The following is a 144,179-nucleotide window of genomic DNA, read 5'->3' as shown; positions in this document are numbered from 1 at the left end:
CCTGCTACCAGCTGCCCCTCCTGCTCAACAAATTGAGATTTAGTTTTGATTGCATCTGCAGCAAAACCAGGCAGCATGAAAAATGAGCCTAGGAAAGAACGACCTTGCTTCCCGTTGGCTGTAACTCCTGGGAGCCATGGAGAAGTCATCCATATCCAGCCAGATGTTGAGCTACAGAAGGGACTGGAACAGCTTGATGGGGTCACCTACCGGTCAGGCCCCACAAGCTGTTTTCCCCCAGGGAGAGGAGGGGCTAATAGTTCCTTTGGTCAAAATGTCAAGCTGAAATTAATCTATATAAATGTCAAGCGGGCTCTGGGAGCAAAAATGAGGAGGTTCATCATTGCCAAAAGCCTGTCTGTATGATAAGGAATAGACATTTTATCTATGAAGCTCTGATTTCTATTTTTCTACCCAGAGACCAGCTGGATCCCCTGCCTCTAGTGATGTAGTTAATCGTGGTCCTAGCTTGTCAATTCTGCACTTTCTGAAGCCTTCCATTATCTACAAGGGTCTGGGGGCTGTGGGCTTCCCAGGTGGCGCTAATGATGAAGAACCTGCCTGCCAATGCAGGAGATATAAGAGGCACTGGTTGGATCCTGGGTTGGGAAGATCCCCCTGAAGGAGAGCATGGCAGCCCACTCCAGTATTCTTGCCTGGAGAATCCCTTGGACAAAGAAGCCTGGAGGGCTTATACTCCATGGGGTCACAAAGTTGGACACAACTGAAGCAACTTAGCAAGCACACACGCTGGGAGCTATATCTCAAGACCTCTCCTCTGCTTCCCCTTTGTCTTTTGTCAAACAAGCCAAGAAACTTGACCCATTCTCTAGTTCTAAAAACAGCACCAGAAAAACAATCCTAGAAGGATCCAGAAACAAGAATAATTTGAGGACATTTCCACCATGCCAACACAGCAGTCAATCTTGTTTTGCAGAAAATAGATTTTGGAGTCCAGCTTCTCGGATAGGAACACCAACTGCCTAACTAATGGGGTGACCTCGGGAAGTCACTTCGTTATTGGCTTCAGTATTTTCATCTGTAAAATGGGGCTGCCAGTCTCTACATTAAAGAGTTGCTGTGAGGACTAAATTAGATTAGTTCATGTAAATAGTAGGCACCTATTATGTAGTCACTTCTCTTAGAACTCTTTTCTCTACAGATTGGTTTAAACAGAAGGAATGGATAGGCTGGCAATTGGTCAGGCTTCAGGCATAGTTTGATCAGGGTCCTGGCTCTGGCTCTTTACATTCGCTGGGCTCTGCTCTCCTCTTTGTAACTGTTTCCTTCTCTGTCCAGCATCCTTCAAGATTACAAAATGACTCCCATTGTATTGGGTCTCACATCTACCCTCTGAAACATCCAGAAGAAAGCTCCTCTTACTTTGACCACTGAACAAAAGTCCTGTTCACCTTGATTATAATACTTAAGGTCAAGTACTCTCTTCTGAACCAATCACTGTGGCTGGGGCTATGCTCTGCCCTGATTGGCTTAGGTGGTGAGGGATTGGATTATACGCAGTACCCTTAGGTCCCTGAGGTCTAGGGATCACCCACATGGGATCCTGCTTGTGTCTCCAAAGCCTGGCACAAGGCACAATCTTTGACATGTGAGGAGATGCTCAGTAAGGGGTTGTTGAATGAGGATTATAAAATCTGAGGAGAGAGGAAGTGTGTGGTTAGAACATCTAATCATTCTTTGAATCAGTTGCCCAGTTCATGGTAATTTCCCAGGTACTCTCCTCAATGAAATCCCAAATTACAAATGTTGACCTTCACTGTTTCCCAAAGAACATCCTGCTTAATTCAGTAACACCAGTGAAAGCCCAAATAACCCCCCTTGTCTGGGCCTCCTGAGCTGTCTTTACATAGCTCACTCCAGCAGGGAGCATTAGAAATAAAAAATCCAATCCCATTTTTAATGACTGGATCCAATAAAGAATATTAAATTTATCTTTAAATAGCTTTTTAAAATTTTGTTTAATGGAAATGAGGAGGAAATTGAGGTTTGAAAGGGCAAGACTTAAAAAAAAATTTTTTTTTTAATCAGAATGTGTGGGGGCCAAACTTTAGGCAGCCATCCTAGGGGACATTCTCTGCTTCCAGCACAGAAGTCCTGGTGGGGAGAGGATACAGCATCCCAGGGGAGCAGAGCCACAGTGCCCAGACCTTGGGATGGGGCAGAAGGGATGAAATCGCAGAGCCCACCTTTCAGAGATCCTGTGTCCTGGGTCTAGCTGAGCACCCGGCATGGGAAGAGAGGGGACGGAATTGAGTCAGGTCACACAGCATTTGGCCTAGGCTGCCCCTGTACCTCCGCTGCCAAGATCAAGGAGTGGGATGCCCGTTTATTGGTGTCCTAAACTTGGTAGGTGGCGTGAGTGGTAAAGAACCCGCTTGCCAATGCAGGAGACGTGAGAGATGTGGGATTGCACATCGAGCCAATGCAGGGTTTGACCCCTGGGTTGGGAAGATGCCCCAGAGAAGGGCATGGCAACCCACTCCAGTATTCTTGTCTGGAGAGTCCCATGGACAGAGGAGTCTAGTGGCCTACAGTCCATAGTCAGACACGACTGCAGTGACTTAGCATGCACAAACTTGGTGGTGGTGGAGATTTCTAAAGAGTAGCTGCAATACATCCCTGGGGTTCAGACCCACACATCCTGCTGGTTAATTGTCTGGATGGCCCGCTTCCTCCTCAAACTCACCTTGTTCTAATATAGACTCATCACCTTGCTCCTGCCTGCTCCCTGACTCCTGTATCCAATCCATATCACCCCTCCAGCCCCCGTAAACTTCCTGGCCAGCTGCTTGGGTATCCTCCTAGACCACCGCCACTCCACTCTCACCTGCCAGGGTCACTGGTTAACAAGACCTAATAATTCTATCATCACATCTTTTGATTCCTCCCTCCTATGCTTCCCCATCCCCTCCCCCAGAACTTTTCTGGCTCCAGGCTCACCTCCTCCAGTCTTCTCTCCATGGGATCACTGGATCTGGGCTTCTAGCACACAGATCACTGCCTGCTCTTCATCTCCTTGAAAATCTTTCATAGCTCCGCCATCACCTACTGACTTGTCATTTCATCCTCTTGCACAAAGCCCAAGGAGTCTTATCCCCTGAACCAGTTTCCTGCCTTTGCCTGGCTGCTCTGCACGCTGGGCTTGCCATCTCCCATCTCATCACCCTCAAGTCCTACTGTTTTCCAGGCTCAACGCTGCCTCCTTCAGACACCTCCCTGGAAGGTGAGTGGGTCATTGTTTCCTCCTTTTGCTGATGCCTTTTGCTGTTGTCTCTATTTCAAAATGCTTTTCATTTTGCCCAGGGCAGTGAGGAGGAAAGTGGCCGGCCAACATGTATTCAGCTTTTACATCTGCACCAGGCACTAGTCAGGCAAATTTACATGCTGGGTTGCATTTAATCTGAACAGCTGGGAAAGGTGGTTTCATCCCCATTTCACAATCGGCAACCTGTGGTTCAGAAAGGAGAAATGACCTGCCCAGGCATGTGAGAGCAGGTTCCATTCTGTATCTTCTAACTCCGTGTCCAATGCTGATCCTCCCCCAACTCCCTGTGAAAGGCAGCCCCGGGCTGGGAGAAACTCTAGAAACACATCTGTCATCTGTTTTATTTAAAGGGCCCTTGAGTCCAGAGCCGGCTGGCAGGATACACGGCTGCTATCACTAATCCAAATTTCGCCCCCCTTCCCAGTCCCTGCCCTCCCGATGCCCTTCGTGAATCAGGGCCCCAGGCCCAGGAGTGAGCAGGTCTGCATAATTTCCTGAATGTCACCAAAAAGATCTATCACTCTCAGAGTTTTCCAAATGCCTTGCCGGGTGCACCCAGGGAGGCTCTGAGCCATATGGCCAAGGAGCCCTGCTGTGAAGTCCCATTACCTCTCTCCACTAATTGGCTTCAAAGCATGAATGGAAAGTACGCCATCCTGATGCGCCCTGGGAGCTTCCTCGTCGCTCCCTCCCTACCAGGAATCTGGCCCTTTCTAAGTATCTTCTTTCCCTCCTGTGGCCTAGGCTGCCTCGGTGCTGCAGGAGGATGGCCCAGTGAGACATTTATATTCAGACACACGGATACTTGTGACAGGAGTGATTTGAAAATACTAACCTCTGGTTTTCTCTCCTTCTTGTCCTTCACCCTCATCCTAGTGGGGAGTGCGCTCTGGACCCCACTGCCAGCAAGGAAGATTACGGTACAGTGGAGGAAGGGGAGGGCAGGGGGAGGACCCTGGCCCTCTCCCACAGCACTTACTGCACCCCCATCAGCAGAGGGAGCAGCTCCCTAGGGGGTCTAGGACCACCCTGGGCCACAGAACAGAAAGGATGAACATCTCAGCAGTAGTCTGGGTGGAAGGATGACCACAGACAAGGTGTCTCCCTGCACCCCAACCCCCGCTGACTTTGTATAAGACCACAGAACAGAGTCAGACATCCTGGAGTATGAAGTCAAGTGGGCCTTAGGAAGCATCATTATGAACCAAGCTAGTGGAGATGGTGGAATGCCAGCTGAGCTATTTCAAATCCTAAAAGATGATGCTGTTAAAGTGCTGCACTCAATATGCCAGTAAATTTGGAAAACCCAGCAGTGGCCACAGGACAGGAAAAAGTCACTTTTCATTCCAATCCCAAAGAAAGACAATGCTAAACAATGTTCAGACTACCAGACAGTTGCACTCATTTCCCATGCTAGGAAGGTTATAATCAAAATCCTTCAAGCTAGGCTTCAACAGCATGTGAACCGAGAACTTTCAGATGTACAAGCTGGGTTTAGAAAAGGCAGAGGAACCAGAGACCAAATTGCCAACATCCACTGGATCATAGAAAAAGCAAGAGAATTCCAGAAAAACATCTACTCCAGCTTCATTGACTTCCTTAACTAAAGCCTTTGACTGTGTGAAGTGAAGTGAAGTCACTCAGTCATGTCTGACTCTTTGCCACCTCATGGACTATAGAGTCCATGGAATTCTCCAGGCCAAAATACTGGAGTGGGTAGCCTATCCCTTCTCCAGCAGATCTTCCCAACCCAGGAATTGAACTGGGGTCTCCTGTATTGCAGGCAGATTCTTTACCAACTGAGCTATGTGTTACCAGTATGGATCACAACAAACTGTGGAAAATTCTTCAAGAGATGGGAATACCAGACCACCTTACCTATCTCCTGAGAAACCTGTATGGAGGTCAAGAAGCAACAGAACTGGATATGGAATACTGGACTGATTCAAAATTGAGAAAGGAGTACATCAAGGCTATATATTGTAACCTTGCTTATTTAACTTATATGCAGAGTATATCATGCTAAACGCTGTGCTGGATGAATTACAAGCTGGAATCAAGATTGCCGGGAGAAATATCAACAACCTTAGATATGCAGATGATGCCACTTCCATGGCAGAAAGTGGAGAGGAACTAAAGAGCCTCTTGATGAAGGTGAAAGAGGAGAGTGAAAAAGCTGGATTAAAACTCAAAAAATTAAGATCATGGCATCCAGTCCCATCACTGCATGGCAAATAGAAGGGGAAAAAAAATGGAAGTAGTGACAGCTTTTCTTTTCTTGGGCTCCAAAATCACTGTGGATGGTGACTGCAGGCATGAAACTAAACGACGTTTGCTCCTTGGAAGAAAAGGTTTGCCTCTGACAAAACTAGACAGCATATTAAAAAACAGAGACATTACTTTACTGACAAAGGTCTGTATCATCAAAGTTATGGTTTTTCCAGTAGTCATGTACAGTTGTGAGAGTTGGACCATAAAGAAGGCTGAGCCTGAAGAACTGATGCTTTCTAATTATAGTGCTGGAGATGACTCTTGAGAGACCCGTGAACTACAAGGAGATCAAACCAGTCAATCCTAAAGGAAATCAACCTTGACTGTTCATCGGAAGGACTGATGTTGAAGCTGAAGCTCCAATACTTTGGCCTCCTGATGTAAAGTGCCTACTCATTGGAAAAGACCCTGATGCTGGGAAAGATTGAGGGCAAGAGGAGAAGGGGGCTACATAGGATGAGATGGCTGGATGGCAGCACTCACTCAATGGACATGAGTTTGAGCAAACTCAGGGAGACAGTAAAGGACAAGGAAACCTGGTGTGGTACAGTCCATAGGATCACAGTCGGACACGACTCAGCAACAGGACAGAGGCACAGCTGACTGTCCAGGAAAGGGGATGCTGAGCTTTGGAAATTCAAATGTTACGTTTAAGAAGATGAAGGCTGGACTTCCATGGTGGCTGAGAATCCACGTGCCAGTGCAGGGGACATGGGTTGCATCCCTAGTCTGGGAAGATTCTATATGTCGGGGGGCAATTAAGCCTGTACATCCAAACTACTGAGCCTACACACTCCAGAGCCGGTGCTCCACAACAAGAGAAGCCACCGCAATGAGAAGCCTGCACAGCAACTAGAAAGTAGCCCCGTTCTCCATAACTAGAGAAAGCCTGTACACAAGAACAGAGACCCAGCACAGCCAAAAATAAAGTAAACAGATAAAAGACAATAAAGGTCAGTGATACTTCCTATGCCTCCGACCTCTAGATTGGGATCCTGCTCCACGAAGGGAGTGCCGACTAGGGTTGGGGTCTTGTGTGTGTGGAGTCTTGCACTTTGCATCCATTCTGTCTGGCCTCCCCAGCACCCACCATGTGATAGGTGGGTCAGAGGCCACAGGGGAGGAAGGAGATAAAGGTACCTAGAGTCTGAGGCTGGGCTGGGAACCAGGCGAAGAGTCCTCCTCTCCCTCCGTCCTAGGGCTGGGCTCTCCAAGAGGCTGCCACAGGACGAGGGCCAGAGCTAAAGGAATGGACAAGGAATCATAGACCCTCCGTGGGTCGCTGTATTATTTCCAGAGCCTTCCCTATGGAGGGACTTTTTGTACCAAGTGTTTCTAGCTCACTGGGCCTGGTAGCACTTTCTGTGGCTAGAATCGTGTGACTGTCACAGGGGGCTAGGACGGTGATGCCCCCTTTCTACAGAGTTCGAGGGAGGCTGGAAGAAGAGGCAGGAGCCCAGCCAGTGGGCATCCCAGGGGAGAATGAGGGCTGGGAGGGGTGAGAGAAGAGCCTCTGTTGGTGACTGGGTCAGGGCCCAATTTCAAATATAGCCCTCTGAGTAAGGCCGCCCATCCAGGAGATCCCGGGGCTGGGGGACAGAGCTGCAGTCTGATAGGTGGTTTCTGCAGCACTCCCTGCGCCCAAGAGCTTAGGATGAAGGCGGCCCGCGAAGCAGGGAACCCTACATTTAGCTAATGGAACACTGACAAGACCTGCTAAACATGGCTGGCTCTGAGTAATTCAAAGACAGCTAGGCCAATGCATTATTTAAAAAGAAAAAGACAAGACGTGAATCTCACTGCCAAAGCACTGAAGTGTGACATCCAGCATCAGTGGTGGTTTCATGGGGACACGGAGGAGGTGTTTATGCAACATATCACATGACAAAACATCCCCTAAATCCCTTCTAAGCACTTCTCACCGTGAGCCCAGTACTTCTAGTCACTGCCCAAGCTTCTCTTCCTCTGTTCCCCTGCTCCCCCCAAACCAAAGCTATACCCTTTCTTCCTTTACCCTTCCCTCCCCTTCCTGGAGGGCCGCCCTGCCTCCACTCCAGGGGCTTCCTCATCTTTCTTCAAAGAGTCAGTCTGGCCTCTCTTAGCTTGTCCTACTCTGTATCTCAGACTTTCTCCCTTCATGACACAAGAGACACAATTACATCCAGGAGGCTGAAAGCCCACAGACAAGGAGTCCTTCCTTTAGAGAAGGGTGGGAGAGGGGGCTACAGGTCCTTGGTTATAGTCTCCTCCCCTGACACACCGGTTTACACGGATGGCACCAAGCCCTGGTCCTGGAAAGACCCCGGGACCAGCTCCCATGAGCACTGGTGCAAGCAGGGCCCAGGGAGCCTTTGATGAGGCCCCCGCATCCTGCTCCACAGCCACTTCCCACCCTGACCTCAGGCCCTCCCCATCCTCCTGGGGCCTCCCCTGCCACCCTGCTCCATCCTGCCTCAGCCTGCCCCAGGAGGCTCTTGCTTGAGGCCCTCAGGAGGCTCACCCCTTCTGATGGGGCCTGATGAGTCCAACCTGCAGTGTGTGGCTGGGATTTTTGGACCAGCCAGGAAGCTGACTTGGACTGGGCTGGCTTGGGATCGAATGGTGGGCCAGGTGGGCCTGGTCTGGAGCCCTCAGAAATGCCTCCTCTCCTTTCTTGGCTTCCTCCTAGCACCCAACGCCTGGATTCCCTTCTCATACAGCCCGAGTAGCAGATTTCCACCACTGCATTGGAAGAACAGAGCTACAGAGGGCCCGGGAAAACATTAGCTGAGTCCAAACCTGCTGACTCAAGTTGGGGGATGCTGAGGCCCCAAGAGAGTCAGGGACCCTCTCAAGGTCACAAAGCTTTGACAGGAGCTACAACCAAGGTCTTCTGCTTCCAGGTCAGTGTTTTCCGCACAACACAATTCATAAACTATGGAGGAGGGTGGAGGGCGACTGTTGGTTGAAGTGAATGAAATTAAAAATGCAGACTGTGGTCCTCTGGTGGTGATTTGCATTTTAAGTGGAATGCAAAGATCAAAACAATCTTCTTGACTCAAAGCAAATCTATGGAGATGGAAGGCAGACAATGGTAGCCAGTGTCTGGAGGTGGGGGAGAAAGGGGAAGGGGCTGTTTTGAGACTGTGTGGTTTCCAGAAGTCCTAGAACCAGGTGATGGTGATGGCTGTACATTACTGTGAATGTACTTAATGCCACTGAATTGCACACTTTTAAATGGCTAAAAGTGTCATTTGCTTTGCCAACAAAGATCCATAGAGTCAAAGCTATGGTTTTTCCAGTAGTCATGTATGGATGTGAGACTTTGACCATTAAGAAAGCTGAGCGCCAAGGAACTGATTCTTTTTAACTGTGGTGTTGGAGAAGACTCTTGAGAGTCCCTTGGACTGCAAGGAGCTCAAACCAGTCAATCCTAAAGGAGATCAACCCTGAATATTCATTGGGAGGACTGATGCTGAAGCTCCAATAATTTGGCCTCCTGAAGCAAAGAGCCAACTCATTGGAAAAGACCCTGATGCTGGGAAAGATGGAGGGCAGGAGGAGAAGGGGATGACAGAGGATGAGATGGTTGGGTGGCATCAGTGACTCAATGGACATGAGTTTGAGCAAGCTCTGGGAGATGGTAAAGGACAGGGAAGCCTGGCATGCTGCAGTCCATGGGGTCACAAAGAGCTGGACACAACTTAGCAAATGAATAATAGCAACAAACGGCTGAAATGGTCAGTTTTATGTTACGTGGATTTCACTACATTAGCCCTCCCTGTGCATGGGTTCTGAGTTCACAGATTCGACTTGCCACAGATGAAAAATATTTGAAAAAAATTTTTTCAGAAAGTTCCCAAAAGCAAACCTTGAATTAGTACACACCAACTATTTACATACCATTCACACTGTATTGACAGCTATTACATGGCATTTATACTGTATCAGGTATTTTAAGCAATCTAGAGATGACTTCCAAGTACATGGGAGGATGTACATAGGTTATGAGCAAATACAATACTGTTTTATATAAGGGACTTGAGCATCTGAGGAGTTTGATATCTGCAGTGGGGCCTGGAACCAATCCCCCATGAATACTGAGGGATGACGGTACAATTTCTAAAACTCTTCTTGAAATTTATTTTGCTTGTCTCATGTCTCCTCCTTTCCTCCCTCACCAGCCGAGTGCTGGGAACCTTCCCACGGTCCTCCACATCACGGATCGAACAACCAAGAATCTACTCAAGAATAATGGTAAGAAACAGAACAGAACAAAACGATAGAAGGAGCTGCTTCTGACCAAACATCTGGAAGTTGGGCACTGGTGGTTCAGTGGTAGAATTCTCGCCTGCCAAAACAGCCAGGAAGAGGATACAGCATGATATCAAGCCGGGGGAGGAGCCTGGGAGCCCCTGACAGCCCGACACTCACCTGAGCACCCCCAGCCCTGGGCAGAGACGACGAAGCGTTCTCCCAGGTCTGAGGGCAGTGGCAGACGTGCAGCATGCTGGGGGCGCCAGCCTGCCATCCCTCCACTCTACGCTCACCGCCGTACTCCCCAGCCACATCCTTTCCTCACTACCAGCCCAGGCCCTGCCCTCCATGAGGCTTGGGTCCACTTCACTCCAGAGGCTGCTATCGGCCTTGTGAAGGTCTAGATTCAGAGGTATTGACTAACTGAGTAAGGTGTGAGATGGGTCTTTCTCCCTGAGACTCAGAGATACAAAGAACAAACAGGGAGGTGGGTGGAGTAGGGGTCTGAGGCCTAAAGAGAGCAAGAAATATGCCCAGTCCTTCACGGTAAAGAGGGCACCTCACCTCCTCTGGTGCGCAGGCCCAAAAGCCCTCAGGGCAGTACTGAGCCTCTGCCCCTCCACTTCCCTAAAGTGTCACTAGCAGGTCAACTGACATGTTCAAGGGACTCTGTAGCCAGCAACCCTTAGCTCGGGAGAGGCTGTAGTAGTTTCCTGTGGCTGCTGTAACAAATGGCCACCAACTGAGTGGCTCAAAGCAACAGAAATACACTCACAGTTCTGGAAGCCAGAAGTCTGGAACCAAGATGTCAGCAGAGTCATGTTCCCTCCTGAGATAATAGGAAAAAAAAATTATATATATATATATAAGTCTCTGTTTCCAGCTCCTGACACTCTTGTAGTTTCCTAAGTGATAACAGCACTAGAAACATCTTTCGTTCCAATATTTAGTCTCTTCCCCTGGTTCCTGACACAGAGATCCTGAAACCTTTGTAATTTCCTGGGTAATAGGAGCTTCTTTTGTTCCAGTGGGCTCCTGGATGGCTCCCTGATGAGGGGTGGTCGCCAGAAAGAACATGCCTTAATTAGAAGCTTGGAATTTTCAGTCCTGCCCCCTCCTCAGGAGAAGACACACGCGATGGATGTTGAACTCCATCTCGCCTACATGATGAAGCCTCCATACCAAATCCCCAAAGGGTGAGGTCTGGAGAGCTTCTGGGTTGGTGATTACACAGAGGTGCTGGGAGAGTGGTGCCCAGCGAGAGCATAGATGCTCTGTGCCCCTTCTCACATACCCTGCCTTGTGTATCCATCTACCTGGGGGTGATGGCCCCAATTCCATGTGCTCAGTACCCAGGTGTCAAGCTATGAATCTCCTCACCTGGCTATTCATCTGTATTCTTTAATATATCCTTTGGTAAACTGGTAAAATACTTCAGGGGCTTCCCTGGTGGCTCAGCAGTAAAGAATCTGCCTGCAGTGAAGGAGATGCAGGAGGTGCTGGTTCGATCCCTAAGTCAGGAAGATTCCCCTGGAGGACGCATGGCACCCCACTCCAGTACTCTTGCCTGCAGAATCCCATGGACAGAGGAACCTGGTGGGCTGCAGTCCGTGGGGTTGCAAAGAGTCAGACAAGACAAGTGACTGAGCACACACACAAAGGTACTCAAGCGTCTCCCAGAGCTCTGTGAGCTGCTCTAGCATATCATCAGATCCAACAGGGAGGAGGTCCCAAGGCCCCCCGATTTGTAGCCATGTTGGACAGAAGTTGCAGGTAACTCATCACTGGCATCTGAAGTGAGGTGAAGACCAAGATCTTAACCTGTGGGAACTGAGTTAAACTGTAGGACACCCAGCTGGTGTTCCAAAGATTTGCTTGGTGTGGGAAAAACACTAACCCTAATCCTAACAGATAACATTCACTGAAGGCTTGGTAAGTATTGGGCACCATGATAAGCCCTAAACATGTGTTAACTCATTTCATTGTCACCCCAGTGCTTTGAAGTGTGTCCTCTGATCTCCAGGTTACAGGTGAGAAGCCTGAGGGTCACAAAGGAGCATGTTGTTGGTAACAGGTTGATACACAGCTCAACTCCCAAACTCCCTGAGGCAACAGCAGACCCCAAAACAGAGACAGAGAGGTTACCCCCAGGGCTGGAAATTGTGAGGACCCCAGGGAGGTGATGGAGGGGTTCTGGCGGGCACAGCTCTGCCCTTCTGGCTGTGTTACTCCAGGCAGGGCCCTGGCGTCTCTGAGCCTCTGTTGAGTGAGTTGTGGAGTGGACTCTTCCTGGCTCAGCCAGCCATGCCTCAAGGATACTGATCTTAACCCTGGATGTACAAGAAGGTGCCTTGGGAGTTTTTAATAGTCCAGGCCACACCCCAGCCAACTAAAGCAGCATCTCTGGGGATGGGATCCAGGCCCAACTGACTTTTAAAGCTCTCCGGGTGGTTTCACTGTACCGTCCAGGCTGAGAATGGCCATGCCAGGCTGTCCCTTCTCTCCCTGGTTCATCGTGTCCAGCAGGGAAGCAGAGGCTACCTGCCCCCCAGCTCACTCACCTGATTGCTGCAGGTGAGGGAAGCCTGGGGGCAGCAGTGTGTGCGGTGCTGGGAGAATGGGAAATGGGTCCCTGAGGGTGGGGATGGCACAGCCAGACCACTGATGTGGGCTCAGCCTCTGCAGGCCTTCTGGGCCTCATGCCAGGAGGGGGCAGCCTGAAGGCTCATGCCCAGCAAGTCTGAGGGCAGGATCCAGGGGCACCACTGTGCGACCTCTGGGACAAAGGGCCAGCAGCAAACAGGTGGAGGCTTAATGCCAAACAGGTGCAGCTCTAGGGCAAGCTGTCAGGGCCACGGCGATGCCGGCGGGGGCATCGTCCTGCGGGGCCTGTGTACCGTAGCTCTGGCAGCTGGGTGGTGGACCCACACCCAGGAAGGGCTGCTGAGGGGAGAGAGGGTCAGGCCAGCAGAGGTGGCTGATGAGCCAGTCAAAGCCTGGAATTCTGCGCCTGGTGATGGAGAAAGCAACTGAGAAGTAGCAAGGACAAAAACCCACGTTCCCTCTTTCCTAAAAATGAGGAGACGTGGGCATTCTCTGATCATTTGGGAACTGGGTTTTGAGCCCAGGCTAAGAATTCTACTGGACTAAAAATACAAAGCAAAACAAAACTCTAAGGTTGCTTGTCACTAACAGGTAATAAAATTCCAACGTTAAAAAAAAGGTACTTCTTGTCTTCCTACCTTAGGGTCTTTCCTCCATTTGTCCCCTGGAGAACGTACTAGATCTTTCCATTTCCCATCCTTCTGAACCAAAATGTCACCCCCTCTCCCTCTGCGTCCGTCCTCCCCTAATCTCTCTGACTGGCCTCCAGCTTTCTGTGGCTCTGTCTGTCTGCCTGCCTGCCTGCTTCTGTCTGTGCGTCTAACTTGCATGGGCCCTCTCTGACTTCCGGGTGTTTGTGTCTGTCTCAAGTTTCCCCTCTCCCCTCAGGATGCTCATCTGGGGTAGACACCACTTTGTAGCTAAATTTTGACTTCAGTGATTTCCCTCTCTCAATCTCTCTTCCTGTCTCTTTCGGTTTTCTTCTCTCACTGTCTTGCTCTGTTTAAATGTCTTTGTCTTTTCTTTCTCTGCTTTTTTTTTTTTCCATTTGTTTTCTTTTTCTAAACTAATTTTCACTGGAGTATCGTTGCTTTACAATGTCGTGTTAGTTTCTACTATACAACCACGTGAATCAGCTATCTGCATACATATATCCCCTCTTTTTCTCTGGTCTTTTTCTCCTTCCCTGTTTCCCAGCATTTTTTTTTAAACGTCTTATTGTGTTTCTCTGTTTCAGTCCCTCTCTCATTCTGAGTTTTCTGACTCTTTCTGTTCTTCCTAATCTGTAATGACAGCCATAGAATCAAGAATGGTAGTGCTGGAGACACACACACACACACACAGACACACACACACATAGACACACAGACACACATACAGACACACACATAGACACACAGACACACACACACACTCAGACACACACACAGACACACACACACACAGAGACACACACACACACACACTCAGGTCCACTCCTAGAGTAGCTGATACATATGTGGAGATCAGAGGTCTGGACCTCTGGATGTCCCCTAACACTAAACCACCACCCATCACACTGCCTGGACCGGTGGTGCCCAGTTGCTGGCAGAGGCCAGGTGCCAGACACAGAGCCCACCCCACACTGGGCCCTGCCCTTCCACCCAGAGACAGAGCTCTCTAGGCCCACAACTCAGGCCTTGTAAGTCTTGTTTCTGGGAAGCCAGATTGAATTAGCTGTGGGCCCATCTGGCCAGTCCTTACCCTAATACCGTCTGGCAGCTCATGCCTCAATGCCAACCTCAGCCCTGTGGCCTCACGGCCAGAAATCCAATTTGCCACAGCTTAATTGAGCCCTGGACTCCCAGGGGCATTGGCCCTCAGGCCCTCCTGCCCAGCCAGCAGCAGATTTCCCGGTGATTAGGACAAGGAGGAAAAAACAGCAGGAGCCAAGTTAATTTCAATTACCCTCATTTTCTCCCTAGAGCAGCTCAACACTGCTCGCTAAGCGCGGCTTTGTGTCAACTGCGGTGGGTGCTGATAAGTATGAAGTATTTGGAGCACTGGGGGTACCCCAGACACCTTGCATTTATCTGCAAGACCCTGTATTTATCTGTGGGCCCTCAGCATTTAGTCCTATAGCCATGTTGCCATAGACGGAATCAAAGATGGGCTCCAACAAGGTTTTATGATAAGAGTCACCCCTCTGTTCCCCACTGCCCACTCCCACCCTCCTGGAAGCTCAGCCGGAACAGCCAGTTCTATCGAGATGCTGGCCTGATAACTGTGCCTCCTGCAAAGGGCTAGCTTAGTAGGAGGCAGTCACCTTTCTTACACCTGGAGATGCTAGGTCCAGACTGTGTTTAGAGCCTCACCCAGTCCAGACTCAAGATACCAGCATCAGTCCTTAGGGATGATCAAGTCCAACAGTAAGGCCAGAGACAGGAAGACACTTGTTCAAGGTCACACAGCCCATCAGTGCTGAGGCTGGAGCAGGTCTGCAGTCATATAAGCCTCAGTCTGGGGGCCTTTGCCATCTGACTGAGTGGGTCTCCCCCCACCCCCTGACTGAGCACTCCCACTCACCAGTCTCTGGGAGGTAGGGTCTGAGCAGGGGCAGCTCTGGGTCAGGCAAGCCGACACATTCAGGCACTTGGCTGGATTGACGAACTCACGAGCTAAAAGGACCCCCACATATGGTTGTAGAGCCACACACAGGTGCTTGCTGTCTGCCAGGACCACCCTCCTGGCTCTTGACACAATGGCAAACACCAGAAGCCTGCAGCAGGCCTTGGAGACAGAGTTCCCCAAGTGCTGCTTGTGTGACAGGGAGACTCCCTCAGGGCTTCAGCACAAGGGTCCAAGTCCCAGGGTCATCGGGGGTCCCCTCTGGGGGTCCTCCAAGCTCCCCTTGCCTCCTTCCAGCCCCCAGAACTGCCTTGCTGGGAGGTGGGGGGGGGCAGATGACTGTCCTGGGTGCTGTCTCCTGGGGGTGGAGAGGTGGCAGGGACTCACGGAAGGAGCCTGAGGGAAGAGGGGCTCTGCTGAGAGCGGGCCCAAAGCTGGGAAAAGGTGGTCAGACCTGGCAACAACTTCAGGGCAGGAGAAGGAGATGACCAGCCCTTTTACCACAGGCATCTGCGGATTTCTCCCCACTGTGAGCACTGGTGAGAGGCTGATGGGTTGGCATGAAATCTGTCCCATGTTTGAACCTTCCAGAACAGGATCAGGCTGCTCCCTGGTCTAGACAATAGGCCAGGGAGTCTCAAAGCACCAGGATCAGGTGGGCCTGGCGGGAGCCTCCTCCCCGCAGCCGGTGTCCTGACAGCCTCCGCTGAGAGGCTATCTGTCACTCCCACAGGAAGGAGGCCCCGGCCCTGTCATGCCGTCCTGGTGGACCCTGGCACAACAGACCCAAAGCCAAGCCTCCTGTCTGTGGCACCTTGGTGGCGGAAGTGCCATTTGCATCCACCCAACCCCACTGTCTCTATCCTCTACTGGACTTACGTAGGTTGGGAGGTTCACCCTGGGCCTCGGGACTCTAAAGGTTCCCCTAGATCAGCCCTTCACAAACTCTGATCTTCGGGCCCCTTTGCACTTTTAAAAATTATCAAGGATCCCATGGATTCCTGGAGAAGGAAATGGCAACCCACTCCAGTATTCTTGCCTGGAAAATCCCATGGACAGAGGAGCCTGGTGGGCTACAGTCCATGGTGTTGCAAAGAGTCAGATGCAACTGAGCGCACGCACACAGCACAAGAATTCCAAGGGTCTTAGTTATATCTAATTGCTATTTAGCACTTTAGAACTTAAAACTGAGAAATGTTTTAAAATATTTTGTTTGAAATGACAATAAGCCATGACATATTAACCGAAAATATATTTTTAGGTAAAATAGATGTATTTTTTCAAAATAAAGTTCAATGAGAAGGGTGGCATTGTTTCCACTTTGCAAGTCTCTTTAATGTCTGGCTCTAATAGAAGACATCTGGGTTCACATAGCTGCTCCTGGTATTGCAATGTGTTCTTTTGGCTGAAGCGTATGAAGAAAAGATGACTTCACAGAGATGTGCAGTAGGAAAGGGGGGGAGGGTCTTGAAATTCTTTTCAGATGATTGTGGATATTCTTCTTAAGCAAAGCGTTAAGAATCAACAAGTGGTAGCTTTCTAAAACTTAGTTTCAACATGGAATCAGAAGCCCTATCACTGAAAATTTGGCACTCTGTTACATTAAAATCCACTAGTCTGTCTTGACTTTCAATGAATCTTTTACCTAGGCCTGATTTGTGTCTGACTCTTTGCAACCCCAGTGGACTGTAGCCTCTCAGGTTCCTCTCTTTAAGGGATTCTCCAGACAAGAATACTGGAGTGGGTAGACATTCCCTTCTCCAGGTGATCTTCCTGACCCAGGGATCAAACTCATGTCTCCTGCATTGGCAGGTGGATTCTTTACCATCTGAGCCACCAGGGAAGCCCTACATTAAAATCCATTAGTCTGTTTTGACTTTGAACGAATCTTTTACCCACGCATGATTTTGTAACTTGCAAAACTGGTTGTGCAAACATTGGTTCCCTGCCACTGTCTTGATGTGCTGTAAGGCACAGCAGTTTTACCCCTGGAAGGAAAAACTCTCCATTTTCCTTCTCCCCACTTACTTCTGGCTACCGAAATATATGGGGAGTTTTCTCATACCAGGCAGTTCCCAGACACCACCTGGGGGTCCTACAATTCAACTTGCTTCTGACACTTTCTGCCTGGGGGTAGCGTCAGATCCCACAGGGCTCATTCCCACAGGATTGTCCCTACTGCAGACGCCCATCACAAGTTCAGATTGTCGCCTGTGCGTCTGTTGACCCTCCCCCTGTGTGTGTATATGCTCAGGTGCTCAGTCATGTCTGACTCTTTGCAACCCCATGGAGTATAGCACACCAGCCTCCTCTGTTCATGGAATTTTCCATGTAAGAATATTGGGGTGGGTTGCCGTTTCCTACTGCAGGACATCTTCCTGATCCAGGGATCGAAACTTCCTCTCTTGCATCTCCTGAACTGGCAGGGACAGCACCACCTGGAAAACTGGACGCTCTCCCTAGGTTTGATAATTTGCTACCACAGATGGAAGAGATTCATATGGGGAAAGGATGTGGAGCCTCACACCCTCCCAGGTGTGTCCCAGCACCTCCGCATGTTCACCAACCCAAAGCTCTTTGAACCTCACACTTCAGGGATTTTTATGGAGGCTTCATTATATAGGCATAATTGATAAATCATTGACCATTGATAATTAAGTTAATCCCACGCTCCTCTTTCCTCCCAGGAAGTTAGAAGTCAGGGATGAAAGTGCCAACCCTTTAATCACATGATTGATTCTCCTGGCAGCCAGCCCACCATCCTTAAGAGCTTTGAAAATGCCACTGCATTAATATAAACTCAGGTGTGGTTGAAAGGGTCTTGTTATGAATAACAAAGGTGCTCCTTTAGCCTCTGTCTTATCACTTAGGAAATGATAAGGGTTTAGAAGCTGTGTGTCAGGAACTATGAATGAAGAACAATACATCTGTTTCTTATATCACAGTATCCCAACCCCCATTGCTTTTTTATCAGTGCATAAGGCAAACATTCTGTATGTTATGAAAATGATTTGGACCTTGTAGGTCTCCTAAGAAGATTGAGGAGACTGGAGTTTCATGGACCCCACTTTGAAAATCTGCCCTCAAGTGCTGCTGATCAAACTTCAACATGCATAAGAGTCACTTGGAGAGCTTATAAATACTCAGATTCCTAGGCCTTCTCTCTCAAATTCCGAATCTAGGATGGGGCCTATGCTTCTGTATTCATTCATTCATTCATTCATTTGACTGCATCGGGTCTTCACTGTAGCACACGGACTCAGTAGTCCTGGTGCGCGGGCTTAGTAGCTCCACAGCATGTGGGTTCTTGGGGCCCCACCCAGGGATTGAACTCACATCCCCTGCACTGCAAAGTGGATTCTTAACTACTGGACCTCCAGGGAAGTCCCACACCTGTATTTCTAATGAGCTCCCAAGTGATGCTGATGCTGCAGGACTGCAAAGCAAGCTTGGAGGAAAAAAACCCAAGAAGACGACAGAAAATATATTCCGAGGATCTTAGCAAGTGTTCCCCCTGAAAGCGTTCTGTGGCCAAAGACATCTGGGAAATGCCAAGTTATTCAAAATAAACAAGTTTCTTTGCTATACGATGCATTAGATCAGTCATTAAGCCAATGTATGTTAAAAATGTCCATGAGAAGTATGGTGTGCAGAGTTCCAAACTGTTTTTTCAGTGGTGGTGGCGGGGGGTGGGGGGGTCTTACTCACTCTGATCCTCTAAGCATGCCCTCCGGAGCGCTTCTGCAGTGGTTGGTTTGTGCATCACTTCCGGGGGTGTGGGTGGAGACAGCCCCAAGCCTCTCTTCCTCCTCTCTCCCTCCCGGGCCAGCTCTGAGCAGACCTCATGCCTTATCCATTTCCTGGGAGAGGGTCATCCACTAGAGCTGAGGGGGCTTCCTCCTCAGCAGCACTTGGCACGTGGTTTCATTTGTTTTTAATCTCTCACTCTGTGGCAGACCTATTTCAGACTCAGATCACCACAATATAGGCAGATCTGTTCCCTATGAACCTGGTGTGTGTTTTTTCAGGGTGTTTTGTTTTTATGTTTCCACACAAATGAGTGCTCTACATCTCTTTACAAGGCATGTGTGTGGTTGCAGAAATCACAAAGACCTTTCTCTGAAGAAGATATGGGCTTGAAGGAGGATCAAACAGAAGCTCAGGGCTCACGCGGAACAATTCAGATGGCTTCTGGGACACGGGAGATTGGGGAGCCCCTTCCTCCGGTGATGTGACTCCAGGCATCTGGAGCCTTGGGGACAAAGTCCCATCTGAGAGAGGAAGCTGCTAAGAGGGAGTCCTGCTGACCAGCCTTCCTTGGCCCTGCGTGGGTGAGGCAGGAAGGGAGAGTGCCAAGAGGATTTAGGACTTGCCAGCCACCTGGGAACAGACACTGGTGCCTCTGAACCGAATGGCAAGGGATGAGCTGTTTAGCTGGGAGGGAGCTCAATGTACAGGACATTGTAGATGAAAGGGAGAAACCAAACCCAGCCTGGCAGTCACCAAGGCTTTCTGGACGAGGTGACTCTGGAGCACCCAAGGGGCTGTGGGTAGTGAGACGATAGGAGTCCAGGACTATTACAGTAATGTATGTCCTTCCATATGGAAGGAAGCACCAAGATGGGGCATAAAGGTCCCTCCCCCAACAGATGGATTTGAACCATCTAAGAACAGAAAGGGTGAAAGGGTGTTCCCAGAAGAGGGACCACATGGACCAAGTCTGGGATGCATCCAGGGAAGTGTGACTCACTGGGAAACTATAGATATATGTGATTGGAGAAACAGTCCAGCTCAAAAAGAAGACTAGAATGTCATGCTAAGGATTCCAGTTTTGATCCTGCTGGCTCTAGAGGTCAAGCAGGGAAGTACCATGCTCAGATCTCGGAATTTGGAAGGTGGCTCTGGCTATGGCCGTATGTGCTGGGGAGGGGAGGCTGGAGGCAGCAGTTCCATGATGAGCTGTCAAGACAGTGAGGCTGAGTTAGGGCGGCCGATGTGGGAGTGGAAGGGAGAGAGGCAAGGAGCTCCACAGGTGGAGTCCCAGGTGAGGAGCAGAACAGGGAGGCCGAGACCTCACCCAGGTATAAAGAACCCCGGAGAAGCTGACACCAGACAGCTGGGTGTCTGTGTGTGTGTGGGCGCCCGCACATGGTGCCAGGGTGTGCAGAGTGTCACAGAGTAGCCTGGAGATCGGGTATTCAAGGGCTCAAACCCAAGGCTGGCATTGATTCCATCCCTGTGATGATTATGCAAGTGGTTGGGCCTCAGGATGAGCAGAGTCCAATTCAAGACAGGGACTAAGAAGGCACTTTCATATCCTCTGCTTCATTCAAGTGATGGATCAGTGAGCAAAAGGTCTAGAGTAGCACAGCAAAGACGACGGGAGAAGGTTCTGGAAGACGGAAAGAAGAGACCTTTGGAAGAGGGAGCAAAAGCCCAGAAAATATGCGAAGGGGCTGGAGCCAGGGGGTTCACCCTTTTGCCAGTGAAATCTCAGGGCACCTGCGGACATGAGGGCAGGTATCACAGAAGGCAGAGTGAGAAGTGGGGCTGGAACAGGCAGAGCCAGTGAAGCTCCATGTGTGAGTACTCCAGGCTCTTTCTGCCAAGTCCTGAAAGCAGGCAGGCACCTACCCAACTGAGGAAAATCAGTTTCTCCTCTAAAGACAATTGTACGAGCAGCCTGGTGAGAGTGCGTGCTACCAGCGTGGTCCTCAGTACTCCTGAGCGAGTCCCCTCATTCCAGCGTTTAGTGGCTCCCCATCTGTTCACTCAGCTCTGCCCATGTGCACATCAGCCTATTTAATATTAAAAGATGCCAGGGAGCCCCACACATTTTGACAAGAGCTACCAACATGAAGAGCAAAGGAGATCCTCAGAGAAAATTCAGAGAATAAAAGACAACTTTAAAAAGAAAGAGGGTAGAGAAAAGGGAACCGTCATACACTGTTGATAGGAATGTAAACTGTTGCGGCACTATGGAGAATAGTATGGCGGTTCCTTAAAATACTAAAAATAGAGTTATCATATGATCCGGTAATCCCACTCCTGGGCATATTATCTGGAAAAGATGAAAACTAACTCAGAAAGATACATGAACCCAATGTTCATAGCAGTGGTATTTACAATAGCCAAGACATGGAGCCAACCTAAATCTCATCAACAGATGAACGGATAAAGAAGATGTGAGATATATATAGATATATATATGATATTCAGTTCAGTTCAGTCGCTCAGTCATGTCCGACTCTTTGTGACCCCATCAATCGCAGCACGCCAGGCCTCCATGTCCATAACCTACTCCCGGAGTTCACTCAGACTCATGTCCATCACGTCAGTGATGCCATCCAGCCATCTCATCCTTGGTCATCCCCTTCTCCTCCTGCCCCCAATCCCTCCCAGCATCAGAGTCTTTTCCAATGAGTCAACTCTTCGCATGAGGTGGCCAAAGTACTGGAGTTTCAGCTTTAGCATCATTCCCTCCAAAGAAATCCCAGGGCTGATCTCCTTCAGAATGGACTGGTTGGATCTCCTTGCAGTCCAAGGTACTCTCAAGAGTCTTCTCCAACACCACAGTTCAAAAGCATCAATTCTTTAGTGCTCAGCCTTCTTCACAGTCCAACTCTCACATCCATACATGACCACTGGAAAAACCATAGCCTTGACTAGACAGACCTTTGTTGGCAAAGTAATGTCTCTGCTTTTCAATATGCTATACTCAGCCATAAAAAAATAAAAATAATGCCATTTGCAGCAACATGGATGGACCTAGAGATTATCATACTCGTTGAAGTAAATAAGATAAAGACAAATATCATAAGATAGTACTTGAATGCGGAATCTAAAAAATGATATAGGGACTTTCCTAGTGATCCAGTGGTGAAGAATCCACCTGCCGATGGACACAGGATCGATCCCTGGTCTGGGAAGATTTCACATGCTGGCCACAGGACAACTAAACCCGTACACCACATCTACTGAGCCCGCGCTCTAGAGACCATGAGTCACATCTACTGAGCTCGTGTGTTGTAGGGCCTGGGGTCCTCAGCAAGAGAAGCCGCCACAGTGAGAAGCCCACGCACCACAGTTGGAGGGTAGCCCCTGCTCTCTGCTACCAGAGGAAGCCCTCGCTCAGGAAGGAAGACTCAGCGCAGCTGAAAACAAATAAGTAAATAATGATACAAATGAAAGTGAAAAAAAAAAAGTGAAGTCGCTCAGTCATGTCCAACTCTTTGTGACCCCATGGACACCAGGCTCCTCCATCCATGGGATTTTCTAGGCAAGAGTACTGGAGTGGGTTGCCATCATATTCTTCATGATACAAATGAACTTATTTACAAATCAGAAACAGACTCACAGACTCAGAAAACAAATTTACCAAAGGGGAAAGGTGGGGAAGGGAAAAATTGAGTTTGAGCATAACAGATACACACTACTGTATAAGAAATAGATACACAACAAGGATTAACAGATACATACTGCTGCTGCCAACACATACATTTCTCTGCTGCTGCTAAGTCGCTTCAGTTGTGTCCGACTCTGTGCGACCCTATAGACGGAAGCCCATCAGGCTCCCCCGTCCCTGGGATTCTCCAGGCAAGAACACTGGAGTGGGTTGCCATTTCCTTCTCCAATGCATGAAAGTGAAAAGTGAAATTGAAGTCACTCAGTCGTGTCCGACTCTCAGCGACCCCGTGGACTGCAGCCTACCAGGCTCCTCCATCCATGGGATTTTCCAGGCAAGAGTACTGGAGTGGGGTGCCATTGCCTTCTCCAGGTACACACTACTGTATATGAAATAGATAAACAACAAGGACCTACTACTGTATAGCATAGGCAACTATTGATATATTCAATATATTTTAATAACCTATAACAGAAAAGAATCTGGAATGCAGGTCTGTATGCATATATACAACCCAATCACTGTATATCTGAAACTAACATGACCCTGTAGTCTGGTGTACTTCAATAAAAAAGAAATAAAGGAAGGAAATTAGTACCCTAAGGAATGTTCAAGGATATACTGTATCTTAAATAAAAAGACAAGATGTTAAGAAAAAAAGAACAACTAGAGAAAAAGAAATAATTTAAAAAACTATGGTGACATATACACAATATACAATTTATTGTTTTACCCATTTCTAAGTGCACAGTTCAGTGGCATTAAGTATTTTCACATTGTTACACAACCGTAGCCATTATCCATCCCCAGAAGTTTTCTTGTCTTATAAAATAGAACTCTTCGCCCATCAAACACTAAATACCTACTCCTCCCTGCCCCCAGTGCCTGGGACCTCCCATTCTACTTTCTGAGTCTATGAATTTGACTAGGTACCTCATATAAGTGAAATCATACAGTATTAAACCATTTTGTGAATGGCTTATTTCACTTAGCATAATGTCCTTAGGCTTTATCCATGACTGTCCAAATTTCCTACCTTTCTAAGGCTGAAAATTATTCCATTGGATGCACACACATTAATGGACGTTTGGGTAGTTTCTACATTATGGCCGGGTTTCCCTGGTGGCTCAGATGGTAAAACGTCTGCCTGCAATGCAGGAGACCCAGGTTTGATCCCTGGGTCAGGAAGATCTCATGGAGAAGGAAATGGCAACCCACTGCAGTACTCTTGCCTGGATAATTTCATGGACTGAGGAGCCTGGTAGGCTACAGTCCCTGGGGTCGCAAAGAGTTGGACACGACTGAGCAACTTCACTGCATTATGGCTATTGTGAACAATGCTGTTATGAACACAGGCATCAGTTCAGTTCAGTTCAGTTCAGTTGCTCAGTCCTGTCTGACTCTTTGCGACCCCATGAATTGCAGCATGCCAGGCCTCCCTGTCCATCACCAACTCATGGAGTTCACTCAGACTCACGTCCATCAAGTCGGTGATGCCATCCAGCCATCTCATCCTTGGTCATCCCCTTCTCCTCCTGCCTCCAATCCCTCCCAGCATTAGACTCTTTTCCAATGAGTCAACTCTTCGCTTGAGGTGGCCAGAGTATTGGAGTTTCAGCTTTAGTATCATTCCTTCCAAAGAAATCCCAGGGCTGATCTCCTTCAGAATGGACTGGTTGGATCTCCTTGCAGTCCGAGGGACTCTCAAGAGTCTTCTCCAACACCACAGTTCAAAAGCATCAATTCTTTGGCGCTCAGCCTTCTTCACAGTCCAACTCTCACATCCATACATGACCACTGGAAAAACCATAACTTTGACTAAACGGACCTTTGTTGGCAAAGTAATGTCTCTGCTTTTGAATATGCTATCTAGGTTGGTCATAACTTTCCTTCCAAGGAGTAAGCGCCTTTTAATTTCATGGCTGCAATCACTATCTGCAGTGATTTTGGAGCCCCCCAAAAATAAAGTCTGACACTGTTTCCCCATCTATTTCCCATGAAGTGATGGGACCAGATGCCATGATCTTCGTTTTCTGAGTGTTGAGCTTTAAGCCAACTTTGCACTCTCCTCTTTCACGTTCATCAAGAGGGTTTTTAGTTCCTCTTCACTTTCTGCCATAAGGGTGGTGTCATCTGAATATCTGAGGTTATTGATATTTCTCCTGGCAATCTGGATTCCAGCTTGTGCTTCTTCCAGACCAGCGTTTCTCATGATGTACTCTGCATAGAAGTTAAATAAGCAGGGTGACAATATACAGCCTTGACGTACTGCTTTTCCTATTTGGAACCAGTCTGTTGTTCCATGTCCAGCTCTAACTGTTGCTTCCTGACCTGTATACAGGTTTCTCAAGAGGCAGGTCAGGTGGTCTGGTATTCCCATCTCTTTCAGAATTTTCCACAGTTTATTGTGATCCACACAGTCAAAGGCTTTGGCATAGTCAATAAAGCAGAAATAGATGTTTTTCTGGAACTCTCTTGCTTTTTCCATGATCCAGTGGATGTTGGCAATTTGATCTCTGGTTCCTCTGCCTTTTCTAAAACCAGCTTGAACATCAGGAAGTTCACGGTTAACGTATTGCTGAAGTCTGGCTTGGAGAATTTTGAGCATTAATTTACTAGCATGTGAGATGAGTGCAATTGTGTGGTAGTTTGAGCATTCTTTGGCATTGCCTTTCTTTGGGATTAGAATGAAAACAGACCTTTTCCAGTCCTGTGGCCACTGCTGAGTTTTCCAAATTTGCTGGCATATTGAGTGCAGCACTTTCACAGCATCATCTTTCAGGATTTGAAACAGCTCAACTGGAATTCCGTCACCTCCACTAGCTTTGTTCGTAGTGATGCTTTCTAAGGCCCACTTGACTTCACATTCCAGGATGTCTGGCTCTAGGTGAGTGATCACACCATCCTGATTATCTGGGTTGTGAAGATCTTTTTTGTACACTTCTTCTGTGTACACTTCTTCTTAATATCTTCTACTTCTGTTAGGTCCATACCATTTCTCTCCTTTATCGAGCCCATCTTTGCATGAAATGTTCCCTTGGTATCTCTAATTTTCTTGAAGAGATCTCTAGTCTTTCCCATTCTGTTGTTTTCCTCTATTTCTTTGCATTGATCACTGAGGAAGGCTTTCTTATCTCTCCTTGCTATTCTTTGGAACTCTGCATTCAGATGCTTATATCTTTCCTTTTCTCCTTTGTTTTTCGCTTCTCTTCTTTTCACAGCTATTTGTAAGGCCTCCCCAAACAGCCATTTTGCTTTATTGCATTTCTTTTCCATGGGGATGGTCTTGATCCCCGTCTCCTGTACAATGTCATGAACCTCCGTCCATAGTTCATCAGGCACTCTATCTATCAGACCTAGCCCCTTAAATCTATTTCTCACTTCCACTGTATAATCATAAGGGATTTGATTTAGGTCAGACCTGAATGATCTAGTGGTTTTCCCTACTTTCTTCAATTTAAGTCTAAATTTGGCAATAAGGAGTTCATGATCTGAGCCACAGTCAGCTCCTGGTCTTGTTTTTGCTGACTGTATAAAGCTTCTCCATCGTTGGCTGCAAAGAATATAATACAAATATTTAAAAAATTTGAGAGTGAAAAGCAAGTTAAGTATAAAAAGGCTTTTAAGAAGTGTTCTGGAAAACAAAGTTAGTGAAATCTCCAGAATGCAGAACAAAATGTCAGAAAGAAAAATATACAAGAGAAAATACTTAGAGAAATAGTTCAAGAAGTCCAACATCCAACTGGTTGGCATTCTGATAAGAAGACAGAAAAAACAAAGGGGTAGGGTTTATCAGAGAAATAATAAAAGATAATTTCCCAGAGCCCTGGTTGGCCATGTTGAAGCCATGTTAAGTACTGTGTGAATCCTGGGGTTACAACTGCCATAATCCTGCTATACATCACTGAAAGTCTTGGTGGGGAGGCACAGTTACATAAATCAATATAAAAATGCAACTATAATACACAAATACACATCATAGAAAAAGTGAAAGTGTTAGTTGCTCAGTTGTGTCTGACTCCTTGCTACCCCATGGAGTGCATAGTCCACCAGGCTCCTCCGTCCGTGGAATTCTCCAAGCAAGAATACTGGAGTGGGTTGCCATTCCCTTCTTCAGGGAATCTTCCCGACCCAGGGATTGAACCCATGTCTCCTGCATTGCAGGCAGGTTCTTTACTGCCTGAGCCGCCAGGGAAGCCCCATATCATAGAGGAACTATGGAAACAGGAAGGGGCTTCTGAAGCGGGACCTTGCAGCCAGGCAGGAGAGGAAGGGAGGAGTGTGTGCAGCAAAGGGAGCAGCATCTGCAGACGGCATGATGAGTTTGGAACTGAAAGTGGACAGTGTGGCTGGAGCTGCCAGGAGGCTTCCTGGGCGATGTGGGGCCTGAGGCGTGGAGCAGACCGCATGGGGCTTCGAGGGCCTAAGAGTAGTAAGCAGCCAAAAGCAGGTCTTAGAAACAAAAGCAGGTCCCTAGGGAGACAAAATGCTTTCTATTCCTTCTGGACACCAGAACTAAGAGTCAAAGCCCTAGTTAAATCCTCAGCAGCTGCCTGGTCCCCTTGCATGTCCAGCTCTGCCTGGATGCGTGCGTGCTCAATCGTGTCTGACTCTTCACAAGCCTTTGGACCATAGCCCGCCAGGCTCCTCTGTCCATGGGATTTTTCCAGGCAAGAATACTGGATCGGGTTGCCATTTCTTCCTCCGGGGGATCTTCCTGACCCAAGGGTCAAACCAATGGCTCTTGCGTCTCCTCGATTGGTAGGTGGATTCTTTACCACTAAGCCACCTGGGAAGCCCCACCACCTGGTTCAGCTCAGTTCAGTCGCTCAGTCGTGTCCAACTCTTTGCGGCCCTCTGAATGGCAGCACACCAGGCCTCCCTGTCCATCACCGACTGCCGGAGTCTACCCAAACCCATGTCCATTGAGTCGGTGATACCATCCTACCGCCCTCATCCTCTGCCGTCCCCTTCTCCTCCTGCCCTCAACCTTTCCCAGCATGGAGCTAAATCCAGTCCTGCCTTGTAAGCCACGAGGGGGCGTTGTGAGGCTCAACCCAGAGAAAGGGTGGGAAATGCTTGCTCTTCAGGGGAGATTTAGACCGTTGGGTCAGAGGCCTTGGGTGACTGTTGGAGTGAGCTGGAGGAGGAGAGTTCGGACTTGTGGACGCGGATTTAAGCAGTTTCTGTTTTCCATGAGTGAGTGCCACTGTGATGCATGCACATTACTGCATTCATTTCGTGCACATGATTATTTCTTTAGGATCAATTTCTAGAAATGGAATTTCTGGTGCAAACAGATAGAAAGCTTTAAGGGCTTTCGCCCTGTGGAGCAGTTGTACCAATATACAGTCCCAGCAGCGGTAAGTTAGAGTCTGTTTGTCCAAACTCTCCCCTGTCTGTCATTTAAAAAATATCTCCCGATCTATGCCCATTCAGCTGGCAGAAAGAGGTACCTCAGGGTTTTAGTAGCATTTATTACTGTTATCATTGCAAGTGGTTTCGCATGGTTACTGGTCATTTGCAGTTGGTCTTTTTGGCTGTGCCACATGGCCTGCGGGATCCCCGTTCCTGGACGGACCTGTGCCCCCTGCGGTGGAAGCACAGAGTCTTAACCACTAGACCACCAGGGAAGTCCCCATTCGTGCTTACTTCTAAATCACATGTCTGTTAGGCTTGGTGCCCATTTCTGTTGGGCTGATGTCTTTTCCCTATTAATTTGTAATAATATTAACCCTTCATCAGGTATATACTGAATTCCCCCAATTTATTACTTGCTTATTAATTTTGTTTATGAGATTTTTAACATGTAAGAACTTTTGCCGTCACATTTTCCCATCTTTCCTTTAGGGTTTCTGCTTTCAGTGTCAAACTCAGAGGGGTCTCCTCTGCATTGACCTTATATAAATATTTTCCTCTATTCCGTTATCTTTTTGGTATCACTGTTACATTTTACTCTTTATCCCATTTGAAATTTATGTGACTATGTGGTTCAAGGAAAAATCAAATCCTTACTTTTCTCAGCCATATTTATCCATTGCCAACCCATTTTGAAATGCCATGTTTGTCATATTCTAAATATTTCAAGCATGTGTGGGACTTCTGGGCTTTCTATTATATTACATTGGTATATCTTTTCTAAGTATCATAGCCCCACACAATGGTCTTTTATTTTTTTCCGTATTTATTTGACCATCTCCTCCCATTTACCAGTGATATTCAGAATGGATTTATCAAGTTCGCTACCACTCTGCTCCCCACAAATTCCTTTAGGATCTTGCTTGGAACTTATAAATTAACCTGAAGGTAACTTCCCATTCGAAGATATTCTCTCTCTGACTCGGATGCCCTGCATTAGAGCATGTTGACAATGAATAGGGTCAAAGGTGGTACAGCCAGTGGACTCTTGGTCTTGCTGGGAAGTCCAGCTTCTCCCTCCCTGCTGCCCGCAGAGCTTGAGAGGTCCATTTGGAGGAGGCCATCCTCTGTCTTCATTAACTCCTGTGCCCTGCGGGCTGCCCACAAGTGCTAGGAAATAGGAAGGGCCTCTCCTCAGCTCTCCCCACATCCACCCATCCCTCTAAGTGATGGGCTTGCTGGGGAGCAGCGGCAGACTCACTGCACTCTGGTCCCCACCTTGTGCAGGCTCCTGGAGTTAGGGCCACAGGGCTGAAGGAAGAGGGAGGAAGCTTGGCTGCCAGCTCCCTGGGGTCCTGACTGGGGGAGGCGCTGGCCTCCCCTGGGCAGGACAAGAATGCAGATGTCCTGATGCTCAGCTCTCTCTCTTTATACTATTGATGGGCGAAGGGGGAGAGAGATGAAGAGAGGCTTCTAACGACAATTTTCAAGTGAAGAGAAAGAGAGGAGTGAAGATGAGCCACTTTCCCTGCAAAGACGCCATCCCGCAGCTCCCCAGACCTCAGCACCTCCATTTTGCTCCTCTCTGCCCACCCCACCCCACTCCCGCCTCCACTGCCCTCTACACAGTGCAGCAGATGGCCAACAGCACCCACATCACCTGGGAGCCTGTTAGAAATCAGAAACCTGGCCCCACAAGGGTCCTGTGGAGCCGGAATCTTCAGTTTAGCAGAACCCCAGGTGATTCACAGGCATGTTACAGTCTGAGAGCCACTCTGAAGAACCAAAGGAGGCGCGTTGCCGGGAGACTGAGACTCCCCTGAGCCAGACAGCGCTCTCAGTGACCGCTGAGATGAGGATCCGCCCCAGCACCCTCTCTCCTGAGCCATGTCCAACTTCAGGGTTAGTGCCTGGGCCTGCGTCCCAGCTGACAGACAAAGCTTCTCTCAGATACCAGTTAAATCAGGAGCCAGCCCATTTCTGCACTGACAGCTGTGTAGAGTGAGGGACAGGCTTCAGTGCCACACACACTGGGGTTCTGGGTGCAGGGCCTCCCCTTACAGGGGCCAGAAACAAGTCTCACCCTCTCTGAGTCTCAGGAACTCATCTGCAAAAAATGGTAACAACTATGCCCACCTTGCACACTCAATGGGCAGAGAGAATGTTCATCAAATGCCCAATAGAATGCTATTTGCCCACTATGTGTTTATCGGAAGAAATATTCTGAGTTTCTACAAATACTGCCAACAAGTGTTTTTCCAAGCCAGGAGGATATTGTGTTCACTTCAGTCTAGGATGTGGAGTAAGTCACTAATTAATTCATTCAACAAATATTTATTCTCTATCTGTACTGTACAGTGTATTAAAAAGCAGAGATATCACTTTGCTGACAAAAGTCCATATAGTCAAAGCTGTGGTTTTTCCAGTAGTCATAAACAGATGTGAGAGTTGGACCATAAAGAAGGCTGAGCACCAAAGAGCTGATACTTTCAAACCATGGGGCTGGAGAAGACTCTTGAGAGTCTCTCGGACAGCAAGGAGATCAAACCAGACAATCCTATAGGAAATCAACCCTGAATATTCATTGGAAGGACTGATGCTGAGAGCTTCAATACTTTGGCCACCTGATGCGAAGAACTGACTCATCAGAAAAGACCCTGATGCTGAGAAAGATTGAGGGCAGGAGGAGAAGGGGGTGACATAGGATGAGGTGGTTGGATGGCATCACTGAACTCAAGGGGTATGAGTCTGAGCAAACTCTGGGAGATGGTGAAGGACAGGGAACCCTAGTGTGTTGCAGTCCATGTGGTCACAAAGAGTCAGACAGGACTTAGTAACTGAACAACAGCAACTGTCTAGCACTGTGCTGGGTGCTGTGAATATACAGTGTGCTAGCAAAACCTGTTTCTGCCAGTGTTCGTTTCCTAGTGCTGTTATATGGAGAGGGCAATGGCACCCCACTCCAGTACTCTTGCGTGGAAAATCCCATGGATGGAGGAGCCTGGTGGGCTGCAGTCCGTGGGGTTGCTAAGAGTCAGACACGACTGAGTGACTTCACTTTCGCTTTTCACTTTCATGCATTGGAGAAGGAAATGGCAACCCACTCCAGTGTTCTTGACTGGAGAATCCCAGGGACGGGGGAGCCTGGTGGGCTGCCGTCTATGGGGTTGCACAGAGTCGGACACAACTGAAGCAACTTAGCAGCTTAGCAGCAGCAGTGCTATTATAACAAAATACCAGAAGCTGGTTGGCTTTGCAACAAACCAGGAACCTCTAGGGCCTTCCTGGCACACACTCTTCCCCATATCCTCTGCTTTAGCTCCTCTCTGAAGTACCCAGATGAGAGCTGATGCACACTCCTGAGTTGTTTCACAGAAGTTAAAGCCATCATCAGATGGAAGGCATTCACTATGTGATGATCATGAGCATGTGGCCCCCAGACCTGCTGGGGCATAAGGACTGGTACTGTAACCCTTGTGACACAGTCCCATACTTCACCACCAACCAGTCATACACCCTGCGACTCCCCTCTCTCACCTGGCCTTTAAAAATACTTTCCTGAAGCCCATCTGATGTTTTGAGCATTAGCCGTGTGGACTCCTTGCTTGGAATCCTGCAGTTAACGCTGCTCTTTCCTTCACCACAACTTGGTAGACTGGCTTTACTGTGCCTGGTAAGTAGATCCGAGTTTGGTTTGGCAACAGCTTAAAGCAACAGAAATGTATTCTCTTGAGAGAGGTAACTTAGGCAGGTTGATAAGGAATCCAAGGCTAAGGCCCCTTTAAGGAGGAAGTAAGCATTTTTTCTTTTTCACATTCTTTTGGCTTAAACACTGTAGGCCTCATAGGCAGCAGTATCTCTTGTTCAAGGACATGTCTTTTTTTGAGCTCAGAATGTATGTTATGGGCGAAGATCTGGGGTAAAACTTCCACAGCCTTGAGCTCTGGGTTAACCCATTTCTTCTGGCTAATCTTGTGCTGATGTCATTCCAAGATATATGTTACGAGAAAGGGTCTGGACAAAATTTTCACAGCCTTAAGGTTTTGTTTTGTATTTTCTATTCTCAGCAGCTAGCAAAAAGGTATATAATGCCCTGTTTAAACTAGCAAGATGGGTAATCTTTCTACCCTTCTGATGTCTATGTCAGACGCTCTTACTGTTACTATCACTTTAATAAAATTTCTGCTACACAAAGCTCTGAGTGACTGAGACTGTTTTTGGTCCAGAAGTTAAATCTTCTCTTTGGAGACCACAAATCTGGTGGAACACTGTAAGCCTTCTTCTATCATCTTGAGGGCTTGTCTGGGATCCCAAAACAAGGTGTAGCCATCACTATCATCCTGAGGGTTTGCCTGGGACCCCAAGAGAAAGTGTAAGCTATCATCTTGGGGGTTAAGCTAAAGCTTTCACTCCCTCAGCTCTGGAGGCTAGAAGTTCAGAGTCAAGCTTTCATGAGGAACAGGTTCCTTCTTGAGGTTCAGAAGGAGAACCAGGTCCACGTCTCTCGGCCAGCTTCTGTGATGGCTCCACTCCCTGCCTCTGTCGTCACATGGCATTTTCCTTGTGCCTGTCTCTGCATCTCTAGCTCCTCTTCTTAGCAGGACAGCCGTCATTGGATTAGGGTCCACTCTAATTCAGCATGACCTCATCTTAACATGGTGACACCTACAAAGTCTCCCTTTCCCCGACAGGTCACATTCACGGGTTCTGGGTGTTGTCAGACATAAAACCAGACACAGGTTAGAGTGGGAAGTGTAGACCTTGTTCAGTGCTAACCGCTGCAATGGGGAAAATCGCCCACGAACTCAACTTTGATTCGTGATGAGGTAAGTAGTCTTGTTGACTGATACTTCTCTGAAGGAGAAGCAAACCTCTCTCTCTCTTTTTAATGCATATTTTTCTTTAGATTTTTTTTCACGTGGACCATTTTTCAAGTCTTTATTGAATTTTTTACAGTACTGTTTCTGTTTTATCTTTTTTTTTGGCAGCAGAGAAGCAGGTGGGATCTGAGCTCCCCAACCAGGGATCAAACCCATACTTGCTGCATCAGCCCCTGGATCACCAGGGAAGCCCCCAAACCTCTTTATCTTTATGACAGGCAGTAGCAGTACAAGTTAGAATAAGGTGTGCACTGGGCTGGGAGGGAGTTATTTTTCTGAATGTTTGCATTTTAAAGAGACAGCTCTTAGGTCCTTGAGAAGTCAGATTTGGGTGATTGAAGAGCTGTGTTCAGAGAAAAAAGATGTATGACTTCAAACTTTCTAAAGTAGCTGCTTTGGGAAGGGGCTGTTTAGGGACTCTATCTTGGTTTGTTTTTCTTTTCTGTCTTTTGGCCAAGGCATGTGGGATCTTAGTCCTTGAGCAGGAAGAAAACCTTGCCCCCTGCAGCAGAAGTGTGTAGCCTTAATCACTGCCCGCCTCCAGGGAAGTCCCTAGAGGGGCCTATCTCTTACCAGGTCTTGACTAGGAAGCGAGATTCTCCTGGCAACATTGTACTAGCTCAGGCAGATACTTTATAGGGGGCACTAGGGTCATCCTAGGGATGTGGCCTTGAGCTGGTAGAACCTTTGTTAGTGTTGGTGCAGGGCTGGGGGAGTAGACAAACCATTTGTCTGAGTCTGCCACTTTTTACAGATCAGAGTTGAGTCCTCATTGCAGAGGGCTCAGAGAAACCCATCTAAAACTCAACAAGAAGAAAGCCTTTGTCAGTTAACAGGAATTTGGGGGAGACATTTTTCAACCTAGCACACTCTCTCAGCCTTCCCATTTCAGTAAGTGGTTCATCATTTACCCAGTTACTCAAGTCCAGGAGCCTTCCTTGACCCTTCCTGCCCTCATCACCCTCCCCATGCACCCAATATTCAGCCCCGCCAGCAAAGCCTCCTAGCTGTGTTTCTAGTGTGTCCATCTCTCTCCATCTGCATGTTCCTACCCAGGCCTGAGCTGCCACCATCTCTAGCCTGAATTCCCATCAGTCCCTACTTGGTCCCCTGCTATAACTCTGGACCCCTAGACTCTTGCCTTTATCCAGCAGCCAGAGCGAATCAATTAAATCAGTCCCATCAGGTCACTCCCTCTCAAAACCCTTTGGAAGAAAATCTAGATCTTCTGCTTAAATGATACATGTCCATCATGCTCTCACTGTCTAACCACATTTTCAGCTCTTCTCCCGTTGCTTCCACCCTGCCAGCCACACATGCCAAACCTGCCCCTCTCTTAAAGACTTTGCCATGTCCAGTTCCCTCTGCCTGGGTTCTGGAGCTCCGTACAGTTGGCTTCTTTTGTCACTAAGGTATCAGCGAAAATGTCACCTTCTCAGGGAGCTGGAACACTCCATCTCAGTCCTGCGCATCCCACTCCTCTGTTCTGCTTTCTCCAAGGCGCTCAGCACCACAACCAGAGGGTACACTGTCCACTCATTTCCTTGCTTGCTCATCATCTCCCACTTAGTCTTTCCCCCTTCCTCACAAAACGGATGAGAACAGAACTTTGTTTCATTCATTATTGCTGTTCAGTCACTAAGTCGTGTCTCACTCCTTGTGACCCCATGAACTGCAGCAGGCCAGGCTTCTTTGTTCATCACGGTCTCCCAGAGTTTGCGCAAACTCATGTCCATCGAGTTCAGTGATGCCATCCAACCATCTCATCCTCTGTCACCCCTTCTCCTCCTGCCCTTAATCTTTCTCAGCATCAGGATCTTTTCTTTTTTAAAAAACAAATTTATTTATTGATCTTTTAATTGAAGGATAATTGCTTTACAGAATTTTGTTGTTTTCCGTCAAAGTCTTTTCTAATGAGTCAGTTCTTTGCATTAGGTGGCCAAAGTATTGGAGCTTCAGCATCAGTACTTCCAATGACTATTCAAGGTTGATTTCCTTTGGGATTGAGTGGTTTAATCTCCTTGCTGTCCAAGGGACTCTCAAGAGTCTTCTCCAGCACCACAGTTCAAAAACATCAATTCGATGCTCAGCCTTCTTTGTGGTCCAACTCTCACATTTATATGTGACTACTGAAAAAACCATAGCCTAGACTATGTGGACCTTTGTCAGCAGAGTGTTGTCTCTGCTTTTGAATATGCTGTCTAGGTTTGTCATAGCTTTTCTTCCAAGGAGCAAGCATCTTTTAATTTCATGGCTGCACTCACCATCCACAGTGATTTTGGAGCCCAAGAAAATAAAATCTGTTACTGTTTCCACTTTTTTCCTAGCTATTTTTGGTTCATTACTATATCCCTAAGACTTAGAATTGTGGCTGAGACATAGCAAATGCTCAGTAAATGTTTGCAAACAAAACAATGAAGACAGACTTACTGTCTGGCTTCATGAGGCTTCTGTCTGAAACCTTCCTGTTGGACCATTCCCAAGACTGGCTATACAACACATCAGGCCAAAGCAGTGGTTAAAATATTGATTCCCAGGCATCACTTGCTGATGAATGAATTAGAATTTCCAAGGGAAGGCCCCAGAAATCTTTATTTGGAGATCAATGCTTTAGTTGATCAAGGATTGATTCAAGGCAGGGTCCTAGAAAAAAGGCTTTGTGTGTGTTTATGTGTCAAAATCTTGTGGCTAACCGTATGATCTCTCAAGAGAACTTTAATAGCTTCATCCAATCTTGATTCATCCGGTATCAATGCCTGGCATGCAGGAAGCACTTAAGAACTATTCAGCTCAGTTCAGTCACTCAGTCGTGTCCGACTCTTTGCGACCCCATGAATCACAGCATGCCAGGCCTCCCTGTCCATCACCAACTCCTGCAGTTTACTCAGACTCACGTCCATCGAGTCAGTGATGTCATCCAGCCATCTCATCCTCTGTCATCCCCTTCTCCTGCCCCCAATCCCTCCCAGCATCACAGTCTTTTCCAATGAGTCATGTCTTCGCATGAGGTGGCCAAAGTACTGGAGTTTCAGCTTTAGCATCATTCCTTCCAAAGAAATCCCAGGGCTGATCTCCTTCAGAATGGACTGGTTGGATCTCCTTGCAGTCCAAGGGACTCTCAAGAGTCTTCTCCAACACCACAGTTCAAAAGCATCAATTCTTCGGCGCTCAGCCTCCTTCACAGTCCAACTCTCACATCCATACATGACCACTGGAAAAACCATAGCCTTGACTAGACAGACCTTTGCTGGCAAAGTAATGTCTCTGCTTTTGAGTATACTATCTAGGTTGGTCATAACTTTCCTTCCAAGGAGTAAGCGTCTTTTAATTTCATGACTGCAATCACTATCTGCAGTGATTTTGGAGCCCCCCAAAAATAAAGTCTGACACTGTTTCCACTGTTTCCCCATCTATTTCCCATGAAGTGATGGGACCAGATGCCATGATCTTCGCTTTCTGAGTGTTGAGCTTTAAGCCAACTTTTTTTCTCTCCTCTTTCACTTTCATCAAGAGGCTTTTTAGTTCCTCTTCACTTTCTGCCATAAGGGTGGTGTCATCTGAATATCTGAGGTTATTGATATTTCTCCTGGCAATCTGGATTCCAGCTTGTGCTTCTTCCAGACCAGCGTTTCTCATGATGTACTCTGCATAGAAGTTAAATAAGCAGGGTGACAATATACAGCCTTGACGTACTGCTTTTCCTATTTGGAACCAGTCTGTTGTTCCATGTCCAGCTCTAACTGTTGCTTCCTGACCTGTATACAGGTTTCTCAAGAGGCAGGTCAGGTGGTCTGGTATTCCCATCTCTTTCAGAATTTTCCACAGTTTATTGTGATCCACATAGTCAAAGGCTTTGGTATAGTCAATAAAGCAGAAATAGATGTTTTTCTGGAACTCTCTTGCTTTTTCCATGATCCAGTGGATGTTGGCAATTTGATCTCTGGTTCCTCTGCCTTTTCTAAAACCAGCTTGAACATCAGGAAGTTCACGGTTAACATATTGCTAAAGTCTGGCTTGGAGAATTTTGAGCATTACTTTAGTAGCGTGTGAGATGAGTGCAATTGTGCAGTAGTTTGAGCATTCTTTGGCATTGCCTTTCTTTGGGATTGGAATGAAAAGTGACTTTTCCAGTCCTGTGGCCACTGCTGAGTTTTCCAAATTTGCTGGCATATTGAGTGCAGCACTTTCACAGCATCATCTTTCAGGATTTGAAATAGCTCCACTGGAATTCCATCACTTCCACTAGCTTTGTTTGTAGTGATGCTTTCTAAGGCCCACTTGACTTCACATTCCAGGATGTCTGGCTCTAGGTGAGTGATCACACCATCGTGATTATCTGGGTCATGAAGATCTTTTTTGTACAGTTCTGTGTATTCTTGCCACCTCTTCTTAATATCTTCTACTTCTGTTAGGTCCATACCATTTCTGTCCTTTATTGAGCCCATGTTTGCATGAAATGTTCCCTTGGTATCTCTAATTTTCTTGAAGAGATCTCTAGTCTTTCCCATTCTGTTGTTCAGTTGGAAGGAAAATGAAATGAAACCGGCACTTGGTTGTCACAACTGTCCTGATGCAGTGGAAAGATCACTGCTCTGGGAACCAGGGTGACAGGGATTGCACCCCAATCTGTCTGCTTCCTAGCTGGGCAGCCTCTGAGATTCAATTTTCTCACCTATACAAAGAGAAACAGTACTTACACCATGGAGCTGTTTCATCCACTCATTTATTCATTCCTTCAAAGCATTAAGTATCTTCTGCATTTCAGGATTGAGCCAAGGCACAGGTGATATAGAAATGAATGAGATGCAGTCATTGCAATGAAAAATAATTTTTCTGTTCCCAGGACTAAAAATTCCAGAAAAACATCTACTTCTGCTTCAGTGACTACACTAAAGCCTTTGACTGTATGGATCACAACAAACTGGAAAATTCTTCAAAAGATGGGAATACCAGACCACCTTAACTGCCTCCTGAGAAACCTGTATCAGGTCAAGAATCTACAGTTAGAACAAGATATGTAACAACGGACTGGTACCAAATTAGGAAATGAGTCCTTCAAGGATGTGTATTGTCACCTTGCTTATTTAATTTCTATGCAGAGTAAATCATGCAAAATGCCAGACAAGATAAAGCACAAGCTGGAATCAAGATGGCAGGGAGAAATATCAACAACATCAGATATGCAGATAATACCACCCTAATGGCAGAAAGTAAAGAGGAACTAAAGAGCCTCTTGATGAAAGTGAAAAAGGAGTGTGAAAAAACTGGATTAAAACTCAACATTCAAAAAACTGAGACCATGGTATCTAGTCCCATCACTTCATGGCAAATGGATCAGGGTGGGGGAATGGAAACAGTGGCAGATTTAATTTTCTTGGGCTTCAAAATCACTGCAGATGGTGACTACAGCCATGAAATTAAAAGACGCTTGCTCTTTGAAAGAAAAGCTATGACAAACCTAGACAGCGTATTTAAAAGCAGAGATATCACTTCACGAACAAAGGTCCACATAATCAAATCTATGGTTTTTCCAGTAGTCATGTATGGATGTGAGAATTGGACCGTAAAGAAGGCTGAGCACCAAAGAATTGATGCTTTTGAACTATGGGGCCGGAGAAAACTCTTGAGAGTCCCTTGGACAGCAAGGAGATCAAATCAGTCAATCTTGAAGGAAATCAACCTGGATTATTCATTGGAAGGACTGATGCTGAAGGTCCAATACTTTGGCCACCTGATGCAAAGAGCTAACGCATTGGAAAGACCCAGATGCTGGGAAAGATTGAAGGTAGGAGGAGAAGGGGGTGACAGAGGATGAGATAGTTAGATGGCGTCACTGACTCAATGGACATGACTTTGAGCAAACTCTGGGAGACACTGAAGGACAAGGAAGGCTGGCGTGCTGTAGTCCATAGGGTACCAAAGAGTTGGACACAACTTTGCAACTAAACGACAAAGGACAAGAAATGTCCTACCCTCATCCTGCTTGTAGCTATGGTCTTAGTGAGGCCCAGAGTAACACAGGAAGAAGAACCAACTCTGGCATGCAGAGTCTTTTTGTTTAAATCTGGAGATTTCCAGCATTATGAGAATATGCATGGGACTTTCCAAACCAGCTCAAAGGTGGCAACTTTCCTCAAAAATTATTTAGGATAAGATGACTTTCTGTACTGCAAATCTTCATCCACTTATCCACATAACAAGTATTTATTGGGTATTTACTTACTGCTATTCCTATTGGGTATGTGCAACTAGTGGGGACTGCAATTTGAAACAAAAGAAATACTGAATAAGAAACTGGTTTGAGGAAAGATTGTGAATTCAGTTATAGAGATGCTGAGTTTAACAGTCCTGTGAGTGGTACATGCCTGGAGCTTAGAGGAGATGTCTGGTTTACTGTGTGTAGAAGACCTTGGAAGCATGGACGTGGGCGGCACTAGGACAGAGTGTAGAACAGGAAGAGGGCTGAGGACCTCCCATCTCTTCCCACTGCAGGACCTCCCCAACTCTCATCGCCATAACAACTCACACTCCATAATAAAAAATCAGAGGCAAAATCAAGGGGAACAGGAGGAGGAGGCTTTTTATGCATTTATTTGAAGCTCCATCAGTCATTCTGCTCTTCTTCTTTCAGACTTTTGACATCTTATCTACAGCACTTGACAGTGAGCACTGCAAGAATGCCCCCTATATCCGGGTTTTCCAACACTTCTGTTAGGAAAGGAAGAATACACCATGAAAGTTCTTAACAGCGAGCAATTTGAAAGCAAAATTTTAAAAATCCCATTTAGATTAGCATCAACATTTATCAAATACTTAGGAATAAATTTATAAAACCTCAACACTGAAAATGATGAGACATTGATGAGAGTAAATATCAAATACACAGAGAAATATGCCAGTTTTTGCATTGAGAGATATGAAATGCCTAATATAGCTTCCCTCTACCTAATATAAATTCAATGAAATTCCAATCAAAATTCTATGAAATTCCAATCAAAATTCCAGTAGTCACCTTTTTTTAGATTTGAAAAATCTGATTTTAAAATGTATTTGGACATTCCTAGGACCTAGGGGCTTCCCTGGGCTTCTGCGGTGGCTCAGATGGTCAAGAATGTGCCTGCAATGCAGGAGACCCAGGTTCAATCTCTAGGTCAGGAAGATCCCCTGGAGAAATGAATGGCTACCCACTCCAGTATTCTTACCTGGAGAATTCCATGAACAGAGGAGTCTGGAGGGCTACAGTCCATGGGTCAAAGAGTCAGACACAACTGAGCAAGTTTCACTTTCACTTTCCAGGACAAGTAAAGCAACTTTTAAAAAGAAGAACAAAATTAAAGAACTTACCCTACCTGAGTTCAAGGCTTCCTTAAAACTACAGTAATCAAGACCATTTGGTACTGGTAAAAAGATAGACATATAGATCAATGGAATAGAATAGAACCCAGAAACAGACCCACATGTATATGGTCAACTGTTTTTTTGACCAAAATACTACGGAATTCAGTGGAAGAAGGAAAGCTTTTTTTTTCAACAATTGTGCTAAAATTACTGGCTATCCAGTGGTGGGGGCTGGGAGGGGCGGGGGGATGAACAATAATGCTATATACCACATTTTACTCAAAATAGAATCAGAGACCAAAATCTAAAATGTAAAAATAGAAATTTCTTGAAAAAAAAAAAAAAAAGAGGAGAATATCTTTGTAACTGTGGGATAGGCAAAGATTTCTTGGATAGAATACAAAAAGCATTTTCTTTGATTAAAATAAAAAATATATATTAGACTTCATCAAAATAAAAAACTGTTGCTCTAAGAAAATAAAAAGGCAAGCCATATTCTGAGAAAAAATATTCATAACATACATAAGACAAGACTTAAATTCATAATGTATAAAGAACTCTTACAATTCAATAAGACATGCAGCTCAGTATGAAAATGGGCCAAGGATCTGAACAGACATTTCACAGGAGAAGGTATACAGATGTCAAATAAGCACATTTTTAAAAAGCTCAACATCATTAGTCATCAGGAAAATGCAAATTATGACACAATGAGACATTGCCATGCATCCAGTGTTATGGGTTCAGCTTTAAAAAGTTGACTATACCACGTGTTGGCGAGATGTGGAGCAACTGAAACTCTCAAACACTATTGGTGGGAATGGAAAAGTGTACAATCACTTTAGAAAACGACCTGATGGACATTTAAAATGAAACCGACACCTACCACATGACCCATCCATTCCATTCACAGATATTTACCCAGGAGAAGAAAAAATAACTTTCCACACAGATACTTGTTTAAGGACGTTCACAGTTTTATGTGCAATAGTAAAAGAATAAAAACAATTCAAATTTTCATCAACAAGTAAATGGCTGGACTGTGGCACAGCCATACAATGGAATAAAGGCAATAAAAGGAAACAAATTGCTGGACACACTTGACAAAACGGAAGAACCTCAGAATCACTAGAGGCAAACGCATAATGGGCAAATTCTCTGCCCATCCTCCCCAAAGCGCGCAGACTGTGTAATTCCATTTACATAAGATTCGAAAAAGTACAGACTAATCTATGGGACAGAAAGCAGATCAGTGTTTGCCTGGGGAAGGAGTGGAGGGAGTGATGGATTCCAAAGGGGCACAGGAAACTTTGGGGAGTTTTGCAAATATCTGCCCTCTTACGTTTCATGAGTACATATATAAATATCAAAACTGACCAAATTGCACATGTGAAATATTTGGAAGTTGCTGTACTTCAGTGGTTGTCGTGTAATTGTTAAGTCATGTCCAACTCTTGGCCATTCCATGGACTGTAGCCTGAAGCTCCTCTGCCCATGGGATTTCCCAGGCAAGAATACTGGGGTGGGTTGCCATTTCCTTCTCCAGGGGATCATCACAACCCAGGGATTGTCTCCTGCATTGGCAGGCAGGTTCTTTACCACTGAGCCACCAGGGAAGTCCCACTGTACTTCAATCAAATCTCCATAAATTTGGAATTTTTTAAAAACATGTGAAACTAATCTATATCATTAAAAGCCAAAACAGTGGCTTCTTTTAGGGAGGGTAGTGATACGAGGGATCTTTGGCGGGGCACAGGGTGTCTTTGAGGACCTGGCAATACACTGTGTCTCGCATCTCTCCCAGTGCCACAGCTTGCCAGGGCTCCATCGTTGGGCTGCATGCTTTACCCACATTATTTCATTTAATCATCAGGACAGCCTTATAGCAGAGGAAAAGGAGAAACTAACTTTTTAAAAAAGGTCATGTAGGTCCCCAGTGGCAGAGCAGGATGGGAACCCTGTGTATCAACCTCACAGCCCTAACTACCAGCCTAGGCTGGAAGTAGGATGGAGAAAACTCACTCTAACCTGCTTCGTAATGGAGGAGGATTCTTTGAGGCCAGCAAGGTGTTAGGCTGGCAGCAAGCACACAAGCAGGGAGACAGTGGCAGCCCAGATGGTGAGCCCTCAGAAATGCCGGGTGTGGGGCCAGCCGGAGGGGAGGGGACCAGCTGTTCCTCATCTCCATCCCCTCAGGTCGGGTGTCTGCACTTGCTAGGTTTTGGCTCTGAGTCAGCCTGGCCCTTGTCTCTGAACCCAGCTGCGGAGCCATCAACGCTGCTGCCTGCCGCGGGCTGCCTGCCGTGGGCCCCAGGTGCCGATTAGCACCGTGGAGAGTGGAGCTTGCCTGCCGGAGAGAAGGAGCAGGTGGAGCACGAATGGGTGTGGGAGGGGCGAGAGCAGTAGGGTCAGGGAGCAAGGAATCCAAGGAGGCTGAACATGGATGGAAATCACAGCCCCACTTTCTGCCCCAGCCGTGAGCAAGTGAAGGGCCTGTAGGCCCTGGTGCCTATAGTCCAGGGTTCAAATACCAACTCCACCAACTGACTTTCTCTTCATTCCTAAAATGAGGCAGTAAATTCTTGTGATGACAAAATGAGAGAGTTAATCAGGAAGTATCTAGCACCTTCTAGAGGCCTGGAATACTGTGGCTTCCTCCCACTTGTCCTCAGAAATGAGGACCAAAGACCCCACCCTGTCCCTGGAGTCCTTTCAGAGTAGTAAGAAGCAGACCTTTTTAACAAACAATTCTATGAGGCTGAATGAAGCAGGTCTCACTGGAGCTGCCAAGGGGGTGTAGGGAAGGCTTCTTGGAGGAGGAGGAGGAGGAAGAGGGAGCATCCTGGTAGAGTGCTTACCACTTCAAGAAGGAACTGCCCAACAAGAAGGAACTGTCAGGGTTCAATCAGGGAAGAAGCAGAACCACCATGAGCAAGAGCTGAGGGATTTATTACAGGAATTAGCCCCTGCTTGATGGTGGGAGGAGCTGGGGTAGCAGAGGTGCTGGAGGTTCAGAGAAGGGGTCACCATTTGTTCAATCTGAGATGCCTTGTCTGGCCACTTATGTGGAACTGCCAAGGAGATGCTCCTGTAGAAGATACTGGGCAACTGTGCCAACCTGGAGTTCCCACATCTGTGGGTCTGCAGCTCAGCGTTGAGTGGTGGGCTGGGGCCACTATTGGCCAGCACCAGGAAGAAGGGCAGGGATGCAGGGCAGACAGCTGGACCCCCCAGGCATCGCTGCATCTCTCACTGCGTACAACCACAGCAGCCTTTAGACAGTAACAGCTGCCTCTTCACTTCTGTTTCCAAATCTCATAAAGGTTCTTTCGGCTGACTCAACCCAAAACCAAAAATGGAATGGGAATTCTGGAGAATATTTGTTGTTGTTTTAGTTGCTAAGTCGTGCATGGCTCTTTGTGACCCCATGGACTGTAAGCCACCAGGCTCCTCTGTCATGGGATTTTTCAAGCAAGAATACTGGGGTGGGTTGCCGTTTCCTTCTCCAGGGGATCTTCCCAACCCAGGGATTGAACCCACATCTCCTGCATTGGCAGGCGGGTTCTCTACCACTGAGCCACCAGGAAAGCCTTCTGGAAAATACAGTTCCAACTTAACCAAGTTAACACAGTTTAAACCACCAGGAATGATGAGTGGGGAACAAAGACAAGGAACAGCATCCAGGCAGAGGGGAATCACACTTGTAAAGGTTCAGATGTATAAACACTCCAAACTCTTCCCACCTTAGTTTCATCCACATCCATATACATTCCCTGTTGTTCTCTCCTGGAGAATTCAGTAGTTTTCCTCATCATACTTCGTCAATCTTTTCTTTATGAGTTTAATGTGTGTTTCTTCTACTAGAGGCTCTTCCCTGGTGACTCAGATGGTAAAGAATCTGCCTGCAATGCAGGAGAACTGGGCTCAATCTCTGGGTCAGGAAGATCCCCTGGAGAAGGGAATGGCTACCCACTCCAGTATTCTCGCCTGGAGAATTCCATGGACAGACGAACCTGGCAGGCTACAGTCCATGGGGTTGCAAAGAGTCAGACACGACTGAGTGACTAACACTTTCACTTCACTTTCTTCTACCAGAGTGTTAATTCCATGAGGGCAGAGACTTTGCTTAGCTATCAATTCATTTCTAAGAACAGATCCTGGTACAAAGCAGATGCTTAGGGCATAGTCTGTTACTATACCCTAATATCCATTTTCTTCTACTTCTACCATGGTAGAATCCCTAATTATCTGCTGGATTATCACCACTCAGAATAAAGACTACATTTCCCAAGCTTCTTTGGAGCTAAGTGTGACAAAGATCTGCTGAATGGGATTATAAACAGAAATGTTAAGAGGCAGTTTTCCAAGAAGTTTCCTTAAAAGACAGCTGGTCTATGCTCTTAGCTTTTTCTTTTTGATTTCTTACTCCTCTGGCTACCTGGAGTACACATGTGATGCCTGGAGCTTTAGCAGCCATCTTGAAACATACAGATCAAGAAATATTGCCTTAGGACCATAGAGCAGAAAGCTAGAAGGACCATGTGACCCAGGAAGTTTGGGAAATAAAGCGACCGTATTAGTCCTATATTGCCAACCTCCAGGTTTCTACGTGTGAGAGAAGTAGATATTTATCTTATTTATACCGTTATGAACAAAGCTGGAGGCATAACCCTCCCAGACTTCAGACAATACTACAAAGCTACAGTAATCAAAGCAGCAACGTATTGGCACAAAAACAGACATATGGATCAATGGAACAGAACAGAGAATCCAAAAATAAACCCACATGCCTATGGACAATTAATCTTCAACAAAGGAGGCAATAGTATGCAAGGGGAAAAAGACAGTCTCTTTAGCAAGTGATGTTGGAAAAGCTGAACAGCCACAATCAATGAAGTTAGAATAGTCCCTCACACCATGTACAAAATAAAATGGCTTAAAGACTTAAACACAAGACACCATAAAACACCTAGAAGAAAACATAGCCAAAACATTCTCTGACATGAATCAAAATAATGTTTTCTTAGTTCAATCTCCTAAGGCAATAGAAATAAAAGCAAAAATAAACAAATGGGATTTAATTGAACTCATAAGTTTTCGTCCAGCAAAAAAAACCATAAACAAAATAAAAATACAACCAACAGATTGGTAGGAAACATTGGGTTGGCCAAAAGGTTCATTTGTTTTTTTTTGTGAACCTTTTGGTCAACTCAATATTTGCAAACAATGCAATTGACAAGGGCTTAATTTCCAACATACACAAACAGCTCATATAACTCAATAACAAAAAGGGAACAATCCAATCCAAAGATGGGCGGAAGAACTAAACAGATATTTCTTCAAAGAAGACATATAGATGGCAAATAGGCATATGAAAAGATGCTCAACATCTTTAATTATTAGATAAAAGCAAATAAAAACTATAAGAACTATCACCTCACACTGGTCAGAATGGCCATAATAAAAAAATCTACAAATAATAAATGCTGAAGAGGGTTTAGTAAAAAGGGGACCCTCCTACACTGTTGGTATTGGTAGAAATGTAAATTGGTGCAGACACTATGGAGAACAGTATAGAGGTTCCTTCAAAACCTAAAATTAGAGTTACTATATGACCCTGCAATCCCTTGGCATATACCCAGAGAAAATTCTAATTTGTTTTGGCAGGTGGTTTCTTTACCACTAGTGCCACCTGGGAAGCCCCACCACTACCCCTCAAGCCAATTTGGGTTTCCCGAGAAGTGGAGTCTGAGACAAGGATTTGGGTGCAAGGATTTTCTTTAGTGAGCAGTCACAGGAAGAATAAGTAAGACAGTGGGGAAGCAAGGTATAAGGGAAGAAAGTCAATGGAGGTGCACTAATGGACAAGCTGGAAGGACGTTTGAGTTCAGTCTCACTGGGCACTTTAGAGTTATTCCAACCTGCAGGCAAAGAAATTGGATTATTTATAGGCTAACTCTCATTCCTCACTGACTATTTTAAAAATGTATCCAGGATTTGTTTTGATTATGTATAGTAAGACATACAGACATGGAAATGACTGTCATAAAGGAAGAAGTTTTCAACATCATACCCACAGATCCCTAGACACAGGAGGCATGACAGGCCATGCAGAACCACCCTGCAAAGTCCCAAGATCAGTCAGAAGGCAGAGGGAGTGAGGGGAAACGGCACGAGCAGGAAAAGCAAGGCAAGGTACGTAGGCTTAGGGTTGGCTAGTTTGAATAATTTCAGTGGCCTCTGGGGCATATCAACTATCTGCAGTTGTCAAATACTTGGCCCTAGGATGATTAAGCCAGATGGATAGTGGACTGGAGTATAAGAGCCTGGTAAGGAGTTAGTTCAGGACTATGGGCTTTAGATAGTTGGTATGCATGTGAAAGTTGCACTGGCAGGTAAGTTCTTTATTATTTCTAGAACTTGACTAAGCCCTGGAAGGGGGAGTCTCTACAGGATCAGCAAAGCCATAGATGTCAAATAAAAAGGTATGATTAGTACATTAATGCTGCTAACTTCCTGGCATGTGTGGGGTCTGTGATGCTGAAGGGTAGAGGCAGGACACCAGTGGTGTTCGCTATGTTATTCTTGGTCCCTTGATTTCTACTTGGATCTTACAATGCACCCAGTAAGTTCCATGAAAAATTCTATTGGGATTTGTGTGAGAATCACATCAAATTTATAGTTTAATTTAGTAATAAGTAATATAATATACCAGGTTCCTCTGTCCATGAGGTCCTCCTGTTCATAAATATTAGTGGTTCCATTTTATAATTTGAGTCCTTACATTCATAAACATGTTCTATATTTCCATTTAGTCAGTTCTTCAAGTCCTGGAGTAATTTTTACAATATAATATTCTATATGAAAGTTCTTGTGTATCTTTTGCTTGATGCCTTTTCAGATTTTTGTTGCTGTTGTAAATAGAATCTCTTTTTCTATACATGTTATAATTTGGTACATAAATGCTAATAATTTTTAAAAAGTTGATCTTGAATTTAGTAACCTTACTCTCTTACTAGTTTTAATGATTTCTCTGTATGTTCTGTTGGATTTTCTGCACAATCACATTGTCTGCACATACAGGTAGTATTCTTTTCTGATTCTTAAATGCTATTTATTTCTTCCTTTTATAGGTTGAATCATATAAGTTGCTGCTGTTGGGCAGCCTGTGACCTAAAAAAAATGGCAATTTCACATAATTTAAGCTACCACAAGAAGGTGTAGGACCTCCAATATAGTGCTGAATAGAAACTATGATAGAAGACATCCTTGTGTAAGTCTTGACTTTGATGGAAATTGCTTTTAAAGTTTTACCATTAAGTCTGATCAGTGCTACATGTTTATTAGGTTAAGGAAGCTAGTTTGCTAATAGTTTGCATTGCATGAGTAATCTGTTCGGGTAGTTTATTATATTAGTGAGTTATCTAATGTTGACTCACTCGGGTTCTTAGAATAAACCCTACTTTGCCATGACGCAATATTTTTGTGTGTGTACACTGCTGTTTTCAACTTGGTATTATTTTATTTAGAATTTTTGAATCTACATTCATGAAAACTAATAGGAGCTAACATTTATTAGGTGCTTTTTATGTTCCAGGCACCATTAAGGCATTTTACATGAATTATTTCATTTCATCCTAGAAGGCCTATTGTTTTGAAGGTTATTTCCTTCTCTGAAATATGAGAGAACTGAGGCACAGAGAAGTTAAGTCACTTCCACAAGTTCACAGAGAATATTAGTAGTGACACCAGAATATAAATCCAGACTGCTTGGCTCCAGAGGCCACGCACTAACCACTAACCCATGCCGTCTCCCTGTGAAAAATACCCATAAGTCACATTGGCCTATAATTCTCACAATTATGCTATCCTCAACAAATAAGTTGGATAGCTTTTCTTCTTTTTCTTTTCTTCCTAAAAATTATTTGTCATATGTCTATAAAAATTTATTTTATCTGGAGTCAATTCACCAATATATTTTATTGACTTAGCCTTTGATTGCTTAAGTTTTCAAATCTCAGTTTGTAAGCTCACTTAGCTTTTTTTTTTAATCTCGAATTTAGAGAAAAGTTCCAAGTATCATACAATGAACTTTTTCCCCTTGCATCATTTTGATTACATTTACAACATAAGCGTCTGACACTTTTATGTGCATTATTTACAAAGATATCTTTGTAGATATAGCCAACATATAGTCATCAATATCAAGAAATTAACATTGATATAGCATTATTATCTCATCCCGAGACCCCATTCATATTTTGCCAGTTGTTCCCATAAAGTCTTATATAGCAAAAGGATCCATTTCGGAATCACATGTTGCATTTAGCTGTGATGTCACTTGAGTCTCCTTCTATCTGAAACAGTTTCTTAATCTCTCCTTGACTTTCATAACCTTGATACTTCTAATGATTACAGACCAGTTATTTTATAGAATATCCCTTAATCTGGGTTTGTCTGATGCATCCTCATAACTAGATTCAAGTCATATATCTTTGGCAGGAATATCAAAGAAGCAATCCTGTGTATTGGAACCTATCAGGTAATGTACAATTTTTATTTGCTCCATCATTCATGATGTTAATTTTGATCACTTGGTTGAGGTACTATATTGGTTTCCTAAATCTGGTCCCATCACTTCATGGGAAATAGATGGGAAAACAGTGGAAACAGTGTCAGACTTTATTTTGGGGGGCTCCAAAATCACTGCAGATGGTGACTGCAGCCATGAAATTAAAAGACACTTACTCCTTGGAAGGAAAGTTATGACCAACCTAGATGGCATATTCAAAAGCAGAGACATTACTTTGCCAACAAAGGTCCATCTAGTCAAGGCTACGGTTTTTCCAGTAGTCATGTACAGATGTGAGAGTTGGACTGTGAAGAGAGCTGAGCACTGAAGAATTGATGCTTTTGAACTGAGGTGTTGGAGAAGACTCTCGAGGGTCCCTTGTACTGCAAGGAGATCCAACCAGTCCATCCTAAAGGAGATCAGTCCTGGGTATTCTTTGGAAGGAATGATGCTGAAGCTGAAACTCCAATACTTTGGCCACCTCATGCGAAGAGTTGACTCATTGGAAAAGAGTCTGATGCTGGGAGGGATTGGGGGCAGGAGAAGGGGACAACAGAGGATGAGATGGCTGGATGGCATCACCGACTTGATGGACGTGAGTTTAAGTGAACTCCGGGAGTTGGTGATGGACAGGGAGGCCTGGCGTGCTGCGATTCAGGGGGTCGCAAAGAGTCGGACACAACTGAGGGACTGAACTGAACTGAACTGAAAGTTACTGTAACAAATTACCACAAATGTAGTGGCTTGAAACAACATAATTTTTTTTTAATCTTACAGGTCTGAAGATCAGAAGTCCAATATCAGTCTTATGGGGCTAATATCAAGGTACTGGCAGAACTAATTCCTTGTGGTGTTTCCAAAGGAGAATCTGTGCCTTGCCTCTTCCAGTTCTAGAGGCAGCCTTGGCATTTGTTAGCTCATATCTACATCACTCCAATCTCTGCTTCCATTTTCACATACATTCTCTTATTCCCTGCTTCCCCTTATAAGGACCTCTGTGACTACATCAGTCCCACTAGGAGAATCTCCCCATCCCAAGACCTTTAATTTAATAACACAAGCCAAGTTTCTTCCACCATATAAAGTCATATCCACAGGTTCCAAAATAGGGATGTGGACATCTTTGGGGGTCATTATTCAATCTACCACAGGTGGTATCTGCAAAATTTCTCCTCTGTCAACTCTTTTACCCCCTTATAATTAATAAAAGTTTTGTGGGGAGGTATTTGAAACTATGTTAAGTTCCTCATTTATCATCAAACTTTCATCATTTATTTACTACAATATAGTCTTAAATTTTCTCATTTTACTCAATGAATATTCATCATTATCATTATTTATTTTAACGCTAAAATGTCTCAGATCTGGTCAATGGAACCCTTTCTGCATCATTCTCTGAGCACTTCACTTATGTTCCAGCACTTAGGCTAGTTTGAATGAATAATGTATCCTCTCCCTCTCTCTCTCCCTTCCCACCCTCCCACCATTGCTCACCTAACTTAAGGTTTTGCAGATACCTCCAAGTCCCATGGCATTTTCAAGCTCCTATGCTATGGTGTATGAGAGGTAATACACATACTATGAGCTAAGGCCTCAGACAACAGATCAGCAGCAGTATCCCTCTCCAGCATCTTTCAGGGATTGGGATACAAGCAAGCCCCTAGCTTCCAGCCAAGAGTCTTTTAGTCCCCTTCTATCCCTAAGCACCTGCCACTGCCTTTGACTTCCAGAGCCCAGTCGGCTCCCAATTTCAGCCCCCTCATTACTTTCCCCCCCGAAGTTGGTTCATAAAGATCTTATTTTCAGCCTGGTTATGTCTTTTTGTTTGCTTTATACATTGATTTGGCCAAAAAGTTTGTTCAGCTCTTCCCATAACATCTTACAGAAAAACCCAAACTTTTTGGCCAACCCAATATTTCATCTATTTATTGCTACAGTTTGGAGAAGAGAATGCACTCAATCCTACATTCTCCAAGCCATCTTAAAAGGAAAGGCAGCTCCATTACAACAGTGTTCTTTTAAAAAGAATAGATGCCAACATGTCAAATTATAGCAAAAAAGACACTGGGGAAATCCATATGATAGCAAGCCTGAGAGTCCTGGAGAGAAAGTGGCAAAGTTACTATCTTTAGGTGACCACTCCCCCAGACCCTGCCCTGTCCCTCCAGTTGCTAGCTCTGCCTGGTGGGGCTCAGGGAGGGGAGGAGGTGGAAAGCTGCAGGAGTACTCCAAAGGCCCTGTAGGATCCTGGATTGAGGCGCCACTTCTGGCCAGGTCCAAAAGTAAGGCTGCCCTGGTGTTGATGCTTGTCCTGTAAGGTCCCCCAACTCTCAAAGGAATGATACTGATTCCAACTCTTAGCGAGGATCACTTGGCTGGAGGAGGGGGTGCTTGCTCCCTTGAAGCACCAGAGCTGTCTGCGGTCAGCACAGGTTGTAAGGCTCAAGTGAGAGGACACAGTCAGTCCACTGGCCCCATCCTGTCCTTTCCCCACTCAGTCTATTAGTATGTAAGGGGACCCTGAACCATTTAACCCTCCCCAAATCCACACACTTGCCCTAGGCATCCTTTCCCCAATGTCTGCAGATAGCTGTGCCCCACACCACCAGGCTTATTCCCCACTTCTTGCAGCGCTCCTTGCTTTCAGCAGATCCCGTGGGCACAGACTGGAGATCTTTTTCTGTAAGACCTCCTGAGTCCTGACAGGGCAAATCCTAGAGTACTGCCGGCTAGAGTACAAGCACTTTTCGGAAAGGTAAGAGAGCAAGAGCCAGGGTCCGCCTCAGTCTCCCCAGTTGCACAAAGGGTGCAGGCGCTGTTCTGCCAGCCTCCCTTTAGGGAAAGTGGGAGGCCTGAGTAGGTCTGGAAGTACCAAGGTCAGCCCGGGGGGGGCAGGGGGGGGGGGGTGACGACCCTAGGCGGTTGGCTCAGAAGAGCCACTGGCGCCCCATTGGTGCTGGCCCCGCCCATTCCCCAGTGGGCGTAGCTCACAGCTGCTGCCCCCAGCGGGGTTCAGCTGGGCTCTCCGCGGGGTCCTAGTGCCCTCCGCACTGCCACTTCATACCTCCGAGGCCGTGGGCACCCGCTCTCACTAGCCTGCTCGAGGCTGCCGGTGCCCGGGCGGTCTGACCGCTGAGCTCGCTTCGGCTACCTCTCCAACCCCTTCCCGTCATGAGAAGCGCTCTCCCTCTGTTCCTTTTCTCCCTGGTTGCCCTTTGCGGGCGAGGTGAGTTCTTTCTGGGGAAGGAGGGAGGGGCGTCTGAGTCTGGCAGAGCCGGGCTGAACTGGCTATAGGTGGGAGCGAAGGGGGGGTGCTTAGCACCCGGGGGAGTGGCGCGAGATTGTCCTCGACGAGTGGGGGCGTGGGCGGGGCTAAGCCCACTCTCCAGCAGCAGGGGAGGGGCAGGATGAATGGGTTTGCGAGGTTTGGGGTGGGGACCGCGTGTCCTCTGCGTGGCCGCCAGGGCCACCCTCCGAATCGACCGCCTTTGGGCTGGCTAGCGGGGCTGAGCGGACGGGAAGGTGCGCTCAATCGCAGCGCTGTTGTAGAGACAGCGAAATTTAGCTTGGGGGTGGGGAGGTGGAGGTGGGATTCAACTTGCCAGTCCAGGTGTGTTTGGGGGGGATCTCCTAGGAAACACACTTCGTTGGCACCTCTGCCTCTGGTCACCCACCCCCTAGGAGTTGGCCGTCAGGACAGCCAGCTTGGCTGAGCGCAGGGCTGGTGAAGTGGGGTCTGCCACTCAGGAACCTGCAGACTCTACCTCGAAGGGAAACTCAGTTAGCCGTTCCCAAGCAGAGTCAGGTATGGTGAGGATTGCCTGCTCTGGGCCTCAGTCTCCCCATCTGTATTCCAAGGACTCTCAGTTCCTACCCTCCAGCCCAAGCTTGTCCTTCGGCTCTAGTCAGCCCAGAGGACCAGGGCTGTATCTTTCTTGGACAGAGACATACCAGGGGGTGTTGGAAGAGGATGGGGGGACATGCAAGTGTCCTTTTGGGAAGTGGAGCTCTCCCCAGAGATGCTGTCTGCACTCCATGTGTGTGTCCTGGCTCTGTCGCCACTTGCTCACTGACCCTCTCTGGGCCTCCGTTTCCCTGTCTGTTCTATGGGTATGATATGCCCGGACTCGTGCCTCAGTTGCAGTGTTTCTCAAATATGGTCCTAGGGCCACCTGCATCAGAAACACCCAGTACACATCCCTGGGCCCCATCCTAGGCTCACAGGGTCAGAATTTCTGGAAGTGGAGCCCAGGAATCTGCATTTATACAAACAACCTGGTGATTCTTACACATGATTGGAGAAGCTACTGGTAATATATCATGAGCTCTTTGTAAAAGCTAAAACCCTCAACTTTGGGGGGGAAAACATCCATAGCTTCCTTTTAATAAATGCAAATCTCTTGTTCCCTTCCTCTGTTAAGGACAAACATCCTCAACTGAAAATCATTCTGCCTTTCAGATGCCCACTTGCCAAGATTCCATAAAAGTGACCCTTCACTTTCTGTGGTTTGTGAAAAGAAGAAAGTGTTAGCGACCCATGGACTGTAGACTGCTAGGATCCTCTGTCCATGCATGGGGTTCTCCAGGCAAGAATACTGGAGTGGGTAGCCATCCCCTTCTCCAGGGGATCTTCCTCACCCAGGGACGGAACCTGGGTCTCCTGCACTGCAGGCAGATTCTTTACCATCTGACCGTCTGAACCACCAGGGAAGCCCCAATAGCTGTGGGGCTCGTATTACAAACCAGTAGCTATTGCCTTTCCGTTTTTCCAATACAGCTTTTATGATAAGCTCTGCTTTTTCAAACTGTACACACACTCACCCAGTTTAGAATGCCAGCCATGGCTTCCTCGCAGACTGTCTCTCCTCTCAGACTGTTAATGCCTGCAGAGAAGGCCTAGCAAGACAAGGCCCTGGACAGAGGCAGGTCGGGCCCACTCCTTCTCAGAATCACTGGGTCATGACTGACCCCTAGTGGTGGCCTCTTTGTGTATCTCTACCAGCCCCAGGGCTCCAAGGTGACCCCCGACTGTGTCTGTGAAGCTTTCACCTCTTCTGGGCCACCCCTGTCATCTGGGAGTGAGAGGCCTGTTCCTTGTCTTTTAAACCTGGAAGGACTCACAGGCATAAAGCAGCAGATTGAAAAGCCTAAACATGTATTATGTGAACCCCTCCCACCTTCGCTGGCCCCACCCCACCCTGCACCGTGCAAGCATACAAGTACAAATGCAGGCACAGGCGTGAGTACACACTTGGCTCTGGACCCCTCCATGGCCTCTGCAGGGACAGGCTCCTTAAGGGTGTGATAGAGGACCCAGGGGGTGGGGATTGGGGTGGGAGGGGGGCTCTCCCCTAAAGAGCTTCCTAGACTTGGCTCTGCCTCTGATTTGCTGGGGCTCCTTGAGTAAGTTCCTCCCCCTCTTTGGTCTCAGTTTCCCCAGATAAGAAATAGAGAGTGGGATAAGTGGTCTAAAGTTTTTGGAACTGCTTTCTCTGGAGCCCACAGCTGGTCCTCAAAATGGGAAGGGGTCCCTGGGGGCCAAATGAATGCCTGAGAGTCAGGACAGCCCCAAAGGTTAGCAACCTGAACCTCCCAGGGGGCTCAGAGCTGGAACATGGGCTCCCACAGCCTGCAGAGCAGCCCTGGCCTCTTAGATACCCAGGTAAACCAGCCTCCTGGGGCTGCAGAGACGTGGAATCCAGCCCTTCAGGGTTGGGGGCCAGGAACTACAGATTCTGACGTGAGCTGTCCCCGACATGCCAGATGGACTTGGGCAAGTCATACCCTGCTGAAATGGTGTGTCAACTCGGGGGGCTACAGACTGGCTTCCAGCAGCTGGCCTCTGGGAGGGGGTCCAGGGTATGGGAGGCAGAGCTCAGAATGTAGGCCAGGCATCCACAGGACCCTCTGGGCAGCCTGGGGCAGTTTGGGGGAGGGATAGTGGGCAGCAGGTGCGCTGGGAGCATCTTTCACAGGCACTGAATATTGCATCTGCTCTAGATAGGCAACGAGTTGGAAAGTGCGTGGAGCAGGCAGGGTGGTAGCTGCCCTCTGTGGCCTTGCATCCAGCCCAGCTCCTACCCAGGAGTCCACCTCAGACTTGCTCTGTCGGGCAGTTCACACTGGGGGTCCTCTGGCCACATCCAGAGATGTAATCCCAGTGCGGGGCCTGCTGAGCTAGCAGACCCACCCCCACCTCCCCAGCCTTCCTTATTCCCTCATCCTTTCCCCCTCTTTCTTGCTGCCCCACTGTTTCCTCTGTACACCCTCATCTCTTCCCTTATCCCTGGATCTCCTGCTCAGGTGTCCTTGACCTTCCTTGGAGGCTCCTTCTTTCCAAGGCCCTTCCCCCACCTACCCTTAACTGAAGTCACCAGAGTGAACATGACGGAGTTCCTGAACCTCACCTTCACTCCCAGACGTGTGAGAGAGACGGGACAAAGGCCCAGATGCCACGTGGCAAGAGATCTGGGGTGTGAGAAAGGGCAGCTGTGGGGCTGTGAGCGCTCAGTGGGGCTCACGACCAGGTCAGACTCCTTGCAGGAGGCTGCCTTTGCTGGGTCTCAAATATGGTTCTGAGCCCAGAACCCTCCTTTAAGCTCCAGACCAGGAGCCAACTGCCAGTTGGACCCCTTCATTTGGTGTCTCAAAGGCACTTTGCTTTCTGTAGGGCAGAGTCTGAGCCTAGGAAACTTGCCCCCTGGCCCAGGCCTTTTCTGTTTTAATGAAAGCATCACCATCTCCCCAGCTCTGAACACAAATTCACATTTGAGTAATGTCTCTCCTCCACTACACGGGAGGCTCTCTGAGGGCAGGAACCATTTCTGGGTCTTTGCTGGCTGTTATACCCAGCACATAACGCAGTGCCTGGCATAAGAAAGACACTCAGATATTTGACGGCTGGTGGCTATTCTGGCAGAAGAGTGCACTGGAAGACTTAGAAGTGAGACAGTGAAGGTCACATGGGGAAAGGAAAACAGTATATATGGCTGAAATATAGAGCACCCAGGCATAGAGGTGGAGAGGCAAGAAAAGATCAGGTTGAGGAAGTAATGCTGGTGCCAGGAGCAAAGGGCTCTGGATGCCAAGCTGAACCATGGAGATGTGAACTCTGCCTGCAGCTCTGAGAGGTTATGGGCAGGGATGGGTTCTGATCCAGTAGCTGTAGGAAGACCACTCTGGCACTCATGGGACATGGCAGCAGGGGCAGAGTTAGGGTGGGAAGACCAGCAAAGAGGTCTCCCTGGAAGAGCCCAGGGGCAGGGTGGTGAGCCAGGATCAGGGCTGGAGGGATGGAGAGAGGAGGACGGACTGAGTGACTTGGAAAGTAGAGGAGACAGAACTGGGTGGCCACTTGGATGAACCAAGAGAGGGGTCAGAAATAGATGTCCCGGTGCCATTCACTGTCAGAGGGGGACAGAAAGAAGATGTAGGGCAAGAGGGGAGAGAGCTGAGCTCTGTCTCGGACAGATATAATTGGAAGACCCCAAGGAGAGGCAGGCCTGCCAGCATCTTAGCTGCTCCGACCGGCCCTGAGGGCACCTGTGTTCCCTAGCCTTTGCAGCTTCCCCTTTCCTTGCCATCAGTTGGGTGCGGATCCTGCAGATCTGACTGTGTGCTTTCCCAGGGGACTGTCGTGTGGCCAATGCAGAAGAGAAGCTCATGGACGACCTTCTGAACAAAACCCGCTACAACAACTTGATCCGCCCTGCCACCAGCTCCTCCCAGCTCATCTCCATCATGCTGCATCTCTCCCTGGCCCAGCTCATCAGCGTGGTAGGTACCGGGGACAGATGTGCCCCAAGGTTATTCATCTGATCTTTTTCCATATGTGAAAATTAAGGAATTTGCCTAAACTTTGAGAGCCCTGACTCGGCCTCTAAGTTATTATTTTTCTTTCCCAAACTGCTGTCTGTGTCTTTGCGCTTGCTCTTTTCTTTGCTGGAGAGGTCTTGCCCACATTGTGCACTCTTGTTCCACACTTTGGAGCCACCTGTACATCCATGACCCCAGTACCAATTACAATGCTTTGGCTTCAAGCATAGCTGGATGATCAACAAAGCATCCGACTATGAGTGGCTAAAACAATAAGGACATCTGTTATATCACATAACAGGAGAGCAGGCCAGTTGCTTCAGTGTTGGTTAATGCAGTAATTCAGTGATGTCAGGATTCTAGGTTGTTGGCAGTGATGTCAGGACTTTGTCATTCTCTTGTTTCCTGCCCCCCCAACACCCATCATGGTCATGATATGGCGGCCATGGTTCCAAACATAAAATCTTCACGACAGTGTCTGTGGCAGGAAATGGCAAGTCTTTTTTTGGATACCTTTTTGAGTATGAGGAAGACTTTCCCAGAGACCTCCCCACCTCTGGGCATCCCAGTGGCCAGGGCTACAGCTCATGCCTAAGCTTTCGCTGATTGTTGGCTGGAGGAATGGCATTACCATGGTTAGCTAAGATTTAAATAACATGTGGTGAGACTTGCCTGGTGGTCCAGTGGCTAAGACTCCATGCTCCCAGTGCAGGGGGCCTGAGTTCCATCCCAGGTCAGAGAACTAGATCCTGCATGCTGCAACTAAAGATCTCGCATGTTGCAATGAAGACTTACAACTGAGACCTGGCACGGCTAAATATATAAATAAAGGGCGTGGCTAGGAGGCTGGAGAAGGGCCCATGAAGTTCATGAGTATGCAATATCTAACAAAGTCATAGTTTTATTAACAAAGACGTTGTAAGGGTGGAATGACCACTGAGTAGGTGGCCAACAGACTGGCCACAGACAGATGGGCCTCCAACTGGCCATAAACATCTCCTTCTACCCTATCATCTCCCCGGTCTGTGGAACAGATGACCTCACATATCCCCTACCTATTCAGGGGGAAATAGGAATCAGGGTACAGAAACTGATGGCTACAGAGACCCAGGTGTAGGGACAGGGCCAGAGTCAGCTGCTGCCTTGGTCTAGCCAACTGGGTGAGGGTCTGGATAAATGAAGGTAGTCACTGTGGGTATGGAAATGAAGAATGGATTATAGAGTCCACAAGTAGGGTGGTCATGTGTAGATGTGGGACCTGGGTAGGGGTGCTGAGGAAGGCTGAGGTCCAAGGAGCTCCCTCTCTCCCCTCTGCTGTCTCTGACTTGGGGGTGCCTGAGAAAACCGTGGCTCATTGTTAATGTTCCCTGTGGCCCTTTCCACATCCCCACGCACAGGTTTGGAACCCTGCCTCTGAAAGCGGCTCTGAGAGGAGCACTCACATGGGGAGTGTGTGGGGTACTGTGTCCAGGCAAGGGGAAGGAGCCAGCCAAGATGGCTGAACCTCCTCTGGTCCAGCGACAGCCTTCTTATCCCCAGCCTCTCTCCCTAGCCCAGTCGGCCCCCACAAAGCCAGCCCCTCCAACGTATAGACCTGCGAAGGCTTTGGCCAAATTACTGGCTGGCTTCCTCCCCTGGGAGGAAGCACAGCTCCAGAATGGGGGAGGGGTGAAAAGCCTGTGCTCTCTGCCCCTCTTCTCTCCGCAGGCCAACTGGAAGGAATAAGCGCTTCCGGCCAGGCCGCTCCCAGGCTGGTGTCTGAGTGTTATTGTCCAGCCAAGGGCTTTTTGCTTAATGGGGTGAGCCCAGCTGCTGCCCTAGTGAGGAAGGACAGGCAGGCAGCTCTCGCCACCCTTCCAGGGTCAGGCTGCCCCTCCCAGATCTGCTCTGTGGGGTAACAGAAGTTACCAGAAAGAGGAGGGCACACAGCCTCCAGCCCCCACACCTGTGAGCTGTCATAATCCTGAAAGCTGTGTATGGAACAGATGTGAGGTTTGGGGGCTTACTTTCCCTACTCTATTTCAGGGTTTGGTTTTCCCAGAAGGGAGGATTAGGGCATAACCAGTTTAAAGATGCAAGTTCCTAGGGCGCAAACAGGGAGTTTGTGCCATGCGAAGGCCAGCAGGCCTTCAGAGATTGCACTCTGGGAATGCTGGGGCTGTCTTTGGGAAGGCAGTTGCTGGGGAAGCAGAGAGGACTGAGACAAGGGACTAAAGAACAAGAGGCCTTTCTGAGTGACAGCATTGTTCTATACCTTGAAAGGAGATGGGCTACCTGGATAATGCATTGTTAAAACTGATCAAACTGTACTTCTTAAGATCTATGCCTTTCACAGTATGTAAATTGTACCTCCACTTAAAAAAAATTTTTTTAAGGCAGATGAAGGTTTTTAGCTTCCATTAATGGCAGAGTTGCTTGTTGCAGATTAACTTTCTCACAAGAATATTTAGGAAAGCCAGACAAAAATGCCTCTCTTCCCGACAGTTAGTTTGAAGGTCTTGGAGAACTTCTAGGTCTAGGATTTGAGGGACCAGGACCCAGGAGGTGGCCCTGACAGTTTCTGGTGCTTTCCCCCTCATTTGATGATTGGTAAACATTGGGCCAAGGGGCTAGGGAGCTGAATCCAAAGTGGTGGCTAAGAGGTTGGGAAGCCTAGCTGAATCATTGCCACTCTTGCAGGGCTGAGATGACACAAATTGGAACTGGAGCCCCACCAGGGAGATGGGGCCTTGGTGAAAACATTGAAAAGACCATCCCTAAGAATCAAAATGAGTCAAGAACAGACCAGCCCTCACAAAAATTAAAACATGCTTCGAGCCAGCTCAGTCACAGATGATGAAAATGATTTGCCCTTCCTCTGACTGCCTGCCATAAAGCCAAAGTTGGTCCTCCCTGGAGGCAGATAGAGTCAGATGAAAACCTACCAAGAAAGCAATAAGACAAGATGAAAAAAGAAAAGAAAAAAGATAAAAGAAGGGAAATACACCCAGATGATTCAGATATTGAAGTCATCAGACATAGACTTTAAAATAACTTGCATTATGATGATAAAATTTATGTTATATGTATTTTATCACTACTAAAAATAAACAAAATAAATTTTCTTAAAAAGAAAATACCATGCATTAATATGTGTAAGAAACTTAAAGTGATAGAGAATTTAAAGTGTATTGGATGGGTTTAACAGCAGATTGGTCATAGCAGAAGAGAAAATAAACAGCAAGAAAGAGCAATCGAAAATATCTAGACAAATGATAGGAAAAAGGAAGGAAACCATGGAAATGAAGATAATATGGTATGTGATAAAAACGTCAGGTCTGACATGTGCGTCTAGGGTTCCTGAAAGAGTGCATATAAAAATAAGACAGAAGCAATATTTGAAGTGATTCTGACTGAGAATTTTCCAAAACTGACTAAAGATATTAAGATACAGGTGCAAGAGGCTCTATGAACCCTATGTGGGATAAACACAAAGAAAATCTTACCGAGGTACATCATAGACAAACTCCAGACCACCAAAGATGAAGAAAATCTTAAAAGCAGTCAGGAAGAAACAAGTCAGAAGAAACAATAAAACTAAAACAGCTGCAATGGAAGCCAAAAAATTAAATGACATTTTTTAATGCTGTAAGAAAACCCTGCAAACCTAGATGTATGCAACCAGGAAAAAAAATAATTAAAAATGAAGGTTAAATAAAGACGTTTTCAGACAAAAAGAGAGAGAGAATTTAATAAAAGAAGACCCAATACTAAAGGATGTTCTTTAACCATAAGGAAAAATGATCCCAGATGGAAGTACAGAAATGTAGGAAAGAATGAAGCATAACAGAAAGGGTAAGTATATGGGTGAATTTGAACTGATATTGACAGTATAAAACAAAAAATATATCATGCAAGGTTTTTATTTTATGTAGAATTAAATACATAACAATAGCCCCAAAGTAAGGAGGGTGTAGATGAAATGTTCTGAAGTTCTTGCCTTGTTCTAGAAGTGATAAAGGTACTAATTTATATTAGGTGCTAAAAGGTTAAGTATATGCATCTTGCAGTCTCCAGAGTAACTACTAAAAGAAGAGTCACATTAATAAGGGGAGAAATGGATAATAAAATAGTTAATCCAAAATAAGGCAAGAAAAGAGAGAAAGGGAATAAACAGAAAACAGGTAGATGGTAGGTTTAACCCCAAATATATCAGTAACTACACTAAATGTAAATGGCCTAAATACTCTAATTAAAACAAGACATTTGGGGGGAAAAAGACAATTGACATGCATCTTCTCTCTCCTCTTTCCATCTACCCTTCAAGAGCCTAGAATGTGGGTATAATGGCTGCAGCTGCAGTAGTCATTGTGGACCATGCAGATGAGGACCACATTCTAGGTGTGGTAGAGAAGACATCTGGAATGTCCCTATTGACTTTGCAGAGCATAACTGCCATATTACCTTGGAGATACTTCAGGTTTGGTTTCAGACCACCGCAATATAGTGAATATTAAGTCACATGATTTTTTTGGTTTCCCAGTACATATAAAAGGTATGTTTACACTATGCTGTATTAAGTGTGCAAAAGCATTATGTCTAAAATGCAATGTACATAATTTTAAAGTGCTTTATTGCTAAAAAAAAAAAAAGCTAACCATCATCTGAGTTGTAATTTTTTTGTAGTAGTAACATCAAAGATCACAGATCACCAGAACAAATATAATAATGAAAAAGTTTTAAATGTTGCAAAAATTACCAAAATGTGACATAGACACACAAAGTGAGCAACTGCTGTTGGAAAAACTGTCACTAAGATGCTCCACACAGAGTTGCCACAAACCTTGAATTCAGAAAAGATGCAGTGTCTATGAAGCAAGAGATGATAGTGGCAGAGGAGATGGGCGGAAGAAGGCAAATCTGAAACTTGTGTAGGGTCCCCAACCCCCCAGGCTGGCACTGTGGCCTGTTAGGAACTGGGGTGCACAGCAAGTGAATGGTGAGTGAGCGATCGAAGCTTCATCAGTATTCACTGCTGTTCCCTAGCACTCCCATGACCACCTGAGCCATGCCTCAGGTCAGATCAGCAGGAGCATTAGATTCTCATAGGAGCACAAATCCTAACCCTAAAGGCAAGGTGGAATATCCTGAGATTGCCACAAAATAGAAATAAAGGGCATGATAAATGTAATGCCCTTGAATCATCCTAAACCATCCCCACCCCCCACCTCAGTCCATGGAAAAATTGTCTTCCACAAAACTAGTCCCTGGTGCCAAAATGGTTGGCACTGACCTACAGGACTTACTGATGGATCAGAGAGCCAGCAATCAGGGACACCTGCCAGGATTACTGGCTTGTGGAATTGTATGACTGGGGTGCCATTCACTGAGATGGCAATGCCAGTGGAAGGCCAGGTCTGGGTGAAGATAAGGAGCTCTGTCTCAGGCACGCTGGTTATGAAATACCTCTGAGCCTTTTGCAGATGTTAGGTCAGTGGTTGGTCACATGGCCCCGAAGCTCACAGCCTTTTGCTTGATAAAGTGGGATCTGTTTACCTCCTACTTGGTGAACTGATAGCTGCATTTCCCTCCCCAGAATGAGCGAGAACAGATCATGACCACCAACATCTGGCTGAAACAGGTAAGTGCCCTGCAGGGTACTCCCCCAGCCGGAGGAGACGTTTTCTCCAGGGCTGCCCCTTGGCAGCAAGGGACCTACAAGTGACGGGGCCTTGCCTGTCTGCTCAGGAATGGACAGACTACCGCCTGGCCTGGAACAGCTCCCGCTATGAGGGTGTGAACATCCTGAGGATCCCTGCAAATCGTGTCTGGCTGCCTGACATCGTGCTTTACAACAAGTAAGTGAAAGGGTTGGCCACGGTGGTGAGGGCCAAGCCTGGGGGTCCTCCAGTCCTGGGCTTCACCCAGACCTCCCGGCTGTCACGCATCAAGAGGAATTAGAGAGGTACAGAGGCAGCACCCTCAGTTACAGAGAGGAATCAGAGACCAAGAGATGGGAAGGATCTTAGGACTCAGGCACTGCTGGCACCAGGGCCAGCCTTCTGACCCCAAGTCCAGGGCTCTTTCTGTCCTCCATACCGTCTTTTTGACTGTCAGTTGCTTTGACTGTGTAGCACTGACTTGATATGCATACATATTTCAGGTAGGTTGAGGGGGCTAACAGACTTCCCAGGTCGTAGTTGTACCAGCAAAAGTATGAAATGATCATGAGTAGGTGGTGTAAAAACAGAAAGACCAGACTTCAAATCTTAGAGGTAACTGCTTACTAGTTTTCTGACCTTGAAGGCAGCTGACTTCTCTGAACCTTGGTTTTCCCATCTGTAAAATGGGGACAATAATATTAATAATACCTACTTCGTTGGACCGTTATGAGGCTTAAATGAGCTCATCTACATAAAGCCTTTAGGCTGCTTCATGGCAGAGTCTCTCTCTGCTGTGCAGTTGCCAATTAAAGCAGGCCTTTCCACTGAGAGCATGGGGGGTTGGAAGAGTGACTAGTGAGAAATGATCCCACAGGGCCCTTTGGCCAGTTCTAAGAACAGCCAGACGCCATCTATGGGCTTCATGATGTTCTCCTCCACGCCTTGCCTCTGCCCCCAGCGCCGACGGGACCTACGAGGTGTCTCTCTATACCAACGTGGTGGTCCGCTCTAATGGCAGCGTCCTGTGGCTGCCCCCTGCCATCTGCAAGAGCGCCTGCAAGATCGAGGTGAAGCACTTCCCCTTTGACCAGCAGAACTGCTCCCTCAAGTTCCGCTCCTGGACGTACGACCACACGGAGATTGACATGGTCCTCAAGATGCCCTCGGCCAGCATGGATGACTTCACCCCCAGTGGCGAATGGGACATAGTCGCCCTCCCTGGTCGAAGGACAGTGAACCCGCAGGACCCCAGTTATGTGGACGTGACTTACGACTTCATCATCAAGCGCAAGCCGCTCTTCTACACCATCAACCTCATCATCCCCTGCGTGCTCATCACCTCCCTGGCCATCCTTGTCTTCTACCTGCCGTCCGACTGTGGCGAGAAGATGACGCTGTGCATCTCCGTGCTGCTGGCACTCACCGTCTTCCTGCTGCTCATCTCCAAGATTGTGCCGCCCACCTCCCTCAACATACCGCTCATTGGCAAGTACCTCATGTTCACCATGGTGCTGGTCACCTTCTCCATCGTCACCAGCGTCTGCGTGCTCAACGTGCACCACCGCTCACCGAGCACGCACACCATGGCACCCTGGGTCAAGCGCTGTTTCCTACATAAGCTCCCCACCTTCCTCTTCATGAAGCGCCCCAACAGCAGCCCCTCTAGGGTCCCCCAGTCCAGCCAGGCTCGCCTGACCAAGTCTGAGGCCACCACCACCACCACCTTGGCCATGGGCCCCACCAGCTCGTCCAACCTCTATGGGAACTCCATGTACTTTGTGAACCCTGGCTTGGCAGCTCCCAAGTCTCCAGCGGCCTCAGACTCAGCGGGTGTCCCCAGAGATCTCCGGCTGAGGTCTTCTGGAAGGTTCAGGCAGGATGTGCAGGAGGCTTTAGAGGGCGTCAGCTTCATTGCCCAGCACATGAAGAGTGACGATCTGGACCAGAGTGTAAGTTGCTAGCCCAGCCCCCAACACCCACTCAGTGGAAGAGGTTTGGACTCTACTGTTTCCCATTTCCTGAAGTTGCTTCAGGAGACAAAGGCTGTCAGATTCTTTGCTTGAATAAGAAATCCAAGAGTAAAATGAGTTTTAGTTCAGTTTTGTGCATCCAGGGAGAGGAAGGAAGTACCAATGATCCTTTTTAGTCTGTTTTGGGTTCCCCCAAAGCAGAGCTCGGTATAAGGACCTAGGCAGAGGTAGATTTTTTTTCTGAAAAGTGATCCCATGAAGCACATTAAGGAAGTGGAGAAAGTGAGACGGGGAAAGGAGGAGAGCCAGTGTGGGTATCAGTGAGCAGGATACTGCTGTGGGCTCTGGGGCATCAGAGACCCCCTGCAGAAGCGTGGGAGCATGCCTCAGAATCAGCCCCTGGGAGGGAAAAGGGCATTTGCCCATCTCTCCCATCCCCCACTGCTCGAGTAGCCCTGGGGCATTAACTCCCCTGCACTTCCTGGTGACGCCAGCTGGCTGTGGAGCAAGCAGCTTTGGTGCGGGAGGAAGCCCAGGGGCAGAGCAGAGAGAAGCAGGCAGGAAGTGGGAGGCTGACCATGGGCTGGAAAATGATTTTGCAGCCTTTAGGGACACAGGTGGGCCAGGGCACCCAGGATCTCCGCTCCCATGCTTGTCAGGCTTGCGAAGAAGCCACGCAAACATTTCTAGCTTTTAGGAGGGTAGAACTATCCATTCAAATATTATTGCTATGGTGACTACAATTACAGATTTCCGAAAAAGAGGTTAAGCTTACTTTCACAGGGCAGAGCAATGAGTTCTAGAGCTCAGGCATCTCAATCGATTCCACTGAACAAGTAATGCTTCAGAGGACAATTTCATGACAGCTAAACACAGAACGTAATGGTAAGTTAGCAATTTTCCAAACCCGGCAGGAGAACAAGTTTCAGAGTCTTGTGAATGTTCGCATCTTAACACCTTATCGGATAAGATTCTTTGAACAGATTTTTTTTATGAGACAACATGCAGCTTCCCCGGGGAGAAAGAGGGCATCTCCACGTTCTTACCTTCCTGCAATTCCTTTTCACCGGCCTTATTCTCAAGGGATGGTTCCGGGATTCCATTAGTTAGTGCCGAGAGAAAAGAACAGGGTGGAAAAGCTCCAAAATTACTGTGAAAAAGCTTTGCTAACAAGCAGAATATAGGACACAAGCTCTTCTCCACCCTTGTCCTGGGAGTGTGATCCTTGGACCAGCCGCACCAGCCTGGCCTGGGAGTTGGTTAGAGAGCCTGCATCTCAACTGCCTGCCCCATCTTCCCACCGCCATCCCAGACCTGGTGGCTCAGCAGCTGCATTTTCACTGGATCCCCAGGAGATGCCTAGGCTCAGTCCAGTTTGAGAATCACACAGCTCTATAGAATGATCAGATTTCACTTTCTAAAAAGTAGATTGAATTACGCTTGCTTTGGTTAAGAACCATTCAGTAGCTCAGCATCACCTAATTCATTGACTCCCAAATGTTCATATGCAGCCTGGGGCCCTGCTGGCTAATTAGGAACCACTTGGGCAACTTTTCAAAATATAGCTTTTGGGGCCACCTGTTCTGACTGAGCCAGGACCACTGTGGGAGGCAGTCCAAGGGCCACATTTTTAACCAGATCCCTGCCAGTTCCTGTGCAGACACAGGGTGAGAAGCTAGTCTCCTGCAACCCTGGCTGAGCCGGGCCCCCACCCTGAGCTCTCTCTTCTAAAGGTCTCACCACCCTCTAGCCTTTCCTCTAGACCTCCTCCTGTTTCTAACTCAATTAATTAAAAGCATCTTGTGGGAAGGAGTCAGGCATGACCCACAGTTACCATAACATAATGGCCTGTGTCCGTGGAGCTCCAACCACACATCAGGCGCTTTGCCAGGACCTCACAGACGTTACCGCTAACTCTCCCAGGAACCTGTGATGTGGCATTTACTTCGACTCCCATTTTACAATAGAGAAACTAGGTCCAGAAAGGCTCACTGACTTGCCCAAGGTCACACAGCTAGCACGGAGCAGAGCCTAGCTCCACACTCAGATTTTTCTGATGTTGTTAACATTTCTTGCCCTTCCCAGTGCCTTGCCCTGAACTGACACATGGTGGCCTTATTTGTTGATCGACTTTCTCGTGCCTAGCTGGAGAAAAGAGGCTTTCTTCCCTTCCAGAGCGTGCTTGCTTGCCCCTAAGCCAGCCTGGGCTGCTTCTCATCTTCAGCACTTTCACCCTCCCTGGTGATTAACGGGTCTCTATAAATAGTGCAGAAATATAAAAGGGGGAGAGGCACGCACACACACACACAGTCGTTGGCAGTTAGGGCTGTCAAAAAGAAACCCAGGAGCCCCATGTGAAGAGTGTGAGGTTTCTGCTGCGGTTGTGTTTGGCTGGGGGTGTGGGACTGGTTGACCAGCGGTTGTCCTGGAGGGTAGATGCCCACCGCTGACCAGGGCTCTGACAAATTGGGTCACTGACACCAGCCTGCCCATTGCTGCCCCAATTTCCAGCTCCAGAGCCTCTGCTGAATTTTGCTGATCCAGCCACTCTCCACCAGAGCAAGTTTGCATTCAGAAGGATCCAGACAGGCTGGGCTGGGGGAGGTGGGGGAGGAAGACCAGGAGGCTGGGTCTCTCTGGGGGCATCTCCCCCAGGCCAGGGAGGCAGGCACATCTGCAGTGGCACCTCAGGAGGCCAGCCAAGTTCCTGCCAATCCTTTATCCCACAGCTGAGTCTGAGAAGAACCACACCGAGCGTTGTGGTGGGGGCGGGGAGCCGGGGGAAGGGCAGGAGGGTGGAGGAGAGAAACCCAGATGATGTAGAAGAGTGGGTCTTGATTAGAGAACTAGCAGACAATCTGCTGTTAACGGAATTGAGCAAATTAAACAGGACTGCCAGCTGTCCTGCAGGCCCCACTGTCCAGCCCCCACTCAGCTCGGTGTACCCCAAGTCTTCCTTTGGGTGAAGCCAGCTCAGACAAGGGGCTTGGGGTGGAAAAGAGAGCAGGCACCTTGTGATCCTCAGGTCCTGCCCCGCTTATGTGTAATCTTTTGGTTTTGAATCGCATATGTAGCATCAATAACCCCTTCCTCCTAACCTTCGTGTCCAGCGCAGCTCCCAGTGGCTCCATGATGCCGTGGAGGAGGGGTGGATTGAGATAGGGGTGTGTAGGGGTGGACTGAGGACCCGAGAGGCACACAGGTTCCCAGTTGAAAGACCAGCCTCAGACTCAGAACTTGCCCTCCAAGTACTAAGTGGCCTGCAGGGTCCCTGGCCAGAGAGTGGGGCCCCGACTCAGGGGGAAGAGGGAGAACAGGACCCCCCTCCCTCGGCCCCTGTAACCGGCCCCTCTGTCTGCCCACAGGTCATCGAGGACTGGAAGTACGTGGCCATGGTGGTGGACCGGCTGTTCCTGTGGGTGTTCGTGGTTGTGTGTGTGCTCGGCACTGTGGGGCTCTTCCTACCTCCCCTTTTCCAGACTCACACGCCTTCTGAAGGACCCTAGGCTGCCCCGTGTGTCTGAGGCCCCCAGGATGTGGGGTGAGATGCTGTGAGTGGCCAGGTGGACAGTGTGCCACTTCCTTCTGGGTCACGGCAGATGAGGCCCTAAAGAAATGAGTCTGTCAGCCACCAGCTCCATCCAACAGTCAGCCATGGAGGGAGGCAGGAGAGGGGGCACGACAAGGATGAGGGGCCTGGACTGTCCTCTCTGAAGGCCTTGGTAGAACCCCAGGAAACCCCCAGCAGGAGGGTCTTTGGACACCTTAATTCTGGCCTATCTTCCTTCCCCAGCAGACAATGCAGATAAAGATGAGCATAACATTGTCATCCAAGATGCCGCCAGGCATCTTACCTGCATCCCGGCCTGCCTCTCACTCCATCTCTCTCCACTCCACCTGTCCACGGGGTTCACTGGCCTTCTCTTAGTCCCTCACGTGCCTCAGTATCTTCCCAGCTTAGCGCCCCTGCCTTTGCTGTACATCCGACCAATATCTGCTTCTCTGGATGCCTCGAAAGCTCTCCAAACGGCTGCATCATTCAGGACTCTGCTCCACCCCATCACTTGTCCAAGGTCACCTCCCCCAGAGGCCTCCCTCAGCCCTTCATTCCAAAGCATTCTCCCCCACAGCTGTGTTACCCCACCACCTTCCTCCAGTGCCCCTCGGCACCCAAGGCTCTCATTAGAGCATTTATCATCCACCTCTCACCCACTAGAGTGTGAACTCCGTGAAAGCGGGGACCTAGACCTTTGTGTTCACTGCGATATCCCCACAGGACAGAGCTCAGCACACAGTAGGGGCTCAATAAATGTTTGTTGAATGAATACATGGCTCCTATTCCTCCTTCCGGCATCCTCCTCTGAGCTTTTCCGTGGTTCCCCACCTGAAAGGAATGGCAGTCTCCTCCACGCTCCCCAGCCCTGGTCACGTTCTGTTTTTCATCCTGCTTGGGTCAAGTGTGTCTCCTTCACTGATGCTCTGATTGGCTTCCCCCACATATTATGTTTTGCACAGTGCCTGGCATGTAGTAAGCACTCGAAATACTTGTGGAATGGAGGAGGAGCTTTTTTAAAAAATCTATTTAAAAAGTTATACAATAAAACTGACTTTTATGCACTATTCTGTTAATTTTACACATGTATAGATTCACGTCTGGTGGTTCAGATGGTAAAGAATCCACCTGCAATGCAGGAGACCAGGGTTCAATCCCTGAGTCGGAAAGATCCCCTTGAGAAGGAAATGACTACCCACCCCAGTATTCTTGCCTGGAGAATTCCATGGACAGAGGAGCCTGGCGAGCTACAGTCCACGGGGTCACAAAGGATCAGACCCGACTGAGCGACTAGTGCACACATGTGCACGGTGAGTCACTTCAGTCGTGGATTCAGGAATCGGACCTGCATTTCCTGCGGCTCCTGCATGGCAGGCAGGTGGCTCTTTACCACTGAGCTTCGGGGGAAGCCCAACACACACACAGATTTATGTAATCAGGATATGGGAGACACTCATCACCCAAAACAGTTCCCACCTGCTACTCCTTATGCTCATGTGTCCCCATTTCTAACCCCCAGCAACCACTGAGCTTTTCTCCAGTACAGTTTAGTCTCTTCAAGAATCTCTTCGTCTGGAGAGTGACTTCTTTCATTCAGCATAATGCCTTTGAGATTCATCTAAGTTGGTGAGGGTACCAATAATTTGTTCTTTTGCATCCATCATATGTATGTTGAAGCACATTTTAGGTTGTTATCAGTTTGGGGCAACTATCAATAGCGTTACTAATCCCATGGACGGAGGAGCCTGGTGGGCTGCAGTCCATGGGGTCGCCGAGAGTTGGACACGACTCAGTGACTTCACTTTCACTTTTCACTTTCATGCATTGGAGAAGGAAATGGCAACCCACTCCAGTGTTCTTGCCTGGAGAATCCCAAGGACGGCAGAGCTTGGTGGGCTGCCGTCTATGGGGTCACACAGAGTCGGACACGACTGAAGCGACTTAGCAGCAGCAGCAAACATTTACTTATAGGATTTTGTGTGATCAAAAGTTTTCATTTCTCTAGATAAATATTCAGGAATGTGATTTGTGGGTTACATGGGGTTGTTGTTGTTCAGTCACTAAGTTGTGTCCGACTCTTTGCAACCTCAAGGACTGTAGCACATCAGGCTCCTCTGTCCTCCACTATCTCCCAGAGTTTGGGCAAATTCATGTCCTTTGAGTCGGTGATGCTGTCTAACCATTTCATCCTCTGCCACCCTCTTCTCCTTCTGCCTTCAATCTTTCCCAGCAACAGGGTCTGTTCCCATGAGTCAGCTCTTTGAATTAGGTGGCCAGAATATTGGAGCTTCAGTTCAGCATCAGTCCTTCCAATGACTACTCATTGGAAGGGCTGATTTCCTTTAGGATTGAGTGGTTTGATCTCCTTGCAGTCCAAGAGACTCTCAAGAGTCTTCTCTAGCACCAGAGTTTGAAAGCATTAGTTCTTCAGTGCTCAGCCTTCTTTATAGTTCAACTTTCACATATGGGGAGAGTATGTTTAACTTTAACTTTGCCAATGGCTAGCGATGTTTGACATCTTTTCATGAGTTTTTTGCCTTTTTGGGTCAAGTGTCTGTTTAACTCTTTTGCTCATTTTAACACTGCATTTTAGTTTTCTTACTGCTGAGATCTTACAACTATTTAGGTATAATTTATGTATTGGATATTCCTGGTGGCTCAGACAGTGAAGAATCTGCCTGCAGTGCAGGTGATCTGGGTTCAATCCCTGGGTCGGGAAGATCACAAGGAGGAGGAAATGGCAACCCACTCTAGTATTCTTGCCTGGAGAATCCCATGGACAGAAGAGCCTAGCGAGCTACAGTCTACGGGGTCGCTAAGAGTCGGAGACGACCGAGTGACTAACACTTTCACTTTATACTTTATGTATCACAAAATCCACCCATTTTAAGTGCACAATTCAATGAGTTTAATAAGTTTATCATTATAACTCAGTTTTAGAACATTGGCATCAGTCTAATAAGATCCCTCATACCCATCCATTCCTGCTTTTGAGGTTTTTTTTTAAATAAGGAAGATTATCTTTTTTTTTTTTTTTCTAAGTATTTATTGGGCTGCATCAAGTCTTATTTGCAACACACGGGATCTTTCACTGCAGCGCACACACTCTGATTGTGGTGCCCAGCTTAGTTGCTCCCTGATGTGGGATCTTAGTTCCCTGACCAGAGACTGAACGGCGTCCCCTGCATTGCGAGGTGGCTTTTTAACCACTGGGCCACCAGAGAAGTCCCTACTTTTGAGTTTTGAGGCTATTTTAGATGTTCTGGATACAAGTCCTTTGTTGGATATGTGATTGGCAATATAAAGGGCTTCTTGCCAGGACAAGGAGAATGCTCTAAATGGGGGCCTGACAGTAAGTCCCAATTCTTACAAACATTTTCGTCTTGTAAAATGTTTGTCTTGTAAAATGTTAGTCTTGTGAAATGTTTCCTTTGGTTCGGTTTTAATGTGGGTAGGTGGACCATTGTGGAAATAATAAAGGTGACTCACCTGTCCTGTGCTAAAGGGACTGCTAGCAAGCCTGCAGCTACCCCACCGCACTCCCAGTGGGTAGACAGCCCAAGGGACCCCAGGGCAGTCTCGATCACACAACCGTCCTGGAGCACTCAGGGGTGCAGATGGGCCGGTGGGCAGTGTGGATTTAGGAGGGTTCCCGAGCAGGAAGGCACACTGCTCTCTATGCTGGCTCCATCTCCACGCCTCATTTTTGTTATTTCTTTCTCTTGTTTTACTTTTTCATCACGGGACATTGTAAACATTTTTATTCAATAGTAGAATAGCATAACAAACCCCCAGCTCAGGGCCAATACTGTTTCAACGGACTCACACCCTCTCCCTCGTGGTAAACTATAAGGATTCTTAAAAAACACAATTAACCATTATCACTTCTAAAATATTGAACAATTACTTAATAGTGTCAAAATTCAAAATTCTGAGCCCTCGTCTTGAAGGTATGTTAGAGTCTTCCAGGCAGACAGATGATTGTCCGTTTAGCCCGGTAGTCCCCAGCCCCGGGGATGGGGGAAACCCACACTCACCCAGGAAGCCCGGGGACAGAGATGCGGTCCCTATTCTTCCCCGTGGTCGGTCAAGACCTGCTCCGATTGGCCCGGCGCGGAGCCGTCTGTCCGTGGGCGGCACCGACCACAGAGCGAGGGGAGAGAGCGCTCAGCACAGCGCACTGGCGCCCGCGGGTCCTCCTTCCAGGAGCGAGCGCACCTTTCTCGGGTTAGAGGCTCCGGAACCGCGCGGGGGCGGGCGGGGCCGCGCCGAGCCTGTGGGTGGGGCAGCCGGGGCTCAGCGCGCCGGGCCCGGGTCCGACGCCGAGCCGGGCGGCTGCGCTGCGCACCTGGCCGCGCGAGTCTGTCTTCGCCACCGCCCCGCCGGCTCCGGATTCTTCGGCTCCGCTCCGCCCAGCCCGCCCCCCGCCCCGTCCGCGCGGAGCCTCCGGCCCGTGGCCAGACCCGCTATGGGCGCCCACCCGCGCGGTGTTCGCCCCGCGAAGCTCTCGCCGCTCCCGGCTGCGCCGCTGCTGCTTCTGCTTCTGCTGCCAGGTACGGGCGCGGGGCAACGGAGACCCGGAGGACCGAGCCGGGACCCAGGGTCCGTAGGGGTTGCGGCCCCAAGCACAGCGCGGAGAGGCAGGGACAAGGGCCTCGTGGCCGGGGCCCCGCACCCTGCGTGGTCTGGCTCCGACCCGGCGGCGAGGTGGGTGGGTGCGTGCGTGCGTGTTTCCCCTTCGAATCCCCCATTCTTGAGAGTCTTCCGGGCGCTGGCCCAAGGCGCGGGGAGGCCCGCACCGGGGGCCTGCCCTCCCCAGCCCGGGGCTACAGATTCGAGTCCCAGCCCTGCCTGTCGTCCTGCTTGGCGCACTGGCGCGCCCAGGCCGCGGGTTCCACTGTCCGCATGCCGTCCACCTCCTCCTTTTACGAATAGATGGGGAAGCTGAGGGCTAAAGGCTTGACCGAGGCCACCTGGGGCAGAGGGGAGTCGTTTGGGGCGCCAGCCTCTCCTCTTTGTCCTCGCCTCTCAGGCGCTGCTGGCGCCTCCCCGCCTTCCGCCCGGTCTCTTAGAGGAGCCTGTTAGGGAAAAGCCGGCCCAGACCCGACGACGCCAGAAAACTTTTTGAGTGTCCTGCGAGGGGTGGTAGATACGAGGGGGCGAGGGGTTTGGCAGGGCTGACTGCGGTCCCTGCGGCTGGGCTGGACGTCGGTCGGGAGACCGCGTTGTGAGCATGCACTCAGAACGCTGATCCTGCCTTCCGGGGCTGAAGCCCCCACTACACAGAGCGCCGGCCGCTCCACATGGAGCTCCTGACTGTGGCCCCGTCTTTATCTGCGGGGCGGACTGGGGAGGGCAGTCAAAATCCTTGGAGAAGTTGAATTGAACTTCAACAAGGATTCCCCTCATCCCCTCCCCAGATTTCTCCCAGATCTGTAAGTGAGAAGCAAAAGACAGCTGACTCAGAATGCCTGGGGTGTGGCCTATAAACAAAGGAGACCCTCAGGGGTTTCAGAGAGGGAAGGGTCTTTGATCAAGATGTGAAGACATCGTTAACAGGGACTGTGGGTCACACTCTGAGATCATGGGAGCCATGTAGGCACCCGGCTTCTAAGAGGTTTGGTGGCCAAACCCCTGCAAGGTCCTGGGTGGGAAGAAGGAGAGTCCCAGTCCTGGGCTGCAGTCTCCCTCTGACCCTGGGGTGCCCCTGCCTTGGGAGTGGACTGGTCATCTCTCCGTTGTGGCTGTGTCCTGGCAGACTGCACTTGTATCACCCCTGCCCTGTAGTAACAAAGATAGTCATGATGGTTCTTGAGCTCTCACCACATGCCAGCATGGACAGGTTAAGCCACTTGCCTAAGTTCACACCACTGCCAGGCAGTCTGTCAGGATTTGCACCAGATCTATCCAAATTCAGAGCCTGTGCTTGTAACCACTGTGCTTCTCATTGAATGTGTGTGATCTGATGGAATCCCTTCTGTCTTGGGCCTCAGTTTTCTAGTCTGTAAACTTGAAGGCTCAGGACTAGTCTGAAAGTCTGGAGTTCCAGAGAATACCCCCAGCAGGTGGAGGGGAGGCTGTGGGTATGTGATGTTCCTGGGGAGGGGGAAAGTGATGACGACCCCAGGGTCTGACAGGGCTACTTCCCTCAGTGGCCAGCACCTCCGACGCCGAGCATCGCCTGTTTGAGCGACTGTTTGAAGATTACAACGAGATCATCCGGCCAGTGGCCAATGTGTCTGATCCGGTCATCATCCAGTTTGAGGTGTCCATGTCTCAGCTGGTGAAGGTGGTAGGTGTCAGAGCCACAAGCCGTGGCCGTGGGGGATGGAGCTTCTGGAAGAGCCTTTCCCAGAACCAGCCTTATTTTTGTAATTCACCATCTACTTTAATCTCTCTTTCTAGGATGAAGTAAACCAGATCATGGAGACTAACCTGTGGCTCAAGCAAGTAAGTGACCAGACCCTGAGCACTGCTGCCCCCTGGTGGTGACTATTTTATTTGCTATCCCTGAACGAGAACAAAGGGCTTAGATGTGGGCCTAGATTGGGGTCCACTGACTAGCTGGTCTGTCTCTTCTGGGGCTTGGGGTCACATGTAGGGCCCTACACCCTCCTGGAAGGACTGCAGGGTCCAGCCCCTCAAGTCACAGACAATAGACTGAAGCCTGGAAAGAGAGAGAGACCCTGCCCCGCCCCACATGCTCACACAAAATGGCACAGACCCAGGCCTGGAGCCCTGACCTCTGACTCTAGGGTGCTGCCTGAGACACCTCTTTCCCTTCCTCTTGCTAAAAACTCATGCTTAAGTCAGAATCATATACCATTGTAGTTGGGAGGGTGGGAGCTGGGGTTCTGGATTTTCTTGTTCAGATTGAGACCAAAGAAATCAGCTCCCACATGTCCTCCCCAGGGAGCTCTGTGCAGATGTGGACAGATAACTCACTGACCTAAGGCTAACTGGCCACTCAGCTCAGCATCCTTCCTTCCCAGGAAGCTGGGCACGGTGCCCACGGAGCGCTCTGTGGCACAGATGCCCCTTGACCACAGCCTAAGGTCCTTTCTCTCCTTAGGCGCTCAGGACTCAGCTCTCCCAGCCTCTGCACCCAGATACTTCTTGGGTCCTGGTGGGATTATGGTTCCCTCCCCAGAACCCTTCAGAGGCCAACGCTGCTCAACTTGGAGATAGAAAGGGGGTTTTATGTGACATTAGCACTCTGTTATTAGGGCTTCCTGGCATATCTGAGCCATTTCAGGAATGTGAACAGCAGGCGCATAAGGCAGGGACCTGGACCTAGCCCTGGAAGTGACTGGAGAAAGCCCTAATGGTCCTAATTGATTGTTGGGGGCTGGGCTTGCCCCAAGCATGGAGGCCGCGGCTCCTGGCAGCCAGCACCAGCTGAGTGCTATCCCCGTGACTAGCACCCACAGGAGGAACTGGGCCAGTGTGGTCTTCATCACGGACATGGCTCTGTGACGTGTGGCAGAGGTGGGAGGTCACCAAGATGGGTGGTGTCAAGAGAAGTAAAACCACGCTGGTCCTTCTCCGCCTCCTCCCCCAGATCTGGAACGACTACAAGCTGAAGTGGAACCCGTCCGACTATGATGGGGCTGAGTTCATGCGCGTCCCTGCGCAGAAGATCTGGAAGCCAGACATTGTACTGTACAACAAGTAAGGTGCCAGGTGGCCCCCACCCTCCCGGGGCTGTCAGCCTGGACCTGGGTCCTTGGCTTTCTGTGCTTTACAGCCTAGGTGTCCTGAGACCTTTGCCAAGAGGGCTTCGTTCATCTGATTCAGTCCACAGGTGTTTATTGAGCATCTACTATATGCCAGGTGTTACGTGGTGCCTGAGAGCCCTCTTCCCTTTCCTCATGCTAAAAACTCATCTTTAAGTCAGAATCATATGCCGTTGTTGTTGAGATAAGGTGGCACAAAACATTAATAACCACCACTCCCCTTGCCTCTAGGAGTTTGCCAGACATCAGGGAAGCCAGACATGAGTTACGATATCAAAACATACAATGAGAGAGAGGAAGGGCAAAGGAGGAAATACATGGGAGTGGGCGTCGGTCACCAAGGCAGGAGCTTTACCTTCCTGAAAGGCAGGTCCCATCAGGCCCTGTGGTTAGGCCACAGGAAAGCTTCATTCTCCTACTCACCTAACAGATGCTCCCCTCCCAGCCTGATGCTGTACCTACGCCTTTGCCCACCAGCAGCAGGAAGCCCTGCTTCCTTCTCACTTTCAAAGGTTCTTTTCCTGCTGGTCTGAACCTGTGCATCCTGGCACCTCCAAAACCAGCCTCTCTACATGCAAACCTGACACTTGACGCATTTAACCTCCGTTGTTGCTGCTGCTAAGTCGCTTCAGTCGTGTCCGACTCTGTACGACCCCATAGACGGCAGCCCACCAGGCTCTGCCATCCCTGGGATTCTCCAGGCAAGAACACCGAAGTGGGTTGCCATTTCCTTCTCCAGTGCGTGAAAGTGAAGTCTCTCAATCGTGTCCAACTCTTAGCAACCCCATGGACCGCAGCCTACCAGACTCCTCCATCCATGGGATTTTCCAGGCAAGAGGACTGGAGTGGGGTGCCATTGCCTTCTCCGTTAACCTCTGTTAGACACACATAATTTTAATGGATATTTTACAGTATGTACTAGTTTATTCTCTGGGTATTGCAAAACTTCATGTTTGCACCTGTGCTTGATCTCTGGAGTTATAGTGTCTTGAAAAAAAAACAATGAACATTTTTCAGCAAAACACTTGATATAAAATTAGTCGAATCTGATTTTAAAGTGTTCTGTGTTTAGGTTTGTCTGGCATATTAGTGGAAATTAATATGTTTTACTATTTTGGGACTAGAGGAGCTGCATCCCACTTTCTAGTCATGGGCTAAAAGAACTAAAAGGAGTCCTTTACCCATTCCGCAGATGGTCCATGTTTTATGTATTGCTTTCCCAAGAAAAGACAGCATTCATGTTTCTTTCATGCAACTTGTAAATTGGCCCTTAAAGAACTGTGACAGGGGATAAATTAACTGGTTTGCAGGATGTGAGCCATCCTACAAATCTCCTGGCCCAGAGGCTGTTAGGGAGCTGGACAGGGTGGTGAGAATTTTTCCTGAGATAGGATTAAAGTGGGCACAGCTTTTAATCTTATGATTTGAAAGTCATAGCTGTTTTCTTGCTGGCAATCTTGGGTGAACAGCTGGGGTGCTTTAGGGATGTATGCTTTGAACAATAATGATAGATATAGTGAAATGTTTCAAGTCCGATGTGGAGAGAAGCAAATGTCAAAAGGAATTTCCTTGGAATCTGAAGCTGAAAATAACATTTAGAGAAAATCATCCAGCTCCTTTCTCCTAACTAAAACTTCAGTTTCTGTAAACCTCAGGTGAAAGTTTCATCTCAACACACTAGAAACACCTTTTATCTTCTTAGGCCAGTTTCTCCTATGGTTTTTTGTTTTCTGAAGTTCATTCTCTAGTAGAATCCTCAAAGTGTTCATGGACACAATATACCCTAAGTTCTCACACGTTCATAACTCACAGTACCCTTTTTAGGTAATACTTTTGTCATTTTGCTGATATAAAATCCTTGGTTCACATTTTCCTTCCATGAAAATCTTAAAAATGCTGACTCGTGTTCTAGTATGAAGTATTGCTGTCAAAAACTATTGCCAATCGAATTTTCTTTTTCTTGTATAATCTGGTGACTCTGGGGAGAGAAAAGGGACTCTATTAATAAGTATGCCTGGACAACAGAAATAAACCAGGGCTGTTCTTTTTCTTGGGTAACCCAAAGATATTTTTCATTTATCTTTAAAATCTAGTTGTTTTACTCTGTATCATATACATAATAAGACTTCTTTTATTCCAGTAAATTTTTTGTGAATTAGAGTTTTTAAGATTTGTTCTGTTCTATTGCTTTCTATTGCTGTTCTATCTCTCCAGGAACTCCTTTTTCACATAAATTACAACTTCTTTACCTATATTCTCTGTTATTTTCTCTCAAATTCATTTTGTCTCTTTTTGATTTACGTTTTTTCTCCTTTCTTTTTTTATTTCAATCACTATACTTTCCATGGTGTCTGCTTGTTGTTATGTTTTAATCTTTATTTCTAAAATGATTTAAAAAATTTTTTTTTCCTGTTCTTTCCTACGTTTTGTCAGTTCTTTATTGAACTCCTGTCACTTAGCCAAATTCTTAACTTTTCTGTCTCTAATTTATGCTGCTCTTTCAAAGTCTCTAAAGGTTGCTCTTTTAGGTTTATTTACAATGTCAGATTATCAGTTTCATCTGTTCTGTGGCTATATTTTTCTGTTGCTTGCATGTTATTCAATTACTTTTCATATTTTTCTTACAGTATGTTAATATGGGGTCCAATCTATCCTCCTTTGTTGTTTTTGTTTCAGCCTTTGTGGGTAAGAGCGCAGCTCTGTGTCGCCCGCTTGGGAGTCCCCTCTGTGTAGTCCCCTCTGTGTAGCTCTGTGTAGGGACTTCCCTGGTGGTCCAGTGGCTAAGACTCTGCATTCTCAATGCAGGGGGCCTGAGTTCAATCCCTGGTCAGGGAACTAGATCCCACATGCCACAATCATGAGTTCACATGCTGCAACTAAAGATCCTGTGTGCCACAGCTAAGACCTGGTGCAGCCAAATAAGTTAATAATTAAATAAATATTTTTTAAAAAAATGACTCTCTTAAAAATGCCCCATGTAGCCACCTCCACAGCCTAAGAGCTGCCACTTCTAGATGGCTGCTGCTTTCGCTTCTGAACCATCTTCTCACCCCCAGTTTCCTGCCCTCTTCAATCTGAATCCTACCCGATGAAGCTTTTTTTCTGGGTGGGTCTCTGTCCTTCTGCAAGGCAGTTGGGGTGGGGCATGTTTTTCTGAGATCAAAAGGCCGTACTGGTCCGGACTCCTCTGCAGACCTCCATGGGCCCATCATTTTGTCTTCTCCCACAAACTGGAACCGGTGGCACCCTGCCTGACCCACTGTTCCCCTTGCTAAGGCTGCAGTACAGAGCGGGGTGCTCTCCTTTTTAATGAGACGAGCTAGCATTGATTAAAATGCATTTATTTATTCTTGGCTGCACTGTGTCTTCATTGCTGTGCCCAGGCTTCCTCTAGTTGCAGCGAGTGGCAGCCACTCTCCAGTGGCAGGACACAGGCTTCTCGGTGTAGGGCTTCTTTTGTTGCGGGGCACAGGCTGTGGGGTGCTTGGGCTTTGGTAGTTGAGGGTCGTGGGCTCAGTAGCTGCGGTGCACAGGCCCAGTTGCCACCACCGCCGTGCAGAATCCTCCTGGGCCAGGGATCGAACCTGTGCCCCCTGCACTGGCAGAAAGACTCCCAGTCACTGGATCGCTGGGAAAGTCTGGATCCCCTCTTCTGAGGACCAGATACTTCTTGGTGATTTCTGTCTGGGGCCCTCAGGACAGGAGAACTCCACTTCCCTTGGCCACCTCCACAGCAGCTGACCCTACCTGCAGCCCATGCAGGTCCCGTTGGTGGCGGTGTTTGACCCCACACTCTCACATCTGAGCTTCATAGGGTTCCATGTAACCTAGTTCTGTTGATGATGTGGGCAGTGTGATGAGTCAGGTGTTCAAGGCTCTGCCACAAACTCTCTGTGGGACCCTGAGCAAGCAGTCCTGCTCTCTGACCTTCAGTTTCCTCTTCAGTGAAATGAGGGACTTAGACTGGAGCAGGGATCATCAAGATTTTCTCTGAAAGACCAGGTAGTATTTTAGGCTTTGGAGGCCTTACAGCCTCTGTCACAGCGATACAGCCCTGTCCTTGTCACTTAATATTTGCAGACAATAGACCACAAATGGGTATGGGTGTGTGCACCAATAAAAATTTATTTACAGAAATAGGGGTGAAGCCAGTGGGCCATAGCTTGCCAACTCCTGGGCTCTGAAGGTCCATTGTGTTGATCCAGGATGCCTAAAGGAAAGTTGTTCCGGAGGCTTCTGCCTTCCCAGGGTCCTCTCAGCCCTCCATGGAGTGTAGGCCAGCTTCCCAGAGCTCCTCCCTGCCCCACGTGGTCAAGTCCACTTGGGATTGCGTGGGTCCCTACCCCCCCACTTCTCATACCCCTCCTCCTTTCTTCCTGGGGTCAGGAATCATCTTCTTCTGGGGAATCGAGGGCCCAGTATGATAAAGTGGGGCTGAGAACATATAAACGCAGGGCACCTTTGGGACAGTCCAGCTGGAGTAAAGGGGTTAATGGATTTGACATCAAGTTCCACATGTAATGACTGTCCTGCTCAACAGAACATGTGAGGGTGGGAGGGCCAGAGACCAGCAAGGAGACAGGCCCCAGACACCTCCCTCTGTCTTCACACAATGATATCCAGTAACAACCAGACAGGATATCTCTAAATGTTTAGGTTTTTGGGCAAATTGGTATGGTAGTTGTTGCCTTAGGACATGTATGCCTTCAAATGCAGAACCCTAAGGAACCAGTCAAAGGCTGGCTGACCCAGGAAAACATCAAGAGCCTTCACTGGGCAAAGCCACTGTTTTGAGGACTGGCTGGCTTCACTTTCAGATGTGAGACTGGATAGGGTATTGAGTTGGTCGACAGAAAATCTTCCATTGCACAAGCCAGCTGATAAATGCCAGCAAGCCAACTCTAAGAATAATATCTATCTCTGCCTAGAAAGAAGTCAGGGTGGATGTAGCTAAGGGAGAAGGAGCGTGGGGAGAACATGGGGAAGGATAGGGACACAGAAGGCAAAGGAACCTGCCGTGCTGGGTTTAAAAGACAAGGAATCAGAAAATGTGATTATTCTTTCTAGAACAGTGCAGGGAAGAATGGGGGAGTGTGGTGAACCGGAGAACCAGAATCCAGAGTCAGAGCCTGGTAATAGACCCATCTAACAGGGCTCAGTTTAATGGGACTGGGCTCCCACGGTGGTCTCCACAGCCCTTGGAGGTCCAGGGTGTGGCTCAACATGGATGGGTATACACATATTGGGCACCCAGTTGAGGACAGAAGGAGGCGGCATTGCAAGGACCAAACTATAGGGACCTGAACACCTGCCTCCAAACAACCAGGTTCATTAATTTCTTTTATATTTTTAATTAAAGGAGAAAACTCCCTGGCACTTGGGAATAGCTTCCCCAGTGGCTCAGAGGTTAAAGCGTCCGCCTGCAATGCGGGAGACCTGGGTTTGATCTGTGGGTTAGGAAGATTCCCTGAAGAAGGAAATGGCAACCCACTCCAGTATTCCTGCCTGGAGAATCCCATGGACGGAGGAGCCTGGTGGACTATAGTCCATGGGGTCGCAAAGAGTCAGACACGACTGAGCGACTTCACTTCGTTGCAGTAAATATCAGGGCTTCCCAGGTGGCTCAGTGGGTAAAGAATCCACCTGTGATGCACGGGATGTGGGTTGGATCCCTGGGTTGGGAAGATCTCCTAGAGGAGGGAATGGCCACCCACTCCAGTATTCTTGCCTGGAGAATTCCATGGACAGAAGAGCCTGGCGGGCTACAGTGCATAGGGTGGCAGAGTGGAACACAACTGAAGCGACTGAGCATGCACGCGCAGTAAGTTTCAAGTAGGGAGTCGTATGGTGTGGAATGAACCAGTGACATGGCCTGGGTCCGGGAGCATGACGATGAGTGTGTCAGACTGTCTGTAGGTGGGGGGTCCTGGGCGGCCTCAGTATCTCCATTGGTAAATGGAATGGTGACCTGGGAGACTTTTTATAGCACTTTGAACACTTATATTCTGCAGTTTTACAAGTCGCCACTTGCTGTTTACCAGCTGGCAGTGTGAGAGGCTGGACTAGATGACGTGTGTGCCACACGCCTCCTGTTTGTTTTCGCAGTGCTGTTGGAGATTTCCAAGTGGACGACAAAACCAAAGCTTTACTCAAGTACACAGGGGAAGTGACCTGGATCCCCCCAGCCATCTTTAAGAGCTCGTGCAAAATTGACGTGACCTACTTCCCGTTTGATTACCAGAACTGCACCATGAAGTTCGGTTCCTGGTCCTACGACAAGGCAAAAATCGACCTGGTCCTGATCGGCTCCTCCATGAACCTCAAGGACTACTGGGAGAGTGGCGAGTGGGCCATCATCAAAGCCCCTGGTTACAAGCACGACATCAAGTACAACTGCTGCGAGGAGATCTACCAGGACATCACCTACTCGCTCTACATCCGGCGCCTGCCGCTGTTCTACACCATCAACCTCATCATCCCCTGCCTGCTCATCTCCTTCCTGACTGTGCTCGTCTTCTACCTGCCGTCTGACTGCGGTGAGAAGGTGACCCTCTGCATCTCAGTGCTCCTCTCCTTGACTGTGTTTCTCCTGGTGATCACTGAGACCATCCCGTCCACCTCGCTGGTGATTCCCCTGATCGGCGAGTACCTGCTCTTCACCATGATCTTTGTAACCTTGTCCATCGTCATCACCGTCTTCGTGCTCAACGTGCACTACAGGACCCCGACCACCCACACGATGCCCACATGGGTGAAGACCATATTCTTGAACTTGCTTCCCAGGGTCATGTTCATGACCAGGCCAGCAAGCAACGAGGGTAACCCTCAGAGGCCAAGACCCTTCTATAACGCTGAGCTCTCAAACCTGAATTGCTTCAGCCGCATAGAGTCCAAGGGCTGCAAGGAAGGCTACCCCTGCCAGGACGGGCTGTGCGGCTACTGCCACCATCGCAGGGCAAAAATCTCCAATTTCAGTGCCAACCTCACGAGAAGCTCCAGTTCTGAATCTGTTGATGCCATGCTGTCCCTCTCTGCTCTGTCACCGGAAATCAAAGAAGCTATCCAAAGTGTCAAGTATATTGCTGAAAATATGAAAGCACAAAATGAAGCCAAAGAGGTAAGGCTGAGTCTGTTATTACTAATGCAGACATTTAGTAGTGAATTAGTTGCTCATTCAACATTTATTGGTTCTTTGTGGACAAGGCTTAGGGTGGGGTTAAGGAATTAGACTGGCATCAGTGAGCTGTTTTCAGACCTGCTCTTCCATGTACCAGTTACATATCCTTGGATATGTTGCTTCACCTGTGTGAGCCTGTCTTGTCTTCTGTAAAATGGGGTGATAAAGGTGCCTTGCATTTAGCTCATGGGCTGCCAGCCTTTTAGGCCCTAGGAACTCCTAATGCCAAGAGAGAATGGATTAGGAGGTAGGCTGGAAGAGGGAGTGAGACCAGATGATCTCCAATTAGTATTGATTAGCTGAGCTGACATTTTAAACTTTACTGATTGTGTCCCCCCATCCGCCATAAGTATAATTTACATAAGGTACACATGTCTTAAGTGTGCATATAGTTCAGTGAATTATTATATGTATACTCATGGAACCATGATCTAGATAAAGACATAGAACATTTCCAGTGCCCCAGAAAGCTCCCTCGTGCCCCTCCCAGTCAGTACCCCACTCCCTCCCTCCTTAGTAACCACTGATCCTGGCCTCTTTTACATAAATTTTACGTATTCTTTAAAAAGTTTTTAAACTTATTTGGGTGCACTAGCTCTTAGTTGTGGCATGCAGGATCTGGTTCCCTGAGCAAGGACTGAACCCGGGCCCCCTGCACTGGGGATGTGGAGTCTTAGTCAGTGGACTACCAGGGAGGTCCCTGATTTTACCTGTTCTTGAACTTCATATGAGTGGCATTGCATAACCTCTTTCATATTTGACTTCTTTCTTTCAACAAAATGTACAAACCATCTGAGGTTTGTCCTTTGGGTTTGTTAACTGCTGTGTAATATTCTGCAAGAAGACAACACCGCCTTCTGTTTATTCATTCCATCTACAATTGTTGGATGTTTGGTTGTTTCCAGGTTGGGGCTATTGTGAATAAGGCAGCTCTAAATGTTCTTATACGTATCTTTGGGTGAATACATACATTCGTTTCTCCTGGATACACACCTAAGGATGGAACTGCTGGATCACTGCAGAGATGTATTTTCCACTTCAGTGGATACTGTCGGGTTTCCAAAATGTTTAAGCCGATTGACACACCCGCTGGCAATGTTTGAGAGTCCCCAGCTGCCGCCTATCCTCGCCAGTGGGGTGAACTGGCATCACTTGATGTTTTAATTAGCATGTCCTGGTTGAATAATGAATAGGTCTCCTTTTCATATGCTTATTGGCCATTTGGATATCTTCTTTTGTGAAATATCTATTCACACTCTTGCCCATGGTTTTTTCATTGGGTGGACTTCTATTTTCTCCAAAAATCTTATTTTAGAACTAGTGATAGGTATTAATGATGGGGAAGTTTTACACTCACGGGTTTGGCTGCTCCCACTCTGTTTACCCCCAAGGTTATTATGCTCTGCCTTAAGTTGCTTATTAGAAGAGAGCTAATTACTAGATAATTTCATCTCCTGATGCCCTGGAGGTAATTAATGTTGGTAGGGAATGTCTAGAGCCTCTTTTTCAGCTGTGAATGGCATATTAATGGGAGTGGATGAGACGGGAGGGAGACAGAGACAGCAGCCCTATCTCCTCACCCCACCCATCCGAGCAACTCTGTGCCCATCTTGTAACTGTTACAATGCACAGCCTCCCGATGATGTCAGAAATTTAGCCAAAAGGTCAGGCCGGCCTTCAGATTCTGCTGAAGCAATTGTTGGACATTGAGTACATGATTAGTGAAAATCGTTGGTCTAACACTAATCACTTTTGCAGATACTCTCTAACATTTATCTACTTTTAAAATCATCACATCTTTTGAATGATAGTTGGGCGGACCTCTATTTCCTCCAAAAATGTTATGTTAGAAATAGTGATAGGTATTAATGATGGGGAAGCTTTACACTTATGTGTCTGGCTGCTCCCAACTAGAGGCACATGGTTCGTCTCAAGAGGCAGCCACTGCTCACCTCTGGTCATCTGGCGATATGGTCCCATTGTTTTTCCAGAGAATGCAGAAATCTGGACCCCAGGGCAGTGGACTGCTACCTGTTTGTGAGCAGGTGTTAGAATAAAGATGCCTACTCAGTGCTCTGGGGAGTTGGGCTGTCCGAAAGAGTCCTTTTTCTGTCTTACTGTGACTGACACGGTGCTGTGTACATAGTTTCCCAGAGATGTTTTAGTTTCCTAATTCCCTGGCTCCAACTTGGCTGGTTTTAACTGTCCTGAGCTCCTAGGAATTCAGACCAAACAGGCCCAGTTCTCCCAGAGCCATCTCGTGAGGGTGCTGGGAGCCCGTGAATGACTGTCCCTGGACACACCAGGTCCCAAAGGGACAGGAGTGTCACCGTGTCCCCTGCCTTGGCCCTTCTCGAGCTGTGTTGGTGACCCTTACTTGCTCACACCTGTGAGGAGTTTAACACTCTAAATTCAGAGTTAAGGTAGGATTGGGTTACAAATTAGAAAACTAGTTAGGGAGCTTGTGGTCTCACGTTAATACTTCCGTTTGACGGTTTTGACAGCTGACCCTTCAAGACTGGTTCCACTGCATGAGTTGCTCTTGAGGTCTTGGAGGTGTGCACAGATCAGAGCCAAGATCTTCTGAGCTAATAAGCCTGAGACAACTTGTTTGGTTGAGATATAGATACAGAGATATATCTATAGATGTATGTATATGCTATTTCATTCATTCCAACCAGAGTCTGACTTTTGATCAATGGTTTATTTATATGTATTGTAATTAGTTTTCTGAGGGTTAAATTTCGGCCATCTTATTTCATGTTTCCCATCTACTTTTTTTTTTTTACCTCAGTTCTTGTTGTGCTTTAGAAACGTTAAATTTCTTGTGCTGATTGAAAGCCATGTGCTCTCTTTTTATTCTTCTGTTACCTTGTCCCCCAAGATCTCCTCATCCCTTTCACTCCGCTGTGGTGGTTTCATCTTTGATGTGGGGAGTGAGGAGGGAAGTCTCAGGCCCCGCCAGTCAGTGGGCACCTTCTCTGCTCTCTTCCCGGCTCCACTTTGCTCACAGGCGGCCCCACCTGCCTCTCTGGGCCAGGAGTAGCAGGCTGGAAGGAGGCACAGGGTTGGGGGAGAGGAGCACAATCAGTCCCTCCCCAGTTCGTCCTTCTAACAAGACCCTCCTCCTCCAACCCCACGCTCATGCCCACACTCACCAAGCCACACCTGTCCGCGTTTCTGACCATCTTTACTGCAGTCTCCTTTCTGGGACATCTGCGGGGTTGGGCTGAGGGATGACACCAGGCGCTTGGGCCAGTTTACCATTCTGCCTAACACTCATCTACCTGTCCGTGCATCATTAGTGCCAGGGTTTCCAGAGAATAGCCAGTATCATTGTGCCGAAATACCCAGAGCTAGACACACAGTTAATTTTCACCCAGATCTCTTTGCAGCACTATTTGTATTATGTGTAAGACCCGAGTTCACTCTTTCTTCACCAGGCTAAACCATGTGAAATGCTGTCAGAGGGAGATTTATAATGCATCATTTTAAAAATCAGCATTAATATCAATGGGTATTATTCATTAAGGACCCTGTGCCAGGCACATATTTCATTTAATCTTCATAACAATTCTCTGAAGTAGGTACTATTCTTATCCCTGATTTACCAATGAGGAAACTGAGGCTAAGTGAGGTCACATATTTGAACCAGATTCTCACACCTAGAAAGGAGCAGAGCTGGGAATTGTAACAAGTCTTGCTTTTTCCACCCCACTGCTTCCTAGAGCCTTAGGAGGTTTAGCCAGTAGTGGGGTTAGTAGAAATTACAGGGTCTATTTTATAATTGAAGCTTTTGCAAACCAGTCTTAGGGATTTGAATAAAGTACCTTGTGGCAAATAGGGCATTATAGTTCTAATCCATTGACTTCTCAGTGTCATTGAGAGGACACATTGACTCAAGTTCATCATGATGAAATAAAATCTTGGTCTACCAGCCCCATCTCAGTCCACTTAATTAAATTACTAAATCACATGCTGCCTCTTTATTATGTGATTATTTCTTAAAAAATCAGTTGATTCATGGGTTCTCTTTTTCTCAATTCAATTATGGTTTCCTTCCTTTCTGAGTTGTCTGGGAGTGTAATTAATGTGCAATTCTCCTCCCTATTTCAAGCCAAAATTGAAGCTCTATTATATACAATTCGACTTGCTCTTTCTTCCATCTTTTACTTTATTGTCAGCAATTGTTTCTGACTTTGAACCCATCCTATAACTATACAGAATTCCATGATACTTTGGCCTTATAATTGAAGATGATAATTGGCTAGTTGGAGACAGGGGGGCTGTGTGAGAGAGAGTGATGAGGGGCTTGCCCTGGTGTGCTTGTCTATCTAAAACTGGATAAGAGCTAGTACTTTGAAATAATGGTAAATGATGTTGGATTGCATTAGCTATTCTAACAAGGGCCCAGAATCCTCCCCCAGAAGTATAAGTCAAGTAACTGGTTTAACTAACTTTATAAATTAGAATTCAATGGGGGGGTGGTGGGGGAAATGGGTTATGTATATATTAAGAAATTTCTTATTTATGGGAGTTCCCTGGTGGTCCAGTGGTTAAGGCTTTGCCTTCCAAGGCAGGGGGTGCAGGTTCGATCTCTGGTCAGGGACCTAAGACCCCACATGCCTCCCGGCCACAAAACCAAAACATAAAACGGAAGCAATATTGTAACAAATGCAATAAAAACTTTAAAAATGGTTCCCATCAAAAAAATCTTAAAAAGAAAGAAATTTCTGATTTTAAAGCATTTAATATGACACTTTATTCCTGTTTCTCTAGTGCATAGAGAGGGTAGATTTCCTCAGACTACATTCATTAATTAGGAAAAAAAAGCTTTCTTGCATGTTGGCAGCAGAATGGTTTCTTCTCCTCCTGAAACCCATTTATTAAATATTTGGTATTGAAAATACGTTCAGTTTGCCTTTTCCTTCCTGCTTTATTTTTTCTTCTCGTGATTTTTGTTTTTGTCTTTCAGATTCAAGATGATTGGAAGTATGTTGCCATGGTGATTGATCGTATTTTTCTGTGGGTTTTCATCCTGGTGTGCATTTTAGGGACGGCAGGATTGTTTCTACAACCCTTGATGACCAGGGACGATGCGTAAGAACTAAACTATGTGTTATTTATGAGGTTATTCATGGGCGTTGAGGGAGAGGGGGCTTGCTTTTTATTTTTTGCTGTGGTAAAGTACACTTAGCATAAAATTTATCATCTAAACCATGTTTAAGTACACAGTTCAGTGGTAAATATATTCACATTGTTATGTAACCACCACCACCATCCCACCCAACTCTAGACCATTTAAACAATCACTCCCCATTCTCCCCTCTCCCCAGCAACCACCATAATACTTTGTCTTTATGATTTTGACTAAGCTAAGTACTTCATGGAAGTGCAATCATACAGTACTTGTCTTTTTTGTGACTGGCCTGTTTCATGTTGCAGAATGTCCCTAAAGGTTCATCCATGGTGTAGCATATTGCAGAATTCCCCTACTTTTTAAGGCTAAATAATACTCAGTTGCAAGTATACACATTTCACTTGTCCATGTATCTGTTGATGGACACTTGGGTTGCTCCCAGATTTTACCTGTTGTGGATAATGCTGCTACGAATATGGGTGTACAAATCTCTCTTCTGTACCTTGCTTTCAGTTCTTTTAGGGATAAACCGAGAAGTGGAATTGTTTGATCATGTGTTAATTCTATTTTTAATGTTTTGAGGAACTGCCATTGTTTTCCACCAGGGCTATGCCATTTTACATTCCCATCAGCAACGCACGAGTTTCTCCACGTCCTCATCGTACTTATCGTTTTTTTTTTTGACAATAGCAAACCTACAGGTTGTGAAGCGGTATCCCATTGGGGTTTTGATTTGCATTTCTCTAATTGTTAGTAATTTTGAGAATTCTTCATGTGTTTAGTGGCCATTCTTGTCTTCTTTGGAGGAATGTCTCTTCAAGATCTTTGCCCATTTTTGAATTGGGTTGTTTTTTAAGTTTTAGGAGTTCTCTTTATATTCTGGATATTAATCCTTTATCAGATATATGATTTGCAGATATTTTCTCCCATTCTGTGGGTTGTCTTCATTACTGTTGATAGTATCTTCTGATGCACAAATTTTTAAAATTTTCAAGAAGTCGTTTGTCTGCTTTTTCATTTATTACCTGTGCTTTTTTTGTAATATCCAAGAAACTACTGCCAAATCTAATGTCATAAAGCATTTGTCCTGTTTTCTTCTGAGTGTAAATTCTTTTTTTTTTTTTTTTGAAATTTGATTCTTTATTAGAACTCTTCAGATTCATATTTGCAAACCTTTAACAGGGAGTGGCGGGGACCAGGGAAACCAAAAATCAAAAATGCACACCATTCTTTTCTCAGCTTCTGCAGCAGAACAGGACTTAGGAGAACAGGGTTCCAGGAGGGGCTTTCACCTGGACCTTGCCTGGCTCTCTTGCTTCTGAGCACAGAACACCTTCAGAAACTGGTATCTGGATCCTGCGTAACTTTGAGGAAGCTCTGGGTTCCGGCTTCCCGGGCTGTGCCGGGGAACCGCTGGGTCCCAGTCTTCTGGACTTTCATGGGCGACAACTGGGTCGCCGCCTGCTGGATTGCACTGGGGGATCGCTGGGTCTTACATATAAGCTTTTTCTTACTAGAGGTTCCTATCATCACACTACTGGCTTTGCTTTTGGCATTTCAAAGCTTACTTTTTATCCAGTTGTCTTGACTTTTGTTAAAAAAAAAAAAATTCACGCAAGAAAAATGTCAAGAGTATTATAGGTAAATGAACATTTAACCAGCCTTTGGATTAGGTAAAAAAATGTCAAAATATAATTCTTCTACAGTGATAAGTAGCATGCTGTGCTATGGACCATGTAAAAATGGACTAAATACAGAAACTGTAGGTTTTTTTTAGTGGTGGAGACATAGCTGGATGAGAAGGAAAAAACAACCTTGCTGTTCAGAAATGGGAAGAATTGTTTGGTTCAGTATCACAACAGATTTCCCAATGGTTTTCTTATTTAGCTCATGATCGCCTTGAAGTTTATATCATTTCAGCAAGACCTCACTACTATCATTTCTTACCATGCACTTCTTTTTTTTTTTTTATCTTTTACTGTTTTTCGAGAGTCCTAGGACCATGCCCCCATTTTGGATGGCCTTATTTATCTTGCATAATTCTAAATGATTAAGAGAGATTATATCCAACCATTCCATGCTAAAGGAGATCAGTCCTGGGTGTTCACTGGAAGGGCTGATGCTGAGGCTGAAACTCCAATACTTTGGCTACCTCATGCGAAGAGTCTCGACTCATTGGAAAAGACCCTGATGCTGGGAGGGATTGGGGGCAGGAGGAGAAGGGGACGACAGAGGGTGAGATGGCTGGATGGCATCACCGACTTGATGCATATGAGTTTGGGTGAACTCCGGGAGTTGGTGATGGACAGGGAGGCCTGGCGTGCGGCGATTCATGGGGTCGCAAAGAATCGGACACAATTGAGCTACTGAACTGAACTGAAGAGAGCTTATGCTTAGCCACACATTCATTGTTAATGAGTCTCCAAATGGTAACATTTGGGGCCAGATTAATTCTGTGTTGAGGAGCAGATCTATCCTGTACACTGTAGGATCTTTACCAGCACCCTGGCCCCTACCCACTAGATGCCAATAACATAACCCCATCCCTTGCCAGGTACAATGACCGAAAATGTCTCCAAGGATTTTTAAGTGTCCCCTCGAAGCAAAACTGCCCCTGGTTGAGAACCACTGCTTTAGATAAATTATTAAAGCGAGCGTATCCCATACCCTACTTCTGAATCTGAGTACTGGCAAAAGATGATGATTTACAGAAACTGTTTTAATCTTCTCACTAGTCATTATGATGTTTTTCCTATGCAAAAATAAAACTGACAAAATTGCAGCCCACCGTGACTCATGTTTCAATAAGCCAAAACATGTAAATTTTTAAAGTAAGGCTTCCATGGTGGCTCAGCTGGTAAAGAATCCACCTGCAATGCAGGAGACCCGGTTCGATTCCTGGGTCAGGAATATCCACTGGAGAAGGGATAGGGTACCACTCCAGTATTCCTGGGCTTCCCTGGTGGCTCAGCTGGTAAAGAATCCACCTGCAGTGCAGGAGATCTGGGTTTGGGAAGATCCCCTGGAGAAGGGAAAGGCTACCCACTCCAGTATTCTGGAGTGGAGAATCCCATGGACTGTATAGTCAGTCCATGGGGTCGCAAAGAGTCGGACACGACTGAATGACTTTCACTTTTTAAAGTAAGAGTAGTGGAGATATAATAATAAGGATCGGGGATATTGACAAGCTGTGACAACCAACAGACTTATTTAAACTCATCAAATCAGGAGACTGTCACTCGTTAAATAGCATTAAACACCTGCCTACAATAAAATGCAAATTAGATAGGATCCCCTCTGCCTTCCAAAGAGTGTTGACTTGAACACAGACCTGTTGCTTACTATAAATAAATAAGTTATCTGTTGTCGCAAGAGCTAAGAACTCTAAATTGAATGCAAGATTTCTATCAGTATTTTCTTCCTGGTCATAGCTGAATCAGGAAAATTTAGAGATGAAATTTTAACTTGTCCACCTGTGATACATGATACTATACTGAATAAGTAGTAATAGGCTAAGACTAGGCTAAGACTAGATTACGTCTGGGAGAAGACAATGGCACCCCACTCCAGTACTCTTGCCTGGAAAATCCCTTGGACTGAGGAGCCTGGTGGGCTGCAGTCCATGGGGTCGCGAAGAGTCAGACACGACTGAGTGACTTCACTTTGACTTTTCACTTTCACGCATTGGAGAAGGAAATGGCAACCCACTCCAGTGTTCTTGCATGGAGAATCCCAGGGACGGGGGAGCCTGATGGGCTGGCATCTATGGGGTGGCACAGAGTCGGACACGACTGAAGCAACTTAGCAGTAGCAGCAGCAGCAGATTACGTCTAAAGGCCCTCGCAACTCTAATATTCTACTACTGTACTGTAATTTTTGGAAGGAAAGAGGTAAAATTGAAACATCACAGGTATGTAACAATGTGCTTATACATAATTAGAATATCACCTTTAATATTAGAAGATGGTTTTCTCACAGAACAATTCAGTAGTATACACAGACGTGTTCTTAAAATGGGATTCACTTAGTTGTAGTGAACACTTCTAAGGTTAAGGATCAAAAGATGCTACCAGAATTTATATAAAAGGTGGTCCTATTAATTGTGGAAAAAGTAGACAAGAGAACTGAAATAATGTTTGGGATATACTATATTGCACGTCCATAGGAACTGTCTATTGTATGACCTCATAATGGAAGGTAAGCTGTAAAAATAGTTAATAATGATAATTGTTTAGTTTAAGCATCTACAAAATAAAGCAAGCCTTAAAGGAATTCCCAATTCCCATTTTTTATTTTTTAAAAATGCTGGTTATAAAAAAGCTGCATCATATTCAATCATTATCATACCAAGTAGCCAGCTTACTTAAAACAACAGTAGACTGTAGCTGTTATGCAGTAAATACAGGACAGAGCGAATTTTTAAATGTGTACCTTTACCAAATGAAATCAGTCTTCACATACAACAGGATTTTCCGGCACAATCAAAGGATGAACTTCACTGCTGATTACAAAGAATTATTTGCCAGGATACAAACATTAGATTTTTATTAGTTCAGTTTAGATAATATTTTGTGCTATTATTTTTAGAAGATCAAATATTATTCACTCAGTTATTACTTCAGTCATGCAGCTAAATATTTTAATGGGCAATCTACTGAGATAAACTGATGTTGGTTGCATCAAATTTTAAACACAGTTTACATTTTTGTAATTCATAGGTGCCATAAGAAATATGTGCCTTTTAACTAAATTCCTACTACAACCCCTTGGAAAGTGTCACTTATTTTCATTTCCAATATGAATTGGTACTATTATATTTGCCCATTTATAGATAACAGGAACAAAAAGCCCAAGAGATCCAACAACTGAAACCAGAAGAAAAGTCCACAGAAACATCCGATCAAGAACCTGGGCTATGAATTTCCAATCTTCAACAACCTGTACCAAAAAACACAAAAACCAATGTTAAATAATTAAGACACAATTTGTAAATTTACACGTCAGCTTATAATACAAGTGGCTTATTTTGATAGATTTTTAATAAAATATAGTATTTGCATATCTTACAATACACTTTTAAAATATTTTTAATTCTTACTATATATAGTTACTTCTATTAATTATTCTGGCCCAGGAGTGTTTAATTTTTAAAGACAATCCAGCCGGATGTTAATCTCATGACAAATGAAAAGTTGGTTCAGAATAATATACATTCAACAGCTGTTAATCTTCTTCCTCGCCTCACTTGCTTTATTTAGTTCTGGATTTCCTAGGGACCATTTTAACCTAAGCTCATGAGTTCAGATCAAACCAGTCAATCCTAAAGGAAATCAACCCTGAATATTCATTGGAAGGACTGATGCTGAAGCTGAAGCTCCAATACTTTGGCCACCTGATGGGAAGAGCCAACTCATTAGAAAAGACCCTGATGCTAGGAAAGACCAAAGGCAAAAGGAGAAGGGTGATGGCAGAGGATGAGATGGTTGGATGGCATCACCACCTCAATGGACATGAATCTGAGCAAATTTGAGGAGATAGTGGAGAACAGAGGAGCCTGGCATTCTGCAGTCCATGGAGTCACCAAGAGTCGGACATGACTTAGCAACTGAACAACAATAACGTGAGTTCAGATCTGCCAGCTGAGAGCTCATTCCCTCCCCGTTTTTGCATCCCAAGCAGAGATCTGGCTCAGCAGGTGTGAGTGACCTCAAGGAAAGGGCAGGCTGAGACCAGGCCCTGAGCACCAGAGGGTCCTACTCAACAGGCCACGTCCTTGACCACGGGCTTCCTTAGCCCCTGCTGTGAAGCACGGAGTCTTCTACAGGAACTGTGCCCCCAAGTTTGAGGATAATGTAAAATTTAGAGGATTATAAAACCCTACAGCTTCTCTACTTATAGGTTTTTCCCTTGAAAATAAACCCCCTTTACTGGTCTCATGGAAGGAGCCCTGACCCTGCTGTACAGCACTTTGCAGACATTCATTAAATACAGTGGTTAAGACTCTGAACTTCCAATGCAGGGAGTGTGGGTTGGAGTCCTGGTCGGGGATTTAAGATCCCATGTGCTGCACTGATTGGCCAAATAAATAAATCCTCTCTCAATCCATACTATTATCTAATATCTGTATTTTTTAAGACTCCTTTGATGGCTTCACCTTATAAACTAATTTAACTAGATACTTACACCAAATAGAAACTTTATGTTTCACAAGTATTAAAAGTTTATAGATTAATACAACATTGTAAATCAACTATACTTGAGTAAAAATGTTTTTAAAGTTTATTAGAAACTTATGTCAATGTCCCTTTGGGGGAGAGGGCTGGTATTTTACCAGATTCATTCCATCTGCTTACCACACCTGCTAGAAATTTTTCCATGTAACAAAGTTTTAGAGATTAGAATTCATATACATGTTTTATGTTAGGTACTATTTTATTTTCTTTTGATTTACAATATTATATTAGTATCAGCTATACAATAGTCATTCAAAATTTTTATAGATTATACTCCACTTAAGTTATTGTAAAATATCGGCTAGGGACTTCTCTGGTGGCACAGTGGGTAAGAATCCGCCTGCCAATGCAGGAGACAGGGGTTCAATCCCCAGTCCAGGAAGATTCACTTTCTGAGGAGCACCTAAGCCCGTGCTCCACAGCTACTGAGGCAGCATGCCCTAGAGCCTGTGCTCCACAACAAAGGGCACCCCTGCTCCCCAAAACTAGAGAAAGTAATGAAGGCCCAGCACAGCCAAAGAGATACACATTTAAAAAATATTTCCTGTGCTGTACAATATATCCTGATAGCATTTTTATATACAGTAACCTGTACCTCTTAATTCCCTGGCCTCTTTTGCCCCCTTTTTCCCTTTCACCACTGGTAACCTCTAGTTTGTTTTCTGTTTCTATGAGAAAATGCCTATGAGAAAATTTAATGCAACTATTGAAAGTAAATTCAATTATAAAAAATAGTATTATACTGCTAAGTCGCTTCAGTCGTGTCCGACTCTGTGCGACCCCATAGACGGCAGCCCACCAGGCTCCCCCGCCCCTGGGATTCTCCATGCAAGAACACTGGAGTGGGTTGCCATTTCCTTCTCCAATGCATGAAAGTGAAAAGTGAAAGTGAAATTACTCAGTCGTGCCCTACTCTTAGCGACCCCATGGACTGCAGCCTCCCAGGCTCCTCTGTCCACGGATTTTCCAGGCAAGAATACTGGAGTGGGGTGCCACTGCCTTCTCCGAAAAAACAGTATTATAGTCATACCTTTAAAAATATTACACAATAGAAATAAAGAATAGTGACAAGACTGAAATATTTTGAAAAGAATACCAGTTCAATATCATATTAATAAAATGTATTCATTCTTGCATTTTAAAAATTAACTTTAAATAAGGACCCAGTGAGTTATTTTTCTATAACAAAGTTTGGAGCAAACTTTTGTTTTTAAGAAATTAAGCATATTATTAAACACTAGACATGTATCTGATGTATAATGCATAACACCTGAGACATTATTGCTGTTAAATTCACTAACATTCTCTTGTAAGCGAACAACAAGAGGATTCTAGAAAAATATCTTGGCTGTATTTATAAAGCCTACATTAGAGTCATTCTTTAAAAAACTAAAATCACTTTGGATAAATTACAATGCAGTTGTGCCTGCAGATGACCGTAGACTTCAGAAACAAAGTTACTGAAGATCGAATTGAGACAGTTAATCATGTTAGCAGAGCTAACTAGGCCTTAGAAAAACAGAACAGTCAGAATCACACAGCGTTACTAAGTCATTCCAGCGCAGACTTAGGGAACAGACTTGCGGACACGGTGTGGGCAGAGGAGGGTGGGGCGAATTGAGAGTAGCAGGGAAACGCACACACACCGTATGTAAAATAGAGAGCCAGGGGGAAAGTGCTGTGTGACACCGGGAGCTCGTCCCCGGGCTCTGTGACAACCTGGAGGGGTGGGATGGGGTGGGAGACGGGAGGGAGGTTCAAGAGGGAGGGGCCAGATGTGTTCCTGTGGCTGACTCGTGTTGATGTATGGCAGAAACCAGCACCACACTGTAAAGTAATTATCCTCCAATAAAAAAAGTCATCCAAGATGCTGATGGGGGAAAAGGAGATGTGAGATCTGTGTATAAGCCACATTTTGCAGATGTTTTTCACTGAAATTTTAGTAACCATCTTTTACAAAACAGTCTGTCACTATCTCTGGCCCTCAATCTATACTTAGTCTTAAGGGTCATGCCAGGGGCCTGACTTCAAATCACAACAGACATGCATTTGTAAAGACATGTGGTCACAGACCTCACGGACATCGTTCTCCTTCACGACGTGTCTTGTGATATAGCGAACGGAATCCAGCGCAGCTTCCAGTGTGTTTCTAGAAGATCTGGGTCCGCGGCTGCTCCGAGTTTCCTCCTTCTGACTGAAGTACCTATCTACGTGACTTCGCATGCAAAGCAGTTTCGGTAGCTTGTGAAGAAATATCTTGCGGACCCACGGAGCCATAGCATTGTGCGTTGAGGAAGAACGGTGATGAATGTTGATAGCAAAGACAGTGACCATGATAGACAGTGTCACAAAAATCATCGTGAACACCAGGTACTCTCCAATCAGAGGTATGACTTTGGAAGATGAGGGTATGATCTCTTCAATAACGAGAAGGAAGACAGTCAGAGACACAAGTACTGACGTGCAGAGACAAATCTTTTCACCTTCATTTGAAGGAAGATAGAAGACAAGTACAGTTAAAAATGAGAGCCCAATACAGGGTATAATGAGGAACAAGGTATAAAAGAGAGGCAGACGCTTAATTACAAATGAGTAAGTGATGTAAGGATACCAGCAACAGCTGTCGGTTCTGTTTCCCTTGCTCCCTGTCGCGCTGACAATTTCCCATTCTCCATTATCAAAAAATTCTCTCTTGTCTACATCTTGGTCCTCCAAAATTATATCAACCTGTGATCCATCGTAAGTCCAAGAACCAAATTTCATGGAACAGTTTTGCAGATCAAATGGGAAGAATGTGACGTCGATAGTACATGAACTTTTATAGTTTGCCGGTGGAGTCCAGGTCACCGTGCCGTCGTACCTGACGACGGTTTTGGTACTGGCCCCTTCAAAACGTCCATCTGCACTGAAATACACACATACACAGTAACAAGGCAGAGAGTAAACAACCCGGGCATATGTTTTACAAGCCTAATGTCTGTAAGAAAGCCTACAATATAGCATGAAATATTCTTAAAATTATTACACTTGAGCTATACCTACAACATGGAGGGGACTCTAGAGTCCTTAAATATCTAACTCTGCTGAAGTCGAACCACGGTTTCCATGTCTACTCCAGGGCCAACAGATCTGTATTTACAGAATCTTGAGATTCATGTAGTGGAAATGATTTCACTTTGATTACACACAAAAGGTAACTGGCGCTAGTGGTAAAGAACCGATGCAGGAGATGCAAGAGACATGGGTTTGAGCTCTGGGTCAGGAAGATTCCCCTGGGGAAGGAAATGGTGACCCACTCCAGCATTCTTGCCTGGAGAGTCTCATGGACAGGGGAGCCTGGTGGGCTACAGTCCATGGGGTCGCAAAGAGTCGGACACGACTGAAGCAACTTAGCATGCATGCACACACAAAATATAACTAGGCTATTTATAACAATGGACATGCAGTCAATGTATGGCAAAACCAATACAGTATTGTAAAGTAAAATAAAGTAAAAATAAAAATTTAAAAAAAAATGGACATGCATACAGCCAGAACCTAAATTCATATTCCTAGACCCACTCCCTCCAGTGACTGTCCGCCTCCATGACAGATACTGGACACTTCCTACAGTGATGGGGAAAAAATGACAGTCCCAAGCTGGGCAGAGCGCTGGAAAACAGCTGGCCCTCTCGAAGTCTGTTACCACGTGAACTCAGGCACTGGAGAAGTCTAGCGGGAAACACCACCACCAACATGAGCTCTCTTTGGGATATTGTTCTCTATGTTAAAATTCATGTAGCTTTTGCACACTCCTCTGTATTATACCCATGTTAAATATAAAACTGTCTGCAGTGACTCCGAGTAAAATGATGCTCCAGGAAGCTGCATCATGCTACCTTGCAGCTTTGTTCACTCCTTCCACGTTGAGAAGCATGGAGGTAAAGGTTTGAAAAGTGAGAAACATTTTTTCTCAGCCTTTGCTCTGTCCTCATGCCAATGCCTTTTTGCAAATAAGATAAAGTACATTAGGATAAGCACAAATTCCCCAGTGTCCTGGAGTGGTTGGTCCTAAAAAAAAATGAAACTGGAATCCAGAAATACCCTCTCCCCTACATCAAAAACCATAATCGAAATACAGTTAGGTAGAATACTCATTAATATGAGCTAATAATCAACCCAACATTCCTCACTGGGGGGAAATTATGACAACATAATTTTCAAAATTATGGAAAATCACAAAAATTACAACATCTAAGCAAAATTAAAAGGATGCACCTTTAAACATAAAGTATGACCTTTTTATTAAAAAAAAGTAATCCCAAAAAATCTGGAAGGCAGTCAGCAAATACGTAGGCTTGAAAATAGGAGGTAAATGGGACCGTCAGGCTGCTTTACTATGAACACCTCCACCCCCACCACCGCATGTGAGCTGTGATCTTAGACAAAACATAACTACCCCTGGCCTCCATTTTCTCATCTGGCACATAAATGTAGTCATCCCTAGTTCGTGAGGTTATCCTGAGACTCAGATGACTACAGCACACACGGCACTGAGTGCGCTGCCAGGCAGAGTAAGCTCACTATGCATGTAAGCCAGACGCTGTGGTTGGCTCCATGTGGTGGGCTAACAGGACTGATTACGTTCCCCCCCAACTTCTTTATACCTTTCTGGACTTTCCAAATGGATTACAAAGTTTTAAAATCCAAGAACACTTTTATGATCAGAAAATAATTCACAAGCAAAATGGAGAGAATCCACAGAACATATTTGTAGCTTGACGAAACAAAAGAACAGAAGATTAAGTCATGGGACTTTATATAGGCAAAAAATTTTCAAAGGGAATAAAAAAAAATACTGGTGCCTAATGGTGATACAATTTCTTTCTTAGGAAAACATAAAATGGCATTTTGACTATAACTTACTTATCAAACAAAACGATATCTGGAGTCCAGAGAGAGTCTGAAGGGACACGTATAAGTTTTATTCCACCGTAGTCATCAGGGTTCCACCTTAATTTCATATCTATCCACTCCTTTAAAACAAAGAAACCTGAATCAATTTCAACAAAAGCAATAGCCAAAAACAGTGAAAACTCTACTGTTTTTGCCAAACTCAGATATTTTAGACATGAAGTCACCTCTACTCCCAGCAGAGAAAACTCACCTCCACATCCTTCTTATGGGCTCTGGGGGACAGCCCTGTCCCCTCGTGCAGTGGCTGTAACCATGGCCCTCATGAGACACAGGTGAGGACCAGAGCTGGGTGCGTTCACGGCTCTGCTCAACACCTCTTCTACCAGCTAACCATACCCAGGAGCTACAGCCTGGTCCAGGCCAGGCTAAGGTCCAGGTTCAAGGAAAACGTTCTCTTTCCTAGCCGTTTTGTCATTGACTTGGCTGGACTAGGCCATGCAAAGAGCAGACAGATTTATGATGCATTCCACATAAACACACCGTCCCACCTCCACATCGTAATAATTCTGTGATCAGGTCAAGACTTGTACCCAAGGAAAGCACATATGCCTTTAAGGAGTTTGGGGTTAGGGAACTGGCAGTAAGTATTAAAAATCAGGGACAGGACTTCCCTGGTAATCCAATGGTTAAGAGTCCAATGCAGGGGACATGGGTTCCATCTCTGGTCTGGGAAGATTCCATATTCTGCAGGGCAACTAAACCCATGCATCATAACCACTGAAGCCCCTGTGCCCCAGAGCCCATGCTCCACAGCAAGAGATGCCTCCGCAATAATTCTGTGCACCGCAACAAAGAGTAGCCACCCGCCCCCCGCTCTTGAACTAGAGAAAGCCTGTGTGCAGTAATGAAGACCCAGTGCAATCAAAAATAAATAAAATCAGGCGTAATAAAGAACAAACAAAGGGAAGCGCTCAACAGCAGTTGGGCACATATGACTGTCCAGAAACAAAAAGAAAGAAAAACTCCTTTATATAAAAGGGACTATGAAAATAAAAATAAATCATTACATTCTTGCCTGCTCCCATCTCACTCAGAGTAAAAACCAAAATCCTACAGTGGCCTAGAAGCCACTACTCATAACCTATGCTAGGGGTACCCATCGGCCTCTGGTAGCTTCACTGACCTCATCTCCCACTCCCATCCCCACGGCCACTCACCCCTAGCCAGCTGGCTTCTTTGCTACTCCCTAAACACACCAGGCACCCTCCAACCTCAGGGCCTTTGCACGTTTGTGTCCCTCTGCCTGGACGTTCCTCCCCCAGATACTAGTATGGCTTGCTTCTTCCTCAAGTCTTTGTTCAAATCTTACCTTCTCAGTGGCACTTCTCCTGCCATCCAATTTAAAAGTCCAGTCCCCAACACTTCTGTCTGCCTTCTCAGTATTTTTCTCCAAGCTTATCAGCTTGAAAAGTACTATACAACTTCCTATTTATCCCACCACCCTCCATTGGAAAGATGTTCCTTGAGGGCTAGACTTGTCTGTTTTGTTCACTACCATTTCCCCAGTGCCCGCCAAATGCCAGGCATTCAGTGTTAACTGTGTGAATACAAGACTCCATCTGCCTCACCTTTCTGCCTCCTGCCTGTCCACCGAGACCAAATATTCATGTCCCTTCTGTGCTACAAACTCTGTAATAACAATGGCACCAGTTAACAGTTACATGGCCCTTCAAATTCAAGACATACCTGTTTCAACCAGACATTGGTTGTCATTAACTGATTTTTCTCATCCTATAAAATAAAAGAAATTTAAGAGGCTGATTATTTCAATTACAGAAACGGTAATTCTTTAAGTAAGAATTTTATCAGTTTTTATATAAGCACTCCTCTCTATAGAATACTACGTTCTGTTCATCAATCCGGTTCTCTAGAAAAGCAGGATCTTTTTTCCAGCCTAATCTCACATTGTTCCTTCCAACATACTCTGTATTTCAGATAACCTGCCATAAAGGCCACCATTGGCATTTTCCCATTTGATGTTAATAGTCTCAACAACTACATTTCTTCAAATCTAAGATGCAATCTAAGAAGCACAGCATTATTTTATGTACTTAGCACTAAGGAAGAAAGAAAAAGGCTGATAGTGAATTGTAAGCTGCCGTTAATTACAAGACATCTTGATTTGAGAAGTACTAAAATGTGGGGAAACGTGCATCCTACAATTGGTGAGATACAATGTATGCATTCTTGAGGGGCTATTACTTGTCATTTGCTTCTGCGAAGGCACAAATGCCAATCTCTCTATGGAGCTGTTATGTAGAAAAAAAAGTGTGGAGGTCAGAGACTTGGATTGTTAACTTCATAAAGCTTTTACATCCGACTTTTCTAGAGAACCAGGGGTCCTTGCCACTTACACCTTCCTATTGTCTCATCTTTGCTTATGCCAGTCCTTCGCTGAATTTTCAAGGCCTAATTAAAGTGGCAGCTCTTCCATTAAATTTTACTGAAATATAGAGCCAACTGCACCACTAAAATATCATCATGGTCATCAGCCACAAAGGGACCTTGTATGGGATACAATGCTCAGAGCACAGAGACCCACAGAAGCCAAGGCAGTCGCTACAGCTGGGGAGACAGGATGGGGTATAAATAGCTTAGGTGACTGGAGGGTCCCCATTGCCTATCCCATCCCAACAACACATGCATGACCTAGGAAAAAGGAGCAGGACAGAAAAACGCATGCCCCTAGGGACAAAGGCAGCTGTTAGTCCCTACATGGAGAATGGGGCCTAGGAAACAGCATGGCCATCCTCCTTATGGTGTGTTTTCCAAAGAGCAATTTTCCTCGATTAAAATATTAGCGCTGGAAAGGAACGAGAGATTTTATCTATCATAATCCCTTCATTTTGCAAACATGGAAACTGGCCCGATGGAAACTTGCTTAAAATCATACCACCAGTTTGTGGGTAAAATCTACTCTAGAACTCAAAACTCCCAAATTTAAACCCTATACCACCAGCTTTACTGCCCACCCCGAAATCACACACCATCCAGAATAACTGCTGAGCCCTCTATTAGAATATGCCTTTCAGGCAGAAGTTCTAAACAGAGGCATTAAAAAGTAGGGGAGTTTTGGTAAACACATAATGAGCATGCTGCAGGCTAGCAGGTCATCTGTGAGACTCTGATGAAAATTATAGACCATTTCCCCAGAAAATGTGAACACACATCAATTTTACACTGGGAGGTAGGACCTAGTCAGTACTTAGTATCTTCAACAGTAACATAGATAAAAGAACAATCCAAAAATTCACAACTGGCTCCGAAGATGTGGAATTAGCCATTGGCTCAGGGGATATAGCTTATTTCGATCTCAAGTGTCTCTCTAGCATCTATTGTGTGTTAAACACAGTGGAGGATGCAAAGAAAAGATGAGTAAAGAAAAATGTAAGATGATACTCAGGGGGAAACCACAAATAAATGAAATGTTAGTACTCGTAAGCAAAGCAGAAAAGTTTTAGGGGTGGTAGGTTTATTTTAACCTGACCATAAAAATAAAATCAAAACAGACAAGCCAACACTGAGGTTTTAAAAAGAGAGCGAGAACACAATGGAATAGGGATCTGAGGAAACTTCAAGAGCCACTAAACATGACCACAAGGTTCCAGGGCAAAGACTTCAGCGATTAAAAGCAGCATAAACCTGCTGAGAAGCAATTCAGTGAAACTTCTAGTCTCAATGTCCAGGACCCTTGGCCCTCATCTTCCTTGACTCCAGTCCCCCACCCTCCTACTGCCACTGACTGTACATTTTCTGGGCTCTTCTCTTCAGAAGCCACCCTTCCCCAACTTCTCTGCTTGGCTAACCCACCCAGTTTCTATGAATGTTCTTGAAGGATCAGGCTCCTGCTCTCTCTGCTTTAAAAACACACCAATTCAAAGTTTTTAGCAATCACCCCAAGGCCAGTAATTCCAAAATGACCTCCTCAGCCTTGTCTCTCACTTCAGAGCCAGACCTGACCTTCCAGGGGCCTCGCCAGCATTTTCTTTTGAACGCACCACGATGACCTCATAGCAAAGCAAACCCATCATCCTCTCTGTCCTGCCTCCATAACAACTAAGTTTTACTTTCCAACTGGTTACCCTTCTAATCACCCAGGCTTCAGAATTAGACGCCTCCCTCCATAATCAGTGGTCAAGTCCTGTTCCTTCTTCTAACTTGCCTCTCAAGCTTCTAATCTTTCCCTCCTCAAAGCCACGTGTTTATATTGTATTAATCTTCCTAAAGTTCTGCTTTTACCATGTCTGTTATCCATCAGATCTCTCATTCACTCAGCATTTACTATGTGCCAGACACCATGTTAGAAGAGACACAAGGACTAAAGCTCACTCTGCTTTAGTGAGGAGGCCTTGCCAGCACATGAGTGCCAGTCAGTGTAACTGGAACAGAGGAAAGACTGTCTTCAGAAGTTTGGATTTCAGTCTGACAGATGAATTTGGCCTTGAAGGAAAAATGGCTTGTGCTGAGAAGGAAAGTCCCCCAAACAGAAGCAACGGCAGGACCAAAGGCACCGTGGCAACCAGGTATCACTCGTCACCTCCTCTACCGTCCAGTTAGACCTCTGATCTAAACCGCTGAACAAAAAGGCTTAGCACCACTTATGTAATCACTGTGATTATACTGTTCCTTGTTATAAAGTTCTTTCTCCTCTGCGTGCCAGATCCTAAGCTTAGCACAAGGCCAGCTCAAGCACTCTGCCTTCTTTGATAGTCTCAGTCACCAAGATCTGAATAGCCAGATTTCTGTGACATCACGCTTTAGTAGTGCAGTGTTCTACCCTTACTCCATTTACACGCGAACGATCCCAACTGGAAACAAAGGTTGAAAGCAAGTCCTATTAACTACACTCTGCTTCCCTATTTTTAATTCATATTTAAAATCTCCCTGGATTGCCCAGCAAAGGATCAAGTACAGAATCCATATTGATTGATCTTTCTGGAAGCAATGAGGTGACCTATATTAATCAACAGACTTCAAAAACTGTATATCTTTTGATTTACCACCTTCCTTGATTATGTACAAATATATTCATCATTGTCATTTATAATAGATAATATTATAATTAATATAATATAATTAAAAATTGGGAACAAGTTTACAAAAGTTTCTATTATAGAAGAATGTTTACAATAAATTATAAATTAAATATAGCCATTAAAGATTATGTATTAACATAAATATGTTCATTATATAACAATAGGGGAAAAAGTAGTAATTAAAATCATATCTAAAACAATATCACAATTTTATAACGTACTTATAAAGAAAAAACTGGCAAGAAATACAACAAAACATTACCAGTGGTCACCTCTGGGTGGTAGAATTACAGTCAATTTTTGTTTTCTTATTTGTATTTTTTTGAACTTTCAAAACTCCAAAAACCATGCACTACTTCTATAATCAGAAAATAAAGGCACACTTACGTTATACACACACACACACACACACACACACACACACACAAATACTTGTCAACTATTCTGGGAACACAACAGGGAAATAATTATTGATTAATATGATCAGAACAAGAAGAAACTAGTTTGAAAATTAGTGTGAACCTTTCAGTTTAAAATAGAAAGAATCTCTTGACAACAAAAACAAGTTTATGAAGAGAATTTACTTCCTGATAGGTCTCACAGGAAAAGATTTCAGAAACGTTGTATGTGTGATACTGAAGCAATAATCCATTGAGATCCTTTTTGGTTCTAAAAATCTACAACTCTAACTCTTGGATTTTTTCCTTTAAAATTTTGATCTTTTGGTCATATTTTTAAAACACATTTAAGGAGAAACCGCCATATAAAATATTTAATCACTTCAAATTTATTAAGAATAGGCCTATTTTAATCACCAAATGAGATAAAATGATTTCTAAACTCTACCAGATTACATAAACATACAGTATTCCTGTGTCTGCGGTGTAATCATTGTTTTTCCCTGGTGAGTTCCTTGAGGAAAATGTCTATGTTCATTCACCCCTGTTATCTCTGTGGCCTGGCACCGTGCTTGCGTGCACAAGACGCTCTGCATAAACCTGTGTGAAACGAATATGTAATGACGCGCACACCTACCACATCCACTAATTGAGATATTGCAAGGCCAAACTTTATTTTTATTCTGTCATTCAGGTGTTCCACAGGACGAACCCATCTTTCGTAGTCTTGAAATAAATTCTTAAACAAACTATCTTCATGTTTGGCAACAACAGATGGTTCAGCTAATCCTGTACAACAAATTTTTAGAAGTTAGTGGATTGGCATCTTTCCCACAAAACACCTAGACTTTTAAAAAGTTCAGCATTATGAATGAACCAAAGGGGGCGACAGAGGTAGGATGAGATGGTTGGATGGCATCATCGACTCAAAGGACATGAGTTTGGGCAAACTCTGGGAGACAGTGAAGGACAAGGAAGCCTGCGTGCTGCAGTCCATGGGGTCACAAAGAGTGGGACACGACTGAGAGACTGAACAACAATAAAGTATTATTTAGGCTATGGACATAGGAGATTTTAATATAAAATGTTAATATAAATGTTTGTGACCCATGAGGGACACTCTGGTTCAGATATATTTCTTAGTTAAATCAGATTATTAACACAGAGTAATTTAAAATCTAAGTAACAAAGGTCCGTCTAGTCAAGGCTATGGTTTTTCCTGTGGTCATGTATGGATGTGAGAGTTGGACTGTGAAGAAAGCTGAGCACTGAAGAATTGATGCTTTTGAATTGTGGTGTTGGAGAAGAGTCTTGAGAGTCCCTTGGACTGCAAGGAGATCCAACCAGTCCATCCTAAAGGAGATCAGTCCTGGGTGTTCTTTGGAAGGACTGGTGCTAAAGCTGAAACTCCAGTACTTTGGCCACCTCATGTGAAGAGTTGACTCATTGGAAAAGACTCTGATGCTGGGAGGGATTGGGGGCAGGAGGAGAAGGGGACGACAGAGGATAAGATGGCTGGATGGCATCACGGACTCGATGGACGTGAGTCTGAGTGAACTCTGGGAGTTGGTGATGGACAGGGAGGCCTGGCGTCTGCGATTCATGGGGTCGCAAAGAGTCGGACACGACTGAGCAACTGAACTGAACTGAAGTAACAAAAGCTTTTAAATTACCAGGGCTGGGGGGTTGCTTGTCATAAAATTCCAAACCTAGAAAACAGATGTATTAAAATTTACTGGTAAACTGGCACTAGTGGTAAAGAACCCACGTGTCAACACAGAAGACATAAGAGACATGGTTCAGTCCCTGAGTCTGGAAGATCCCCTGGAAAAGGAAATGGCGACCCACTCCTGTATTCTTGCCTGCAGAAACCCATGGACAGAGGAGCCTGGCGGGCTACAGTCCACCGGGTTGCAAAGAGTCAGATACGACTAAGCAACTTAGCGTGCAGCATAAGTATAAAATAAACATGCTTTAATTTGTTGTTGTTGTTCAGTCACTATGTCGTATCCAACTCCTTGAGACCCCATGAACTGCATGCTTTAATTTACATGCATTTAATATATACGGACACAAAAATATTGAGTAAATTATTCAGCTTTGTCATATTTTTGCTACACATTTGTATACAATTACCTTAGGGTTCAAGACTTAAAAAAAAAAAAAAAAGACAAAATTTTACAAGTTTGAGATGCCATAGCCAAAGAAAGATTAATTAGATTTATGGATCATAGTAATGTTTACATTTCTACTGAGTTTAAATAGGAGAAAACCCATTTAAAGAAATGGGTTTTTAGTGTTTTATGGACACTGGAGTCTCTGTTAGGAAATGTGGAATCCATGAAATTCAAGGATGACATTTACTCAAAACTCATGATTTTATAAAGAAAAAACACTTATTTAAAACAAAATGTCAATGGCTTATTTATCATAAAGTATATATTGCAGATTTAGAGTAGCTAGTGTTGATCTTTCTCTAACCTGAAAGAATGATTTGACAGAAAATTAGCACTTCCACAAAATCTCTTTTTGTTATGAGAGACCATGTTTTCTATACAGAGCTATTAAAAAGTATCTAATTATTTTAGCTAGAGGAAATCCATCCTCTGATTTTCTCTCACTGCCTATTCCTTAATTAATAGAGCAGCTTAGTCTTCAGAGTTTATGTCTTACTTCCCTAGGCTACTTAAGATATTTGATTTAACCTATAAATACCGTAAGAGTTTGTGCCATGCCTCTGTAAAAGTCTCCTTCTGCTGAAATGCACAGTACTGGAGCTATTGCAATTCAATTAGAATATTACACACTAAGGAGTCATTCTCTGTAATTTTAAAAGCTGTTAATTTCAGAGGTTCAAGTTAAAATAGCATTATTGACCAGTTTCTCCTATTCTAATTCTATTTTTAAATGTTATAGTCTCTGAAACACCAAAAGTTTAAGGTTGTTTAAAAGACAGAGATAACACTCTGATGGGATTGGGTAAATATCGGATGGTCGTGTACATCATGTGTATAGTGAAAACATCTATGCCAGGCACTGAGTTTCTGAGAGACTTTTCAGAACCATGAGGTTAGTGTCCAGAAATGCTGCTGAGGGAAGTTCCTTTTCCATTATAGGTTATTACAAGATATTGAGTATAGTCCCCTGTGCTATCCAGTAGGTCCTAAAAAATGTTTTAATAGCATCTAAGGAAACTGTCTAAGGGGAAAAAAACTACTAACTCGAATTGCCACCTCAAATTTTGTTTGAAAGAAAGTAGATAGGGTATAAATAAATAAAATGATAATCGTTCTACTTAATGAGAACCCTTAAGATACTACCTTGTGAATACTTTCCTAGTACATCCAATACTAGAAATAACATTTTCCTAGTACAATGTTACAGAAATGATAGGTGCAAAGGTCGACGGTATTTTAGCACAAAAACTTAATGGTGCACTCAAATTCTGCTTAGAGGCCATGTTTCTTTATCTGGCTCTAAATGTTTTCAGTTTATAGTGCTCATAAACCCCAAAATATTAAGAAGGAGATGATCCAACACATTCCCTTACTTAACAAATGAGGATATAGACCAGAAAGGCCAGTGCTACAGAGCTCATAATTGGCAGAGCTCAGCTCCCCTCAGCCTCTTCCTCTTTCCACATTAATTTCTTCTGCCTCATGACAACTGGAAAGAGGTTTATGGTTATATCCCCTGAGAGCTCAAGCCCCACCAATGTTTGCTCATTCATTCAACAAACATTTAACAAAATATGCCTTGTATCAGGCACTATGCCTTTCAAATGCTGGAAATGCACTCGTACTCAAAGACAGGTAAATCCACATTTACCATTCAGTAGTAAGGACTGATTCAGAAAACGTGATACTATATATAAGCTAAATTCTACAGAAACTGAATCAAACTAAAAAATTATTTAAAAAAAATTTTTGTGAATAATTAACATTTGCTCATCCTACTCAAAATAAATACTTTAAAGCAATCACTTTCAACCAGGATTCCTAGGAATCCTGTGGCAATTACTATACAGAAAGTACCCTACACATGAATGAGTTCTGTTCTAAAAGTATATTCATAAGTCAAATTTGTTCATAAGTCTAACAAAGTTAGCCTAGATATCCAACTAACACAGCTGAATAGTACTGTACTGAATAGATTTATAATACTTTGCACACAAAAAATACGTAAGAAACAAACACAAAAATAAAATATTTTTCATCTTAAAGTACAGTACCTTGAAAAATATAGTAGTACAGTACAACAGTTGGCATACAGGGGCATATTCACATCTTAAAAGTTCACAACCTGAAGGTTCATATGTAAGGGACTTACTGTATTGCTCTGCACTATTTTTCAATTATGTCACATAAGTCGTGGGTCTCCAGGAAACAAACGTCCTGGAATGCAGGAATCATTTCTTTAGTCGGGCATTCCTACAGCATTATACTTAGTGCTGAACACAGTAGTAAGTTAAGAGTAGCTTTTCTTCCCTTACTACTTAAAGAGAGAAACAGGAGAAATAATTTGCAGATTATACATCTTGACAAGGGACTTGAATAAGACCAACAACCTAATCAATTTAAAAACAGATACTTCAGTTCAGTTCAGTCGCTCAGTCGTGTCCAACTCTTTGCAACCCCGTGGACTGCAGCACGCCAGACTTCCCTGTCCAATACCAACTTCTGGAGCTTGCTCAAACTCATGCCCATCGAGTCAGCGATGCTATCTAACCATCTCATCCTCTGTTGTCCCTTTCTCCTCCTGCCTTCAATCTTTCCCAGCATCAGGGTCTTTTCAAATGAGTCAGTTCTTTATATCAGGTGGCCAAAGTATTGGAGTTTCAGCTTCAGCATCAGTCCTTCCTTTTCCTGAATATTCAGGTCTGATTTGCTTTAGGATTGACTGGTTTGTTTGATCTCCTTGCAGTCCAAGGGACTCTCAAGAGTCAATTCTTCAGCACTCAGCTTTCTTTGTAGTTCAACTCTCACATCCATACATGACTACTGGAAAAACCATAGCTTTGACTAGACAGACCTTTGTTGGCAAAGTTATGTCTCTGCTTTTTAATATGCTGTCTAGGTTTGTCATTGCGTTTCCTTCAAGAAGCAAGTGACAGAAAGGCCAATAATTACATGAAAAGATGTTCAAACCTTTAGCCATGAAATACCATGTCATACCCCCTAAGATGGCTATAATAAGTAATACAGATAATAACATGTTTTTTGGTTAAAATGTGGAGAAATTGGGACCCTTAAAGCTATGGTTTTTCTAGTAGTTACTTACAAATGTGAGAGCTGGACAATATAAAAGGCTGAGTACCAAAGAATCGATGCCTTTGAACTGTGGTGCTGGGGAAGACTCTTGAGAGTCTCCCAGACACCAAGGAGATCAAACCAGTCAATCCTAAAGCAAATCAGTCCTGAATATTCAGGAAAAGGAATGCTGAAGCTGAAGCTCCAATACTTTGGCCACCTGGTGCAAAGAGCCAATTGATTGGAAAAGACCCTGATGCTGGGAAAGATTGAAGGCAAGAGGAGAAGGGGCTGATAGAGGATGAGATGGTTGGATGGCATCACCAACTCAATGGACATGAGTCTGAGCCAACTCCTGGAGGTGGTGAAGGACAGGGAAGCCTGGTGTGATGCAGTCCGTGGAGTTGCAAAGTTAGACACGACTGAGCAACTGAACAACCACCCCAGGTCCTAACAGCGTACTGGCACAGAGCAGGTGGTCTGTGTGCTGAACGCATACATGAACAGATGAAGCAGTTAATACCATCTGACAATTTCCACTTATTTCTAGTAATTCAGAATTTCATCCTTGGTTGTGAAAGCAACTGTCACCAGAGCTACAGAAGTTTACTAATAAGGATTAAGAGTCCCACTAGACATCATTTTAAAGATAGAGAGGCCTTGTGCTACTCAGATTTGAGTATGAAGAGAGGCAATATAACATGCTGGCTAAGAACTAGTAGATTTTAAGTCCACGAGTGGAGTTCTATCTAACTTCTAATACTTATTGTCTGACCTGGAGATATAACTTCTTTGCATATTAGTTTTTTCATCTGTAAAACTGGTCTAAAACAATACCAATCTAATAAAGTAAGTTATTGTGAGGATTAAGTAAAACTGTGCCTAGAAGTGCCAGCAGTCATTCTTATCAGCCTCTAAATGATTGCTAAAGTAAGGATAACTGATAGACCTCAAAAGGCAAATACACAAAAGTACTATCACAAAGCAATTACTGCCTGTAGTGCTCCGATTTCTACATAAAACTTTCCTGATAGCCTAAAAGATCATCTCCCTATAGAATACCATAGACAGTGGAAACTTGCAAAAAAAAAAAACCAACAAAATGAAGGAATAACGTATCTGTGGCATCAGGCACTCTCGCCACTGCAATGACAGTTCAGTGAAAAGCTCTCCTCAAGTCTCTACCCTTTACAGCTAATAATAATTAAATACCAACCTACTAACAGCACATGAATCACGTACCTCAGAAAAACAAAGAGAACCTAGCCGTGAAACACACTAAAAACAGGACAAGAGTAACAATAACAACAAATTAATGGACAATTCTTCTGAAGTAGTTAAAAATATGATGACAGAAAAAACTAAATTGAATACATAAAAGGTACAATATGTATACTGTTATTAACTCTGTGAGATTTAAATTTGGGTTTCACAAATCCATCTGTAACTCCAAGGAGCACTACTCTGGTATCATCTCAAGTTTGAGGAATTAAAAGAATGACTTATCAAAAAAGTTTCACTTTTAAGTTACTTACTGAAACCACATATATTTTCAAAGAAACGTAAACTTGATCCTTAATTTTAGTATGGTGATTAAGAAAGGAAGCAAAACTGCAAAGCTGAAAACTGTGATTTGAGTACTTGGCACCAGTAATTAGGTATTAAATTCATATGTCCCCACTTTCTAACTTACTTAAATAAAACAAGACTATCTGTTGGAAAAATGCTGAAAATGTTTGGTGATGTTTTGGACTGTCACATGGAGGGAGTGGTGTGAGTACTGGATGGAAGCCAGGGATGCTACCAAACATCCTGTAGGGCACGGTGTATCTGTTAGTCAGTCATGTACGACTCTGCGATCCCAGGGGTTATAGCCTGCCAGGCTCCTCTGTCCAGAGAATTCTCTAGGCAAGAATACTGGAGTGGGTTGCCGTATCCATCTCCCGGGGATCTTCCTTATCCAGGAATTGAACCTGGGTCTCCCACGTTGCAGGCAGATTCTTTTCTATCTGAGCCACCAGTAGTGCACAGGACAGCCCCTATGACTAAGATTTATCCAGCCCAAACTAACTCAGTAGTGTTGAGTGATGCCGTGTCAGACTTCAGGGCTGCAGCCATATTCTCATTTGCAGGGAGTGCCCTTCACATTGTGGGGTGTTCTCTGCACAGCCATACTGTTTAACAGTATGATCTGATGAAAGTAAATAAATATGCAAATTTGTCTTAGATATGCCCGCCAGGAAGCCAGGCACCGGAGTTTTCTGCTCTGCCTCTAGCACCGAGACTGATACAGGCAGCAGCCACTCAACATCTGCTGAATGAATGAACGAATAAACTAAACTGGGTATCACATGTTAGGTTCTAATATACCAGAGCTGTAGCAGATGCTAAAGATTTAAGAAGACTCTTTAAGAATCACTGGTCTAACAGTAGCTAGAAGGCAGCAGAGGCAGAACTAGGACCCAGATTTGTCTCTGTTCTTCTCAAAGTAATACTTTCATTATAAAAGTTACGTATGATCGTCAAGATTCCAACCAAAAGCACATGAAAAGTAGGAACTGTCCATCTCCTCCTCTTTATCTCCCTTCCTCCAAGGCTAACCACTTTAAAGTTTATTGTGTGGCCATCTTAAAATGCACTCACACACAGAGGAAGAACAAATGTTTTCTTTTTCAAGTTTTGTGACTTGCTTTCTTTCATTCATTTCTCTATATCAATGTACACCCATCCATCTCCACACTTTCTTCATAAGACACGAAGTGGTCTGGGTTACGGCCGTATCATAATTTATGTAAGCTCTCACCACTGGTAGGCATTTATACTGTTGTTGCTGCTACTGCTGCTGCTAAGTCGCTTCAGTTGTGTCCGACTCTGTGCGACCCCATAGACGGCAGCCCACCAGGCTCCGCTGTCCCTGGGATTCTCCAGGCAAGAACACTGGAGTGGGTTGCCATTTCCTTCTCCAATGCATGAAAGTGAAAAGTGAAAGTGAAGTTGCTCAGTCGTGTCCGACTCTTCGCGACCCCATGGACTGCAGCCTACCAGGCTCCTCCATCCATGGGATTTTCCAGGCAAGAGTACTGGAGTGGGGTGCCATTGCCTTCTCCGATACTGTTGTTAGCTTTTGGTTATTTCTAACAATGCTATAATGAAAAAATGCTGTAGTTAACATACAAGTTAAATCCTTGTATTAATACAAGGACTTCCATGACACCTACTCTCAGATGTAGAAGTGCTGAGTCAAGGGTACACATTTTCAATTTTGCTGGTTACTGCCTATAGCCTTCCATTTCTTCTTTACATGTCATCATAGAACAAAATAATATATCTAAAAAGTTTGTAAGAGTGATATATATTACATACCCTCAATTCATAATTAAGGCATTCCTGGAGTAATCTTCCCCTACAAGTCTCCTTGTATTTTTTTAAGTTAACGAAACGTGTCTTACATACTTTTTAAAAGATCCTCTCTGCCGCAGTCCAAAGAGGTCTATTTTAAGCAATAGCAAGGTAAAAAAGTGAACATAATCAATCATTTTGTAAATGAGAAGAAATGTATACTATGTCCAACATTTTCAATGTGGCAAGTAGGCATGCTTACCAATCATTATTTTAAGTGTTATAAATGAAATGCAGAGGGTTTTTTTTTCACTCAAGGATTTTCATTATATTTTCTATTGATTTTTATCACAGAATTATCGAATAAATTTTCTCTGTAACTGATATGCTTTAGTAAACCTAATTTAACATCTTGCCCTGACTCTCAGAACACTGGCGGTAAGAAAATGACCTTAGGCAGTGTTAAATTTAGGTCTAGTCAATAGTTTTCAAAAAGAGACAACTTGCACACTTTAAAAGTTTAAGCATCATCAGATTGAATAAATGCAGAGTTCACTATCGTAATTTGACACCTCAAACCTCTCAACAGGCAATAAATATGTATCATGAGCTCATATATTTACAGTGTCATGAACTAAAACACCCGCCAGAACATGAAGTTGCCTCAGCTCACTTCAGCCTGTGTGACCTTGATAAGACTCCTGCAAAATTCCTCCTTAGGACTGTCCAAAGATGAATGAGTAGTGGGGCTTAGGAGGACAAATGCAAACGGAAGATGGCTCTATTTGTTAGGCTGGTGGGATGGAGCTTACTTTCTATTGGTCTTCTCCTGTTTGGGCTACAGTTCGTTGTAAATCCTCTATTTCCATAATTACTATCATTGCATCCTCTTGAGAATCCATCCACTTTATATGAACAGGAAACTGTCTGCAACTTTGCTACTCAGTGTGTGGTACTCTGCGCAGTAGCATTCACCACCCAGGCGCTTGTTAGAAACGCAGAAGCTCAGCCCATGTCTCTGAATCAGTGCTGCAATTCTAACATCCCCAGAGGATTCTTGTGCGCATTAAAGTTTGAGAAGCCCTGGTCTACAAGACTAAGAGCAGTGATTCTCAAGGGTGGGGAAAAGGGAGACAATTTTGTCCCCAAAGAACCATTTGACAATATCTGGAGATATTTTTCAGTGGGTTCCACAGGCATCTTGTGGGTAGAAGTCAGGGTTCCTGCCAAACAACCTACAAGGCAAAGGACAATCTCCCATAAGAAACAAATATCTGGCCCCAAATGCCAGAGGTTGAGAAACACTGAAAGGAAAACCAGTTTTGCCTAATTATACACTGTAAATCACAAAATAAAAAGAAATATATCAAAAGTTCATATTGGACTTCCCTGGTGGTCCAGTGGTTAAGAATCTGCCTGCCAATGTAGGGGACATGGTTTGATCCCTGGTCTGGGAAGATTCCACATGGCCATGAGGCTCAGCCCATGTGCCATGAGTACTGAGCCCGGGCACTCTAGAGCCCACGCCCCACAATGAGAAGCTACAGCAACGAGAAGCACTGCAACTGCAGAGAAGCCGCTGCTCGCCCCAACTAGGGACAGCCCACGAGCAGCAGTGAAGACCCAGCAGAGCCAAAAATAATTCAGTACCTTTTAAAAGTTTATATTGTATGTCAATGTATGGCAAAATCAATACAGTATTGTAAAGCAAAATAAAATAAAAAAAAGTTTATATTGTTCTTTTTGTCAGAATTCAAATATTCGTATTTAATTCCTATTTTTATTGGCAAAAGACTATAATTCTCCTTTAGAAGAAAGGAGCATGTGGTCACTGAATCAAACACAGTTAGAAGAAATGATATCAGGCATCCCCAAAGTGGAAACAAAACATTTAAATTAAAATTTTAATTTAATTTAATTTAAGCAGAAAAAGACAGTTAAAAATAATCTCTTCTATCCTACTGTCATTATAAAACCATACCTTTGCCATTTTGGAGAGCAGTTTTACAGACGCAAATTGTAAACTTTTTTCCAAAAGGAATATTCACCAACTCTCATTGTCAAGACATGCTTATTTAATATTAAAATTACAGCTGAAAGAATTCCAATTTTTTAGGGAAGAAATATAATGCTATTAGAAGAAAAATGTTCTATAGTGAAATTACGTATTAAAAAACTCATATCCTAATTATAAAAAATTACTGACTAGATCTAATTTGTACATTATAAGTTGAAAAAAAAAGCCCTTTTCTGACAAATGATTGAAAACCTTTTTAAGGTTCCATCAACAGGCTACATTTACAAACTCAGGTACATCTGAAACGTATCAGGAGATACACAAATAAAACCCTATGTTCCAGGTGCTCAGTCTAACTCAGAGCATATTCAGCATTTGCAAGAAAACAAAAATAATTTTTATTTTCAATTAAACTGTGTGAAAACTCTGTGTTCTTACATAAAGTATCTCAACATTCTTTTGGATGTAATCATAATAAAAGTAAAGAGGATGGTCACTATATGTGTATTTTATTAGCTTCTTAATATGTTAATGAAAATGACTAAAGGTGAGGAGAAAAAATCTTTCATAGCTCTCATTTTCCACAAAATAATTATTTTATTTCCCTTTGAATGAAACAGAACTCAGTCACTACAAATAAAGTTTCAACCAATGAAAATGTTTCACAACTATACAGCTAAGAAATATAATTGACCAATGACTAATTTCCATAAATCACTCTCCTAATCAGGGTCGGGTCAGTTTAAAAGGTTTATATTATTTTAATGTACTAGGTTAATTATCTACTCTTTAATATAGACAAAATTGCCTCCTGAGAATCTTTCATAGCTCCATGACCTTACACCAGTTAAATAAGTATGGCAGCTGGCAGACCAGACATTTTCTTTTCCTAGAGACTGGCTCCCAGGAAACCACAAGGAAGAGTTATTAAGATTCTAGGATGAATATGAAAACAATAAAATGTAAATGTAAAATTAATTATGATTGGAAGCACCTGAAATCCATCTATTATCACCTTCTAATTTTAAAGATGGAGAAATAACAGTTCAGTAAGGTCAAGCAATATGCCCAAGGAAACACAGCAAATTAATGGGGTACCTCTGGGGCTTCCGTGGTGGCTTAGCTGGTAAAGAATCCACCGGCAATGTGGGAGACCTGGGTTTGATCCCTGGGTTGGGAAGATCCCCTGGGGAAGGAAATAATGGCTACCCACTCCAGTATTCTAGTTTTCTGGCCTGGAGAATTCCATGGACTCTATGGGGTTGCAAAGAGTCGAACATGACTGAGTGACTTTCACTTTCTGCAGTTTTACACAAAAGCATATAAATTAGCCAGTGTGCAATTCCATTGTCTTTAACATTACTCTTCAAATGATCACTTGCTAAAAGCAACAGTTTTTTGCAATTTTAGAGCTAGAGAGGGAAGCCTTTAATGCTCACTCATCTTAGAGATGAGGAAACTGATATTCAGAGAGATCTTACTGTTCCATCATTCATCCACCAACATTTACTGGACTGCTACAATAAGCTAGGTCTTAAGAGATACCAAGATACACAGGATAAGATCACAGTTCTTAAGAAGCTCATGTGGGACCAAGAGAAAAATATATCTATAAATGTAATACAACATGAAAGTTATCCACTTTCACCAAAAGGCATAGAGACTACTATTTTCTAGAATGTCAGGCACAGTGCTTGGCATTTCACATATATTATTTAATCCTGAAAACAACTGAGAGGTAAGCAGTATCATCTGTTTTTCAAAGGAGGAGGACAGCTGAGACAAGCTTGTCCAAGTCAAGATACACGTGTCATAATTTGAACCCAGGTTTGCCTGGCTCCAAAATCACACTCCTTTCTTACTGTTAAATTATGACACCTTCTGCACCAGATTTTATTTGTTTAAATCATCCTTCACCTTATTTCTCTACAGTCCTTGTAAAGCAACACATCCTGCAAGAAATAATTCTAGTCTTCAAGATTATCACTTCCTAGAATCAGGAATCAGAGTTTAAAAACTTTGAGGAAGGTTCTGCTTATACCCAAATAAAGTTTCCTTACTCATAAAAACTGAAATACTGGCGTAGTGAACTTCAGCTTTTATCTCCTGCTTAACGGACCATGTGTGTGTTAGTCGCTCAGTCATGTCTGACTCTGCCACCCCCTGGACTGTAGACTGCCAGGCTCCTGTCCATGGAATTCTCAAGGCAAGAATACTGAAGTGGGTAGCCATTCCCTTCTCCAGGCGATCACACCACAGGTGCTCCATAAGCGGTAGCATTTTTTCTTCAAGGTATTGAGAGGGCTGACAAACTTTCTAAAGCTTTCAATTTGAAAAAGTACTAAGCATTTTCTTTTGTTTCTATTCCTGCCCAAAACATTTTGAAATAGAGAAGGCTAGAAGAAAAACCTCTATTCCAAGATGCTAAGGAAGAATTTAGGATGCAAATAGCTCTGCAGCCAGGTTAGTCCGCTCCCCAGTCTTACACAACTCACACTTTTCATCATCGGCGAAAGGAAAGATTTGAAACGCCAAGGGGCAAGTTAGAGGACAGCGACAAGCGGTAAATCACATCAGATCAAATCCTAATCCCTAGTATTAAACCCAAGGAGCCTCGATGTGTGTGCGAGCGCAACGCTCAGTCGTGTTCGACTCTTTATTCACCCCACTTTATTCACAGTGGGGTGTTCGACCCCCCTTTATTCACAAGCAAGTATGAAGGAGCCGCATACTCGTCTAAGAATAAAGTAACAACGTGGGAAACCCAGTTGAAACCAAGAAAGTAAAGCCCTGATGGATAAGGAGGGCATCTTTTATTGAAAAAGTTTTATCGAAGTATATATATATACTAAGTCACCCAGAGAGATGAGAGTCACGGAACAAAAGTCAAAGTGGCCTTTTCTCTATATTTAAATAAACACATCTGAGCACTTAGGCTGAAACCTTACTCCAAGCCCCCAGGAGAAGAATATAACCGCCCTCGGTAACAGGCTTTTCCGTGACGGCTGCAACCTCGCGGCTCTCCGGGTACCGGCGTGGAGCTGCCCCGGCCGCCCCGAGGTCCCAGCCAGGCGCACTCCGGCCGCCCTGAGCCCCTCCGCCCGCTTCGAGGGCGAACGCCCGAGACCGCCCTCCGTCGCCCAGGCTCACCTCCGTGCACGCCGCCCCCCGCGCCCTCCGGACCCCAGCGCCCTGCGACCAGCTGGAAAGGGAGGAAGAACTGGAGCAGGAGGGGCCCGAGGCCGAGGACCCAGCGCCCCAACGCCGGCGCAGCCATCGACCAGGACCCGTGCGTCAACTCAGGGAGCCGCCACACGACGGTCGCGCGGGGAAAGCGGACCCGAGGAACCGAACCGGGAGTGTGGGCTGGAGCCAAGTGCCAGCAGCTGCAGCAGACCGTGTGCTTCGCTCCGCCACTGGCGCCAGGGTAGACTCCAGTCCCGGCCGGATTTGGGCGGGCTCAGGGAGCGTGAGGAGACTCGGGAGCCTGGCCCCACCCAAAGCCCGCCCCACTACCTCTTGTCCCGCCCAAGCCCCGCCTTGTCCCGTCTGGCCCCACCCCTCCAGCTCATAGCCCCGCCTCCATCCTGCCCAGTTGATCCCCAGGCCCCGGGTTTTGGCCCCACCCTGCCTGTTCCTCTTCCAATAACACAAGAGAAGACTCCACACAGGGACATGACCAGACGGTGAATACTGAAGTCGGATTGATTATATTCTTTGCAACCAAAGATGGAGAAGCTCTATACAGTCAGCAAAAACAAGACCGGGAGCTGATTGTGGCTCAGATTATGAACTTCTTATTGTGAAGTTCAGACTTAAATGGAAGGAAGTAGGGAAAACCACTAGACCATTCAGGTATGACCTAAATCAAATCCCTTATGATTATACAGTGGAACTGACAAATAGATTCAAGGGATTAGACCTGATAGATAGAGTACCGGAAGAACTATGGACCGAGGTTTGTGACATTGTACAGGAGGCAGTGGTCAAGACAATCCCCAAGAAACAGAAATGCAAAAAGACAAAATGGTTGTCTGAGGAGGCCTTACAAATAGCGGAGAAAAGAAAAGACTTAAAAGGCAAAGGAGAAAAGGAAAGATACCCATTTGAATGTACAGTACCGAAGAATAGCAAGGAGAGTAAGAAAGCCTTCCTCAGTGATAAATGCAAACAAATAGAGGAAAATAATAGAATGGGAAAGACTAGAGATCTCCTCAAGAAAATTAGAGATACCAGGGGAACATTTCATGCAAAGATGGGCACAATAAAGGATAGAAATGGTATAGACCTAACAGAAGCAGAAGATATTAAGAGGTGGCAAGAACACACAGAAAAACTATACAAAAAAGATGTTCACGACCCAGATAACCATGATGGTGTGATCACTCACCTAGAGCCAGACATCCTGGAATTCGAGGTCAGGTGGACCTTATGAAGCATCACTATGAACAAAGCTAGTGGAGGAGATGGAACTCCAGTTGAGCTATTTCAAATCCTAAAAGATGATGCTGTGAAAGTGCTGCACTCAATATGCAGCAAATTTGGAAAACTCAGCAGTGGCTACAGGACTGGAAAATATCTGTTTTCATTCCAATCCCAAAGAAAGGCAATGCCAAAAAATTCTCAAACTACCACAAAATTGCACTCATCTCACATGCTAGCGTAGTAATGCTCAAAATTCTCCAAACCAGGCTTCAACAGTACATAAACCTTGGACTTCCAGATGTTCAAGCGGGATTTACAAAAGACAGAGGAAGCAGAGATCAAATTGCCAGCATCTGTTGGATCACCAAAAAAGCAAAAGAGTTCCAGAAAAAAATCTACTTCTGCTTTATTGACTACACCAAAGCCTTTGACTGTGTGAATCACAACACAAACTGTGGAAAATTCTGAAAGAGATGGGAATACCAGACCACCTGACCTGCCTCTTGAGAAATCTGTAGGTCAAGAAGCGACAGTTAGAACTGACATGGTTCCAAATCTTGAAAGGAGTATGTCAAGGCTGTATATTGTCACCTTGCTTATTTAACTTATATGCAGAGTACATCATGAGAAATGCCGGGCTGGATGAAGCATAAGCTTGAATGAAGATTGCTGGGAGAAGTATCAATAACCTCAGATGTGCAGATAACATCACCCTTACGGCAGAAAGTGAAGAAGAGCTGAAGAGCCTCTTGATGAAAGTGAAAGAGGAGAGTGAAAAAATTGGCTTAAAACTCAACATTGTGAAAATTAAGTTCATGGCATCAGGTCCCATCACTTCATGGCAAATAGATGGGGAAACAATGGAAACTGGCAGAATTTATTTGGGGGGGCTCCCAAATCACTGCAGCCATGAAATTAAAAGACGCTTGCTCCTTGAAAGAAAAGCTATGACCAACCTCAGTTCAGTTCAGTCGCTCAGTCGTGTCTGATTCTTTGTGACCCCATAAATCGCAGCACGCCAGGCCTCCCTGTCCATCACCAACTCCTGGAGTTCACTCAGACTCACGTCCATCGAGTCCGTGATGCCATCCAGCCATCTCATCCTCTGTCGTCCCCTTCTCCTCCTGCCCCCAATCGCTCCCAGGATCAGAGTCTTTTCCAATGAGTCAACTCTTCGCATGAGGTGGCCAAAGTACTGGAGTTTCAGCTTTATCATCATTCCTTCCAAAGAAATCTCAGGGCTGATCTCCTTCAGAATGGACTGGTTGGATCTCCTTGCAGTCCAAGGGACTCTCAAGAGTCTTCTCCAACACCACAGTTCAAAAGCATCAATTCTTCGGCACTCAGCCTTCTTCACAGTCCAACTCTCACATCCATACATGACCACAGGAAAAACCATAGCCTTGACTAGACGGACCTTTGTTGGCAAAGTAATGTCTCTGCTTTTGAGTATGCTATCTAGGTTGGTCATAACTTTTCTTCCAAGGAGTAAGTGTCTTTTAATTTCATGGCTGCAATCACCATCTGCAGTGATTTTGGAGCCCCCCAAAATAGTCTGACACTGTTTCCACTGTTTCCCCATCTATTTGCCATGAAGTGATGGGACCGGATGCCATGATCTTCGTTTTCTGAATGTTGAGCTTTAGGCCAACTTTTTCACTCTCCACTTTCACTTTCATCAAGAGACTCTTTAGCTCCTCTTCAGTTTCTGCCATAAGGGTGGTGTTAATCTGCATATCTGAGGTTATTGATATTTCTCCCGGCAATCTTGATTCCACTTTGTGTTTCTTCCAGTCCAGCGACCTAGACGGCATATTAAAAGCAGACACATTACTTTGCCAACAAAGGTCCATCTAGTCAAGGCTCTGGTTTTCCCAGTAGTCATGTATGGATCTGAGAGCTGGGCTATAAAGAGAGCTGAGCACCAAAGAATTGATGCTTTTGAACTGTGTGTTGGACAAAACTCTTGAGAGTCCCTTGGACTGCAAGGAGATGCAACCAGTCAATCCTAAAGCAAATCAGTCCTGAATATCCATTGGAAGGACTGACGCTGAAGCTGAAACTCCAATACTTTGGCCACGTGATGCGAAGAACTGACTCATTGGGAAAGATTGAAGGCAGGAGGAGAAGGGGAAAACAGAGGATGAGATGGTTGGATGGCATCACCAGCTCTATGGACATGAGTTTGAGTAAGCTCCTGGAGTTGGTGATGAACAGTGAAGCCTGGCATGCTGCAGTCCATGGGGTCACAAGGAGTCAGACCTGACTGAGTGACTGAATTGAACTGCCTGTTCTAGGGTCTCCCTGGTGGCTCAGTGGTAAAGAATCTGCTTGTAATGCAGGAGATGTGGGTTCGATCCCTGGATCAGGAAAATCCCCTTGAGAAGGAAATAGCAACCCATGCCAGCCTGGAGAATCGCAAAGGGTCTGACACTACTTAGACTTGGCAACTCAGCAGCAGTATCTTTTCTACCTCCCCCTTTTTCACACCTGGCCCGCCTCACGACCTGGGAGCTCAGAGTCCCAGGAAGCACAAGGCCAGAAGATAGCATCACAGGCGGGTCCTCAATCTAACCACCGAGTGACCTTGGGCAAGCCACTGCATACCTATGATAACTACCATCAATTAACATCTGCTCTGGGCCCAGCAGCAAGAGGGGAACCAGACAGACAGACAGCTCTCGGCAGACAGAAAACCATTAATCATAAATGAAGTTACTGAGTTGTGATGAGAGATGCAAAGGGAACACAAGGGAGCCTGAAACATAGCGGGACAGGACTTTCTCCCCCGCTCCTGGCTAAAACTGTCTCTGCTCAGCCCTGCTACCCACTATATTCTTCCTTGTCAGGTAAATACCAGTGGCAGTTTACATGCCTCAAAAGTCTGTTATGGGAGCCAAGTGATCCCAATAGGAGGCCAGCAGGCAACCCTTGGCAAATTACCCTCCTTCTCTGGGCCTCTTTCTTCATCCTTAAAAGTAGGGGGATCAAATAGAGGACTCAGAAGGTCCAGTTCTGACACTCTTTCAAGCCATCCACAGAAATGATATGCTGGCACCTCAGAGTGGACATCAATTAACATTAGTGCTGCCATCAATTAACACTAGTAAATATTAGTGACTCTATCTGCCACAGATACTTAGCAGCTCAGGTGGTGACTGATGATGGCTGCTAGAATCCCATCTCAAATCCCACTAGACCCTACATTTCATCCCTTCTGTTCATAATTGATTAGAAAGCTTCATTTGGCTGAAGAGATTCAGGCAAATCATCTTTAAACTTCAGTGGCAGTGTGTTTTGCTGATTCTTCACAGAAAGCTTTATGGAGTTGACGCCTCTAAGACTCCTTGTGAGCAGAAATATCACTCCAAGCTCCAGACTCTGTGAATCTGTTTAAAAACTAAACCTGGCTGCAAAGAATCCAAACGGTGAAAATAGAGACTTTTTCCCTCCATCTAAGTACAATCAGGAAATTGGGAACAATACCCGTAGAAGCTAGTCTGCTTAAGCTGGACTTAAGGAAAGAAAGGAGCCACAGAAAATGATAACCAGGTTAGTCATTAATTACACTTCTCCATAAGAAGAAAAGACAGTATTTATTGTTCTTTATTTGTATTTTGCTCTGAAGAATTTATGGAACATGTAGACACTTACGCAATCCACTCTAACTGTATTTGGAGAAAGTAAAGTGTTATTGCACTTCAACAGCTAGAGGATTTAAAACAGAATGGTTGAATAGCTGTTGAAGGTCACAGCACCTGTCAGTGGCAAACTAGAATTATATGGTTGTTAACTTAGCCACGGCAAGCATGACTGGAACTCCTAGGTCTCCCCAGAGTCTTATATATCAATAACCATGAAAACAATAGTTATTTAAATAATCTGTGGGGGAAAAAACTAGATGTCATTACTGTTTTTAAGTGAAAGGTAAAGTGTGTAATTTGTTGGGCACTTTGAAATCCAAGCAAATAAATACAGACTATAATGTATGCATCTTGGATGGTTTTTTCTAGACGGATACACCGGTTACTCTCGGTTGTTGGCTGTGGGGCAGCACCTGCCTCTGATAAGAGGCGTTTTCACACTGCTAGGAGACGCTGGCGGATCGAATGACAACGTAACTGCAGCTGTTGCTGTGGCCACCACTTACAAAGGTCCCCTGAAGCAGCATCTACCAACTTTCTGAGATTTGACCAAAGGGACTGTCATATAGTCTGCAGAGCACCCACATGCCAGACACCACATTTCCTCTGAAGATTGTGGAATTTTTATTATACGTCCTTACCTTCACGGATCCAACCTTCCCTGAATATCCAAACCTACCCCTTCTTTAAATGTCACTTGACTTTTGAAGCCTAGCCTGGCTCCCTGACCAGCCACAGCCATCTCCCTTCTCTGAACCTCCAGAACACTTTTACTTCTCTCACAGCACTTGCCACCTTCCATTTTCGGACCCATTTCTCTATAAACCTTACGTCCCCTACTAGATAATGAGCTCCTAGGATTAGAGTCTAGGTCTCATCCATCTTTGTAATACCCACTAGCCAGTCAAAGAGTTAGACACCATTGAGTGGCTAACACTTTCACTTTCTTGCCATAGAAAGTGGAGTTTAATAATTATCATATCACCCTTGCTATGTAGTGGGAGAATGTAATAATCTAATCACTATTTAATGTACTAGCACATTTAAACTCCAGCAGTATTAGGAGGGTGGCACTTTTATTGTTGTTCAGTTCCTTGTGTCTGACCCTCTTGCGACCCCATGGACTTTACCCTGCCAGGCTCCTCTGCCCATGGGATTTCCCAGGCAAGAATACTGGAGTGGGTTGCCGTTTCCTTCTCCAGGAGATCTACCCGACCCAGAATTTCAAAATGCATCTCCTTCACTGCAGGTGGATTCTTTCCCACTGAGCAACCAGGGAAGCACTTTTAATACCCTTATTTTATTTTGACCTCTCCCATGGACACAGAAGCCTGGTGGGCTACAGTCCATAGGGGCACAGAGTCAGATCTGACTGAAGTGACTGAGCATGCGTGCACTCCTTTTCACGGTTCTTGGCAGGCTCCTCTTCTTCCACCCAGATGCTGCATGTTGGGAATTCCACAGGCTCAAATCTCGGAACTATTTCTTGTACACGGTGCCCCCACCTCCACCCGCCCCTCCCTTTGTGATCTTATCTATTTCCCTGGCTTTAAATATCTGCTGCACACTGGCAATGACCAGATTCACACTTGGGTGGTCATCTCAACTCTGTGTCTCTGTATATGCGACTTTGTTGGAATATCAGTTAATATGACAACAAAGCACTTTGTCCTTTTAGTTTTCCCATCTCAACTAATTACACAAGTGAAAAACCTGGAGGTCATCCTTTGTTCTTCCCTCTGCTTCACCCACCAAGTCTAATTCAGCCTTAAGTGCTATTTGTTGCTGTTCAATTGCGTCTGACTCTGCAGCCCCGTGGATTGCAGCATGCCAGGTCTCTCTGTCCCTCACCATCTTCCAAAGTTTGCCCAAGCTCATGTCCATTGCAGTGATGCCATGCAGCCTCTGAGGCCCTTTTCTCCTTCTGCCCTCAATCTTTTCCAGCATCAGGGACTTTTCCCATCAGTCAGTTGTCAGTTGTTTGCATCAGATGACCAAAATACTGGAGTTGCAACTTCAGCGTCAGTTCTTTCAACAGAGTATTCAGGGCTGATTTCCCTTAAGATTGACAGGTTTGCTCTCCTTGAAGTCCAAGGGACTCTCAGAAGTCTTCCCCATCACCACAGTTCAAAGGCATCAATTCGATTCAAACTGTACAATTTCAGTTTGTACAGAGATTCAAACTGAATCTCTCTCTGTACACCCCTTCCCCAATCTGTAAACTAGAGCCTTAAAACCTGCCTTGCAGGACATAAAGCTGGTAAAGCAAGTGTTCAGCTGCAGGGCCCACATATTCGATAGGTGACAGCTGTTATTATTTGTGTGGCAGTTATTCTCCAATGTGCTTCTGCACTTACAAAACCCTCAAGCAAAGGGCAGGTGGTGCTTTGGAGTTAAAGGAAGAGGGTATGAGAAGGGACTTAGGAGACCAAATAAATAGGAGGAATCAAAAATAGACATTGTCATTTGCAAGTGGTATGACCTAATGAATTGTCTTTTATATCAATGTTATTGTTGACTTTTCTTTTTTCTAATGGGGTCAACCGAGCTAAATTCAGAGCTAGGCAGATTCTCTGAATCTTCCATTCAGCATTTCCATTATGGCTTGGTGATAAATTCTGCTGTAAGTCTTGAAGATGAGAGCCAAACTGAAAAGTTAATTAAAGATAAAAATGGATGCTGTCAATTTGCTGTTGAAATTAAATGCATTTTTCACACATTAAAGGGAAAAAAAAGCAAGTATTGATAGAATATTAAAATCCTGTCCTTCAAAAGAAATGATATCAAAATAAAAGCTTCCTTTCAGGGGTATTTCAATGGCTGTAATCAAAATGTAAAAGTGCAGACATATTTTAATGCAGAGAGCTTTAAAAGAAAATCAACTGACCACAATTTTGTTATATTGTAATAATTAAATAGTAGCACATAAATCACATATCACAAAAATATAAAACTGAGCTATCACACTAGATTTTTATAATAGTATATATATATACACCACAATGTCACAGACCCAATTACAATAGAAAAACACAAGAGAACAAGGAAATGAGCGTTTACTACAAAACAGAGTAAATTATAATGTGTTCTGAACAAACCCCAACTCTTTTTATAAATGAAGACATTGTTTTCCATCTTAAAAAAGAACACTGCAATACTCCATGTCCTCTGAATGTTGAAAACTTTTATATCTGGAAGTGATGAATCATATGATGAAAGAATTTTTTAAAGACAAATATAAACAATACTCTATTGTGCACTTGTAACTTGCAAAAGGATAGATCTTTTCCAAACAGAATAGTAACCATGTGGAGGTAGTGAATAGGTTAATTAGCTTGATTGTGGTGATCATTTTGCAATTTATATGTATAATAAACATCAAATTTGTACACATCAATGATAGCTCCATAAAGCTGCTAAAAATAAAAATAATTTCTATGGTTAAAAAAATGGCAAATAGGGATTTCAATAAGTAAATTCCTTTAGCAAATTTGCAATCACTATACAAAAACTCAACATTTGTATACTAAATCAACACAATTTCTTAGAAATATAAAATATTGATTGTATTATGTGAAATGTTCTTCATATATGACATACTATTATAAATTTTAGAAAGAAATTCATGACCTTATTTAGTGACCACAAAACACAGCTGCAAATATGTGAACACAATTGTTTTCTGAAAAACAATTTCTGCAAAAGGTAGAATTTAAACATAAAATATACAGCCTATATCTTTCTCACTTTCTATTCTAGAAATGAAAGGTATTTATAGACACTTCCACATATACCAAAAATAAATCCAAAGGACAAATTATACTGCAGGTATACAGATGCTCCAGAAATTTGTAGTTATGCACCAGAACTGCCCTCTTAGAATTCATTCATTGACTGCCAATTTAATTGTTCCTAGACTATTCCCACTAGTCCCACTTCAATCAAGGGATACTAAGAAATTATGAGCCTCAAAAGCAGTCAAAAATTCAAAATTAAATATATTTCACTTCCATGTGTAATTTGTAAACTGCCAAATAATGCTTTTAGGATGTGAGGATAAATTAAAACCAAAATGGAGCTATTTCCCTACTATGTTTGGGAATCTGCTCTAATGATCTGCTCCTCTATTTAGCAGTAAAAAGCTTTCATCTAGCCAATGAATGCTAATTGATGTCAAGTTTCCTTTATGGATAAGAAGCAAGACCAAATGAGCAACCTTTTGCTGCTCCTGCTGCTAAGTCACTTCAGTCGTGTCCGACTCTGTGCGATCCCATAGACGGCAGCCCACCAGGCTCCCTTGTCCCTGGGATTCTCCAGGCAAGAACACTGGAGTGGGTTGCCATTTCCTTCTCCAATGCATGAAAGTGAAAAGTCAAAGTGAAGTCGCTCAGTTGTGTCCGACTCTTAGCAACCCCATGGACTGCAGCCTACCAGGCTCCTCCGTCCATGGGATTTTCCAGGCAAGAGGACTGGAGTGGGGGGCCATTGCCTTCTCTGAGCAACCTTTTAGTAACACAGAAAACTCCCTCTGAAGGTTAATGTATGGCATTGATTGTTCCAGAGCATCGATTATCTTGAGCCTAATTCTAAGCCAGCTGATCCAAGTCTCTCAAAATTGGAAATCATTTGGTAATTTCCAGTTCCACAGCTGTCTCACACAAGGCCCAATCATTCCTTGCTCTTCAATAACACACCTGACTAATAATGTTTCTTTTCTGCCTTCATCCTCTAGGCAGTTAGTTCCATACAAACAGAGACACTGTCTAGCTTGCTCACTGCATCAGCCTGAGAACTTGACAGGTATTGATTCTCAACTGTTGAATGAATGGCTAAGTAACAGAGCAAGGATACACACCGGCGTTTATCTGACATCAAAGACCCAAGACTGCACTTCTCAATATGTCAAGAACTTTCTGGATTTCCCAATCTATCATTTTACAGGGTGTTAGAGAGATCAGATGGGCATCAAAAGCACAACGAGGAATTTCAACTTTGCTTTACCGGTGACTGAGAAGATCTGATGTAATCAAGGATCAAATAAAGCCTTTTCCTTACAGGTGATTTCAAGTATTTTGTAGTTTTCAACAAACTGAAAACATTCTAGCATAAAAGGCGAAAGGAGATGGAGAGGGACAAGTGTGGGAGGCTCCCACAGAACCCCAGGCATGGGATGATAGCAATGGCTTGCACTGCACTGGTGGTACTGGAGCTGTGTCTCTTGGCACAAGTGACTCACCTTTTCTGAGCTTTGTTTTTCTCAACTACATAATTGAAAGTTTGCCTTTAAATCATTTACACTAAATGTTTTACAAGGTTATGGTGAGAATTAGCACTAATAAATATAAAGTAACTGACACATTTGTGTGTTCAACAAATGATAGCTTCTACTCTGTTGTATCGAGACACAGGGCTTTCTAAGGCTGCAAAATGCTTCCTTTAAATCATTTATACTAAACGTTTTACAAGGTTATGGTGAGAATTAGCACTAATAAATATAAAGTAACTGACACATTTGTGTGCTCAACAAATGATAGCTTCTACTCTGCTGTATCGAGACACAGGGCTTTCTAAGGCTGCAAAATGCTTTAGAAAAGCAATGATAAGGGAAAAAACATTATCTTAAATTATCCTTTAAGATTATTTAATAATACTTTTTGTATAATTTTAGGGCTTCCCTGGCTCAGCTAGTAAAGAATCCGCCTGCAATGTGGAAGACCGGGGATCGATCCCTGGGTTGGGAAGATCCCCCAGAGAAGGGAAAGATCCCCCACTCCAGTGTTCTGACCTGGAGAATTCCATGGACTGTATAGTCCATGGGGCCTCAAAGAGTCGGACAGGAGTGAGTGACTTTCATTTTCCACTTTGTATAATTTGCCAGAGTCTACCACATACACTAATTCAGCAACCAAACTGGGCCAGTGCAGTAAGTTAACAGTGGCTAACTCTGGGCAAGATAGTAAGGGCAGTTTTTATTTATTTGTTGTATATTTTCCAAAGTGAGCATGTACTGCTTTTGTAATCAAAAAGAGTAAGCTGTTAGATTGTTTTGGACTCAGAAGACAATTTACCCTGGATTCTCTCATTCCGTATGACTCTGATGTTATTATATAAGGTTCTTGGGTGCAGAATCAAAGACGTGGCCTTTCCTAGTGTTAGGCATAAAGGAACTTGGAGAAGAGATTCTTCCTGCCAGGATGAAAGGAAGCCAAAATCCTCTCCAACTGTGAGACCTACTTCAAGGATAACTAACATTCATATATGTGCATTTACTCAAAAAGTCAATCCAGTTCCCATTTTTGTTGGGCTCTTAATAGGAAAGTAGGCTTCTTTTAAAATCTGTATTGCTAATATGAATGAAGAATATAAAGATGGATTAAAAATAAGCCAAGATGTGACCCATCAATTACACTACTACATATATAGAGAAAGAGAAATTACAGCATATATCCACACAAAAATGGGCTTCCTCGGTGGCACAGCAGTAAAGAATCTGCCTGCCATACAGGAGATGCAGGAAACGCTGTTTTAATACCTGGGTTGGGAAGATCCCCTGGAGTAGGAAATGGCAACCCACTCCAGCATCCTAGCCCAGAGAATTCCATGGATGTGGGCTCCAGTTCTTGGGGTCACAAAGAGCCAGAGATGATTGAGCACACACACACACACACACCCACACACACAAAGGTATACATGAGTATACAAAGCAGTGATACTCATAATAATCAAAAAATGGAAGAAAACCTATGATCCCAAAACTGATAGATAGATAAAATGTATAGTCACACAATGGGGTATTATTCAGTAATAAAAAGAAATGAATTCTTGCTATTTCTCTCACCTAGTAAACAAAGAAATGAATTACCAATAAACTCTAAAATGTGGATGAACCTCAAACACATTGCAGTTAGTGAAAGAAGTCAGTCACAAAGGACCACAGAGTATATGATGCCATTTATATGAAATCTCCAGAATAGGCAACTGTGTATAGACAGGAAGTAGATTAGTGGTTGAGTAGGGCTGAGGAGGAACCTGAGGGTGAATGGTAAATTGGTATAGAGTTTCTTTCCAGGGTGATAAAAATGTTCTAAGATTGTGGTGATAGTTGTACAACCCTGTTAATATATTAAAAGTCATTAAAGTATAATCTTTAAATGAACTGTATGCTTTATGAATTATATCTCAATGAAGCTGTTACCAAAAAATAAATAAGTAAACCAAGAAAGGCAAATATACTATGTTGTTTCATGTAATTCTGAATTGATTCATTTTCTTTTCTCCCATCAATCAGTTCATTAGAAATAGTTTAGGACTTCTATGGTGGCGCAGTGGAGAATCTGTTTGCCAGTACAGGAAACATGGGTTCGATCCTTGATCTGGGAAGATTCCATATGCTGCAGAGCAACTAAGCCTGTGGGCCACAAGTACTGAGCCCTCGCTCTAGAGCCCAGGAACCACAACTACTGAAGCCCACACCCCTTGAGCCCATGCTCTGCAACAAGAAAAGCCACTGCAATGAGAAGCCCACGCGCTGCGATGAAACGGAGCCCCGCTCATTGCAACTTGAGAAAGCCCACAGGCAGCCACGAAGACCCAGGGCAGCCAAAAATAAATAAGACAAATAAACATTTTAAATTCAACTATTTAGTGAAGATATGATTCTGGAAAGGAAAGGTAACATTGGAAGAATGATCAGAAACTACTTAAAGCAGCTATAAGATGGTCTCTCTCTGTGTGTCTTTTTCTCTCCAGTTGTCATAAACTTTTTCTTTGAAAGGTTAGGAAAAATTCATTATTTTTTTTTTAAATACTGGGGAAAAAAATCAGGCTCTCCATACCCCCAAATAACTTGAACAAATCACGTTTAAAATTTGTTCTTGTATTTATTGGCTTTGCAAAACAAGGCAAAGATGTACTATGTACATCTTACACAGTATTTGTAACGATTTACAAATCATTTGTTTAAAAAAAAGGGTAGTTTGCAAAAAAATGGTTTTGGTTGTTTATAATTCTCCTTAAAACAATATCTGGCCAAAGGGAAAAAAAGAAAGACTGGACCATTCCCAATTAGCCTGAATAATGGAAATAAAGTTGCATGATTTAACTAGTGCCTTTTAAAAATAGATGCCAATCATATATTTTAAATTATGCACGATAAAAGTGACAAAACCACAAATTTACTCAGGAATCTTATATACTTGGTTATGGAATATCTTTACATGCATGATACTAACAACAAGAACTAAAAATGAATGATAGATTTGCATGCATAAACACAAAAAACATTCACTATACCCGCATCAGGGATTCCCAGGTGGCGCAGCAGTAAAGAATCTGTCTGCCAATACAGGAGACCCGAGAGATGGGGGGTTGGATCCCTGGGGTCGGGAAGATTCCCTGGAGGAGGAAATGGCAATCCACTCCAGTATTCTTGCCTGGAAAATCCCATGGACAAAGGAGCCTGGCAAATTACAGTCCACAGGGTCACAAAGAGTTGGACACGATTGAATACATACACACATCAAAACTGAGTCTTTTAGAAGTGCTCTGATAGAAAACTGAGCTAAGGAGATGAACAGTGCACAAAAGTATACAAAAGAACAATATTTGGAAGGAAAAGAAAAAGAAAGCCTATGACATGGTTTTGCTGTGTAATGTGTGATTGTGTTTACTGAACTCTTCCCTCCCAAGGATATTAATCTCCATGTGGCTTCAGCCCAAAACAGCAATAAGAAAAAAGAGGGTAGGATAATTTAAGAATAGTTCATCACATTCACTTAACATCTTTTGAAATTAGATTGTAACCCCTTATCTGAGTTAGAGGCCCTAGTCATCCCCTACTGCCTCTCTCATCCCTCACTGTATGGAGCCTCCTTCCTCTCTGTTCCCTTTACCACGGTCTGATAGACACTCATCCTTGCCTGACTATTTCAATAGCCTCCTGACTGGTCTCCCTGCTGTATGTTTCTTCCCACTTAATCCACCTTCTGGACTCCAAGAATTAAGAGTGTAATAGTTTCTCTCTTCATCTCAGCAGTTTCTGCATTGTATTGAGCACAGACTCCAAGATCTGTGAATCTGTCTTCCCTCCTCATCTCTTTTGGTTACTCTTCTTCCCCTGACAAGCTGTGCTCTAGCTCAGCTCAGAGGCTGACTTTCCATAAAAAAGCAAAGCTTTCCCACTGCCAGACCTTTACACAAGCAGTTTCTTCTGCCTTCACTTCCTAGAGTACAGCCACCTGGAGTCTACCGTCTTCCCCACATTGTTAAGTAATTGATGACAGCCCTGCTGTTCCTGCAAGACTGAACATTAAAAACCGAGGACAGGAGGAGGGGTAAATTGTGAACTTGAGATTAACATATACACATGATTGTATATAAAACTGAACAAGCACCTAGTATATAGCACAAGGAATTAGATTCAGTATTTTGTAATAATCTATAATGGAAAATAATCTGACAGAATATATGTGTGTATATACATATATGTAACTGAATCACTTTGCTGTACACCTTAATCATTATAAAAATCAACTATACTTCAACTTAAAAAGAGGACATGTCTTACTCACCAAGTCCCCATCACCTAAACTTACTAAGAACATGGTAAATATGAAGAAATAGACAGGAATCCCCTTTCTGATTATTTTTCAGGATGCATAATATTTTTACACTGCTAACACAAATACTTTCATGAAACTTTCACTAGACTGTAGCGGGATTTCAGAGTCTTATTTTTTGATTAAGAAAAGCACCAGCGGTAAGATTATATGCAGGAACATGTGATTTTTTTCCCATGAGTCATTTTAAAAAATGATTTGTAAGTCACCAAAATGAAATCAACTCAAGATTTGATTTTAAACTGACTCGGGATTGAAAACTTTTAGCTTTTTGGTTCCATTTCCCTCTAAGGTGCTCCTGCACCAGCAATGCCCCCGTGAGAACCCATGAATTCTGCCCAGTTGAAAGGATGAAACGCCTGCTGTTGTGGAGCATCTCTGTTCAGATGAGGATCACTAGGCTTACATTTGGGATGCATCATCAGGAACCAGAGGACTCTGCAACCTAGGACTAAAAATACACCACAGAACAAAGGGAAAAGAGGCTGGGAGAGAATCTAGGCTAGCAGTTGGCCTGAGAACAGGAAAAAAACTCAGTTATAGAATAGTCCCTGCTGCCCACCCCGCAATCAACGTAGGAAATGATTTCATCAAAAGGGTGAATATGCTGAAGTTTCTCCATCGTTTGGATGACGTTCTGAAGACTTGCTCCTAACGGTGATAAAATGTGCTAGGCTCTCTTATCCACTAGTCTTTGTAGTTGTCACGACTTTAAGCAACAGTGTTGAAGAGGTGGTCAGAATATGGAAAACACACCATTTCTACTGAGCTGGATGGAAAAGGGGTGTATTTCCGGATTTCATTCTACTGTGTTAAGAGCCACTATTTACTTCCTTCATTTATTTGTTGCCTAATATGTGCCAGTTTCTGTTGAAGGTACTGGAACAGAGCTGTTGAATTACAGTCCCACTCTGGAAGCTAATATTCCAGTGGGTAGATGGACAGTAAACAGGCCAGTGTTGAGTGCTATGGAGAAAACTCAGCAAGGAGAGGGAGAACGTGAGTGGGTAGGGGGTAGAGGCTCTTCTGTAGTGTGTGCTCATGCCAGTCGTGTCTGACTTTGCGGCCCCATGGACTGCAGCCCGCCAGGCTCCTCTGTCCGGGGATTCTCTAGGCAAGACTACTGGAGTGGGTTGCCATGCCCTCCTCCAGGGGATCTTCCCGACCCAGGGACTAAATGCATGTCTCTCATGTCTCCTTCACTGGCAGGCAGGTTCTTTACCACTAACGCCACTTGGCAAGCCCTGCTTGCTCTTCTGTAGCAAGTAGCCAAATAAGGCTATATTCGAAGAGAGACCTACACGAAGGAGTGGGCCATACTAATGCCCCCAGAGGAAGAGCAGTCCCAAGCCAGAGGGAATGGCAAGTAAAGAGGCCGGGGACGGAAGAGGGCTTGGTACTGCAAGGAACAAGGGGGCTCATCTATGAACACAGAGCGAGGAAGGGACTGCAAGGTGCAAGACAAGGTAGAGGAGGGGCCAGGGTATGCAGTGCCTGGGAAACCACAGAAGCTGGCTTTTACTGAGCAAGAAAAGCCATTGGAGAGTTTGAACAAAGCAGCAGCACAATCACATTTTCAAAGGATCACTCTGGCTGCTGCGCTGAGAACTGACTGAAGCAGCAGAGACTAGTGATAGTCCAAGCAGACAGAGAATGGTGGTGTGGACCAGAGTCCCTGCAGGGCTAAATGGTTAGATTCTGGATATATTCTGGAGATAAAGACATTTATCAGGTCACATCTCCATCTACCTCTACTTCTGTGCATAGCCAAGGCTGAAAGGTTACTTTATAACAGCCCACTCTCATTTACGGATTCTGCATTTATCTGCAAGTTTGTCCGTAACCCCAAAACCAATACAGTGGTGCTCTCCTGGTCACTGTGGACACAGAGTCACGGAAATATTTGTTGCCTGATATGCATCTTCCCAGCTGGTCAAACAAGGGGCCACTCTCTGCCTTCTTGCTTCTGCTCACTGTAAAACTGGTCTCCTTGTGGTCTATTTTGTGCTATGCTTTCTGAATGCTTGTGCTTTTCATTGATTTCACTTTTTAAAATGCCCCCTCAGTGTATGCTGGCTAGTGTTCCTAAGCATAAGGCTGTGATGTGCCTTATGAAGAAAGCGTGTTAGATAAGCTTCACTTAGATATGAATTGAACTACTGTCAGTCGTAAGTTCAATATTAATGAATTACCAATATATATGAAATATCTTTAAACAGAAACACACATAAAACAAGGTTATGTACTGATGTGTTGACAGAAGTGTTGTGACCAGAGGCTCAAAGGAACCCAACCTGTTATTTCACTAGGAGCGATGGCTCAGAATTTGCTAAGTCAGTATTCTGTTGACTTCACAGAACATGGCTACCCTGAATAATAACAACCAACCGTCTAAATTAGGAGTAAATAGAAAAAAACAAAAATTCTGTAAAGCAATTATCCTTCAGTTAAAAAGAAAAAAACTGAAGATTAAAAATACACTAGGTAAAAGGGGCTTGGAAATTAGCTTAGCTTGAACATCACCACAAACAGAAATTTTCAAGGCACTGCTACTCCTTAAGGGCTTCCCAGGCAGTGCTAGTAGTAACAAACCCACCTGCCAATGCAAAGAACAGCGGGTTCAATCCCTGGGTTGGGAAGATCCCCTGGAGGAGGGCACGGCAACCCACTCCAGTATTCTTGCCTGGAGAATCCCAGGGACAGAGAAACCTGGTAGGCTACTGTTCATAGGGTACCAAAGAGTAGGACATGACTGAAATGACTTTGCAAAAACCTGGGTACAAAGAAATTTAAAAGCCTTCCAGGTGATTCCAATTTGCAGCAAAGCACTTCTCAAACTTCCGTATGCATTTGAAACACATGAAAGCTTGTCAAAAGATTCCTGGGCTCTATGCCAAGATTTTGAATCAGGCTTGGGATAGGACGCCAGAATGCATTTCTAGCCAACTCCCAGGCGATGCTTGTTGATCCACAGACCACTTTAAGTAGCACTGCCTTTCAGCACTTCCATCAGAGAACTCTAAGTGACAGCTTCCTCAGTGAACCTGAATTGAGCAAATCTCAGCAATGGAGCACCCCTTGGATAAAACCGAACTCCTCTCATCTCTTGGTCACACTTTTCCTCTGTAGCCTTAGTTTCTGCTCCAACCTTCCACGTGGCTTGTGCTGCCATCTGTGGGCAGCTGGTCTACTGCACAACCCTCAGCATCGTTTCCTCATACCCACATCACATCTGGCCTGGCTCAGTCCACGTGTGCATTCTCAAACCCATTCCTGCAGACTGAGTTATGTGCTCACCTTTGTGACAGGAGTGGGGTTCTCTGACTGACAGACCCACCAGGACCACCTGAAGTAGAGGGGTGGAAAATCAGAGTGGAAGACCCATAGCTTACAGGAACGATGAGCTCACGGTAGTGGTCACCTCTTGGGCAAGAGGAGAGAAGAATGAGACCTGAAATGAATACACAGGGGCTTCAAATGTACTGATTAATTTGCTTCTGGAGCTGGGTAGTGGGTACACAGGGCTTTCATTTTAATTATGTCTTTCACGTTTTACTACGTTTGCAGGTATATATGCGTGTACACACACACACAATTTTTAAGTCCAGTAAGAATATCCATCAGTATCAAAGGCTGGCAAACCTAAAAGAGGAATGTGACTTATTTCACTGGACAAGCCTCTGATAGGGTAATATCAGATGAGGCCTAGAAGGACAGCTCTCTGTTTTATTCAGATTGGGCTACAGGTTCTCCAAGTTGGTAGGGGAACAAAATAGGAAATCTCCACTGCACAGTTCCCGTCTCTCTCCATTTATGCTGTTTACATTTCTGTCCATTTTTTAAAGGTTACTGCAAAGGTGGCCACACTACATACAAAGCATGAAAAAAACCACAGCTCTATTAATCCTGGTATCTTCAACAGTTATTGCTAGAGAATTTTTCCCTTCACCATTTCCATTCTTTCCAAATTTTATTCAAAAAAAAAAAGAGGGAGAGGGTGATTAAGATGTCCATAAAGAGTAATCATTATTACAATATTCACCTGGACAGAAATAACAAGGACCCAATTCAGTTGGTAACATCCTATTTTCCCACTAGACAAGTTAAAAAAGTCAAAGCTTTCTCAAAGTGGAAGAGTAGGACAGCCTTTACACTGAAATGATGCCCCAAATGAGTTATAAAATCCCTGATTTTGTCTTCTATTTATCCTTTTCTTTCTGTTCTTTTTCTTTCTTCTCACGCTCAGCTTTAGCTTCTTCTTCCTCGTGTTTTTTGATCAACTGTTCCACTTCTTTTTGTTTGAGAACTCTGATGACGGTCTTTCCATTCTCTCTTGTTAGTGTGGCAATTTCCACTAGAGGCAAATACACACACATGTATTACAGGCAGCCATACTTAGCCAACACACTTAATGGGCAACTACAGTTTAATCTCTTCATACTCTCTGAGCTTTAGTACACCACTTTTCCAAGTTTTCTGCCTAATACAATTAATTCATAGATAGTTTTAAGGAAACAAATTTCTTTCAATCTGGTAATGCTTTTATGATTATTTTTATTTTAATATCTTCCTTACCTTCACCCATACTAACCTCTGAGCTGCTGTTCTGTTAATTTTAGGAAAAAGTTTTCAATATAGCCAGCCAATTGCTCTAGCTAGCCTGACCAGAAGGAATCATAATTTCCTTGTTGGAATCTGAAGGCTCAGCCAGAATCTTTAACCACTACTTACACTTATTTTTCACAAACTTCTCAAAAGAAAAGTAGCCCCTATGACTACAGATGAGAACAAGCAGACTAATACCAAAAAGAGAAGAGCTTCTGAGTAGGGGAAACTGAGCATTGCCTCCTGAAATTAAGCAGAAGTAGGCAAGAGACAACAATCTGCAAGTAAATGGTATTTTTAAAGGAACACCAGAAGCTAAGTCGCCCCCAATTAAATCAATATGTTAATTTACCATAAGTTTTCAAACACATTATTTAGAAGTATTGTTTTATGTGGTCATATAACTTTAGCTAAATATAGCATTTACAACTGCAAACATGGGCTTAACATAAAAGATCAGTAGATGCAGAACTTATTTAAATGTTATACCTCTGATAAAGTACACCAAACACATATATACATATATACACACACACACATATAAATATGTAACTACTTTCTTTCATATTTTTTATTTTGTATATACATGAGCATAGATATTATCATTAAGAAGTCGATGAGATAAAATAGGGTGGCTTAGATTTAATTACAGATTGAGAACATTCAGGCTCAAATCCTTAAGCCTGGAATGTAATGTGGAATTGCAGCTCCAGAACTTGTCAGTGTTGACCCTGGTCAAGTCTAGGAAATGATTATAAGGCCACCTAACTTAAAAAGGCTGCTGTTTCAATGAACTACATAACATGTTAAAGGCCTAACACAAGAGCCACTCAATTACTTCTCTCACTAAACAAACAAATTACAGGAGCGCACATAAATTACCTTTTTCAGCAGAGAGCTTACTAACATCCATGGTCTTATTTAGGACTTTGATAGCTAAAGCAAGTGCTGACTTCAAAGTCATTTCTCCTTCTTTGTAGTCTTGTTTTAACATTGATACAGCTGCCTATAAAACATAAAGAAGAATCAACATAGAGAATTTCCGTTAAAACTGTACATTTTTAGGAACATGAATAATGCCAAATTATTATTGGCATTATAACCAATATAAACAATTTCGATGGTAGGGAGGGTAGACATGGGATAGAGGTGTGAAGGAGGGAGGTTAACGATCTATGAATGGACCCCAGGGATCTGTGACAGAATTCAGGGAGTCTGTGACTATTCTGTGGGAAAAACCCCAAAAAACTAGATCTTATTTTCACAACTTCTAACTGGAAACTGGCACTTCCTTTCATTATTATTGTAGGTTATAAATCCTAGCAGTATTAGTACTATCTGTGACTTTATCACCAATAGAAATCACAGAGATTTTCATATCATGTTAAGTTTGTTGCAGCTACCTTAAAATGTTGTTTACACTAATCACTACTTCGTAATTATGGCAGTTATTAGACCTTTTGCTAGATTTTTACAGCAACACAAAAATACTCACAGCGCTATTATTTCCAATGCATGTGGCTTTCCAACCTCCATAATTTCCACTAGGATCACTCTGATAGAGCTGGAAGCCATAGTGCTTATCCCAGCCAATGTAAAGCAATGAAACACCGAAAGGACGTTTTCCTTTAACAGAGAAAACAAAGTCACACGTATCAACACTCTAAATTTAGCATCACTATGGTTACTTGAGCTCAGTGAATGTGGCTAACCCCTCTTCTGTGAAGTTAAGCATTCATAAACTGCTCATGTTCTGGCCACCACAGATAAGCTCCATCAGAAATTCCACTTTTGTTTCTAGGATTTGGATGCAGTGAGGAGAGGGAATACACAGACAACCAGTGCTGAATACCATTAATATTACGTAAAAAGTCATTTGTTTTCTGATTTTAGAATGTTATTTCGGCCTTTCAGTAGTCTATTAATAAAATGTTTGATAGTCTACATAGTGGAAGCCAGTTAGTTCATGAAGCTGGAATGTATCAATACTTATTTCATTTTCAATTTCTTTTTACTGTTTCAAAAAGGTTATTACTCATAAAACGTTTTAACTTTTGGGAATGAAATTTCCAAAGGTTTCAGTACCTCCAAACTGTGTATAAGCTTGTTTGATATCACACAGTGCTGTGACCAACTGCTCACAAGGAATTGGCTCCTGATACTGTAATAAATACCTAGGATAAAGAAACTGGCATATTAATAGTTTTCTCTAAAACACTCTACACACTCTAAGCAAAACACCCTTTTAAAAAAATCTCTGCCATGGGGACAACATAATAGTTGTGATCTGAAGGGGGAGGGTAGAGGGTATGGCAACGCTTAATAACCTTACTGTAAACAATACTGGGTTGGCCAAAAAGTTCGTTCAGGTTTCCCATAAGATGAATGATCTTTTTGGCCAACCAAATATTTTACAAGTTTGGTTAAAGAAATAAACAAACTGTAATTTTCAGTTAATAGGTTTCTAATGACTTTAATCTTTAAAAAAAATGCATTCTTCATAGAAACATCAAAACTAACTTTACATATCAATTATTTATGACCATACCTTTGCGCAATGAGCCTCAGTTCATTGGTGAGAACATTAGCATCAGAAGTTATGCCTGCCACACTACAGGCCATATCCCTTGCAAGAGAAACACATTTATCTGTAATTAGGGAGGATGTTTGCCAGAGGTATTTTACAAGTTTTAAAATACACTAAATTCTATTAGAAATTCACCATGCTTACTCACAGTTGCTACACCCTTCAGGTAAAAACTACGTGAGTTTTATCTTTGTAGGAAACTTTCAATTTGACGTCATTCAACACATAAGATAAACAAATGCACCCTTGATCTTTACAACAGATGTATTTACCATCACCACCCTGTGAACAGGGCAAGAGAATAAACACTAGGAAGCTAGGGTAAATCCCAAGAAGATTCAACCACAAGGAAGAAAAATGTTTTGCCAGACAGGAAGACAGACTACTTCACACTCTTGGGTATAAGTACTCTTTCAAAGGCCTCACTTGATGGGGGTGAAGGTGAAGGGACCCAAAGGGCAGGATATTTCTGAGCCTGACAAGGAAGCCCAGGGCCAGGCTCGCTGGGAGGGGTGCATTTTCTTTATCTACCCTCCGTTTCCTGAAGGCTACCCTGGACCTCCTACAGCCTAGACTCCTCTGGCACTGTGCCCAATCAAGCCTGCAGGCTGCTTGAGAGGGCCCAACAGTGACTCTGTGGAGGGATGACACTTTCTGGGGTGCGTGTATCAAAAAGGCCCTATAGCCAACATTCACATGGTGTACCACAGAAGGGAGGGTCTCCAATCAGCAAATCCAGCTCTCTGTTAGCTGCAGTCCTGAACACCCAAGTATATCAGAAATATCACTAGTGTACAGGCCCTGTCTAACCTTTTCCAAGACTTCCAGGAGGCGTGGTCTTTGGTAAGATTCAGTATAATTAAAACTAATTCCTTGTAACCATTCTAAACAATATCTCGAGGTCCTCCTATATTCCTAACACTGTGCTAGCTTATTTCACTCATTCATTTTATGTCACTGAATTGCCACGATCACTCCAGTAGGCTCTACTGGAGGCCCAGAGAAGTTAAACAACAGGTATGGAAGTCACAGCTTGTATTGGTGGAACCTAGATTTAACCCAAGGCTGAGTGACCACCATGCCTGTACTCTCATCACTATACAACGTTTCTCCACTGAGTACCTGGCCCTGCATTTATGGTCGTGGGCCTCAAGGAGGTTTCAAGCAAGTAAGTTAAAACCAGGAATTTTCGGAAGTAAAAACACAACCAACTGTTCAATTGTACCGTGTCATGGTGCACAGCCCTCCCAAAATATGATGAGATGTTTTCAACTCTCTTCCCTGAGATTGCACTTACTCATTTAGTTTATAAATTTTTTCGGAAAAAAAGACTTCATCAAGAAGCTTGTGGATGTTGCGTCTCTCTGCTGCAAGCAGAACACCATCGTTTGCTAAAATTCCCAAACAGGTGCCTGCGTGTCCAATAGCTTCCATGGCATATTCAACTTGGTACAAGCGACCTACAAAACACAAACAGCAAGAAACCAAGACTCTCCTCCTTGTTCTTGCACCACTGGTTCAAGAGCAATCAGCAACAACACTAGAGAGCTACAGACAACTGTCCCACTTTTACTAATAGTCCTATGAAGCACACAATTAACCTAGTGACCATAACGACCTCAAAGTACAAAAAGGATGAACAACTTAACAGTTAAAAATATTTAGTTTTATTTGAGACAGATCAAACAATTTATATTTTACCTTCTGGAGAAAATATAGTGGTCCTGGAGTCATATCTTCGAGACTGCAAAGGAAAAACATACAAGTGATTTCTACCCACTAAAAATAAGTCAACCCCTGCAAACCCACAAATCATTTTACAGAACACATCCTGGCATGCAAAATTCAGAGTGTGGGAGGAAACTGATAAGATATCATTCCATTTCAATTTTCTCATGCAAGTTGGTAAGATGAGTACAAGCAATTCTATTTATCAGGCAACCGTTTATTGGCATGTGTATTAACTCACCATGTTTTCTTAGGTTTATGATAATTCCTGTAAAAACAAAATAAGGTAATTATTAAAATGAAACTTACAATTTAAAAAGCATTTCTTGACTTGAAAAAAATCTGTTTTGTCCACTCTCTTCATTCAGCCAACATTGTGGTGCACCCAGGCACTATGCTAAATGCTGAAATACCAAGATAGGTAAGACCAACCCCTTTCCTAAAGAGTTTACAGTGAGGGAAGCAGACACAGAAGGACAGTTATAAAGCAGTGTGGAAACAGAGGCACTAAGGGTAGAGTGGGAACAGGTTGAAGAAAATCCAGAAAGTAGTTTTTGTGAAACAAATACAGAATATGAGCCCATATTAGAGGCAGAAAGGCAGAAATAAGGCTGAGAACACTTCGGTCTAAAAGGAAGACTAGGGGAGGGAAGAAAGGAGGAAAAGGCATTCCAGGCAGAGGAGAAAGCATGGACAAAGGGCACTGAGGCAGGATCGCTCAAACGGGTAAGACAAGTGGCTGAAGTTAAAAAAATATATATATGACATGGAAGCAAACTAGATGTCCATCTACAGATGAATGAGTAAAGAAGCTGTATTCATAGGCACAATGAAATATTAGTCGGTCATAGTAAGGAACTAACTGAAGTCAGTTGAACCCAGGTGGAGGAATCTAGATAGAGCCTGTCATACAGAGTGAAGTGAGTCACAAAGTGAAAAACAAATATTGTATATTAACACATATGCAGGAATCTAGGAAAATGGTACAGATGAACCTATTTGCAGAGCAGGGATAGACAGAGATGTAGAGAAAGGACTTGTGGGCACAGCGCGAGGCAGGAGGAAGAGGCTGGGACGAATTGAGAGTAGCAGTGGAATACACACACGATCATGTGTAAAACAGGGAACTAGTGGGAAGCTGCTGTATGGCACAGGGAGCTCAGCCTAGTGCTCTGCGTCAGCCTAGAAAGGTGGGATGGGAGCGGCTGGGAGGAAGGGCTCAGAGTGAGGGGACATATGTATACTATGGCTGATTCACAACTTGTTCAGCAGAAACCAACACAACATTGGTAAGCAATTATCCTCCAATTAAAACTTTTTAAAAATATATAGATATATGAAAAAAGTAAAGAACTAAACAAGTATCTAGATCATGTAGAGCTTTGAATGCCAAGCTAAGAGGCTCAGGCTTTCTCCAGAGGATGATACCGGGGTCCTGAACCATGAAAGGGAGAAGCGGGACAGTAATCTTGGGCATTACTACTATTTCTGCAGAAGACAACATTGGGGCTCAGCGTGATTTGGTGGAAAAGCCAAACTTCGGCTTCCAGAGCCAACTTTCCCAAATCCTGGAATACTGAGAATTAAGAATTGGAAGATAAGCAGGGATCAGGCCCCGAAGGCCCGCATGCTCAGGTAAAAACTGTGAATTTTATCTCTTAAGCAATGGGGCTCCAAGGAATGATGCTGGGCCAGAAAGCCACAGAAGCTGACTGGCATTTTCGAAAGATCGCTCTGGCTGGTGAAGACTGGGGAAGAATAATCAGTTATGAGGGTACTGCAACAGACAGCTGAAAGGTAAGTGTGGCCCTGAGCAGAGAGCCAGGAGGGCACAGAGAGGAGACCCGCCGAGCTTGATTCGCGCGAGAACACAACTTTGTCATCTCCACGCCGGTCAACCGCCCGAGGCGAGTCACCCGCACCTCGTCTCCCTCAGGTTCACTTTCGCGTCCGAACTCTTCGTGGGACCGAGGCAGCCCCGAGGCAGCACTCTGTCCTGCCCACCCGGCCCGCGCCCGCCCCGCCGCCCCAGCGTCCCCGGCCCCGCGATGCCCGCTCAGCGCAGGGAAGCCCGATGGAGGCCGGCCTGAGCCAATTCCCCGGCGAGTCCGTCACTGACGAGCCGGTGCAGAGTCATCGTGCCCACGGTTCCTCGGCGGCCGCTGCAGGCCGGGACCCGCTCTGCCGCGACGCTCACGGCTCCGGCCTGCAGGGAGAACGGCCAAGCTTCCGAGGGTGCGCAGTGGGTAAAGGCTCACCGGAGGGAAGACGCTGAAGAGTGGAGACTAACACCGAGCACCTTTCTCCGCGGCAGAGACACGACACTGCCCGAAAACCCGCCGCTAATATGGCTCCCGCGCGTGCGCAGAACCGCCGGGGGTGGGGCAGCCGAGGACGCGGAAGTTCTTCTCGGGGGGCGGAGCGACAGTCTCTTGCCCTCATGGGCTGTGGGGAATGGGGGTACGAAGGCACTGGCAGGGATCTCAGCCCAACGAAGGGGAACTAGAACATGAGGAGGAGGGCGGGAAGACCCTGGCCAAGGAGAAGTGGAATTTTGGCTCATGACCCTTTCCCACGCTTTGCGCTCTATTTTCACTTTCACTTTCTGTTCAGCCCTAAGTCATACCTCAGGAGAGCAATGATGTTCAGTTCGGTCAGATCAGTCGCTCAGTCGTGTCCGACTCTGCGCCCCCATGGACTGCAGCCCGCCAGGCTTCCCTGTCCACCACCAACTCCAAGAGCTTACTCAAACTCA

General features: G+C 45.0%; 4 protein-coding genes across 4 annotated transcripts; 2 read left to right on the top strand and 2 right to left on the bottom strand.

Moving 5' to 3' along the window:
- On the top strand, window positions 51,620-67,621 carry CHRNB4 (cholinergic receptor nicotinic beta 4 subunit). The gene is made up of 6 exons (XM_013973091.2): window positions 51,620-51,783; window positions 56,185-56,333; window positions 61,948-61,992; window positions 62,100-62,209; window positions 62,973-63,963; window positions 67,350-67,621. Exons 1-6 carry the CDS (start codon window positions 51,729-51,731, stop codon window positions 67,488-67,490), a joined length of 1,491 nt encoding a protein of 496 aa, XP_013828545.1. The 5' UTR covers window positions 51,620-51,728; the 3' UTR covers window positions 67,491-67,621.
- CHRNA3 (cholinergic receptor nicotinic alpha 3 subunit) lies at window positions 71,968-88,685 on the top strand. Its single transcript, XM_018066572.1, has 6 exons — window positions 71,968-72,090; window positions 73,690-73,829; window positions 73,943-73,987; window positions 75,099-75,208; window positions 81,379-82,390; window positions 87,426-88,685. The coding sequence occupies exons 1-6, from the start codon at window positions 72,006-72,008 to the stop codon at window positions 87,552-87,554; spliced, it is 1,521 nt and encodes a 506-aa protein (XP_017922061.1). The 5' UTR covers window positions 71,968-72,005; the 3' UTR covers window positions 87,555-88,685.
- CHRNA5 (cholinergic receptor nicotinic alpha 5 subunit) lies at window positions 92,119-118,282 on the bottom strand. The gene is made up of 6 exons (XM_018066573.1): window positions 117,969-118,282; window positions 104,851-105,002; window positions 100,466-100,510; window positions 98,729-98,838; window positions 95,897-96,728; window positions 92,119-92,528 (listed from the first exon to the last, which is right to left on the bottom strand). Exons 1-6 carry the CDS (start codon window positions 118,093-118,095, stop codon window positions 92,367-92,369), a joined length of 1,428 nt encoding a protein of 475 aa, XP_017922062.1. The 5' UTR covers window positions 118,096-118,282; the 3' UTR covers window positions 92,119-92,366.
- On the bottom strand, window positions 136,189-143,950 carry PSMA4 (proteasome subunit alpha 4). The gene is made up of 9 exons (XM_005695100.3): window positions 143,683-143,950; window positions 141,666-141,692; window positions 141,398-141,440; window positions 140,994-141,156; window positions 139,658-139,735; window positions 139,195-139,283; window positions 138,605-138,735; window positions 137,992-138,115; window positions 136,189-136,858 (listed from the first exon to the last, which is right to left on the bottom strand). Exons 2-9 carry the CDS (start codon window positions 141,666-141,668, stop codon window positions 136,704-136,706), a joined length of 786 nt encoding a protein of 261 aa, XP_005695157.1. The 5' UTR covers window positions 141,669-141,692; window positions 143,683-143,950; the 3' UTR covers window positions 136,189-136,703.

The sequence above is a fragment of the Capra hircus genome, chromosome 21 (assembly GCF_001704415.2).
Source record: "Capra hircus breed San Clemente chromosome 21, ASM170441v1, whole genome shotgun sequence".
Classification (NCBI taxonomy): domain Eukaryota; kingdom Metazoa; phylum Chordata; class Mammalia; order Artiodactyla; family Bovidae; genus Capra; species Capra hircus.
The sequence above is the reverse complement of the archived record's forward strand: the minus strand, read 5'-3'. Positions and strand labels throughout refer to the sequence as shown.

Excerpts from the sequence above, each read along its gene's own strand:
- CHRNA5 (XM_018066573.1), bottom strand. The coding sequence starts at position 118,095 with ATGGCTGCGCCGGCGTTGGGGCGCTGGGTCCTCGGCCTCGGGCCCCTC. Across the intron at positions 98,839-100,465 it reads CCAATGTCTGGTTGAAACAG|GAGTGGATAGATATGAAATT; the intron begins GTATGTCTTGAA and ends TTTGTTTTAAAG. Across the intron at positions 92,529-95,896 it reads AGGAGAACGATGTCCGTGAG|GTTGTTGAAGATTGGAAATT; the intron begins GTCTGTGACCAC and ends TTTTTGGTACAG.
- PSMA4 (XM_005695100.3), bottom strand. Across the intron at positions 139,284-139,657 it reads CTGAGGCTCATTGCGCAAAG|GTATTTATTACAGTATCAGG; the intron begins GTATGGTCATAA and ends TCTTTATCCTAG. Across the intron at positions 138,116-138,604 it reads GCATTGGAAATAATAGCGCT|GCAGCTGTATCAATGTTAAA; the intron begins GTGAGTATTTTT and ends TATGTTTTATAG.
- CHRNB4 (XM_013973091.2), top strand. The coding sequence starts at position 51,729 with ATGAGAAGCGCTCTCCCTCTGTTCCTTTTCTCCCTGGTTGCCCTTTGC. Across the intron at positions 51,784-56,184 it reads GGTTGCCCTTTGCGGGCGAG|GGGACTGTCGTGTGGCCAAT; the intron begins GTGAGTTCTTTC and ends GTGCTTTCCCAG. Across the intron at positions 63,964-67,349 it reads GTGACGATCTGGACCAGAGT|GTCATCGAGGACTGGAAGTA; the intron begins GTAAGTTGCTAG and ends GTCTGCCCACAG.
- CHRNA3 (XM_018066572.1), top strand. The coding sequence starts at position 72,006 with ATGGGCGCCCACCCGCGCGGTGTTCGCCCCGCGAAGCTCTCGCCGCTC. Across the intron at positions 72,091-73,689 it reads GCTTCTGCTTCTGCTGCCAG|TGGCCAGCACCTCCGACGCC; the intron begins GTACGGGCGCGG and ends TACTTCCCTCAG. Across the intron at positions 82,391-87,425 it reads CACAAAATGAAGCCAAAGAG|ATTCAAGATGATTGGAAGTA; the intron begins GTAAGGCTGAGT and ends TTTGTCTTTCAG.